The following is a 119,171-nucleotide window of genomic DNA, read 5'->3' on the forward strand; positions in this document are numbered from 1 at the left end:
GAGCACGTCAGATGCTGGAAAAACCAAGATATGAATGGACAAGCGAGGACAAGAAGAAAGCCAATCTTGACAACGTTGCAAAGGACATTCTGTACAAGACACTCGACAAAAATACCTCCAGCAAAATCAAGATGTGTCCTACTGCCAAGGAAATCTGGGAAAAATTGATTCAGATCTGTGAAGGAAACAAAGAAACTAAGGAAAACAAACTTTCCGTAGCCATGCAGAAGTTTGAGAATATCAAGATGAAGGCTGGAGAAACAATGAATGAGTTTGATGAACGCTTCAGCACCCTTGTAAATGAACTCTCAGCTCTTGGAAAAGATTTTGGCAACAGGGAAGTTGCATTAAAGGTAATGAGAGCCCTACCCAGAGAATGAGACGTCAAAACGATGGCAATGAGAGCTTCCAAGGATCTAAACAAGTTAGAACTTCATGACTTGTTCTCAGATCTGAAGGCATATGAGTTTGAACTTGAAGTTCGAAGTGGAGAAGAGCCCTTAGCAATTCCACCAACCAAAGCTCTCGCAGCTACTGTTAACTCTACTGCTACAGTTGCCCCAAGTTCATCTTCTGTTACTGCTATAGAGAATACTTCTGAGAGAAGCGCTGAACAGATAAGCAATGATGCAATGTCATTATTTGTTAAGAAGTTTTCCAGATTCATGAGAAAGAATCACAGAACATTTCAAAGTCCCAACCGCAATTTCAAAAAAGAATCACCTTCTGGTGATATGGCATGCTTTAACTGCGGAAAAATTGGACACTTCATTGCTGATTGTCCAAAACCAAAGAAGGATGACCAGAAGAAGAAGGGTGTCAAACGCAATGATAAAAAGACCAGAAGAGACAGAAAGACAATGATTGCAGAAGAAAGTAAGTCCAAATGGGCAGACTCAAGTTCTGAATCTTCTGGTTCTGAAAGCCATTCAAGTGACAGTGATGAAAATGAGATCAAATGTCTGATGGCAAATACGGAATCAACCTCGACATCCGGAGAGGTATTTGACTTTGACTCTGACGAATTTACACGCACTGATTTAGTCAAAGCATTGCACGACATGGTAGAAGAGTATTCGAGACTTTCTCAATCATTCGAGGAAGTTAAGATTGAAAATCAGAACTTAAGAAATCAGAACAATAAGTTAACTTGCTTGCAAGTAGACAGCTGTAATGATTTACAAGTTGAGATGAGTAAATCAAAAACTGAGAATGAAAGAGTAAAAGCAGATTACCAGACGATGCTTTCTGAAAACCAGAAGTTATCGCTACTGGTGAATGCTTGGAATAAATCCTCTATTTCACTCGAAAAGATGCGAGAGTTACAAAAACAATCTGGAGACAGAAGTGGTATCGGATTTTGTAATGATGAAGGCACTTCTGAAACGAATACTAAGTCAAAACTGGATATGTGCAAAGGAAAGTACATTCATTTTGTGAAATCCAGTGTGGTACAGAAACCAGAAGTACCTACTACTTCAATTGAAAGGAATGTAAATCAGATGAGCAGAAGGATGCATTATGGTCTGGGTTTTGTTGAACCTAAGGAAAGAGTTGACCAGAGTTCTGGATCTAGTAGAGGATTCAACTCAGGAAGACAACCTCCTATGAAGGTTAAAAACTACCAGTACTACAATTCTAGACCTGTTCAGAAGAGATACAGGCCAGACAACAGAAACAGAAGGGAAGAACAACATGCTAAGATGCATAATGTTAGAAATACCAGACTCTATGTTGCACACACCTCCATGGATACCCGAAGTACAAAAATTGCACAAATGTGGGTTCCAAAAGGACTAATAAGGCTTGGACCCAAATAGATTGGGTACCAGATACTAAAATTTGTGTTTGTAGGTACAAGTGAAGAAAACCAAGATAGCAGATGCAGACATCTCTCAGCGCTTCTGGGCAGAAGCTATTAATACTGCTTGCTACACACAAAACAGAACAATGATCAACAAGAGGAATAATCAGACTCCTTACGAAATCTGGAAATGGAGTAAACCGAATGTATCTTACTTTCATGTTTTTGGTTGTAGATGCTTTGTGCATAATAATGATAAAAATCACTTAGCTGCATTCGAAAATCTGACGCGGGATTATTTCTTGGATATTCAGCAGTTAGTAAGGCATTTAGAATTTTCAATAATAAAACACTCAATGTTGAAGAATCTATTCATGTTGTGTTTGATGAAGACAGCAGTGCTCCCGAGATTACTAACATATCTAATCTAAGTAACAGGTTAGACAGGGTTCATCTGGAACTAGACAGTGAAGATGATGCAGAAGCAAGTGTCAAGGACATTCAAAATCCAGAACCAGACATTCATATGGCAGAACCAGCAGCTGACATTCCAGAACCAGAAGCTGATATTCCAGAACAATCTACTACTTTACATAAAGATAATCTAAATCCGTTTATTTGGAGAAAATCTCATCCTCCATCTTTGGTGATTGGTAATCCAACAGCTCCGCTAAGGACCAGAAGACAGATGATGAATGAATACATGCATGCTGCTTTTATTTCCCAAGATGAACCAAAGAAGATTGAAGAAGCTCTTCTGGATCCCAACTGGATAGAAGCTATGCAAGAAGAGCTGAACCAATTTGAGAGGAATAAAGTTTGGTTTCTAGTACCTAGACCATCTCACCAAGCTGTCATTAGAACCCGGTGGGTATTTAGAAACAAACTAAATGAAGAAGGAACAGTTGTCAGAAACAAAGCAAGACTTGTTGCACAAGGATTCAGACAAGAAGAAGGAATAGACTATGATGAAACCTTTGCACCAGTAGCTAGGCTCGAAGCTATCAGAATATTTTTAGCCTTTGGTGCTTTTAGAAATTTCAAAGTGTATCAGATGGATGTGAAAAGTGCGTTCATCAATGGTCTACTACAAGAGGAAGTCTATGTTGAACAGCCTCCAGGTTTTTCTGATCATCTATTACCGCATCATGTTTTTAAATTACATAAAGCATTGTATGGTCTGAAACAAGCACCTAGGGCTTGGTATGACACACTTTCACAATTTCTTATTGATCATGATTTCACCGTTGGTACCGTGGATAAGACTTTGTTTACCCTAGTCAAAAACAAGCACATATTATTAGTTCAAATTTATGTTGATGATATTATATTTGGGTCAATTAACCCCAAATTATGTGCAAAGTTTGCCAAGTTAATGCAGGAACAGTTCGATATGAGCATGATGGGAGAATTAACATTTTTCCTAGGACTTCAAATCAAGCAACTTGATACTGGAATCTTCATCAATCAAGCTAAGTATACAAAGGAACTACTGAAAAAGTTTGGGATGGAAGCATGCTCTGCTGCTTCCAATCCTATGAGCTCGTCTACCAAACTTGATAAAGATGAAGGGGGAACTCCAGTAGAGGTAACTCAGTATCGTGGTCTTATTGGCTCATTTTTATATCTTACTGCCAGTAGACCTGATATTATGTTTGCTGTTTGCATATGTGCTAGATTTCAATCAAATCTTAAACAATCACATTTCATTGCTGGTAAAAGAATTTTAAAATATTTGAAGGGTACTCACAATGTAGGCCTCTGGTATCCCAAAGACTCATCGGTTAATCTTATTGGATACTCAGATGCTGATTATGTAGGATGTAAACTGGATAGGAAAAGCACAAGTGGTTTTTGTCAATTTCTTTGTGACAGGTTGATCTCCTGGTTTAGCAAAAAGCAGACTTCTATAGCCACGTCTACTGCAGAAGCAGAGTATCTTGCTGCTGGAAGCTGTTGTTCTCAAATGCTTTGGATACAACAACAACTTAAAGACTATGGAGTTCAAGATTCTGAATCACCCATATTTTGTGACAATACCAGTGCAATTGCTATATCGCATAATCCAGTACTCCATTCCAGAACGAAGCACATTGATATCAGACATCATTTCATTAGAGATCATGTGTAAAAGAAGAATATTCGTCTGGAATACATTCATACTGATCAGCAAGCCGCAGACATTTTTACCAAACCACTTCCTGAGAATAAATTTTCATATTTTCGTAATGTTCTTGGATTAATTGATTTATCATAACTACTGTTTATTATCTTCTGTTTTCACGTGTCTTCTGTTTCTTTATTCTAATACAGTAGAAATATTCAGAAATGAGAACAGCACAAGAGGTATGGAAAAACAAAATCTTTTATTCATATAATCATATGCATTACATTACAGGGGTACAATTGAAGATATCAGCAGAATGATTACACATATTATCCTACTAAGCTTTTCAGTATCATCGATCCACCAGCACTCTCTTATTGCATTAGAATGCTTATGGAAGGAAATTATGCTGCATCCCAATCCTAATAAGAGAAAACAATCTCTTTGATTGTTCACATTACAACTCCAGGAGTTTGATCCAAGGATCATTATATAAAGAACGATATCTTCATACGTCTTCTTAGAAAACGCGGCAAGTTGTCTTCTGAACATTCTTGCTTCGACTTCTGGATCAGATTCTGCTTCTTCATTCATATTAGTTTTGATTTGATCTTATGTACGCTAAACCTTGTTTAACTTGTGCAGGTATTTATAGTGGTATTCAAAGGAGATAAAGATCCTTGCGACTGTTCATTTTCAATGGTTCAGATTGAAAGTTTGCCAAGAGTCGTTTGGTGTTTAATTACTGCATTAACTGAGGGAGAACATTTTTATGGCATTTATATTAGAAACTGATTTGTCTTTTCGATAAAACAGTGTATCTACCAGAAGTTGTCGAAGTGCTACATTTGTTTCAGCACTTTACCTTCTTCAAGTAGATATTATCATAAAACGACAAATCAGCTTCTGATCTTTAAGCAACCGCCTCGGACAGCCCGCCATTTTTTTTAAAATTTTGAAATGAGTAGTGTAACTGACACTCCTGTTTTCTCTCTCTACCATCCATAAACATATCGACACGTGGCAAAAGCCTTGTTGGTCAAGGCTGGAACATTCGACAAACTGACCAAAGAGAAGGTTCAAGTGATGGTGGCCATCACTTCAGAAAAGAAGGTGGATTGGGGTCACTTTCTGTTTCGAATTATGAAAGAAATGGTTGTAAGGAAAGGTACTGGATTTGCTGTGCAAATCAGTAAAATGTTGCAAGATGCTGGTTTTTCCAGTACGACAGACGAGGATGGCTCTTCAGTCACCATGACTGATGCTGATAATGTGCTTGCCTTAAGGCCAAAGCAAACAGTTGGTGAGTTTGTGGCTATAAAGAAGGAGATTGGGGAATCTCAGGCTGAGGAGCAGAAGAAAATCAAAAGAAAAAGAGGTGTAGTTTTGTCTGATTATGACAAAACGGAATCTGAAGAATCAGCAGCACCCACGCAACAAGCTTCACTGCCTCCCACCCCATCTAAGAAGAAGTGTCGCACCACCATCCGCATCAAGAAAACAACAGCTCTTGCTGAATTAGAGGATGTTCCTCTTCGACAGGTTTTTCCACCAGTTGTTCCATTCACCAAAGCTAAAGCCATTGAATCAGCACCTTCATCTGCTCAGTCTTTCAGACCAACTTCTGGAGTGGTCATTAGAGAATCTTCTACTGGTTCTTCTGCTTTTAAACCAGTAGTCCCTGCTACTTCTGAAAAAGGGAAAGAAAAGATTACCGAGTTGTCTCAGTCACCGGTAGCCAAATCAACCATTCAAACAGCAATCGATCTTCATTTGGAAGAAATTGATAATTCAACCAGAGAAGACATGAAATTCTTTGATGATTGGCTCAAGGTAAGAGTCTACCATCCAATCACTTTTTTGAGGACTCCCGGTGCTTTTTCTCAAACTGTGAAAAATGAGAAAAATGTTTTTGCTGCTGCCAAGACACAAAATGTTATAGAAGCCATCAATCGCCGAAACTACATTCTGGATAAATTCAAACAACAGAAGATGGACACTATTCTGAAAACGTTGAAGTCAAATTTTGACTCTACTGGTCCTACTGCTTTTCTTGATCAGAATGTCATTCAAATGTTGTCGGAGCAGCTGACAATTCTGTCTGAGCAAATTGTCACCAAGTAGAAGACTTTTTCTCAGCCTCCAAAATTTTGTGTCAACACTGTCCCCGCCATATTGTAGACGCAGTCAGTTGAGGAACCGGCCAAAGCTTCTTCTGAAGTCAAGGTCTCTAGTACTCCTGCACCCGAAGAAGCTCCTACCCAATCTTCATCACTTATCTCTGTTCATGATCTGGCATCGGTTGATAAAGTGATTGAATCGATTGTGCAAACTCAAGCAGCACATGATGACACACTGCCAGTTATTACTACTGCTGATCCTCCCCCAGTCCAATCCATTCCAGAAGCTACTGCTACTGCCACAGCTATTGCTACTGCTGTTGTTACTGCTTCTTCATCTCTTCCAGAGCTTGAGCATTTCTCATAAGCTCATCAAGCTGAAATGGCAAATCTGTTGCCTATTTCACCTTCTGCTGTTGAGCCGCAAGCTACCACTGAACCTGCTGCTGCTTCGCAACAACCAGAAGCTAGGCCAACAGATCAATCTACTGCTTCAGAAGGTCCTTCTGCTGAACCAGAACCAGCTTTTATCACTCAAGCAGAAGCTGCACCTTCTACTGCTCTTACTATCCCTTCTCAGCTTTCTCCTGAGCGCATCGTAAGAATGAAAGATATTAAACAACGCTTGCTGGCACGAATTGCTTCACCAGTATCGGAACCATTTGATTTAGAATTTCAGATTGATACTCTACAAAAGGAGCTACAGAATCTTTCTGATATAGTCAAGCGGTTATCTCGTGAAAATGCCGCAGAAATCAGTGGTGCTCAGTTCTTCCGAGACCGTATGTCCCAGGAAATACATAAAACGGCGGAATCTATGCATAAAATGTATGCTGAAACCAGTGTTTTTCGACAAGCTATATCCAGAAGTTCCAGTCAGCTCACGATTGCTCAATCTGACATACTTACCCGACTCAACAAGCATGATGGCTTTTTTCGCTCAATCTCCACCACCATGGACTTAATGGATGCCAAGATTGATTCTCAATCTCAATCTCTCACCATTCTTAATGATCGAGTTTCTAATCAGGCTCCATATCTGGAGATGTTGACTAATGGCATCCACAACTTATCTGGGAGAATGGATGACTTAATTGTCAGGGTCATTGCCGATGATGCCAAAAAGAGGGAAGAAGATAGAACTGCTGAAGATAGAACTGGAGCGAGTAGTAGCAGACCTCATTCTTCTAGAAGGGATCAAAATCCAGATGAAACTATTTTTAGAGATATTGGAACAAACTAATTTTATTGTTTTGTCTTGATTTTCTGGATACTAATTGCTTCGTAATCTGTTTTCTCAATTCTACTAACGTTCTAAGAGACATCTAGGTTTTGGCATCACCACAAAGGGAGAAATTGTTAGACTTAATTTTGTTGTGGAGATGCTAGTACAAAACCAGTAGATGTAAATAAGCAGAAAACCAGAAGCACTTGTACCGCGCTAATGACTAGCAGATTGTTGCGTATCTCAAGTCATTAACTATTACCGTTAATCTATTAACGTGATACTAGCATTTATTACTTCATTTAATGCCATTAAATGTTGTACGAGAACATTTAAGATGGCTTACCATTTTTGGTATGAACTGAGACTGATTGCTTTAATGTATTCTGCAGGGTCCATTTTCAGCAATAAAGCTGAATCACTGAAAAGTCAAAAGAGCCGTTCAGATTTTAACGTTGGTTTAAGCCTATATTTGAAGACGGAGCACTTTTCAAGAAACAAGTAATGAACGAATCTCAATCAAAGAATATCATTCGAGCATCGCTAGAACTCTCAGTTATCTCAAAAGCTCAACACTGAAAAAGCAACACACGCTTCATTGCATACACTTGATCATTTGAGATCATTTTGTGCTAGCTATTTTCTTTATCTCTTCTTAAGCTATTCACTTCATTAATAGAAGAATTTGTAACTGGAAAAGAGTTCTTTCCAGAACTTAAGATCTTTCAAGTAGTTGAGTTGTAAAACTAAGAGTTTCAGTAGGCGAAGGGTAAGTTCTGTTGAAGTGGGTGTGTATAATTGTTGTATTGTATTCACCAAAGTCTTTTAGTGATACCTTCTGGAAACAGAAGAAGGGGAGACGTAGAAGATTCATCTTCGAACTTCCAGAAACAAACCTTGTGCCATCTACTGCTTTTCTGTTACATTATTTTTCACCACTAACCAACAGATCGTTTCCGCACATTATCTTGTGATCTGCTGGTCTTTAAACTTGAACAAGAATCTGCTAGTATTTCTAACAGGACTCTAGCACATCATTCTGAAAAATCGATTAAGTATGCCGTTGAGTTTATTCAACGCCCTTCTAAACTCAATCCGATCCTCAACATTTTTTGTTATTTAATTAAGTGTAAGTAACATATTCTCAAATTTGAATTAAAACTTTAATATTATATTTTTTATTTATAAAATGAATTTCAAATTTTGATATTGTTAATGTGGAATTCGTTTACTTTATTTTATCATATGGATGCATTTCACTAATCATAATTTAGTAAAATTAAAGGTCCAAAATATAATTTTTTAATTAGAAAATCATTTGACAGTAGTTTAGAAGAAGAGTAAGTTTCTTGTGAGACGGTCTCACGAATTTTTATCTGTGAGACGGGTCAACCTTACCGATATTCACAATAAAAAGTAATATTCTTAACATAAGAAATAATAATTCTTTTTCATAGATGACCCAAATAAGATATTCGACCCACGAAATTGATCCGTGAGATCGTCTCACAAGAGTTTTTGTGTTAAAAGAATCGGGAATTTGGTCAAATTGTTAGGATTAAAAAGAAAAATTAATGTTTAACATGATGATATTAATTGTGTGATTAATGTCATACTCTATATAAAAAAAACTGTTAATTTTTTAAAAAAAGAAATAAAAAATTCCGTTCAAGTAATTTCACATAAATTTTATTTCTATAATTTTAGGGAAAAAAACTTGATAATTATAATTTAATAATTATTCTTTTACATGATTTATTTTTATTAATGATACATTAGAAATTCCATTTCAATTTTTTTTTACTTGTACATCATAAAGAAAAATAAAAAAATTACTCTTCATAATTTTTTTAATTAGGTTTAGTCTAATATTTTTTTTTTCCCTATAACAAATCTTTACTACTATGATATCATACAGTTCCCCAAAAAAATCCCAATTATGAGAATTACCAGTATATGAAATTATGAATGTTCAATTTTATTTTTTTTTAAAAAAACAATGAAACAAATCACTTATACGATTATGAAAAAAAATTATAAAATGGGAAGGGAAAAAAAGAGGGGGGCAATAGAGGGAATATTTCACCCTACCTCATGGGGCACTGCCCCATGAAGTGATCAAAGGTCCAATTTTAACCACATTTATGCGGAGTCCGCCAATTCATATGCGGAGTCCACCAAATTTTTTAAAATCAACTGCTCAGATCCTGTGGAGCAGTATCGACTCTTCCGCAGTAGAGACTGAAGTTTGAAAACAAGTTGTGATTTGACAAGGAGACAGAGTTGGCGAATGATGAGTCAAAAAGAACCTATGATCGATATGTCTTGTCAATGGCATAATTCCTTGGCCATCTATCCTTTTTGTACTCTCCAATATTACGAATTTTATGTGTTAATAAAAATCGATGATTTCGATTTTACTGAAATATTTAATTCGAATCGAACAGTTCGCATATGATTTTAGTCTAAGTTGGTCATTATTTGATTAGCGTTTTAAAAATATTGAGGTATTCAATTTATATTTTATAAAAGTTTAGTTACATTCAATATACACTTTTGTAGAATTTTAAAAAGACATGTGGTATTCAAGTTTGATTTTTAAAAACTCTACAAAAGCTTATATGTATTCAAAGTGTCAATAGATCCTTTTAATCACTCTGTGAGATTCTATTAAGCACAAGAATTAAAGCATAAGGTACAACAATAAAATGTCAAGAAATATCCTTGATTCAACCTAAAGATTTAGATTTACATTTTATTAGTAAATCTCTCAAATTCACATATTCAATACAAACACTAAAATTTTCATTCTTTTCTCATCTATTTATTTTTTCTTTTATTTGTACTTTTTAAAAAAATATTTTTTTATATTTCTAACAATAATTTAAAATCAAATTTATTATCATCGTTCTTTTTATTTTTGGAGTTCCAGTCGCAAAACTTTATAAAATTTAAAATTATATTTATTAAAATTTTTAAAAAATTAATACACTATATAATAAAAAATTGTAATATTTTATTGACCTATAAATTAAAAATAATAATTATTTTAATAAGCAAAATTTAATTTTTTTATTAATTATTATATAACATTTGATGCATAATTATTTTCTACAATTTTAGTTAATCTATATCTTGATTTTGATTATAACTCAAAATTTTTGCACATTATATTTTTCATTAACTTGAATATATATTTGATAGAATAATTGAATTTAATTGCAATATATTTGATACTGACTTATTTATTATCTTTCGTGAAATCAATATGTAAAATATATTATATTGAGAGAAAGAAATATTTGAAATAAATAAAAAGTTATTCAGTTCAATTATTAATTCAAATAAATTTAAAAAATCATAATAAAAAATTAGAAAATCCATAAGGTTCTATAAAAAAAGTTTACAAATGTAAATAAAAGTCGCAAAATAAATCTACAAGATTCTGTAAAAATCTTTAAAAATATGTGAGATTATACAAAATTAAGTAAAAATCTATCCACTCCACCAAAGTCTGTTATTTTAAAAAAGTCAGCAAATCTCTGTAACGAATACATCCCATTAAGTTAGTCATTATTTGATTAGCGTTTTATCAATTTATCAAAATGTATAGTTGATATTAATGAAGTAACATTAATTTTTTAGACAATAAAACAACTCAAACATCATGTAATTAAAAATAAAAGGTACAAATAAAAGAATGATATATATTTTTTTAATATATTCTGACAGATGAATAATTTCCTTTATGGAAAAAAAATAATACACAATAACATAAAGTATTTTGGAGAAGAATAAGAATAAGAATGGCTTCTTAATCTAACCTATATTATATAAATGAGTAATTTCGTCACGTGATCGATATAAGGTAATTGAGCAAACGATTGGCTTGAAGCCCAACTGAACCACTGATTTTTCACCAACTAAACTGAAAGGTTCGTAACGAAATCAAGATAATCAAAATAATTCAAAATCAATTAACTGAATAATCAAATTTTTTAACTTCAAAAAATAATTTTTTTAAATAGAAATTGAAAGAGTTTTTTACGTCAATTCCCGTTGTTAAATATAAAAAACGTACACTTCTTCATGTGAAAATTAAATATGTAGCTTGGACCATAACTTTTTATAAAAGTTGTATGAACATCTCCTATACACCAGCTGAAAATCTGATCAGTTAAAGTATTTTGATAATATTTCATAAACCACTGATCAAATCGACGAACTAAAAAAACCATTAAAAAAAAACTCGATATATTACAAGTCATATTTCAGACCGACTATATTAGCTCGGACGTTATTTATACTTACTGGACGCTACAAGATCGAGTAAGATCATACTGATAAAACAACCGACATAGTCTGATTAGTATAGATAAAAATTCGAATTAGTCTAGCTAGTCGACAATGTGAATTGTAGCAAAATGATTTTTCTTTATAATTAACTGTATTGTCTGCTTGTCATTTTGATAACTAGTTTATGATATATCATCAAAATACTTTATGTCAACAGATTTTCAACTGTTGAAAGGAGTGTTAATGCAATTTTTATAAAAAAAAATTAAAGTTTAGAATCTATACTATTATATTAAGTGTGAGGACATGATAATAACTACTTAGAGAGGACAACAATTTTTTTTTCCAATTTTACCCTTATATTATATTAATATTACATTTTTGTTTTTTTTTTTTAATTTCAAAACACACTTTTATTTTTATTTCAACAATTCAAATATCAATTTAGTCCCTCCATAATTTGTCAAATTTCACTTTAGTCCATCGATAATAATAAAAAAGATTGTACACACACGTATCGCTTGTGTACAGTAACTAGTATCTATTTAAATTTCAGAGGGGAAAAATAGTACATTTTCGATAATTTTAAGTGGATTTTGCGGAAAAAACTCGAAATTGAAATAAAGATAAAGCCCAATCAATATAAGCCTATTTCTTTGGGCTTCCAGCGAGTCAACTGTACAACATCCGGAAGCCCAGATTGTACCAAAAATGTAATCGGGAAGAAAAACCACGTGGCGAGCAATAACTGGCACAGATTTGGGGGCTCACATTTGCCGCAAAACAGGAAACAACTCCTCTGGTTTTTATGGGCACTAACTAGAACTTTCACTTACTAAATATAAATAAATTTATTTTTGTGTTAGCAGGCGGCTGGATCTACAATCTTCTGCGAGAACGGAGGTGAATCAGCTGTTGATTTCGCACTTTTGCGCGCTTTATTTTTGGTATTCTTTCTGATCGGATTATCTTATTTTTTAGCTGTCGTGCGGAATTTTTTTGGATTAATTCTGTTTAGACTTTGTTTGATGGTTTATAATGATGGATTTGGTTTCATTTTCGAGACCCATTTCTTGGATTTTTCTGCTGTTTCGATTTAGTCTTCCTGGGGTTCGTATGGTTGTGACAGGATTCATATCACTGGTGTGGGGGTTCGAGCTTCTTGTTTTTTAATTTTGGTGTTTGTATTATGCATAAGAAAATGAACTTTTAATTTGTGTGCTTGTGGGGGTGTATCAAGAATGTGTGGTGATTGGCTGTAACCGATATGTATATTTGATGTTGAATTCGGTTGGTGAGTAAGGCAGCCTTTCCAAGTTATTCAGTTGTGTACAAAGTGGGAGATTCATTCAAGCTATTAATGTGGCGAAACGCGAAAGATTGTTTGCGCTTGATCATCAGCGTTTTTTTTATATGGTACTCATCTGAATAATGATTGCATTTAGAATCTCATGTATGCGAATGATTATCATAGTTAATGTGAAATGATGATCGCAAATGGTGGCGAAACTGAGTGTAATGGAATTTGTGATTCTTGAGTTTCATATTTCTAAGGGTCGTTTTAAATGTGAGAAGCATGGAACTTCAGATTCTCTGTTTATTTCTTGATGATCAGAATGGAAGGATTTTGACTTTTAAATCTTGTTTCTAAATCCTCTTTGCTTGGATTATTCATTTGACTTGAATTAATTATGTATTCTGTTGTTAGTACAAGTTGCAGTAGAGAGACTGTAGTTACCCTACAGGTCGGAGATGAGGGTTTTGTGAAGAATTTGACAAACAAATTATTAACTTCTTTTAGATACAAATTATTTAGTGAAGGGTTCTTCTTTTATTGGGATCGCATTTGGTGTTTTTAGTCTGAGAATGGTGCAACATTACTCTATAAGCATATAAATCTAGATGATTTTATGGGTAACTTTTAGGAGTGTCCAATGACCTACTCCCTGGCTGCCATGTTATTGGGTAGAAAAAGTCCTTGAATTTCCTGTATATGAGGTGTAAATTTTTCTTCGCTGAAAGTATTGTATCCAGCATTTGTATTGTTGTAATTGGATCGCCCCAAGTCAAGTATAGTTGTAACCCTCTTTCTCAGTGACTGGGAAACAAAAAAACTGTAGAAATGTAGCTCAGAGGGTGATTTATTGTTTATGGTAACAAAACTTGGCCCATGACAAGCACCCCTTGGAAAGATCTATACTAAGATCAGTGTTTTCTTCACCAAATTAGTATTTTAAGTTGCGTGATAAGGCTAGAGAAGTAACAATGCTCGATGACTTATTATGTCATTTCTATTGACTAGCCACTATTCGTTCTAGGAGCATAAGACGACAGAAACAGGATGGTTAGAGCCTATTCTCAAGAACACACTTACAAGCACCCATGGGAGCGAGTAACTGCTGCATCATGGCGCAAATTTGCAGATCCTGAGAACAAGCATACCCTATCTCACATCCTTGAAGTCGACACATTGAATCACAAGCTTGAACCTAGCACTGGAAAACTTTACACGACTCGAGCTCTCACAATTCATGCTCCGGGACCATGGTTTGTTCGTAAAATAATTGGCCAAGACATCTGCCATTGTGTTGAATCAACCGTAGTTGATGGAAAAGCTCGGTCTATGCAACTTGCCACACGTAACATTAGTCTCCAAAAGTTCGTCGAAGTGGAGGAAAAGATAAGATATGAGCCTCACCCTGAGAATCCAAACGGATGGACGATATGCAGGCAAGAAACTAGCATACGCATAAAACCCTTGTCGGCATTAGCTTCGATGGCAGAGAAAGTAGAGCAAAAATGTGTGGAGAAGTTTCAGCAAAACAGTGCCAAGGGTAGAGAAGTTATGGAAAGGATGTGCATGTATCTTGAAGCTGAATCCAGTGGAATGTCCGTCTGATTTTGGTTTTTTTTTTTTAATTTGGACTCTTCCAATTTTATTGTCAGGTTTGAGTAAGCCAGGATTTTACAAATTTACAGAAGACTGCAAGAGAATGGTTTTTCCCTTTAGACTTGGTCATCTTTTTGTAATAATAGGATTATATGACGCATTGATTAACTTTGCCAATACTTGTGTTTCATGATGGCGTACAAGTAACTGTTAAAATGACGAATAATGGTCGATTCGATGCTAACTCTAAGGTAGTATCTCAGGGGTAACATCGTATGGACGGACGAATAGTTCAAAGTCTATTAAGAGTTTCTTACCTTCTCTTAAAAGTGGAATCAATTTGCAGATTTCGTATCCTGGGATCGTTAGAGGCAATTGTTGTTTTAGTTTTCAGAAAAATTATATTTTTGGTCTTGTAGTTTGCACGTTTTTTCTTTTGGTTTTGTTAAAAATGAATTTATATTTTTAGTTCTGTAACTTGCATGTTTTTTCATTTTTGTCAATGTTAACGGTGTGTTTGTATTTTTAGTCTTATAATTTGTATTTTTTTTTTTTGCATTTTAGATCATGTTAACGATAAATTTGTATTTTTAGTCATTTAACTTACATGTTTGGTTTTTTTTATTTTTTCTTTTATGATTGGAATATGTCATGTTTGTCTAAAAAAATTGTGGAGAATGTGTATGTTAGACATGAATTTTTAGAAGGAAACACGCATATATAAAATGGCTATTTTAGAATATTATTTGAAAGGAAATATGATAGACTGCAATAAAAAACAAAGATCAAAATGAAAAAAAAAAAACTATACTATTAAAAATGCAAATTCATCTTTAATAGGACAAAAAAAATGCACCTCATTGGACCAGAAATACAAATGCACCATTATCGAGATAAAAAATGGAAAAAAAAAAACATTCAATGAGAATAAAAATACAAATTCATTTTTAACTGAATTATTATTAAAAAAATATAAATTACAGACTTTTTATTTTTCCTGTATTTGTAGATATGTTTTATGGGTACCAACCAGGATTACATTTGTTTTACATTTTCAAAATATTTTTATTTTACATGCGATGTGATGTTGGATTTGTGATGCATCACATACGTTACAATATCAAAAACGTTTAGTCGTTTTATAGGTTCTTAGGGTTTTTTTAAAATAATTTAATTTTAAAAAAAAATTTCAAAATAATTTTAAAAAAAAAGATGGCAAAAGTACTCCAATCCGCGCTTGATGGTGCTCATGTTGAGCACCGTCCGCGCTTACCAAGCGCGAACGCTGCTCCAAGTAGGAGCGTCCGCGCTTCGTACGTGGACCGGCATCCGCGCTTACGAAGCGCGGACGCTGGTCCATGTGTACAGAGTCCGTGCTTATATTTTTTTTAAAAAAATTCGATTTTTGTTAGCCGTTCGTTTATTTCGCTTTATTACGTTTCTTGACGAATTCACGTGAAAACTGAACATCTGAAAATTCACGTGATCTGAAAATTCACGTGAAACATGAACTTCAATAATTCAAACAGTATTCACAAATTCTCCTATATAACTGATGAAAAATTGAACGAATGAGTTATCAACTTTCTCATATATTTTCTCTAAATTTTCATTGGCAAAATGTCTAACATCGATGTACTCTTATATTTTGGTGGTCATGTAGTTAGCGATAATGGATCGTTTGAATATAACATTCCATTTGTTAGACCAATACGAGTATTACGATCTATTAATTTGATGGAGTTAGTTGAAGTTGTGCATAAAATGTTAGCAATCGATCCAGCGAATTTTCTCTGAAGATGTCAACAAAGTATTCATTCATGGAGAGAGCATCTTGGCATGAAATTGAAGTCAATCTCGTTGATGACGATGCTTTACAGTTTATAATGCAATATGACAATATGCATATTTTACATATGTACGTGGAAGCAAATTCAATTGAGCATCATGTTGGATTTGATGATCATGAATCCTACGTTCCACATGCATCCGATTCCGGTTTCTATAACCAACCCGGTACGTCTACATATGGTGGTTTGCATGAGCAAGAATCTTATGTTCCACAGGTTACTGAAGGACTCGATAATATGAGTTTCGATGATGTAAGTGGGCATTGAGATCAATATATAAATGTTTCGTCGGAATAAAATAATGCTCCATATTGGCCGAATCATACATTAGATACGAGTGCTCGTTGTCCGGATCAGACCAATAATGATGCTATTTGGAGGACTGATTCTGAACCCGATATGTCATACAACGAGTCTGAAGAAGAAGAAGTGAATGTTGATGATGAAGTGAATATTTTTACAAATCTTGATGAGGCGACATCATCTCGACAACCACCACGCGAAACATTACAGAGGCAGACCGTACTATTTCTTTCAAACACTTCTGAAATGCCATAATTTTTCAATAAATTTTTTGGTGAAGAGCCTCCTGATTCTGTCGATGTTCCTTGTGGAGTGCAATCAAGCTATTACAATCCGGATAGAGGTGAATTATGCGTTAATATGTTATTTAAAAATAAGAATGATCTTATTGCATCTGTGAAGGATTATTTAGTAAGAGTTTTCAGGCGTGAGTACCGTGTCGTGGATAGCACATGCAGTTTGTANTCCACAATAGCAAATGCTAGCGGTAGAATCTGATTGTTCGCATCCAGAGTGACACCGATCAACATTTTGTGCTTGTATTTTGTGTACAAGTGTGTACCATTGACACTTATTATTTTCCGACAATTCCAAAACCCATCAACACACGGCTTGAATGCCCAGAAAACATAGTTCAGTGTCTTACTCATTTCAGTGTTGGCTCTGAGATGCTTCCACTCCACAGCTGTTCCCGGATTATATTTGGACAAAGCACACATATATTTTGGAAGCAATTTAACGGAGCTCTCCCATGTACCATAAGCAATTTCCATAGCACGTTTCAAACTTTGTNTTGATGGGTTTTGGAATTGTCGGAAAATAATAAGTGTCAATGGTACACACTTGTACACAAAATACAAGCACAAAATGTTGATCGGTGTCACTCTGGATGCGAACAATCAGATTCTACCGCTAGCATTTGCTATTGTGGATGAAGAGACAACAGATTCTTGGAAATGATTCTTGGAGAACCTAGGAAGACATGTTGTTCGTGGTGAAAATGGTGTGTCTTATTTCTGATAGGCATAAGGGAATCGTGCGAGCAACTGAAGATCTACCATATTTTCAACCTCCTTACGGTGTGCATCGTTTTTGTTTGAGACATGTGTGTTCAAACTTTAACGCTAAATTCAAAGACGTGCATTTGAAAGATTTATGATGGGCGACAGGCACACAAAATCAAATCTGTAAGTTTGAAGCAATAATGGAGGCAATCAAGCAAAAAAACATTTTGGCGCACCGATATTTGGCTGGAATTGCTAAAGAAAAATGGAGTTTGGCTCATGAAGGTGGTTGGCATCGTGGGATGATGACAACCAATATGTCAGAGTGTTTAAACAGTGTGTTGAAGGTGGCTCGTAGACTTCCTATATCTTCTATAGTACACTTGACACTTCTGAGGTGCGTGCAATATTTCATTGAACGTGTGCAGGTCAACATATGCAGGTCGGCAAGTTATCAACGAGTGATTGTTCACGATGTTTAAACAAGTATTTTTAGCAAAATTTATCTGTGATACTTTGTTGCAAATATTTTGGATGAACAGTTTAGTGTTATCGCAATTTGAAGATTGATTTCTTATTTAAGAAAATTTTTATTTTTCCGCAAATTTCAAAGTCGTTCAAAATATGGTACGTTACATGAATCCTTCCTGAGTAGAAAAAGGGGTGACGTAGAAGTTACTCAAGTCTCCAAATATCCATAAACATTTATTTTCACTTGCTATTTCAGTTGCTATTATTTACGTTTAGTTTGCTAACCTAACTATTAATTCAACCCTACCATTTTGTTGTTCAAATCATTCAGTGAGTTTATTTTTCTGCATTACCTAACTATTGGTTTATTGATACCAAACTGACAAGAATTACAATTCATTGTTACTAACCCAACCGAATTAATTTGTAAATTTGTTGAGATTATTTATTCACCTCCTCTAAATCAATTTTTTGATCCTATCAAATATCGGTTCTTACTATCAATAATTTATTATTGTACAATTGGGATGACAAAATCAATCAAGTATGCCTAATTATAAAAGTATACATTTGTATCGATATTTTTTTATTAGTATATAAAAACTTCTAGTTTGAAATACTAAAAATTTAATTTTATAACATTAGCAAACTTTTGTTTATAATATCATTAAACTTCAAATTTACAATATTATTAAACTTTATTATCAATAAACTTCTGGTTTAGTGTCAAATTTATTTGATTATATTAGCATTGATACAATACTATTTTTTGTGAACATAATTTTTTAACTCTTATGGAGTAATTTATTAGAATATTATATTACATCAAATATTCTTATCTTTTTTTACCGCTAAACAAAATATTATTAGGAATAAATATCCTATCAAACACATTAAATTTTCTTTATTTTTCACCATCAACCAAATTAATAATATGAATCTTTAATACATTCAAGTTTCGATGAAAATATAATCTAAGTAGACATAAATTGCCTTCACAAACTTTATATCCTACTTGATAGAGATTGATAAAATCATTTAACGTACTTCAAGTACTTTATTTTGTGTGATATGAAAAATCAGTATACTTCAGTAAAATAAGAGAAAATATATGAAATTTTGTTTGCGGCATTTGTAATATGTATTTTCATATATTTCGTGTAAATTATATAATTCACATCTCACTTTCTAGAAAGATAACATATTCTTCTTTTTTGAAGAATTAATGTATCATATGGCGCAATGTGTCAACTGTGTTCATTCACTTGTGAGAAAAAATCTCGTATATTAGGCAACTTTCAATATTAATCACTCATTTTTTTGTGTTAAAAGCAACAAAATAATAAATTTATAATATTTAATGATATTTTTGAATATTCGAAATTGGAAAACCTTTATTTCAAATTCTTGCCGATTGAATCAGATCATCTACTTGAGTAATAGTTACCACTCAATTGTTAACTTAATTAAGAATTTGGAGATTCACACATTATTGATATTTGATAATAATCATGAATCATCAACCAAGAGAAGGGAGAGAAACAAGCCAAAGCATTATGTCAAATATAATAATATGATTATGGCAGACAACACAAATTGGCAAAATTTATTCAACATTGAATCATTATCAACTAAATATAGCCTATTATGTTCAGAGAATATATATCACAATTTATAATTACTAAAACATATATATGATTTTATTTGGATCAAATCAATATTTTCGAAAATATTGATTTGATCTTATATATTATAACAATATTTTTCAAAAATATTGATAAATCATATATTTTGATCAATAATCTTCAAGAGATATTGATAGATCTTATAGTAATCAATATTTTTTTTCAGAAATATTGATAGATCTTTGATCAATATTATTCATGAAAACTGATAGATATCATATAAATGATTTTCTGAAATATTGAAAGAACTTATGTGTTAAGATCAATATTCTTCGATTTTATATTGATATTTTTCATGAATATATATAAATTTTAGATCGTGGATCAATTATTCATCAAGAATATTGACATAGTTTAAATCATAAACCATATGTCTAATATTCTTATGAATATAGATAGATCTTTATATCTTAAATCGTATATTTGGCTAGATTATCAAAATGAAATCTGGTTGTGCTACTTTAAGAGCATTAACATAAAATCTTATGCTATTTCAGAAACATCAATATAAAACTAAAATTTTTGTTACTTTGAGAGTATCAATATTAAATATAAATATAGTGCTACTTCAAGAGCATAGATATAAAGAATAAGAATTAAAATTATTATAAATTTATACCTTGAATTCGAAGAGCATTCGTGTTGATAACGTATTATAAATTTAATAGAAAGTTAAATAAAAAAGGAGAAAATAGTGAATAGAAATGAGAGGATTGAACTATATCTTATTTCAAGGAGAAATTGGTTAATTAATGACAGGAACGGTTATAAGGTGAAAGAGTGTTTAGAAGGGGGGTTGAATAAATACTCAACGATTTTCACAGTTTTTTCAAATATTGAGTCAGTTTAGTGATTAACTGATACTCGGGAATCTTGTCAGTCGATCTCAGTCAGTTAACAAGTAATGTGCAGAAATAAACTGACTGAAAGATAGAATATAAACTGAAATAAGAACACGAAGATTTTATGGATGTTCGGAGATTTCAATCACTCCTACGTCACCCTTTCTATCACGAAGATAGGATTTTCACTAAAAGACTTTGATCGATACAAACAATTGCAAAGACCTACTTCAGTCTTGGACTTAACATTATCAAACTGAAACTCTTAGTTTACAAACGAAATTCTTCGTATTCAACTGGACTTGAAAAATATTTAGCACAGCTGATCTCTTTAAGATCAAGTTTTTACAACAGCAAAGGTTTGTGCTAGAAAGCTCGAAGTATAGCCTGAGTGCTATCAGTAAATACGATAAGTATGAGCTTTGAATCTTAGTGTAATTTCAGCAGAGTGATTGCAAGTAAGTCGAATATATTTTGTTGCTTCGTCTCTGTTATTTATAGGCTTCTCTTGCAACGGTAACAATTAATACAATTTGAATCTCTTCTATCCGTTGTTTGCCACGTCAACATTCCTCTGACATTCGTACACTGCAGCTTGTTCTGAAATGCGGCACTCCCACTATTAGTTGCAGTCTGCTTTGTACTGTTGTCGGTTGAACGTCCTTATTCTTGACGTGTTCAGTTGAGATATCAACTGATAAGCAATAGCTGATAAGCTTACAACTATTTATAGCAACTGATCAGTTTCCAACTGATCAGTCAGTTGTCTGCGTAGTTCAGTCCAGCTGGTTCAGTTGCCCTTGATTATCTTCGCATTAATCTTCAATTAAGGCAACTGTCAGTTCGCATATTTTGATCAATTACCGTCAGTCTTCTTGATCAGTTAGTTCTATCTAATAAACGTTCAGTTTGTCAAACCACAGAAATTTAGTTTCCAACAATTTTCCCTTTTTAGGTGTTTGACAAAACTTAGAATAATTGAACTGATCAACTGAATACTTTGTAGATAAAATAATTTCTTTATTGACAACTCTTATAATGTACAGATTCGTACAAAGAATGAAATAATAAATAATCTTGTAACTGATCAAAAAAATTCCAAAAATCTGTCAAGTCTGTTGATCTTTATCTTTCCCTTTTTCCTCCCTTTTTGTCAAACAAATCAACCTTTTCGGATAAGATACGAACATCCGAAGCGACGTCTGACACATCATTTAGAACGATGTCTTGTGACAAATCCATTCTTTTGGAAACAGACTTTTCCAGAAAGTCAAGGCGCCTTCCGAATAAATCTTGGGTCTGAAAGTGAGCTTCAGTCGACACTTTGTCCTTTTTAATTTCCTCCATCTGAAAGAATAGAGATGTCACATCTTTTTGAATTTGTTGTAGTCTCCCTGTTGTAAACTCATTTGAAGAGGTGAACTTCATCTGAAGCGCGAACTAGGTAGACTGAATGTTAGAAATGACAGTCATCATACTGGTAAGGTTGTTCTGAATCAATTGAATTTCTTCAAATAAGGATTCAGGTTCCATTGATCTACCAGGGGACATGGCTCCAGAGGTTTCTGGTTTTTGTTCCCTGTTTCCTTGATCGAAGATAACCAGAGCTCTGTCAGTTGATTCGGTTTCGAGTGTCACCATTTCTGAATCATGTTCTGGTATGGCTTCCTGTTGAAGCTGTAGAGGAGAAGGAAGATTCGGAACAACAGATGTAATAGTTGGTTCTTTAGTTTGTAAGTCTGTTTGTTGAGAAACTGGTTCTTCAGTTGGTTGAACAACTGAACCTTTGACTTGCTCTTCTGCTCGCACTTCTTCAGTTGGTGCCGAGTGCAGCTGAGATTGTTCACGTTATTCAAAAACTTCATGTTCAATCATGTCAGCTGACTGAACTAGTTTTTTAGAAAGAATAGCCTGCTCGGCTAGTTGTTCAGAAACAAAAGTAGCTTTTTCACATGTTTCTTCAGTTCCAAAATTTTCTTCAACTGCTTTAGATGTTTCCAGCTGGATATCAGTGGCAACTGATTTGATGACCTCATCGATATTTGCCAATGACAGCTCAGCATTAAAATAAAGCTTAGTATCTACAGTTGAGGATGGATGAGCAGTAGATGATGGTTGCTCATCCTTTGAAGAAGGATCAGTTGCTTGTTGAGAGGATTCAACAACTGAATCCTTGGATGGCTCTTGCTATTGAACTGGTTGTTCAGCTTGTTCTGCTGATGAATGATCATGAGAACTTGCTGAAATGGTCAGTTCTTGGTCCAGTCACTGTTTAATCGCCATCTGTAGTGTAATGAGATCCGAGTCTAGCTAATCATAAACTGCTTTATCATTAAAGGCAGTTGGACTGGTAGGATCATAGTTTTGCCTTAGCTGAACAATCATCTGACTTAACTTCTTGGCACGGATTTGATCAAAGAAATATTTCTTCCTTTGCAAAGCTTGGCGAATTGTAGCAGCTTTGACCATCCTAAGAACAATAGTTTCCAGATTAACAAATTTCTTCAAAACTGACTTCTTCTCAAGTTGCCTGGCAAAAACCTCTGTTCTGAATCGGACCCATTCATCATAAGCTTTCAGCATATTCTCAGAAAATTCATTGATCTCGGTCCAGATAAGATCAATGTGAGTTTGAATCACGTTTGTGGGTCGGGCCTCTTCTGTCATCTTGCCCTTTCCCTTTTTGTCATTCAGAGCATGAGGGATGTTCATCCCTGAAGAGACTGCATCAATGTTTTCTCTGATCACTACCCCCTTGGGTCTGGCAAAAGGTAGAGAAATTGGGCCAGTGATAGTGATTAGTGGAGTTTGAACTCCAGCAGATTTCTTCTTATCACCAGATTTGATGATAGTCTTTTCTTGTTGAGCAGCTGGAGGAGGTAACTGAACCTCAGTTGAAGTTTTGGTTGCAACTGCCCTCAGCAGTGTAGCCTTGATTGGCTCTTCAGCTGCAGATTGTTTCAGTCTATTAGTTGATATTGTGACCAGTGCAGCTACTGGTTTGGTCTTCAGAGTCCGGGACTTTTTGGATATCTTTGGAGAAGGAATCTTCTCAGATTCAGTCTCACTGACAACCAGTTTTCGCTTGATTGTCTTCCTCTGAGTTGGCTTTTTGGCTTTCTGAACTGATTTAGGAGCTTCCTGCATCCCAATTTCCTTCTTCACCTTCAAAAATTGCTCAGGAGAGATGTCCAGTTTGGGCTTTGGCGGCTGGACATTCTTGGCATTGAAGACTTTAAACTTTGATGATCTCTCAGAATCATCACCCACCAATCCCTTGGTTTTTAGCAGATACCTGAGCTGAACAGCATATCCCTTTGATTGCTTTGACGACTGAAACATGTTTTTCAGGATATTGAAGATGATACTTCTCCAGTTCAGTCTTTTTTCAGCCATTATAGCAGTCATAGCCTGAAATTTTTCCAAAGTGAGAGCAGCAAATGACCCTGCCTTGGCCAATAGTCCTTTGGCCACTATATCAGCCAGCAACTGCACCTCTGGATTCAGTTCCTTCTTTGGATCAGAAACTTTGATTTTCCGTTCGTCTGCAGATAGGAGTGTTTGCATATCCTCAATGTTAGAAGCTCTAACTTCAGAAATATTAGCTGGCACATCAGTAGGCAGTTGAAATAGATTGCTGAAAGATTCTTCATCAATAATCAGCAACTGGTTGTTGACAGTGGAAGTGATATTTCCATCGGCAGAGATAAAACCATTGGCGTATAAGTCTTGAATCTCTTTAGGATAAATCTCTTGGGAAGATAATCCCAAGAATGTCTTGAGTCTAGTAGTGTCTAGTTTGTTGAAGATGTTCTTCACTGCTTCATCAGGAACTGACAAAATTGAGGCAAAATCGATTGCCATTGCGTTCAGGATATGAGCCGGAATTTGGTTTGCCATTTCTGATTAGTTCGATATTCAGCGAAAAAAGAGTTTTGAGTTTGGATTTGCTCTGTAAATCAAAGTAAGCGGAAAGAAAATTGAAATGGAGCAGGGTGTAGTACATATGTGTATGACGGTTCAAATTTTGGACACGTGTCAGTCCATGATAATTTGAATAAAAATGTGTGTAAGTGTGATAAAAACGTGTGTGGAATATAAATGGATTACGTGGGTCCACGTTTCAAAATGTTATTAATTGAATGACAACAATTAAATGCGTACACAATCAATCACATAACTTATTATGGTATATTTAACGATTAATCAGTTAACTTACTGGATAAGATAAGTTGGGTCAGCAACTGAGTGATCAGTTGAAAGTTGATTCAGTTCAGTTGAAGACTAACTGACTATTGTCTTCTCAGTTAACCATTTATATCCAATATTCCTCCTCAATAAATGAATATAAATAAAAGAAAGGGTAGGAAAACTCAGTCTGGATAAGTCAAAAGCTTTCAGTTGACTTGAATGTCTTCGTCTTCTATTTTTCCAATATCAGCCTAACTATAAATAAGAGCAAAGACATTAGATAATAAAAAATAAGCACACATGGCTAGTTCAAGTAGTTCCAACGTCCTTGTTTCTGCATCAACACTCCGTCGTTTAGAGAGTTTGAAGGAAACCATTGAAGAATATGTCTGGTTAAAAGGCATGCCCTCTTGGATCAAGGTGCGAACACTCCAGATCGTTTATCTTAATGGAATGGTTCCCACTGACAGACAGAGGGCTGTTGCAAGAAAGTACATGCGGCGTTTTGAAGTCAGCAATGTTTCAGAGCTTGTCACTGATCAAGTTCTGTTGTATGTAATGTTGAGGAAAGAGTGAAATATGCTCAAGAAGATCTCCTCTTCAGACGCCTTTAGAAGACTGAATTGCCATGAAATGTATAACTGGATATCCCTCTGGCAAGATGCCGTTGAGAGGGAAATGAATCGTGTAACTTGGTTTCAATTTTATTCAAGATAAATTATGTTTATGATTCATTGTTGTCTCTTTTCTTATCTGCAAAACTTTATTGGCATCAGTTAACAAACAATTCACTAACTGAATGGATAATAACTGATAAATGACTAACTGACTTAAAATGAACAGCAACTGACATAACAACAATAAAACTGATATAATTAAGACAAATCAATTAAAACAAGTATATTACGAAAATGAGAAAACTTAGTCTCCGGTAACGGTTTGGTGAAAATGTCAGCAGCTTGTTGTTCAGTTGGTACATATTCCAATCTGACTGCTTTCTTCAGATAATGATCTCTGATGAAATGATGCCTGACATCAATGTGCTAGGTCCTTGAGTGAAGAACTGGATTGTATGTGATCGCAATTGTGCTTGTATTATCACAAAATATGGGAAACTCTTTTGCATCGACTCCATAATCTTTCAGTTGTTGCTGAATCCAGAGAAGTTGGGCACAGCAGCTTCCAGCAGCAAGATATTCTGCTTCAGTTGTGGAAGTAGCTATGGATTTTTGCTTCTTGCTGAACCATGAAATCAGTCTGTCTCTTAAAAACTAAAATGATCCACTGGTTCTTTTACGATCTAGCTTACATCATGCATAATCTGCATCTGAATATCCAACTAAATTGAAAGAAGAGTCATTAGCATACCATAAGCCCACATTTTGTGTGCCTTTAAGATATTTTAAAATGCGTTTGGCAGAAGTAAAATGTGATTGCTTAGGATCTGCCTGAAATCTAGCACACATACAAACAACAAATACTATATCAGGACGACCACCAGTTAGGTACAATAATGAACCTATTAAACCTCTGTAAAGTGTCGTCTCAACTGATATTCTCCCTTGATCATTATATAGTTTGATTGATGAACTCGTAGGAGTGGTTGCAGCTGAACATGTTTCCATGCCAAATTTCCTAAGCAGTTCCTTTGTATATTTGGTCTGACTGATAAAAATATCAGTTTCCAGTTGCTTCACTTGCAGACCGAGGAAAAATGTCAGTTCATCCATCATACTCATCTCAAATTTTTCCTGCATTAACTTAGCAAATTTCTCGCATAATTAGGGGTTAGTTGACCCAAAAATAATATCATCAACATAAATTTGAACAGGTAAAATGTGATCATTCTTTGTAAATTTAACCAAAGTCTTATCAACTGATCCAACAGTAAAATCGTGATCAGTTAGGAATTTTGAAAGCGTTTTATACCAAGCTCTTGGAGTTTGTTTAAGACCATATAAGGCTTTGTTCAAATGATAAACATGATAAGGAAAAGAATGATTGATACAACCTGGTGGTTGTTCAACATAAACTTCTTCCTGCAACTGACCATTCAGAAATGCACACTTCACGTCCATTTGTTAGACTTTAAAATTCTTGAATGATGCATAGGCAAGGAACATTATGATTGCTTCCAGTCTTGAAACTGGTGCATAAGTTTCATCGTAGTCTATTCCTTTTTCTTGCATATATCTTTGTGCTACAAGTCTTGCTTTGTTGCGCACAACTGAACCATCTTCGTTCAGTTTGTTTCTGTATACCCATTTTGTACCTATAATAGTTTTATAAACTGGCCTTGGAACTAAGTTCCATATATTGTTATGGGTAAACTGATTTAGCTCTTCTTGCATTGCATTTATCCAGTTAGGATCAGCAAGAGTTTCATCAGTTTTCTTAGGTTTCAGTCGTGAAACGAAAGCTGAATGAATAAATAAATTAAATTTTTTATTTCGAGTTCTTACTGGATCAGATGGATTACCAATCACCAGTTCTTGAGGATGTGATTTCTTCCATCTGTACTCAGCATTTGTTGCGTTTATTTCATCAACTGCTTCAGTTGGCAACTGAATATTTTCTTCAGTTTCAGTTGGAGCTGTATCAGTTGGCAACTGAATATTTTCATTTTGTTCTACCAACTGATTATCAGTAACGAGTTCCTGTTCAAATGATTGGTCTAGCACTTCTGGTTCTGGTGTTTGAAGGATGTTTCGATTAGTGTGATTCTCTTCTTCATCATCATCCTCCAAACTAATATTTGTAAGGCGATCAGCTAGCTCAACTGAGTCAGTTGGCTTATCAGTTAGCACAGATTCATCAAATACAACGTGAATATATTCTTCTACATTCAAAGTGCATTTGTTAAAAACTCTGTAAGCTTTACCAACTGAAGAATAACCAAGAAATATTCTCTCTGCAGATTTAGCATCAAAAGCTTTTAAATGATTTTTGCCATTATCAAGAATAAAACATCTGCAGCCGAATATTTTGAAATATGAAACCGCACTTTTGCGTCCATGCCAGATCTCATATGGTGTTTTCAAATGATTCTTATTAATCATTGATCTGTTCTGATTGTAACATGCAGTGTTTACTGCTTCTGTCCAAAACCTCTGAGAAATACCAGAATCAGCAAGCATTGTTCTAGCAGCTTCCTTAAGGGTTCGATTACTTCTCTCAGCTACACCATTTTGCTGAGGAGTTCTTGCTGTTGAGAGCCCATGCTTAATCCCAGTATTTTCTAAAAATAATGAAAGATTTTGATTGATGAATTCAATCCCTCGATCAGACATTATTCGATCAATTCCAACTGATTTTTCATTTAAAAGTCTTTTGAAAAGCTTAATCAGTTGTGCAGCAGTTTGATCTTTGGATTTGACAAAAATAACCCAAGTAAATCTTGAATAGTCATTCATGACTACTAAAGTGTATTTCATTCCCCCTAAGCTCATGACTGGTATAGGACCAAAAAGATCCATATGTAACAGTTTTAAGCATCGAGAAGATGATTTACAACCTTTGTTTTTAAAAGAAGATCTTACTTGCTTACCAAACTGACATGCTGAACAAATTTTATCTTTTGAAAAATCTATTTTTGACAAACCAGCTACAAGATCATGGTTACTCAGATAAGAAATAAATTTAAAGTTTAGGTGGTTCAACCTCTTATGCCACAACCAGTAGTTAGAAGATTTGGAAGCTTTAAAACAAACTGGTGCATAAGGTTGCTCAGTCCAACTGACTTTGTATGTGTTTCCACAACGATTGCCAGTTAGTATGACCTCATCAGTTGAGTCTCCAACTGAACAAGTATGTCTGTCGAACTGAACTGAGAATTTATTGTCACATAACTGACTGATGCTAATCGAGTTATACTTCAAATTCTCAACTAGTAAAACATCTTGGATAGTAAAATTATCATAGATAAGCTTACCCTTACCCACAGTTTTTCCTTTGAAGTTGTCTCGAAAACTGATGCTTAGACCAGTGTATTTGATCAGTTGGGATAGCAAATTTGCATTCCCTGTCATATGACGTTGCATCCAATGTCCAAATACCAGATTGATTCTTTGTTTGTACCTGTCACCTGCATTCACATACAATATATAATTTTTGTACACACATCTATTTGGGTCATAAACTGATTAGTCCTTTAGAAACCCAGACTTGGATCAGTCTAAATGACTTTCCAGTTGTTGTGTTCCATATGGTGTTTATCGGCTTGTGTGTTCTTGGTGTGTTGTGTGCAGATGAAGCAATATGAACTTTAGCTTTGTTTAACTGGTTGTTCAGCCGATATATTTTCTGAACTAACTTACAGTTATAGTAATTGGAGTAATCATTAGAATAGTTCAGGTATATATTCCTAAACCTTTTTGGTGACTGACTTTGTGGGTCAGTTGAAATTTTTGGGCTATAACCAATATCATACCTTCTAGCCTTGTTCTGATTTTCAATAGGCTTTACAACTGGTTTACTTAGCTCAGGTTGTTCTTGTACCACAGCTAATTTTACAAAGTGAATATATTTCCCTTTGCTCATGTTCAGCTTTGGCTGATTATCACTAGTGGAAGTTTCATCTTGGTTACCGAACCCTAAACCAGTTTTATCAGTAACTGATTTTTGTTTATTTTGTATTTCAGCTAATGCAACAGATGATTTGTTCCAAGCTTGAATAAACTCAGTTTGCTTTGAATTCTCAAGCATCAACTGCTGGATCATTAAATGATTCTTGCTTCTTTCAGCATTGAGCTTAGCAATCTCCCGTTTAAGACTCAACAAATCAACTGATTCATCAGTTTCAGTTTTATTGTCTTTGAGATCAGTTTGCTTTGCTCTGGCCTTCTCAAAAGATAAGGCAAGCTTGTGATACTCATTAACCATGTCATGAAGTGTAGAAATAAGTTCATCTCGTATGAAGTCAGTTGAGCTAAAGTCGAATACATGTTGACTAGTTGACTCCACTTCTGTGTCATCAGCCATTAAACACTTGACTTCCTCCTCATCATCACTGGAGCAGCTCAAACTCTCAGATTCTAACTCCTCACTGTCAGTTTCTGCCCACTTTGATTTGCTTTCCTCAGCTAGAAACACCTCATGTTTCTTTCTGAATGATTTCTTATCATTCTTGGTTCTTCTTTTGTGCTCATAGGGCTTCTTTTTTTTTCAGTTGAGCCTCTACTGTCTTTCTTTGGCTTAGGACAGTCAGCAATAAAATGACCAGATTTTTCACAGTTGTAACAAGCATTTGGTTCTTCCTTTGAGTTGCTTCTCTGGTATTTTCTTTGAAAGTTTCCTTGGTTTCTTCTCATGAATCTTTCAAACTTTTTGACAAACAATGACATTACGTCATTACTCAGCTGATCAGCAGATTTGTCAACTGAACCAGTTGGTTCCAGTTTGATAGCAGTTAAGGCAGTTGTGGTAGCTGGTGTAGAAGGTTCTTCTTCTCTGGTTTGTAGTTCAAACTCGTAGGCCTTTAGAACAGCAAACAAATTATGAAGTTCGACCTTGTTAAGGTCCTTTGATTCTCTCATTGCCATAGTCTTGACATCCCATTCTTTGGGAAGACCTCCGACCACTTTCAATGCCACCTCTTTGTTTAAATACATCTTTCCAAGTGCATTCAGCTCGTTTACAATACCACTGATCCTTTCATCATATTCATGCATGGATTCACCAACTTTTATCTTGATATTATCGAATTTTTGAACAACAACTGATAGTTTATTCTCCTTGGTTTGCTCATTGCCTTCGCATAACTGGATAAGTTTCTCCCATATCTCTTTAGCGGTTTTGCACATCTTTATCTTGCTGAAAGTGACTTTATCCAACGTTTTGTATAAGATGTCCTTAGCCACATTGTCCAGGTTGGCTTTCCTCTTGTCTTCAGTTGTCCATTCTTCTCTTGGCTTTTCAATACGTTGTAGTGCCCCTTCAGTTAGGGCAACAGCTGTATTAGCTTTATAATTTTCATGGGTCCATCAGTGATAACATACCACATGTCATCGTCATGTGCAGCTAAATGAGCATGCATTCTGATTTTTCAATCATCGAAGTCTTATCTGGAGAACATAGAAATTTTGTTAAATGAAGACATGGTAATCAGTTTAGTGTATAAAAATTTCAAGGACGAGATTCAACTACTCTGATATCACTTGATAGGATCGGTTATGAGGTGAAAGGGTGTTTAGAAGGGGGGTTGAATAAACACTCAACGATTTTCACAGTTTTTTCATATATTGAGTCAGTTTAGTGATAAACTGATACTCGGGAATCTTGTCAGTCGATATCAGTCAGTTAACAAGTAATATGCGGAAATAAACTGACTGAAAGATAGAATATAAACTGAAATAAGAACACAAAGATTTTATGGATGTTCGGAGATTTCAATCACTCCTATGTCACCTTTTCTATCACGAAGATAGGATTTTCACTAAAAGACTTTGATCGATACAAACAATTGCAAAGACCCACTTCAGTCTTGGACTTAACACTGCCAAATTGAAACTCTTAGTTTATAAACGAAATCCTCAGTATTCAACTAGACTTGAAAAAGATTTAGCACAACTGATCTCTTTAAAATCAAGTTTTTACAACAGCAAAAGTTTGTGCTAGAAAGCTCGAAGTATAGCCTGAGTGCTATGAGTAAATACGATTAGTGTGAGCTTTGAATCTTAGTGTAATTTCAGCAGAGTGATTGCAAGTAAGTCGAATATATTTTGTTTCTTCGTCTCTGCTATTTATAGGCTTCTCTTCCAAAGGTAACAATTAATACAATTTGAATCTCTTATATCCGTTGTTTGTCACGTCAACATTCCTCTGACATTCGTACACTGCAGCTTTTTCTGAAATGCGGCACTCCCACTATTAGTTGCAGTCTGCTTTGTACTATTGTCGGTTGAACGTCCTTATTCTTGACGTGTTCAGTTGAGAGATCAACTGATTAGCAATAGCTGATAAGCTTACAACTGTTTGTAGCAACTGATCAGTCAGTTGTCTGTGTAGTTCAGTGCAGCTGGTTCAGCTGCCCTTGATTATTTTCGCATTAGTCTTCAGTTAAGGCAACTGTCAGTCTTCTTGATCGGTTAGTTCTATCTAATAAACGTTCAGTTTGTCAAACCACCGAAATTTAGTTTCCAACAAATAACCTCGGTCAACTCTTTTTTTAAGAAAATGACATCCTCAAGTGTATTTGAAATACACTTGCGGATGTCATTTTATTTCAACTAAACACCTCTATTTATAAGGTAGCTAGATGGATACATTTAAGAAAGATTACAATCATTTCGAATATTATTTCTATATTACGGAAATTATATCGTTAATCACTATAAGGTATATCGTAAAATAAATAATATAAAATAACAAAAAAAAACTCTTAATTTTTATCTTAAAATTTAAGATATTTTGTTTTGTAAAATTTTGATAAAACAAACTTTTTACATCCCCAATATTTTATATGTTTTTGAGAAAGAATACCAATATTTTGTATATACATAATAAAACTTGGGATAAAATATAAAAAAATATTATATTTTAAGATCGAAATATATTTTTTTGGTTAGTTTATATTTTTACATATATGATAAAATATTGTGACCAATTTTTAAATTTAAAATTTATTATTTAAGGAAAGATATTTTGTCAATAATTACTCATTAATTACGTAAAATGGAGTGTTATCAACCTATTTTGGAGTTTTTCTATATTATACTAGAAGCTAAAATAAAGAAACAAGTTTAAATGCAAGAGCTAGATTTCACTATTCAAGTGAAAAGCAATTGAATTGTTAATAGGTTAACAGCGCTGAAGCTTGGAAACATTCATTAAGATAAATAAATATGATTTACAAACTGTCTTCATGGATGTGTTCCTGAGTTTATCTAGGAACAGATACCACTAGGACAAGATCCTCAACAAGCAGGACACATGCAAATCAAACCAACACAACACAAATAAAAGACATGGAACCTGGAGCCAACAAACAAGTTGGACGGATACAGTTGTTCAACCCGCATATTGATTTAACCGACGATGCTTCAAGTAATTTTTCTTGGAAAGAACACGACCACCATAATTCGGCACTCTATATCTTGTCGAGCTTCTCTGCCTTGATGATTGGGTTGGCCTTGGCTATTGCATCTTGAGCTTCAGCCCGGTAATCAAATGGGCACTCGTGTTTATCAGAATAGTGGTGTAATCCACAGAAAACATTACCACAGCGACAATTGAAGCCAGCTAAACCAACCCGCTTCTTGCAAGTGCCACATCTACTAGGGCCCTCCTTTACTGAGTTTGAAGTATTAAAAGAAGGCTCTATGATTGTTTTAACTTCAATCAAATCAGTTTGTGCAACTGCAGATTCGGTAACAGTACTTTCCTTCTCGTTGTCACACGATGATCCAGAAACAATATTCTTGAGCGATGATACAGCAAGTTTAGCTTGTTTTTGTTTCAATATCTGGTCCTTATGGCACTTGGAACACAAGTTCATATTCCCGGCACTTCCAAAGAAACCACAGTTGTTAACACACAAAATAGGACCTTCAAGAGGGGGTTGAAATTTAGTTTCATCATGCTCCATGTGGCAGCTCCTGCTTCACCAAATTTGTTCCAGCGAATGATAAAAATAAAAACAAGCTTTTCATAAAGATTTTTTCAGGAAGGAATCTAAAACTCTCCTCTCAAAAAACCAAAAAAAGCTGGCAATTTCCATCACAGATGCCTTACCAATTAAAAAAACAACCTTGAGAAATCCTCCACAACTTATGGAAAAGAATATTCTAACTGGAACTTTAATCCATTCCAAGTTGTGTTCCTATCTCAAGTTCCTTGTGTCTAGATAAATGAATGCATTTGGTCGTTAAAAACATGTTAATCACCTACACTAGGCAAAAACACATGTTATTCAACTAAATACACAAAATATGACATTAAAACACCAAGCGAAACAGTAGATCTGATGTACTAAAGAAAGCATAAGTAACAAGGTACATAAAACCAATAACTCGAAGAAAACGCCATCACACATATAAGTAAGAAAGATAACCTCAGGGAATGAATACTCAATTTGACAAAGAATACAGAAATTCAACAACAGTTGGAAAATCATATTCTCCTTTAATTTCTCTCCGATTAGAAAGCGATAGTGAAAAATAACAGAGGATCAACAACTCGGGGCAATTTCCATTGCACAGGGAACAACGCATAGTAAGTTTCCATAACACAAACCTTCCAAATTAGAAAAAAAACAAAAGAACTATTAACACATGGAAGAAAACTGTGTCTGACTCAACAATTCAGGATTAAAGTCCAAAATGTATTAAAGCATTCAAGAACATGTTGGGAGCCAATTTTTCCAACCTAGGAGCCGTTTGAAGGTGGTGGTGGTTCGATAACAGTTTTATACATTAGCACACCCCTCGTGGTATCCAACATATGTACACATATTGTCAAGGATTGAGCAACCAAGTTCCAAACATAACAAGGGCTATGAATCGAACTTGTAACCTCCTAACCATGATAAAAATCACAGTTACCAAATGCTCCAACTAAAAAAAGGTTTAATAACAGTTTTGGACATCCATAGAATATCAAAAGCAAGATCGAGTAACGTCCACATAACAATATATTAAAGTCCCGCGAATAGAATATATGCACTCCACGCATTGCCAGACCTGAGATTTTTTAGCCATGAGGTGAGCACAAAAAAATGGTGCCCTTAAAACTTAATATTCATATATTTTTTCATTGACAAATATGATAGTATAAATAACATGAATTCTAGAAATAAAAAATAAACAAAATATATGATCCAAAACAATATGTCATAAGAAAATATTAATAAAGACAAGAAGATCCATAAAAAATATGAAATTCATGTTTCAAACCAATACATAGACACTTGAATATTGCTCGTCTTGCAGTTTTGGAAGTGAAATCAGTTATTATGTTTGCATAATCAATTTCCCCAACCACTTTTTATTGATCGATAACATAACCAAATTATTTAGTTTTTTTTATAACATAGTTGATCGGAGATAAGTTTCGAGCAACTTCAACTAGAAAAAAGTCCTTTCAACAGATGCAACTTTTGATGGATCACAAAAATTATGAAGCCTAGTGTCGGAAAATTGCCTGAAACGGATCGATGAACCGAAAAATCGAGCGATAGCGTGTTTGATCGTTGTAGAAAAGTGGATGATTTGTATTTCGGCGAAAACTCACGAGAGAGGTATTTCGGATTGATTATCGATTCTTGATAAATTTTATGAGTGAGGTTAAAAAAGATAAATACACAGTGAAACTACAAGTTTTCATGAGTCACTGCCATCAATCATTATTTATGAGGTAAGCACATGTAGTAACTGTTGAGAGTTGCACTTAGTTTTTCTAAAAATCGTGTTTTCTAATCTTGTATTCTAGAAGTATAAACAGTGGTTAGTTTAGGAACATAAACATTTTTTTAGATTAACAGATCAGTCTTTAAACAATGGGAGTTAAGCTCTTATATTTTTCCTTCAACTCTTCTCCTTTAACATGGTATCAAAGAGCGATCATCGAGCTCAATCTCTAATTTTTTTCAATTACTCGTCTTGATCGCAATTTCCTCAGTGATCGGTCTTGATTTCATCAAAAAAAAATTCTGAATTGCTACTGGATTTATGGCGGCGAGATTGTGAGTCTGCTCGCAAGTATCTGGAATATGACCAGCAACATAAACTCTTGCAGTTTCTTATGGGGCATAATAAGAGTTATGCTCATGTTCGAAGCCAGATTCTGATCGTGAATCCACTACCTTCGGTCGGTCAAGCTTATTCAATGGTTGCTCAAGAGGAGTCACATCGCTCCTTAAAGCCTCCTCCGTATTTTATTCTAACAGAGGAAAATTACCTGATAAGAAGAGAGACTTGCTTACATGTGAGTATTATTAATGGACTGGTCACGCAAAGGAGAATTGCTTCGAGTTAGTTGGATATCCAGTTGGTCATCATTTGCACAAAGCTGGAAAAAAGGGCCAGTATCAGAAATTTCAGATGGATGGATGTAAAAACAGAAATGCCAATATGTCCAACAATTGTGATACTACTACTACAACAGAGTCTACTGTGAGTTCAGCCCCTGGTGCTTTGTTTACCCCGAAGCAATACGCAGAGATCTTGAAACTCCTCAATAGGGACCGAGTTTTGGACGTTTCTAATCTGCTTGAAGTGAATATGGCAGGTACTCCATCCTTATCACCTTCTTTTTTGAATTCACAATGGATTATTGATAGCGGTGCAAGTGATCATATGGTGGGACGGCATTCTGTATTACTTCCCTCTCGTTCATGTGGTTCTTCTCGTGGTTCAATTAAAACGCCTGATGGTACTACCACAAATATTTCAACCTTAAGAGTTAAGATCCATAGCCATAACTAATTCCGTTACTCTTCATAATGTCCTTCAAGTCCCTGCCTTCAATCACAATTTACCGTCCATCTCTCGCTTTACCAAAAAAATCATTGCTCAGTTGTTTTTTATCCCCGTTTTTGTCTTTCAGGACCTACGATATGGAAGATTCTGGGGATTGGTAAGAACACAATGGATTATTTTTTTTATTCATCCAGCTTTCAATCTGTGCCCATAGCTGCTTGTAATTTCAATTGTAATACTTTCTTTCCTTATAGTACTTTCAATTCTGCTCAACACAGTGTCTGTAAACCTTCTATAGAAACTCTTTGGCACCAAAGACTTGGCCATATTTCCTTAACATGCATGAAGTTACTGTCTTTCATTTCTCGCAATTTAGATTTATTACATTGCAGCATATGTCACAAAGCAAAACAAATCGCCAACCATTCCCCTCTTCTAGTTCCACATCTTATACTGCTCCATTCCAGTGTGGGGACCTTTTCACAATGCTACTTACAATGGTGAACGTTACTTCATCACGATAGTTAATGAGTATACTCGGGTAACTTGGACGTATTTGATGCAATTCAAACTTGATCTCTTTCCGATTATAAAGGGATTTGATGCCCTCATTCATAATCAATTTTCTACCACCATAAAGATTATCTGAACTGATAATGCTCTTGACTTCTTCAAATAAGAATGTACCTCTCATTTTTCCTCCTTGGGGATGGTTCATCAAAGCTCATGTGCTTATACACCACAACAAAATGGGCTTTTTGAGCATAAACACCGCCACATTCTCGAGGTCGCCCATGCTTTAAAATTCCAAGCTTCTCTACCTAATCGTTTTCCGGGAGATTGTGTTCTTATGGCTTGTTACCTAATTAATCGCATTCTCACTCCTTTGTTATCAAATAAAGTCCCATTTGAGATGCTCCATCATAGCAATCCTTCCTATGATCATATCCGAGTGCTTGGTTGTCTCTACTATGCCTCCGTGTTACCTGGTGATAAATTTTATTCTCGAGCTCGTACTTATGTTTTCCTTGGTTATTCCCCTCAACAAAAAGGCTATAAACTGATGATTCTTACCACCAGGAGGTTCTTGATCTCACGTGATGTCCAGTTCTATGAACACGTCTTTCCCTTTGCCATACCTGATATTTCTCCTCCCTTATTTCCTTGTACAACTCCTTCCTTTGAAGATCTTAATGTCCACCCCTTGGCTCCTACCTCTCCTATTCTGCATGCGCCATCCTCTATCCGGCATTCCACGAGAACTATTCAACCCCTTTATTTGTCCAAAGATTTTGTTTGTCCAACCTTACATAACTTTACTCACACTCCTCACCCATATCGCAACTTCTCTCATACTCCAAATTGTACCCCACCAACCAGAGTTTTCTCGCCTCTATTTCAGCCCATAAAGAACACTATGTTTACCATGAGTCTATTACCGATCCACGACGGAGAGCTGCCATGGCCCAAGAGTTGGAAGCTCTACGGGCTAATGGGACTTGGGAAATCTGTCCACTTCCTTCAAGAAAATCGGCTATTGGCAATAAGTGGGTAGTATGGATCGTTTATAATGATGGTAGTATGGATCGTTTCAAGGCTAATGGGACTTGGGAAATCTGTCCCCGTGTAGCAACCTCTTATTATGACGTCTATAATGATGGTAGTATGGATCGTTTCAAGGCTCGACTTGTTTCTAAAGGGTACACCCAACAACCAGGGATCGATTACCACAATACATTTTCCCCTGTCGCTAAAATAGTAACTGTCCATTGCTTGTTAAGTTTGGCAGCTAGAGCGCATTGGCCACTCCATTAAATGGAAGTCACTGACGCTTTCCTCCAAGGTAACTTAGATGAGGAGATTTACAAGCATATTCCATAAGGATTTGGCACTCAAGGGGAGCATAAGGTTGGTAGACTGCTGAAATCCTTGTATGGCTTTAAACAAGCCTCAAGGCAATGGAATATAAGGTTTGCAAACTTAATGAAACATATTGGAACATTCTAAAAATGATCACTCTTTATCTGTAAAGAAGGATGTTAAAGTTGTCACTATTTTGTTGGTATATGTGGGTGAAATAGTGACAACAGGGAATTGTGAAGAATCTATTGCAGCTCTCAATGCTTACCCGCACTTAAAGATCAAAGTAAAAGATTTTGGATCACTCAAATACTTCCTTGGTATTGAAGTGGTCGATCAAAGCAATGGATCTGTCACGGCCCAGCCCACTTGTGAAATTGTCCGCTTTGGCCCAGGGCCTCACGGATTTAAAATGCGTCACAAGTGGTTGCTACATGCTCATTTAAATACTCAACATCTCTCTCGTGGTTTGGTGATGTGGGATTTCGCCTAAAAGCCTTCACCCCTTTTTCGGGACTCAGCGTCCTCGCTGAGATTTGACTCACCATCCCAAACCTACACGGAGTCGCTCTGATACCAACTGTGGGGGCCCGTGCTCCTGATTAACGTTTAATGACCAAACAATCAGGATTCGTTAATGTAAACAGTGAAAACGATTAAAAATTTTCCTTTCTGGGCCAGTATAAATTTCGGCATAACCTCCCCGTAAGTAAGAAATCTCAAAAATTTCCAAACCACAAAAACAACATTTATATACTCGAAATAAAGTCATAACATAAATTCATCAACCTACAGCCGCACTGGCTAGGACTAACACATGCAGAGCCGATAAAGCTCGATCACACAACTATCAATCCAAAACATCGTAAAAATAACAGTACAGCTACATAGGGCATTCCCTGGCAAAAGTATGACTCGATGATATAACACACACACACATGTGTGTGTGTGTCTGGAAACTCTCAATCGACAACCCAACTACTGGGCACCACTACCCGACACTTCACCAGACGTGTCAAATCCTCCTAGATAACCTGCTATGGCATCAAAAACATCCACAGCATAAAAAGAAAAGAGGGTCAGGGCCCAGTACGACGAACCAGTAAAATTATGACAGATATAACTGACATGAAATAAAATCAAGTAAAATACAATGCCATGTGTGTCGGTAACGGATACCAAAACGGAGTCCAAATGAAACGCATCAGCAACAGGAACAGTGGCCACCCGTGCTAGGAATGCATCAACGAAACATCAAGCCGCCGCTCATCCATGCACGTAGCATCGAGGGTCCGGTAGTGACCCAGTCAGTCCTCGTGCAGTCATCCGGAGTGTACTAATACTATCACTCGCTCCATCGATGAGATATCAAGAGTGATCTAATCCTATCACTCGCTCCATAGATGACTCAACAGCTCAACATATCAATAATGATAGCAATCAACGGATTCAAGGCTCAAAATGCTATGCACTAATAATGTCAACTCAAATAAATGCGTGAATGCAATCACGTTATTCACAGAAGCACATAAGACACGCCACAACTCATTACTAAATAATTAACGTCATTCCACATCATTATAGACGTCATAATAAAACAGTTCATACCTCAACTGATATTTAATTTACAACTGAAATATCCTAAGGATTTCTCGAATAATCCGATCATGTGGCAAATAATACATTTCATATCAAATTCCATTTATTTTTCCAATATTTGACAATTTAGCCTAAAATTCCAAAAGTCCATAATTTAGGCTTCAAAATTTCTAAAATTAATATACGACAATTCTATAGCATCTAAACCCCTAATTATTGAACACTAAAATTCGAAAACCCAATAATAAAATTCTGAATTTGAATGTATGTCCAAATAAATTCTGAAATTTTGTTAATACCTCCAATTAGTTCCGATATAGCACCCTACAATCAATAATACAATAGATAATAATTGTTGGAACTCAAATGAATTAGAATACCCAAAATTCGAAACCCTAAAATCTAAATTATACCTCTGAAATTTCGAAAATTGCTCAAAGCTTTTAATTCAAGCTTCAAATAACATAACCCAAGGTTTCTTCCCAATTTTCCAGCGAAAACAGGCGGCGGTCTCCTATCCCATGGGTTCTTCAGGAGTCGCGAGTTTTTTTAGCAAAATGGATATCAATGGATAGCCATCGTCACGGGCTTTCTGAATATGTATTTAATTTAATTTTTTGGCAATCGGAGCGGCAACAATCAACGGATGAAGTTTCGAAATTTGTTGAAAAAGAAAAAATCTTCGGCAGATGCATACGGAGAGAGAGAAAAAAGATTTACGTTTATTCTTCTCTTCTATTATTATTATTATTATTATTATTTAAAACAAAACAATATACATGATTAAATGGGCTGAGCTTGGGGTGTAACTTGGGCTGGACTCTCACATTATTCGCCCACATCGCCAAACCACGGGAGAGATGTTGGACATTTAAATGAGCGTGTAGCAACCCCTTGTGACGCGTTTTAAATACGTGAGGCCCTGGGCCAAAGTGGACAATTTCACAAGTGGGCTGGGCCGTGACATTTGGTATCAGAGCGTAACTGGGATATGCTCGAATTAAAGTCTAGGGCACTTGAGTCTAGACACAAATAAAATGATTGCGTATGTGTTTGATTATTTGCTTTTGTTTGAACCATATACTATGATTTATTTGAATTTGCCTAAGTTAGCACTTCAGTTGATTAGATTTTGAACTTAGTATAATAGCTATCTATTAGACTAAGTTTCAGCTTTTCTTTAGTTATTTCGTGCTTATTAAATTATTTTGCCAGGGTATTAAATCCTTGTGTCTTATAGAATGTCAATTGAAGGAAAAGGCAAAAAAGGGAAAGAAGTTGTACAAAAGTCAGAAGCACAGAATGTCAGAGGACTTGAGGATATTGTCAGAGGTAAACGTGGTCGTCCTAAAGCCCAGGTCGCTAGAAATGTGGAAGAAGAGATAAACCAAGAGGTAGAACAATTGACTCAGAAAGTTGGAGGGATGCAGTTGATAATATCTCAATTCTAAAAACTACGTCATCCCCAATTCTTTAGCAATGAAAGTGACGAAAAAGCAGCGGGATGATTGAAAAGTATAAACCATCTATTCAATTTGCTCGAATACTCCCAAAGTGTCAGACTGAAGCTGGTCATCTATCAGTTAAACCGAGCACAACTCTGGTGGGAAGTTGCAGAGAAAGTACTTAAAGAATCTGGAGAAATCATTACTTGGGAAGTATTTCGTGCTCAGTTTACACAGGAATATACACCACCTTCGTATTATTATGTCAAGGAAAAAGAGTTTGACCAGTTGGTGCAGGCCAATAAAACAGCTGTTGAATATGCTTCTCAGTTTTCTGCTCTTTTGCCATATGTGCCACATGTTGCAAAAAATGATCAGTCCAAACTTTCATGTTTCCTGCATGGACTACAAAGGACTATTCATACTTTGGTGATGGCTGGATCACCTAATACCTATGTTCAAGCAGTAGAGATGGCGAAGAAGATAGAGGCTAGTCTGCTCAGGGGATAATCACAGCCAGTTCCAGTTCCAGTTCCAGCTTCTATTTCTCAGGGATCTGGAAATAATATGCCGATGCCAGCGGGTTTACCTCCTTATCAGCCTTTACAGTCATCCCAGCAACCGAAGCAACAAAGATTTAAGGTAAAAAGCAAACAATTCAAAAAGAAATCTCAATCTAACTCCTCCAGTTCAGGCAGTACTAGAGAGGCGGTACATCTGGGTCATCGAATGTTGTGTACTGTGACCGATGTGGTGAAAGACATTTCAATACACAGTGTATAGGAGTTCAGGGGTATTGTTATATTTGTGGTCAAGTTGGGCATTATGCCAAAGTATGCCCCAATGCACAAAGACAACAATTTCAACCACAACAGTCTGGTCATGTTCCCCGAGGACCAGCTTTTAGACCATACGCTCCTGCACAGTCATTTCAGCAGTCCAGTCATACACCACCTAGAGGTCCTCCTCAGCAACAATTTCCAGTGCCACAGGAGGCTCGAGTTCATGCATTGACTCAGGATCAGGCTCAGGATGCACCAGGAGAAGTGATTGCAGGTATTTGCTATGTTTTTTATTATCCTGCACGTATATTGATAGACACTGGAGCATCTCATTCATTTTTATCTGCTGCATTTGTTGATGAACATGAGATTGCTACTATTCCGTTGTTGGATACTGTTTATGCGGCTGCTCCTGCCTGTATACTTGATGTCTTGTGAGATAGTCCTAAATTGTGTGATTAGATTTGAGGATAATATTATGATAACTAATCTAATCAAATTAGCTATGTCTGATTTCGATTGTATCCTCGGTATGGATATATTAACGAATTATCGAGCTACTGTGGATTGTTTCCATGGAGTTGTCAGATTTAGACCGTATTATGATAGCAAATGGAACTTTTACGGTTATGATTCACAGTCTCACATTCTGTTAGTATCGGCAATGGAAATGTTCAGATTGTTGCCAATAGGTAATGAAAGATTTATGATTTATGCTCTCGACGCGGCACAAGAAGAACGATTGAAAGTTTCCGATATTCCTGTTGTCAAGGATTTTTCTGACGTATTTCCTGATGAGATTTCAGGCTTTCCGCCTCAAAGGGAAATAGATCTTAGCATTGAATTGATGCCATGGACAAATCCTATTTCTAGAGCACCATATCGTTTAGCTCCGACAGAGTTGAAAGAACTCAAAGAACAGCTTCAGGATTTACTGGAAAAAGGCTATATTAGACCCAGTATATCGCCTTGGGGAGCTCCAGTATTGTTTGTAAAGAAGAAAAACGGAACGATGAGAATGTGCGTCAATTATCGGCAGTTGAACCGGGCTACTGTGAAGAATAAGTATCCTCTGCCGCGTATTGATGACTTGTTTGATCAGTTACAGGGTACTTCTGTGTATTCCAAGATCGATCTTCGTTCCGGATACCATCAGCTTAGAGTCCGAGAGGAAGATGTTCCTAAGACAGCATTTCGGACACGTTATGGACACTATGAATTCCTAGTCGTGCCATTTGATTTGACTAATGCTCTAGCGGTTTTTAAGGATTTAATGAATCATATATTCCGGGAATTCATCGGTAAATTCTTTATCGTTTTTATTGATGACATCTTGATTTATTCCAAGTCAAAAAAAAGAGCACGAAGAACATTTGAAATTAGTTCTCCAAACACTCAGAGAAGTGCAATTGTATGCCAAATTTTCTAAGTGTGAGTTCTGGTTGGACAGAGTTTTATTTTTAGGCCATGTTATATCTGCACAAGGAGTATCTGTTGATCCTAGTAAAATTGAAGTTGTTATCAATTGGCCTAAACCAACCAATGTGTCTGAGATTCGAAGCTTTTTGGGATTAGCTGGATATTATAGGCGTTTCATTGAGGGATTTTCTAGAACAGCTAGGCCTATGACCCAATTGACGCAGAAAGATCAACGTTTTGTGTGGACTGCAGAATGTGAGTCTAGTTTCCGGACTTTGAAAGAAAAGTTGACCACAGCTCCAGTGCTAGCTTTGCCTTCAGGCTCAGGTGGATTTGTTGTTTGTACAGATGCTTCTCTAAATGGACTGGATTGTGTTTTGATGCAAAATGGGTGAGTGATTGCGTATGCATCTCGTCAGTTGAAGCCACATAAGACTCGATATCCAGTTCATGATTTGGAGTTAGTTGTCATTGTGTTTGCATTGAAGATATGGTGTCATTATCTGTACGGAGAACAATTTGTGATTTATTCTGATCACAAGAGTCTGAAATATTTTTCACACAATCCGACTTGAATATGAGACAGCGTCGATGGTTGGAATTACTCAATGACTTTGATTGTGAGATTCAATACCAACCAAGGCGAATGAATCAAGTTGCAGATGCTCTGAGCAGAAAGGTTCAGCCTAAAATGTTGGCATCTTTGACTATTTCAAAAGTTCATGAGCATTTAGGAACTTCAGGATGGACTTACCAATCTAGGGATGGTTACTTTATAGTTTCAGCTATACAATTTGAACCACATATTGTTTCTAAAATCAAAGCAGCACAGAGAACTGATCTGCATGTTCATAGATTGAAAGAATTGACTCAGACAGGTTAATCAAACAAGTTCAGTGTTGCTTCAGATGGATGTCTGCGCTATAATGGTAGACTTGTGGTTCCGAATTTGATAGACTTAAAAGAAGCTATGCTTCGGGAAGCTCATTGTAGTCGACACAGTGTTCATCCTGGAATCAGAAAGATGTATCATATCTTGAAATCTCATTACTGGTGGGAAGGTATGAAAAAAGATATTTATGACTTTGTGGCTAGATGTTTGACGTGCCAACAGGTTAAGGCTGAGAGAATGAGACTTGGTGGTATGTTACATAGTCTTGAAGCGCCACAGTGGAATTGGGAGCACATTGCTATGGATTTTGTGACACACCTACATCGTTCTAATCGTGGCTGTGATGCAATTTGGGTGATTGTGGATATATTGTCTAAATCAGCCCATTTTATTCCTTATGATCGTACTTTGTACTTATAAGAAAATGACAAAAATATACATTGATCATGTAGTGAGATTGCATGGTGTGCCTGTAACCATAGTATCAAATCGTGATCTCAGGTTTGCTTCGAAGTTTTGGGGTCGTTTGCAATCAGCATTGGGTTCAAAGTTGGCAATGAGCACTACATATCACCCACAGACAAATGGTCAGTCAGAGAGGACCATTCAGACACTCGAGGATATGCTACGAGCAATCGTGATGGATTTTAGTAGTGGTTGGCAGGAATCATTATCACTTGTTGAATTTTCTTACAATAACAGTTTCCAGGCAACCATCGGGAGGCACCATTTGAAGCTCTATACGGCAGAAAATGTAGATCTCCAATATGCTGGGAAGATGTAGGAGAACGACATATGCCAATGCCAGAATTTATTCAAGAAATGAAATAGAAGGTTAAAATGATCAGGAAAAGAATGAAAGCAGCGCAAGATCGTCAAACCAGCTATGCTAATAAAAGGCGTATGCCTTTAGAATTTCAACAGGTTTTCTTGAAAGTATCACCGTTTCATGGTACTATGAGATTTGGGCGCAACGGGAAGCTAGCACCGCGTTATATTGGTCCATATGCGATTGTTGAGAGGATTGGCACCTTGCCTTATCGTTTGGACTTGCCGCAGAGTTTGTCTGCGATATATGATGTGTTTCATGTATCTATGTTATGAAAATACGAGCCAGATCCTTCTCATGTCTTGACGACTGATGAGGTGGAGTTGGATAGTTTCCTTAGCTATATTGAGTATCCAGTGCAAATTCTTGATCGTAAAGAAAAGCAACTCAGGAATAAGACGATTACACTGGTTATGGTGCAATTGAGTAGACATGGGAGAGAAGAAGCTACATGAGAATTAGAGGCTAAGATGCGTCAGGAATGACCTCATTTGTTTGAAAATGTAATAAATTACTCCATTTATTCTGATTTTCCTATGTACTATCAGTGGTAAATGTTTATAAACGACTTTTGTATAATTGCTGTGTATGCTAGATTTCGAGGACGAAATCTTCTATTAGTAGAAAAGAATGTGAGAGCTCAGCCCAAGTTACACCTCAAGCCCAGCCCATTTAATCATGTATATTGTTTTGTTTTAAATAATAATAATAAAGAAGAAATTTAAATCTTCTTTCTCTCTCCCCGTATGCATCTGCCAAAGCTTCTTTCTTCTTCAACAAATTTCGAAGCTTCATCCTCAGTGAGTGAAAGATTTGTCCCCGGGACTACGTTGAGAGCTTCTATAGCTATAGTAGAACTCATTCGAGAGGGCTTGGGGGTCTTAAAAATGATTTGGGAGGGATTTCCTTTTCTAACGCATATTCAGTCATACAGGTCGATTGTTGCCGCTCTGATTGCCCAAAAATTAAATTAAATACATATTCGGAAAGCCCGTGACGAGGGCTATCCATTGATACCCATTTTGCTAAGAAAACTCGCGACTCCTGAAGAACCCATCGGAGACCGCCATCTGTTTTCGCCGGAAAATTGGGAAGAAACCTTGGGTTATGTTGTTTGAAGCTTGAATTCAAAGCTTTGAGCAATTTTCGAAATTTCAGAGGTATAATTCAGATTTTAGGGTTTCGAATTTTGGGTATTCTAATTCATTTGAGTTCCAACAATTAATATATATTATATTATTGATTGTAGATGCCATATCGGAACTAATTGGAGGTATTAACAAAATTTCAGAATTTATTTGGACAAAAATTCGAAAATTCAGAATTTTATTATTGGGTTTTCGAATTTTAGTTTTCAATAATTAAGGGTTTAGGTGCTATAGAATTGTCGTATATTAATTTTAGAAATTTTAACGCCTAAATTATGGACTTTTGGAATTTTAGGCTAAATTGTCAAATATTGGAAAAATAAATGAAACTTGATATGAAATGCATTATTTGCCACAGGATCGGATTCTTCGAGAAATCCTTAAGATATTTCAGTGGTAAATTAAGTATCAGTTGAGGTACGCATGAACTGTTTTATTATGACGTTTATAATGATGTGGAATGACGTTAAGTATTTTGTAATAAGTTGTGGCGTGCCTTATGTGCTTCTGTGAATAACGTGATTGCATTCACGCATTTATTTGAGTTGATACTATTAGTGCTTAGCATTACGAGCCTTGACTCCGTTGATTGCTATCATTATTGATCTGTTGAGTCATCTATGGAGTGAGTGATATGATTAGATCACTCTTGACATCTCATTGATGGAGCGAATGAAAGGATTAGCACACTCCTGATGACTTCACGAGGACTGACCAGGTCACTACCGGACCCTCAATGCTACGTGCATGGATGAGCGGCGGCTTGATGTTTCGTTGCTGCATTCCTAGCACGGGTGGCCACTGTTCCCGTTGCTGATGCATTCATTTGGACTCCGTTTGGGTATCCGTTATTTCGTTGTTACCTACACGCATTACATTGCATTTCATTGCATTTTACTTGATTTTATTTCATGTCAGTTATATTTGTCATAATTTTACTGGTTCGTCGTACTGAGCCCTGACCCTCTTTCTTTTTATGTTGTGGATGTTTTTGATGCCATAGCAAGTTATCCAAGAGGATTTGACGCGTCTTGACGCGTCTGGTGAAGCGTCAGGTAGCGATGCCCAGTAGTTGGGTTGTCGATTAAGAGTTCCCAGATATATATATACTTATATAGTACATATATGTGTGTATTATATCATCAAGTCATACTTTTGCCAGGGAATGCCCCGTGTAGCCTTACTGTTATTTTTACGATGTTTTAGATTGATGGTTGTGTGATCGAGCGTTATCGGCTTTGCATGTGTTAGTCCTGGCCAGTGCGGCTGTAGGTTGATGAATTTATGTTATGACTTTATTTCGAGTATATAAATGTCGTTTGTGTTGTTTGGAAATTTTTGGAATGTCCTACTTACGGGGAGGTCATGCAAAAATTTCTACCGGCCCAAAAAGGAAAATTTTTAATCGCTTTCGCTGTTCACATTAACAAATCCTGATTCTTTAGTTATTAAACCTTAATCAGGAGCACGGGCCCCCACAGGATCTGCCTGAATCAGAGAAATTACACTCTGAAATTAATTTCGGAAGCATGTTTATCTGGTGGAAGGGTTTGCGAGATGCCCATGGAACAAAACTTAACATTGACATCCACAGAATTTGATATGAGTGACAATCAGAATAAAGTATTGTCTCAAGGTCTTCGACTGAAGTGGAGTATAGAGCAATGGCGAACACAACTTGCGAAATAACATGGATTGTGGGACTGATGAAGGATATGGGAATAGAAATCACACAGCCGACATTGCTACATTGTGATAACATGGCAGCCATACATATAGCAGCAAATCCTATATATCACGAAAGAATGAAGCATATAGAGATTGATTGCCATATCGTGCAAGAGAAGATTCAAGAGCAAAAGATCGCAACAGCTTATAATCCAATCAACCAACAACAAACATACACTTTTATGAAGGCTTTGGGAAGATCGTAACACCATTATTTGTTGTTCAATCTTGGAGTAATAAATCTTTATGAAGCTCGAGGGGGAGTGTTGAGAGTTACACTTAGTTTTTTTAAAAAGCATGTTTTCTAATTTTGTATTCTAGAAGTATAAATTGTGGTTAGTTTAGGAAAATAAACATTTTTTTTTAGATTGACAGATCCATCTTCAAACAATGAGAGTTAAGCTCTTATATTTTTCCTTCAACTCTTCTCTTTTAACATTAACTATATTAATAAACCATACTAGTAATTTTAAAAAAAAAAAGTTGGGGTTCCGAGGTGCTTGCATGAGATTTTATACTACAGGTCTCGGGCTGACTCCATGGTATGTATAACATAAACTTCAACTACTTCCAACTGAAAATAAACGGAAATATGAAAAACAATAATCAATCTCTACTCATTCTGCGGAATATTAAGTTGATAATAAATTAATTTATAAAGTTCAATCCTTACTACAATACCTTCAAAAGACACGATTTTTCTTAATTTTTTCAACAAAAAAGCAGAGCCCAGCTACCAAAATGATTAAATACTTGTACAAAATATAAAAGAAAAATTTTAAAAATCATTAAGCTATGATTTGCATTTTGTTCTTGACTAAAAATACACTACAAATCTCGAAAAAAATTAAGCCCGGATTTAAAAAATACTACAAATGATAGATCCAGCGTCCAAACTGGGAAAGCACAATTAGAATCATACAAAAGTAGAACACAACAGAACAAGAAGAAAAAGAAACTGACCGTCGAAACGAGAGATAGGGGACGACTTCTAACGCTTATTCCGTAAGCTATGATTTGCTTTTTTCGATGAATTAATCTACTATTGATTGATTCTATGAATTTTGTCGAATAATATAAATTTAGCTTTTTGATTAATGGCGTTGCGTTGTTTTCAGCGTCCAATGCCTCCTTTTCTTGAAACTTTTTGCCCACGAGTCACCTTTCCCGATTGTAAAGTCGTGTTTCTTTTCCGTCACGATTTAGATAATTATAATTAGACAATTTAATTTTACCATTAAATCCATGTAAAAATTCACATATGATATAATTTATAATTATAATACGTCGAAATTAAGAAAAGAAAAGGTCAAAAGATTTTACCGAATATGAAAAGTGCGTATTTGAAATTGGAGTTAAATTTTCAAATCAAAATATAATATTACATTTACTCTCTATGTCTTAAAAACTTTGTTTAAATTTTCTAATCATGACAAAAATAACAAAATTATCCTTATATTTATTTATTATTTATAATTGGATCAGAAATTATATCAAAGTCAAGGTAAAAACAACTTTAAACATACAATAATATTATTACTGTGTAATTAAATGTTTGAGGATGAGATTTTTCTCAAAATTATGAATTCGGACATACGTTCGAGATTAAATATTTACATGATTTATTCCAATATTTTGAAATATTTACAAAAAGATCTAACCAATGTTAGACATCATGAGCAAAGAGAAACACATCAGAGTCCTAAGATAAAATTATTATTCAAAATAATAGGTCTCTAGAAATAGTATCGGATTCCTTTAAACTCTCAAGAGATCATAGAGAGATCCAAAAGACAGTACAAAACTATGACAATCAGTTGTACTATGTATAACATAAAATTGAGGAAATCCTTGAAAAACAAGAAGAAATTCTTGAAACATTAAATGATATTCAAACAAAAATCAAAACTCTAGAACAACAGTCAAGTTCTAATAAAAGGACCTTTGGAAAGAAAATTTCCACTATCATTTGGTACGGAACCCTTATTATACCAAAGTGGGAAGGAGCAAAGTAATGACAAAATCTTTAACCGACGAAGAAAAAATGATCAATTTTATTAAAACTGTCTTGGAAAAGAAATTAAACTCATGACAACTATAGAAAGGATTGGTCTAGAAGATCTTCAATACCTCGCAGAATCTTTTATGAATCTCAATGTCGTAGATCTGAAAATGAATACAACATGGGGAAAACCTCCCTCAATAAATTTGTCATATTCCCACGAACTACTTAGAGAAAGTATGTGATCTCACAATACAAATATGAGAGAACCCCCAACAGATTTTCAAGTAGGTGGATAAGCACACCCAGTGAGAACAAGATCAAGAAAAAATCAAATTCTTGTGTTGTTTTGGAACAAATGCATCCTTATAAGAAATAAAAGCATATGATATCATAGATACGACTGATATATCAAATCCAGAAGGTGTCGAAACAGAAAGAGATATAGAAAATGGAGACATGTGCATATGATGTTCAACCAAAAACCTCGACAATATAAAAGTATTCGAGACACCTGTATCAACACGAATATAAGTAGGATAAGAACATAAATAGAACTTACTCGCTATCATCTCCTCTTGTGCCTCCTCTGCCAGCTCTCGTGTCAAAACATACACATGCCTGAGGCGGACAAGCTCTCTGCATATGTGGCTATCCACGAAAATGTCGTGGTGTAAACTGTTGATGTTGTCATCCTCCTCTCTCTGAGGATCTGCCTTTATCACCCCTGCGCTCTCGTTGTCCCTCATGACAAGGAAAATACCTCGTCATATGACCTACACTGCCACACTCATAACATGTTATCTCGTTCTGTGTGCACTGTTTGATCATATGAAGCCTCTCAAAACGAAAACATCTCACTCCGCTCTTTGTCGCTAAACAGACTGAGAACTACCCTCACGACTCTCAACAAGTCATGAATCAAATCAACGCCCAAATGAGGATGAAGAAGAATATGAACCCTTCTGAAATTTAAAGATTTGTCCATGCAGTCGTAATGACTCCTTATTAAACTCTGATAATCAACCCTGAGCCCCATACTTCTACATCACTAGCTCAGCCATCTCAGCCCTCGTCACTGCATCCTTAAATGATACCGGGTTGTTTGATTGTATACGATCAAACAGATCTAACTTCAATCATCTCAAGAAATTTCCCTCTTAGCATGAGCATTCATAACAACATGTGACACATATTTCAAACAATGTAGAATACCGAGACTCATACTCAGAAACAGACATACTACCTATCTCAACTCCTCAAATTCTCTCTCTTTCTTTTTTCTAGCTGCTAGAGAAAAATACTTATCATGAAAACGAGATCGAAACACATCCTAATCTATAGTACGACCATGGGCTCTCTATCCACCCTCAGTTGTCTGCTATCACAGTAGTACATTACTCGAAAGTTGGAATGTAGCCAATCGTAACCAAGCAGACTTAGCACATGGAGCAGTTAGAAATATTTGTTATATCCTCTCAATCCACTCATTTGGTCGCTCTCCAGTCTCAGAGTTATCAAATATCGACGAAAGATAACCACTAAACTGTGTCAAACTCAACTTACCAGGCAATACAAGCTCATCTGCAGGTTCCTGTCCCATAGGAGGAAGTGGCAATGGATTCATCTGCCCAAACCCATTATCAACCTCATCTATTTCCCCGTGCGGATGTACTTGTTCCCTAGCTGTCATAACTGAAAATAAAATTGTTGATCATAATATTTAACAATTACAATTCAATAATCATCATCACAGCTTTCGAATAAAAGCACATGCAGCTAAAGAACGATCGATCATACCAACAAATCATATAAACAAGTCAAATGCACAGACATACAGATAATATCGTCGTCAAACTCCCTCGTCACAAACCCGACTCACAATCATCCCAGACATTTAACATATGCTCTGATATGGTTTGAAATTTGGAGATAACGTAGAAAACACAAAGATATAGAAGTTTCATGATATTAGTTTCGAAAAATTTGATCGTTTGCCTTATCCGGACGAGTATATCGGTGTTGACACGATGTCTTCGATTTGAGATAGAAATTTTATATTTTTGGCGATTTTTGTAATTTGTCAATTTTTTGAATAAATACAATAAATTGTTAAATCATACAAAAATTGAACATTGTTTGATAATGTATGATTTTAATGAAGAATATAAGATTATAGTTGTGTTGTTCATAAATATTTCAAAATTATTATAAAAACAAAATTTTTGCTATATTTGGAAAGTTTTCACCAAAAATAGCTATAAAAAAATATTTATTAATACTAATATATTCACCTATCACATTATATATGTAAAAACAAATATGAAATAAATACGTAATCAAATGTGAAGTCTTTTAAATTTATTTTTTAAAATTCAAATTTGAATTTGATGCTATTTGAAAATATAGACTACATTTAAGTGTTTATATTTGTTATATCATTTCGTGTTGTTATATTATGGAGTTTTGTGTTATTTTTATATGTTTATTTATCATTATTATCTGTCATATTAAATAAAATATAATTTATTTTATATAATATTACATTTTTCAACTTTTTAAAAGAGTGTCGTCGTGAATTTTAGTATTGTTATTCTCATTTAAACATTATCTCAAATTATATAAATATTTTTTAATATATTCTAAAAATTGTTATTCTCCTTTAAACATTAGATAAGGGAAATTTGGGGAAAAGGGAGTGCATTCTGAAGTATTTAAAAAAAGGATCTATGGCTCAATTTACTTAAATGTCCTTGTGTTTTAAGTGTAAATAATCATTAAATTTGATTATATATATACATTTATTTTAAACACGTAATTTATTCTCATCAGGCGACTCAACCTAAATCCTCTCCGTCGACCCCATTTTCATTTCCTTTCCGATTATAATTCTCAACACAAATCGACGTAATGACTAATAATCTGATAATATTAACATTTATTTCGATTTATTGTTTATTTTCGTTGATCGATCGACTGATGGAAAAAGAAAATTTTGACCACGTTTTAGTCGACACAAGCATGAATCGACCAAACTTTTGGTCGACCAATGATCGATCATTGATTTGGTCAAAGACCAACATGTTGGTCTGGTCAAAGACCAAATTGCTTGGTCGCCAAGCAATTTGGTCTTTGACCAAAGCAATGGTCGACCAACAATTGGTCGATCAAAGTTTTGGTCTTTGACCAAGCTTTGGTCGACCATGGTCGACCATTGATTGTTGGGTCTATTCAATATCTCGATTTGTGGAAAAAGACTCGTAAATTTTAATTGAGAGAAGATGTGTGTCGATCGAGAAGAAAAAAAAGGAGAATTAATTAAGTTTAATTGCTGTTAGTATAATAATCAAAAGTCAACTCCTTATTTCTTAAAAAAAAAGTCAGAGTCCTTATTTTTTAAATACTTTCTATCTCACTCCTACTTTTTTAACTTACTCGGGTATAAATAAACGTGTAAAATACTAATAAATAAATAATCGCCAAAACAAATTCTTGAAAAAATGGCGGCCAACGGGTTCTTGGCTTTCCATTAAGGTTACTTTGGGCTCACCCAGAACCAACCAAACAGGCCCTTATTATCTCTCTGTAATCAAAAAATAATAATTAAAAAAAGATAATTTTACATACGAAATCAGAGTTCCTGACAGACCTTTTCAACTCGTCTTCTTCAGCTGCGCTACTGCTCTGTTGGCTTGTGATTTTTTTAAATCAGCTATCAACAGTATTGAAGATCGTGTTTTACATAAACTCTTTTTTATTATTATTTTATTTTATCTTTTTTGTATGCATCTGTGTTGTTTCGTGGACTGTTTTTCTTAGGTTATCGCAGTTTTGTGCTATTTTCCCGACGTTTTGTAGCTTACCAGGTACATGGGTTGTCAAAAAGATTGGATTTTGGCTTTTTGGGTTTCTATTTAGAGTAGTTTAATTTGGTGACCGAATTTTGTTAGAGAGAATTATTATTCAAGAATCCGTATTTACTCTTTATTATTCTTTGTTTACTGCTGCGAGATTCGATGTATGGTTATTTATGAACAAAAATGGATGGAACTTCGAGTGTTTTTATGTCCGGAAAAAAGAGAGCGTCGTTGTTATTTTTGGTATTTGGATACTGATGGACAATGGTGGGTGTTTTCTATATAAACCCGCAGGATTTTTCTCTTTAGACTCAAGGGCATTCATTTTTATAGATATGGTCATTCTCGTGTTAGGTTATGGTTACTTGAACCCTAGAGAAATAGAGCTGATGACAACCTAAAAAAAAGAAATTCCTTGTGGAAATGATGTGGAAAATATAACTGCCATAGCAATTGTATTTATGTGGTATTCGAATTGTGTGGTGGAAGATGAATATTAAGTAGGATTCCAAACTCGTGATGATTGGATCAGTTTACGGTATGTCCAGGATGGGCAGTTCAGCATCACTATTTTCGCATTAAAATTGACCAAATAGGGAAATGATTTTTTCTTGGTTGATTTGATATGATATCGAATGCAGACCGGAATCCCTATCATTGCAAACATAGGGGGTTAAGGAACACAGGTTTATCCCGCCAAATGTTTATCGAGTATTTCCCGCTTTTAAAGAAACATGTAAAATTTCTGTGTTGCGTAAAATATGCATGATTCCCTTTTTCCTTCTTTATCCCGCCAGATGTTTATTGAGTATTTCCCACTTTTGTGAAACATGTAAAATTTCTGTATTACATAAATATGCACGATTCCCTTTTCCTTCTTGCTACTTTTTTGGTTCTATTGTTGAGGACTTGGGGCCGGCTTGGGTAAAAATTTTCATAGTTTCAACTTTTCCATCTTTTGTGATCAAATATTTTTTTTATCAAGACATCTTAACTTAGCTGATTTCAGGCTGTTAAATCTTCAGTAGATGGGAAGTAAGAGTGGTGAGCGCACAGACATATCCCATAATGATGTGGCTGGTTCTGAAACTACCGTTGAAATAAAGATCAAGACGTTGGATTCTCAAACTTTCACACTGCGAGTGGATAAATGTGTAATATATATTTCCCTTTCGCTCGGATCTTTTCAGTCAATTTTGTACGCTTGTGCCTTTGCACCTATGTCCGTTTTTATTTATTCACGCACATGTTTTATATGTGTGCTGCAATGTAAATGATCATAAAGCTGCTTTGAGTTGACCATGGATCAAATTTCTTCTTTTTCTTCTACTGAAATCGCATTTATCATTTGAATAATTATCAACTCATTGATTTCTGATGGCATTATCTTATATTATGCTGATGTGGATAATTTTCTCCTAGAAATTCGATTAAATGATTTAGAGGAATGATTGTGTACTTTGTCTCGTGGGGTGAGCGGCAAGCAATCTGTGAGTTATTGAAATAAAATTTAGAGTTTGTAGTGCATTTTAGGTCTAAGAAAACAGACCGGTAGGTCATGTTTTTTCCGAATTGGAGCGAGTCTTGCAACTTGGGCGGTTAGAACCTGGATGAAAATGGTTTTTACTGTTTCCGTGCAGATAAGGAATCTGTGGTGGGATGGGAAGGCACAAGATATTTCAACTTAATTTGATATCTTTAGCTGTTTGCTGAATATGTTGTTACGAGGCTCATGCATAAATATGCATTAGTAGGGTCAGGGGTGAGCAAACCAAACCAAGTTTATCGGTTATACTAAATAGCAATCCAAACCATTAATAATTATAAACCAAATCTAGTGTTTTGGTTTGGTTCGGTTGAGTTTGGTTTGAATGATCGATTTCAAATTTTGATTCTTTTACTAATGAAATATTTTTAAACATAATTTTAATTTTCTGCATGAGCTATTATAGATAACAAATGTCAATAAGTACATAGATATTAAAGTATTTAACAATATAATACATGCCCGTGACCTTATAAATTTAGCATGAAAAATATAAATCCTCAAAATGAATTACTATAGTTTCAAAAGAAACTCCATAATCGTTCATTATAACCTACGTCCTACATCAACATCTTTCTCTCAAAAAACAGTAAGGAAAAATATTAAATAGATATGAGAAAGAAGTAAAACCAATACGGCAAATTAAATTTCTCTAATCATAAAGGTTATAATAAATTAAGTTTTAAATAAAGTTTACTAAATATTTTCTGTATTTACAAAGTCGGTTTGATTGATTTTAAACCAATCCCAACTGTGATTACTTAAAGACCGATCTAAACTGGTGGTTCGGATTGGTTCAGTTTCAGCTCACCCCTAAGTAGGGTCATCACGGTGATCTCATCATGCATGTTGTCACTGACTAGAAAATGAGAATTTGGTTTTACATAGTGATTTCAAATTATTCTTAGTTTGTTAATTTGTACACTGGTTGCAGGTTCCTGTTCCTGAACTTAAGGAACAGATAGCTTCTTTAACTGGTGTCCTGTCTGAGCAACAACGCCTTATATGCCGTGGAAAAGTTTTGAAGGACGATCAGCTTCTCTCTGCTTACCGTATCCTTTGAAGTTTTGATTTGTGAGTCTTTGCTTTGAGTTTTGGGAAGGGCTCTTATTCTTTTTGACTGTTGATTTTTTTTTCTCTTGTTTGTTTATTTGTCTTTCGATTTATTTGAATGTGGAAGTTTCTTCGAAGTTTTGTTCAATATACCTGGCATAACTGACTTGTATGAACTTTCATTTGCAAGGTTAGCTTAATTCTTGCAATGCTGAATTGCTGTTAATTAAGCAGGCTGTTTTCTGGTGGCTGATAGTGCCATCTTCCTTTAAACAAAATGCTTGATAAGTGAAATTGCACTCCAGTGTATGAGGCAATGAAAAATCTACATGAATTATTCTCAGGTAAAGAAAGATGAGAAAAGTTTTTGGGTTGCTGTTACATTGTGAAATTGCTATGGCTTAGTTGAGTCTTTGACTTTTGTTGTTAGTCTTTGGTTGGATCCATATTAACATATGAGAGAGGCGTGAACATTTGGGTAACAGTCGGGGTACATCATAATGATTCATTTCAAGGGAGTCAATGTGCAAGTCCTTTGAAAGAGTATGGGTTCCTACTCAGGTTTTAAGGAAATAACTTCTGTAAACATCTGTTTTACGGATAGAATGTGAATACTATTAAGCTTAATAATTTACATTCATCTGTGAGTATCTGGTATCAGTGTCACTCTAAAATTGAGTTTTTTTCAATACATGAAATCTAGTTTTAGATAAATGTTTATTTGGGAACATTTGTTGTTTAAGCTGATATATTTCTATTGCATTTTTATTATTATATGTAGAACCACGCGAATCTTGACTGCAAGAGTTAATTTTGATACTTTAGAGAACATTTTATTCCCTTATATCATCATTTTATGGCATAACATATTGATTTAATCCACATAGTACATGCTTGAAAGCAAGACTAAATTGTTTGCATAAAAATACTAGCAATATTAGTTTCTTATATATACTTTTGGCCTAAACTGCCTTGTTATTAAGATTTTATAATAATCTTAGTAATTCGACCTGGAGCAAGGGTCAACCTGGTTTCCAATTCAGGCAAAATTCGGTTCGATCTGTTGGTCCGTGGTCCAATCAGTGGGTTGTAAATACAGATTTCTATTTCAAAACAAATTAGCAGTTTTATTTATCTTTTCATAGTAGTTCAGGAACAATGTTCTTGGTAGGAGGAAAATTGTTAATAAAAAGAATATTTGGCTGTTGGAATGAAGAAATATCTCTACAAGTTTGTAGTACTTGAATTACATATTTTGCATTTTTTCTATTAAGATGTGTTCATCATATTCATTTATACTAAACTATGAGTTCAGAGGTTGACTTAGAATCTTAGAGGGTTTTTTCTTTATCGTTTATCTTTTGCTTGAGTTCCTTAATGCATGAATCTTTAGATGTAGAAGATGGTCACACCCTGCACCTGGTAGTGAGACAACCAATTGCTCCATCTCCGGAGAGCTCATTTGATCATCCAGGTTTGGTAAAAAATGCTTCATGTATTGTGCTTGCATAGAATCCTTGTCCTTCTAGAATTGTGGATTTTACAAGATCAGTTTAGTTAGTGTGAACGCCTAAGTGTGTCTCAGTATCAAGATGAATTTAATGTGCCACATTGATGATCAAATATTTCTTTACTGCTATAGGTCTTCTTACTTCCTTTCCTTACATCCAGTTTTTCATTCTGTGCGCGCTATATCTAAAGGCTATTATCTAGTCACCTAAATATCAAGCCTCTCTCTCTTTTCAGCAACTGATCCAACGATAGGAATCGGGCTTAATCCAGGCAATCAAGCAGGTTCTGGTATGGTTGTTGGAACCTTCAACTTATCAGAGCAGGGAGATGGAGCATTTCCTGATCTCAATCGGGTAAATATATGAATATTCACTAGATTATAAGAACTATAATTCTCTAATAGACATATATGTTTCTGGTGGTCTGCTTTCTAGATCGTTTCAGCTGTTTTGAGTTCATTTGGAATCCCAAGGTCTGGAAATGGTGGCGAAGGAATTGATCTTAATGTAAGTGTGAATGCTTGAATTTTCTCCTATAAGAGAGAGCTATGCTAGTTTTGATTCAACGCCATCTCTAATTGAGTGTTCTTTTGAGATAACACTCGAATTATTTTTTCATGTTTCTCTTGGGCAGTTACTTCCTTCAGAGCGGTTTTCTACTGTGCCCAGTCATGGTGGCATTAGAAATTCTAGCAGAATGCAGTCCGACCAACTAGGTGCTGCATCTGTACCAGTGGAAGCTATGCAGCCACCGGTAGCTCTCGGATTTAATTGTTCTTCTTGTGCACAGTCTAAATATTGATACTTTAGACGAACAAAGAAATATTGGGTTATGTTTTCCATAAATGAATGTGTAATCCCTTCCTGTCACTGTATTAATCTTTGAATAAAATGACAATGTTTCTAGTTCATACTTTAATTGCAGATAATACCAGATTCATTGACTACTTTGTTACAGTACTTAAGTCATTTGCGGCAAGAATTTACTGCCAATGGTCTGGAACTATCCTTGATTAAAACTTGTATTTCTTCCATTTTGTTCCATCAACTTTTCTCGTCCTTGAGTGTTTTGAGTTTTTGACTTTCCAGCTGGTGGAAATACTGGTTTTTCTGAGTCTGATGAACAGGAATTAGATACTACTCTACATTCTAACGAGGCCAGAGGCCTCCTTACACCAGAATCCTTGGCAGAGGTGATGACATCTACCAGACAACTGCTTGTTGGCCAAGCCACCGAATGTTTATCGGTATGTCAAACCTGGTAACTGTGAATTGATAGATATAAATCAAAGAAGGGTTGTTTCTCTGTCTCCAGTGATCGTCAAATATGACAAACATAATACTTGTCTCGTGGTTAGAGATTTGTGCTTCTATAACTCTGTCTTCAACCACAGCAACTTGCTGGACAACTGCAGTGTCAAGCAGTTGTTACCGATTCATTGGAGCGGTCAAGAATTCAATCTAATGCTATAAGATCGGGAGCTCTTTTCCAAAATTTAGGGTCGTTATTGCTTGAGCTTGGCAGGGCCATAATGACTCTGAGGATGGGTCAAACACCGGTATGTTGATCTACTACCTGGTTTGATTGAACGTTTACGTTTTGTAGTAAGTGCCTATCCAGTTTGGTAGCTTCATGAAAAGTTATTAATTTAAGCATTGCCCTCCACTAACGATGATTATTCATCCCATCCTCAGGCTGATGCAATGGTGAATTCTGGGCCCTCTGTTTTTGTATCCTCAACTGGGCCCAATCCTATCATGGTTCAGGTGGTACTTGTTTGAATAAGTGTTCCTCCGATTCTTGTGTTATAAGATTTGCTCACCCTATACTTTATTTACCTACTACAGCCGCTGCCCTTCCAACCAGGAGTAAGTTTTGGTTCAATTCCGGTTGGTGCTGCTCAACAGGGCTCTGGATTAGCTGCAAGCTCTGGTGGTTCTGGATTTCTGCCTAGAAATATTGACATCAGAATACGAACAGGTGCTGTAGAAAACCCAGTCCAACGGAGTTTTTCTTGACAACCTCTGGAAATGCTTACTTTCAATCACGGCACATATTTATATTTTTACATAAATTTTTTAAATCAGGTTCAGTATTTCCTCGAAGAGACACAACTGGGTCGCAGCCTCATGGGCAAGGTGCTCCAGTGTCTTCTAATAGCGTAAATTCTGGTCCACAAGAGCCTGCAGGATTTGATTCAAATTCAAGTAGCAGGGAGCCCCAAGTGCGGGCAATTCCTGTTAGAACTGTAGTGGCTGCAGTTCCTGCTGCTGTTGGGGGTGGTTCTGATTCATCTCGTGGTTCAATAGGAATACTGTATCCAGTGTTGGCAAGAGTGCAGCAAGTAACTGCAGGAAATCAAAATGGTGAAATAGTTTCCCAAGCATTGGATCAACATCATGGTCCTGTTGGCAACACCCAACAACCTATATCTGTTTCTTCTCCACAACAGCGAAACGATGGAGTGACTGGGGGTAATGGTAAGCTTGCAATTATTTTTATTTCACTGGTTATTGCTGTGAGGTGGTCTATTTATGGATTTTGTTAAATTATGTCAGTAGATCATTATAAACAGACTATGATTCTTTGATAGGTACTTTTACCTGTGAATTAAATGATTTTTATATTGTTAGGTTATTTACTTTAGCACAACTTTTCAGGCATTAGTAATTCAGCTGCAGAAGTGATTACTGGTCAAGAATTCTCTGCTCAGATCCAGGGTGGACTTGAGCATCTGCTGAGGACCATGTTTCCCGGGGAGAATGTCAATCCCCTGAGTTCAGGTTTGATTCCAAGTCCTAGTGAACTAAGGCAGGACGTTGCACCAGCGCCAGCACCAGCACCAGCACCAGCGCCAGCGCCAGCCGTGAGCGAAGAAGGGATACGTTTATCAAATATACTTCATCAGTTAATGCCCATGATTACCGAGAACGTTGGAACTTCTTCGGTTCAAACACAGGTGACAGACATATCTACTCCAAGGGAATTGAATTTGAGATTCTTCTAGAGCCTAGACTCGAAAAGATTCTCCATGCTTTTCGTTTTCTTAACGAGATTGTGGTTTTACTTTATATGGCACTTGCAGGCTGATGCAAGCCTGGATGAGCAGGCCTCTTCCAGCCATGAACGCGCATTCCCCCCCGAATCACCGCAAAGATCTAAACGACAAAAGGTTTGATTGACTCACACTGAGGCACTTGTTTTCTAACACTTGTACCTCGTATGATGAATGTTCTCTAATGATATGATACAGAGGGAGTGACAACATAACTCGTTCGATCGAGTCCAAATCCGGCCAGTGGGTGCTTTGATTAAGAAAGATGATGGATGTTGTATGACTAGTTTTAGATATGCAGGTAACCATTTGGCAGTTGGCTTATAGCCATTACTTGTTTATTATTCACATGGAAATATGGCGATGAATTTTCTTCTGTATTATTTTTTGTCCTTGGATTCCTTGTTTCTCGACCTGGTATTTTTATATAACTGGGAAAGTGTATGTGCGAAGCACGTGGAGAAAAGATAATATTTAAAGACATTTGAATAATATAATAATATTTAGGAATATTTATCATTCTAAATCAAATAACAAGAGAAAACCATCATGATCATTGTCAGATATGTTTATTTATTTGTATGACATTTTCAATTTGTGTTTTTGCATGTTTTTGATAACATGACAACTTTATNTTTTTACTTTTTCACAACACGTTATCAGCACGAAGCTCTAAAAGTCCTCCATATTTTTCCAAGCTCCAAAACAGAAGAAAAAGGTAACAAAAGTAATAATATTTATTTTATTGTTTATTTATTTATTGTTTATATATTTACTATATAATATAATGTTATTATAAATAATAAAAATAAATTTTTCAAAAAACTTGTTATAAATCCTGGGAGGATGTTAAGACGACATCCCACACTCCCGGTAAGGGATACGACAAGTATAAAAGTCTATAAGGTTTTTAAACAAAATATCTTATGACACCTCATTATAATATTGTGATATGATATACATAATTATTTAAAACATTACTAATATTATATACACCATATTATTACCATAAAATTATACAAATACATACATTTATTTTCTTGTACACCAACGGTCATAAACGGTAACAAAACGGCTTGTTTTTGCCATATAAATATGATCTCACAAACACATTCAATCACTCCAACTTTCTCTTCTTCTCTAAAATTATTCTTCATCAAATTTTTGAAGAAAAAAGAAGATGGCTTTCACAAAGTTATTTTTAATTATTTTGGTTATAATACTCACGAATCTTGTACTTATCGGAGAATATCCTCCTCATGTGTTTTCTTTATTTTTACGAATGCTTGTATTTGTTGTTTATCCATTACTTTGTATTGCAATATTCATTAACTAATAAAATGCATCATAATTTTTTTTAGTACCACCATGTCAAACTTGACAAAGCTCGAATTTGTTGCACTCGACATTACGGGGAAAAATTATATGCCATGGACTCTCGATGTAGAAATGCATCTTGAGTCATTGGGTCTAAGCGAGATCATTAAAGAAAATTGTATATCTTCATCACAAGAAAAAGCAAAAGCTATAATATTTTTGCGTCGACATCTCGATGAAGGTTTGAAATGTGAATATCTCATCGAAAAAGATCCCATGGCTCTGTGGAAAAGATTGAAAGAAAGATTTGAACATATAAGGGAAGTTATACTTCCGACCGCCCGTGATGAATGGAATATGTTAAGATTCCAAGATTTTAAGAAAGTCGGTGATTACAATTCAGCGATGTATCGAATAATCTCGCAGCTAAAATTTTGTGGACATGAGGTCACAGAATCGGAAATGCTTGAAAAAACATTTTCCACGTTTAACGCATCAAATATAACTTTACAGCAACAATATATAATGTTTGGATTTGCGAGATATTCTGAGCTCATCGCCTGTCTTCTTGTGGCCGAAAAAAACAACGAGCTACTAATGAGAAATCATCAGTCCCGACCCACTGGATCATCAGCATTTTCAGAAGTAAATGCTGTAAGTAAAAATGAATTTAAACCTGGAAACCAAAATCAAATTCAAAGACAAGGTTTTGGTCGAGGTCGAGTTCGAGGTCATGGTCGTGGACGTGGACGTGGAATTGGTCGTGGTCGTTGTCGAGGCCGTTGTTTTGAAAACTATAGAGATAGTTATTTTTATAACTCATCTCAAAAGGGCGTCACGAACCACCCACAGAAAAGGAATCATGAAAACATGAGTGTTAATGAAAATCCCTCGAAAAGATTTGAAAGTTCTTGTTTCAGATGTGGTACTCCAGGACATTGGTCCCGTATTTGTCGAGCCCCTGAGCACCTTTGCAAGCTCTATAAAGAATCGATAAAGGGGAAAGAAACAGAGACCAACTTCACTGAGCGAAGTGTCCGTTTTAGTGATTCAACTCATTTTGATGCTGCTGATTTTATGAATGATTTCTCTGGAAATGATCAATATGTTGGTGGGATAGAAATGAACAATATTGATGCTACAGATTTTCTCAATGATTTCTCATAAAATGAACAATATAGTGGTAGAATATAAATGTACAATAATTTATTTTTCATGTATTTATATGATAATATTTTATTGTACAATTATGATATGTGTTATATTTACATATGTATTGTCATTAATTTTTTTTTCATTGTATATTTTTTGAAGTTCAAATATGGAAAATGTTATGAGCAAAGCTGAAGTTTGCATACCCGATAGTGGTACAACGCACACTATCCTCCGAGATAAAAGATATTTCTTGGAACTAAAACCAACAAAAACAACGGTGAATACAATATCAGGTCCTGTAGACTTGATTAAAGGATGTGGTAAAGCACAATTTTTGTTACCTAATGGTACAAAATTTTTGATCAATGATGCTTTGTATTCACCACAATCGAAAAGAAATTTGTTGAGTTTTAATGATATATATTCCCATGGGTATGATACTCAAACAATGAATGAAGGGAATGAGAAATATGTGTCTTACAACATATAAATCAGGAAAGAAATTTTTGATTGAAAAACTACCAATGCTCCCTACTGGATTGCATTATACACATATAAGTCACATTGAATCAAACATGGTAGTTGATAATTCTTCAATATTAACCAATTGACATGATCGATTAGGACATCCTGGTTCAACAATGATGCGAAGAATTATAGAAAATACACATTGTCATCCGTTGAAAGACCAGAAGATCTTTCAGAAGAATAAGTTTCAATGTAAAGCATGTTCTCTTGGAAAACTTATTATAAGACCATCACAAGCCAAAATCCAAACTGAATCACCAATGTCTCTTGAACGTATTCAGGGTGATATTTGTGGACCAATTCATCCATCATGTGGACCATTCAGATACTTTATGGTATTGATTGATGCCTCCAGCAGATGGTCACATGTATGTTTATTGTCAACTCGAAATGTTGCATTTGCAAGATTACTTGCTCAAATAATAAAATTGAGGAATCAATTTCTCGATTATACAATCAAGAAAATTAGACTTGATAATGATGGTGAATTTACTTCCCAGACTTTCAATGATTATTGTATGTCTATGGGAATCATTGTTGAGCATCCTGTTGCTCACGTACATACACAGAATGGATTGGTTGAATCATTGATTAAACGTCTGCAAATGATTGCTAGAGCAATGATTATGAAAACAAAGCTCCCTATTTCTATATGGGGACATGCAATTTTACATGCCGCTGCATTAATTCGCATCAGACCAAGTGCATATCATAAATACTCTCCATTGCAGCTTGCATTTGGTAAAGAACCAGACATTTCTCATCTGAGAATTTTTGGATGTATGGTGTATGTGCCTATTGCACCACCTCAACGAAAGAAAATGAGACCTCAAAGAAAGATTGGTATTTATATTGGTTATGATAGTCCATCAATCATTCGATATCTTGAACCTCAGACAGGCGATGTGTTCACAACACGTTTTGCTGATTGTCATTTTAATGAGGAAATCTTCCCAATGTTAGGGGGTGACAAGAAAAATACTGAAAAAGAAATTACATGGTATGTATCATCATTGTTACATCTGGATCCAAGAACACAACAATGTGAAAAAGATGTACAACAAATTGTGCACTTGCAAAGAATAGGAAATCAAATACCAGATGCATTTACAGATACAAAAGGGGTAACTAAATCATATATACATGCTATAGATGCTCCTGCTCGAATTGAAATTCCAAAGAAACAAATTGAACAAAGTCATGATGTCGTAAAACGCCTGAGGCGTGGAAGGCCAGTCGGTTCCAAGGATAAAAATCCTCGAAAAAGAAAATTCATAGAGAAACACAATGATCACAAAATAGAGAATGATGTTCCTGAAGAAACACAAGATGATGAAAATGTTCTGTCAGAACCATAAACTGACGAGAATCATGAAATCTCTATTAATTATATTAATACTGGAAAAATATGGAGCCGAAAAGATATAGAAGAAATTGATGATATATTTTCTTATAATGTGGCAATCGACATCATAAATGATAATGAAGATCATGAACCAAAATCTTTTGTTGAATGAAAAAATCGGCAGGATTGGATAAAATGGAAAGAAGCCATCTAGGTTGAATTGGATTCGCTAAATAAACGTAATGTTTTTGGACCTATAGTCCTTACACCTGAAGGTGTAAAAGCTGTTGGATACAAATGATTTTTTATTCGAAAGCGAAATGAGAAAAATGAAATAGTAAGATATAAAGCTCGACTTGTTGCACAAGGTTTTTCTCAAAGGCCTGGAATTGATTATGAAGAAACGTATTCTCCCGTGATGGTTGCAATTACGTTTCGGTATTTGATTAGCTTGGCGGTATCTGAAAATTTAGAAATGCGTCTTATGGATGTTGTTATAGCTTATTTATATGGATCACTTGATAGTAATATATATATGAAAATCCCTGAAGGATTTAAGATACCTGAAGCACAAAGTTCAAAACCCAGAGAATGTTATTCTGTGAAGTTACAAAGATCATTATATGAGTTAAAGCAATCTGGCCGAATGTGGTATAATCGGCTAAGTGATCGTTTGATGAAAAAGAGATATGTAAATAATTCAATATGCCCTTGTGTTTTCATTAAGAAAACAACATCCGGATGCGTAATTATTGCTGTATATGTTGATGATTTAAACATCATTGGAACGAATAATGAAATTCATGAAGTTGTGTCATACTTGAAGGAAGAATTTGACATGAAGGATCTTGGAAAAACCAAGTATTGTCTGGGTTTACAAATTGAACAAAAAGAATGTGGAATATTTGTTCACCAGAAAAATTATACAGAAAAGATCCTTAAACGTTTTAATATGGATAAATCAAATCCTTTAAGTACTCCAATGGTTGTTAGATCATAAAACATAGAAAAAGATCCATTTCGTCCATGTGAAGATGATGAAGATATTCTTGGTACAGAAGTACCATATTTAAGTGCTATAGGTGCCCTTATGTATCTTACAAATTGTACAAGGCCTGATATATCTTTTGCCGTAAATTTATTGGCAAGATTTAGCACATATACAACAAAGAGACACTGGAACGGAATTAAACATATATTCCGTTATCTACGAGGAACGACAGACTTGGGACTTTTTTATTCAAAAGATGCTAATCCAAGTATAATTGGTTATGTCGATGCTGGATACTTATCTGATCCACACAAGGCACGTTCCCAAACTGGATATTTATTTACTCGTGGAGGCACTGCAATTTCTTGGCGTTCACAGAAACAAACGCTCGTAACAACTTCATCAAATCATGCCGAGATTATTGCACTACATGAAGCAAGCCGTGAATGTGTGTGGTTAAAATCAATGACCCAACATATCCAAATCTCATGCGGATTATCATTCGACGAGAAGTATGTGATACTATATGAAGATAATGCTGCATGTGTTGCTCAAATGAAAGAAGGATACATAAAAAGCGACAGAACTAAACATATTCCTCCTAAGTTCTTCGCATTCATTAAAGAGCTTGAGAAGAATAAATGTATTGATGTTCGTCACATTCAATCAATTGAAAACTCATCAGATCTCTTCACAAAGGCACTTCCTACGACAATATTCAGAAAGCACATATATAATATTGGGATGCGCAATCTACGAAATTTGTGAAGAATTGTTCATGTCAACATGAGGGAGAGTTTACGTGACTGCACTCTTTTTCCCTTACTATGGTTTTTATCCCAATGGGTTTTTCCTAGTAAGGTTTTTAACGAGGCAGTATAAATACACGTAATGAAGACAATCATTATGATCATCATCACAAGGGGGAGCGTTGAAAAATAATATTTAAAATGTGTGTATTGAATATTTGAATGTTGAACATTAGGTAAAATTAGGTGTTGAATATTGAAATTTGTGTGTGATGATGAAGGTAATGATGTAATTTATTTTTGGATTATTTGTAAAAATTTTCTATAAATAGATATCTCATTTGTGAAGAAAATCACAATTGAGTTGAGAGAAAAATATTATAAAGTGTGTAGTGTTATAATTTTGAGAGTTTGAGATTTTTACTTTTTACCGTAAATTTTTACTTTTTCACAACAATCAAATCAGTTTTTGTATGTTTTTGATAGCATGACAACTTTATCAAACCAGAAAAAATATTTTTTCATTCAAATACCAATCACAAGAAAAACAATAAAAAGAAATTAACATATGATGATGAACATTTTTTTTAAAAAATTATCATACTAATGAAATAAGACAGCTAAATTTTTTTATTAAACTTAATATTTATTGATAATTTTGTTAAATTTTTAACATTATATATATATAGGCGTAATTTGTATTTTCCTGTTTGTTTTTTAGATTTATACATTATGGATAATCATATTTTTACGAAAATAGATCTTTTGTAAATTAATATAGATAACTATTAATTTCATGTGACTGAAATTTTAAAAAAATTATAATTCAAATAAATGTGTAATAAAATATATAAAAATATCATATGTTAAATTTTTAATCTGTAATAAATTCTAATAAATGATCATTATAATTCATATTTATTTTGAAGGATGATCTCATACATTGAATTAAAAATTATAAATTAGTTACTAATTTTTAAATTTTCTCTTTGGTTTATCTTTCTATAGATGCAATTGAAAATAAATCGAATTAATCAAATTATACCGCAAATAAACATTAGGAAGATTTACATAAGTTCACTTAGAATCTACATTCTCTCAACGTCAGATTTCATTTAAAAGGTTACTATTTTTTTTTAAAAAAATAATTTAAAAGAAGTGCTATCATTAGGAGTAAATTTAGTAATTTGTAATGATTTGATCAAATATTATACTCACTTCCACCTCTCAAGTATTTTTAAAATTAAATATGAATTTATATTGATTTGTTTAACTAATTTAAAGGTTCTCAAAATCTGCATCTTAAATCTTAGTTATTATTTTTATTGTTCATTTGTTTGTGTATGTATATACAAAAACCCTTGGAACATAATTAGACACATGAACTAATTGTTAATAAAATGTATCATGCGTTTGAATTTTGTCGTATAAATGAATTGAAAAATTGGGGCGAGTAAATAGATGTAACGACCTAGATTCGACGACTGTCCTCACTGTATCAAGACGAGTCTTTCCAGCATGCTTATGTCCTCACTCACACGCACCCTGGGAAACTTCCCAGGAGGTCACCCATCCCAGAATTGCCCCAAGTCAAGCACGCTTAACTTTAGAGTTCTGATGTGATGAGCTACCGAAAAGAAGATGCACCTTCGTGATATGAGTAGTACAAATCAAATATTTTAAGCCATCTTCAACTGTACAGTCCATTACATTGAACAGTCTCGGAATCCCTCTTATTCCCCTGTGGGATCGGTTCATTCATGTTCCCTCCACCTAGAAGCCTGCCAGGAGCCGCTCATTGTCCGTGCAACTGATGGCACCGGCGATCACCCCCCGTCCTCTTCGGCCCCGGGCCTCACATGCCCACCAGCTTCCGCTTGGTTCGTCCCCGAACCACACCGTACTAAGAGAGGTCGGCTCTGATACCACTTGTAGAGGTCTCTAAATTCGTGCTTGAAAATTTGCGAAAAAATTTAAAAATTTTCTCTTTAATTAAATAAAATGCCTCATTCATAAATAAACTGATAAATAAAGTTTAATGTTCAAAAATAGCAGCGGAAGTAAATAATGTTTCAAAACGACAGATTGAAATAATTCATTGTAATAAAATGAGTTTTCGCAAAAATAATAAATAAACTGATAAATGAGGTCCTCGGGTCCCACTACTGCCGACTCGAGCTGGCTCACTAGTCCCCGCCCTCGATCCCGACCTCATCTGTACCTACAACAATCAAGTCTAGTGAATCTAAAGACTCAGCATGCATATATCGTAAATAACAAGTGAATAGATAACAATAAAAATGCATGCGAAGTGAAAATATCATGTCATGAGGAATTATAGTACTTGAATAACTGGACTGTAAATATCTTATCATGGATAATTATAAATACGCGCATAACTGAACTGAAAATCATAAGGGAACTGTTTGCTCAATAGAGCTCTGTAATAAAATAGCCTGTCATAATTTTGTTGAGATTATGTTCTACGCAAGTGGCCCCATGAACTGCACTGAACTGAACTGAACTGACCGGTAACTGACGACCGGGACCGGTAACTGACGACCGGGTGAAATACTAATCGTCTGATCAGACTAATGCCACAGTATACTGAGTGGTACACAACTGAACTGACCGGTAACTGGCGACCGGGGGAAGTAATAATCCCATGATAGTACAATGGCCACAAGCAATATCACATAACTCTCAAAAATGAATATTTTACATTTTTGCACGTAATATAATTAAATACAAAAATTAAATATCCTGTATAAATTTTACCATAAGGGTTGGACCGTTCCCAGGCTCGCTGCGACCTAATTATGTCATGAAAAATATGCAAATGATTTACTTGACCAAACTTTGTAATTGAATCCAAAAACGAGATAATTACGCCCACTGACTTAGTATTTAATCATGACTCCGAGCCAACCCGAACAAACACCGAACCATCATTTAGTCATGATTAAAATACACTTAAAATGACGAAATAATGCTCCTAAAATGGTAAGAGCCGAAATTTTTGGGAATGGAGGCCAAAACATGAAACGCTCTTTCGAGAGTCAATTTGGCACATCGCACCGTAAATTCTCGTACGACCTCTAAAATGATCTGAATCACGAACGGCCAAAAACATGACCTTCCCAACTTGATGAGGCACTGTTCAGTCCAAGGCCATAGGCTAAAAGCCAACCAAGAACTCGAACGAGCCAATGAATCGCCGCAGCAAGTTGCTGTCACAAAAATACAGCAGCTGTGCTTTGGTTTCCTTGCGTAGTTTGCGAGGCTAATGGCCATTGGGGCTTGAACCACCGACCAGAACCTCTTACCAACATCCTATGGAATGATTTGAACCATGGCTAAGGGCCCTAGGCCAGCCACAATTCGCATCACACCAGAAACAAATCATGCGTCCCAACCGAGCACTAATTCTGCGCGTGGGTTGTTGCTGTGGTTCTTGCTGTCATGGACCATTCCAGCGGCCATTTGGTTGGCCGTGGCATGATCTAAACATCCAGAGGTAGGGTGTGAACCGTGGCTAAGGGCCATAGGCCAACCAAGATCCACACCATTCCACAATACCCGAAACACAATTGCTGTAAAAATGAGAAGGGCCGAAAGGGGAAGGGGCTGTTCTTGTGTTTTGATTTAAAAACCGATGCAACCATGGACCAAGCCTCAAAAGGGCAACTTGATCACGCCTTAGACATGCTAGGGAGGTGTTCTAACCATGGCTATAGGCCCTTAGGGCAGCCAAGATCAGACACTTCTCCTTGACAGCAACATGACAGAAAATCGAACACAATATGACACTCATGGGGAAGTTGCTGTCATTTCTGGATTCCAGTGGGTATGAGGCTAGAACCAATGGAAAAATGTGTTCCTAACATGTTCTAGTACATGCCTAGGAGCATCAGTAGCCCTGAACTTTGCTACACTGAGTTGGGCGCGTTTCACGGAAGTATTCTACTCCAAGTATTTTACTGAGGAAGTGCGCACCAGGTTGACCACGGAATTCATGAGCCTGAGACAGGGAGATTTGACTGTTACGGAGTTCATCCGTAAATTTGAGAGGGGTTGTCATTTTGTACCCCTGATCGCGAATGATGCCAAGGCCAAGTTAATGCATTTCTTAGTAGGTTTACGGCCGATCTTGCGCCGTGATGTTATGGTATCTGACCCTACTACTTATGAGGTCACTGTCTCCAGAGCTCTAGCCGCAGAGCAAGATCAGCGGGATATCGAGAGAGACCGCCAGGGCAATCGACCAGTCCAGGTACCGCACCGCCCTCCTCCTCAGCCGCATCAGCAGTACTCTAGCAGGCCTTTCCACGGCCCACCCAGGAACAGGGGCCAGCAGCAGCAGCAGCAGCGGGGACGCGCAGTCCCTAAGCCTATTGAGCATCCGATCTGTCCTAAATGCTCACGACGCCATCCTGGAGTATGTATGTATGGCTCTGGGAAGTGTTACAAGTGCGGTAGCCCAGACCACGTGCTACCGCAGTGCCCTCAGAGGAACCTGCCTACCCAAGGCAGGGTATTTGCTCTCCGTGCAGCGGAGACGAACCCCGATACCATGCTTATGACAGGTACCTTTAAGCTTTAAATTTATATTTGGGATTTAATGTTTTGGTTCGAGATTTTGAACCTAGAATTGCGATAGGGTTGCATGCTCTACTCAGTATTATTTTTGGAAAATTAAGTTAGAAGAACTTTGGCCTATGCATGTCTATAAGTTAGTTTTGTGATTATTGGGTTCAACCTAGTGTTCTAACCTTTCAGGGTGAATTTTCATAGCTGGCTCAGCTACAAAAGCCCTGATAGATTCATGGGCTACTCACTCATTTATTTATGAGGTCTTTGTGAATTTTCTCAAAGTTAAGACCGTTGGGCTAGATGTAGCCTACTCAGTGGTACTGCCTTCGGGAGAGGAGATGGCAGCCACCAATGTGATCCGAAACATAGATCTGGAGCTTCATGGCAACCTTGTTTATGCGGATCTGATCGTATTGCCGATGCCAGAGTTTGACATCATATTAGGCATGGATTGGCTATTGCGGAACAGAGTATTGATAGAATTCCAGCGGAGATCTGTTCTAGTCCGACCGTCTGGGATGACACAGTTCTTATTTGAGCCGGACAGGTACTTTCCCTTACCGAGCATTATTCCTTATGTCCAGGCTAGGAAGCTCATGCATAGAGGGTGTCGAGCGTTTTTAGCAACTTTTATATCTGTCCTAGAGGCACTCAGTCAGTCAGCCGCAGATGTCCCAGTTGTCAGAGATTTTCTAGACGTTTTTCCGAAAAACGTCTCGGGTATGCCACTTGAGCGAGAGGTGGAGTTTTCCATTGAGCTTATTCCAGGTACGGTTCTGATCTCAAAAGCACCGTACCGACTAGCACCGACAGAGATGGCAGAGCTTAAGAAGCAGATTCAGGAACTTCTTGACAAGGAGTATATTCGCCCAAGCTTTTCACCAGGGGGCGCGCCAGTCTTGTTTGTGAAGAAGAAGGATGGATCCATGAGACTATGTATTGACTACCGGGAGTTGAACAGGGTGACAGTGAAGAACAAGTACCCACTGCCGCGGATTGAGGATCTATTTGATCAATTGCAGGGAGCTTCGGTATTCTCCAAGATTGATCTGCGGTCCGGTTATCATCAGTTGAGGGTGAAAGACGCTGATGTTTCCAAGACTGCTTTCAGGACTCGTTATGGCCACTACGAGTTCCTTGTGATGCCGTTCGGTGTGACGAATGCGCCAGCGATCTTCATGGATCTCATGAATCGCGTATTTCAGCCGTATCTTGATCAGTTTGTGATAGTGTTCATAGACGACATTCTCGTCTACTCGAAGAATCAAGAGGATCACAGCAGACATCTGACCATAGTGTTGCAGACCTTACAGAAGCATAAATTATTCGCAAAGTTCAGTAAATGCGAATTCTGGTTAGAGAAGATGGCGTTCTTAGACCACATTGTTTCTAGCAGTGGTATTGAGGTAGACCCAGCGAAAGTTGCAGCAGTCAGAGACTGGGTTGTGCCGCAGAATGCATCTGAGATCCGCAATTTTCTGGGCTTAGCAGGATATTACCGAAAGTTCATTCAGGGATTTTCTTCCATCGCAGTTCCACTCACATCATTGACAAAGAAGAATGTGAAATTTGAGTGGAGCGACGAGTGTCAGAAGAGCTTTGATACTTTGAAGCAAGCTCTCATTTCAGCACCAGTTTTGGCCATGCCGTCAGAGCCCGGTGAGTTTGTCTTGTATACCGATGCTTCGAAGCTCGGTCTCGGCGCAGTATTGATGCAGCATGGGAAGGTGATAGCGTATGCTTGTCGACAGTTGAAAACTCATGAGAAGAACTACCCTACCCATGATCTAGAGTTGGCAGCCGTAGTATTTACCTTGAAGATTTGGAGGCATTATTTGTACGGGGAGAAGTGCCAGATCTTTACCGACCATAAGAGCCTCAAGTATTTCTTTAAGCAAAAAGAGCTGAATATGCGTCAGAGGCGATGGTTGGATCTTGTGAAAGACTATGATTGTGACATTAGCTACCACCCGGGTAAAGCTAATGTAGTTGCGTATGCACTGAGCAGAAAAGTCGCAGTGATGGCTCATCTGACGGTTCAGAGACCTCTTCAGTCTGGGATGCAGAGGTTTGATCTAGAGGCATATCCTCAAGGTAGAGTTCCCCGTCTATCCACCTTGACGATCCAGTCTTCTCTCATTGACCGTATTCGCAGTGGTCAGCCAGCAGATGAGCAGTTGGCAAAGTGGAAGTAGAGAGATGAGGCCAAGGGCAATGGCTTGTATTCAGTTAGTGACGGTATTGTGAGATACCGAGACAGGATATGGGTTCCTAACAGTGATTCCATTCAAGCTGATATTCTATCAGAGGCCCATATGTCACCGTACTCTATTCACCCTGGGAGTACGAAGATGTACAAAGATCTGCAGTTATTATATTGGTGGCCAGGAATGAAGAAGGACATTAGAAGTTTTGTATCCGAGTGTCTGACTTGTCAGTTAGTAAAGGCAGAGCATCAGAGACCAGCAGGGTTGCTCAAGCCTCTTCCTATTCCCGAGTGGAAGTGGGAGAATATTACCATGGACTTCGTAACCGGTTTACCGAAGTCAGTCAGAGGATCAAATGCTATCTGGGTGATTGTTGATCGTCTTACCAAATCAGCGCACTTTTTGCCTATTAAGACGACTTTCACCATGGTTCAGTATGCAGATTTGTATATCCGGGAGATAGTCCGACTTCATGGTATTCCAGTTTTTATCGTATCTGACAGAGACCCCAGATTTACTTCCTCATTTTGGAAGAGTTTGCATTCGACGATGAGTACGAAGTTGTTGTTTAGCACAGCTTTCCACCCTCAGACAGACGGGCAATCAGAGCGAGTTATTCAGATTTTGGAGGATCTTCTCCGTGCTTGTGTTATCGATTTCTCCGGGAGTTGGGAGTCGAACTTGCCATTAGTGGAGTTCACCTATAACAACAGCTTTCAGTCGTCTATAGGAATGGCTCCGTTTGAAGCATTGTATGGTCGCAAGTGTAGATCTTCTGTTCATTGGGATGAGGTAGGAGAGAGAGCAGAGTTGGGTCCAGAGATTATTCAGCAGACTGTCAATGTAATAGCCCAGATCCGTAACAGGATGAGGACTGCTCAGAGTCGACAAAAGAGTTATGCGGACCAGCGGATGAGAGATTTAGTAGAGCTGGCAAAAAACCCGAAATTCCCGACCCTACCCGATTCCCATCCCATTCCCTTCCCGCAAAATTCCCGACCCGCTTATTTCCCGACCCGCAAGTTCGGGATTTTTCCCGTCCCGATTTATTTCGGGAGAAGGGTAGAGTATATAATTTCCTCCCGACGGGATTCCCGTCCCGACCCGAAAAAATATTATTAAATTTTATATTATTTTTAATTATTACCTATCCATTATTCCATATTACACAATTAACAATACATACATATGAGAGAGGGAGAGTGAAACCCCAAATCCCCAATCTCGTAATCCTTCCCCTAATCCCGTCAGTTTTCTGCGTCTCGACTCCAACCACCATTGCGTGCTGTCCGGCCACCGGAGATCTGAGCGCAGTAGCCAACAACCTTGTTCCCCTAAACTTGCGCCTCCTTCCCTGCCTCAGATTGGAAGAACTAGCGCGAGTGAGAACCTGTTTCAGTCTTTTTTCGTGCGCGAGTTTTTCCTCCGTTTTCGGTGAGTGTGTCTCTCGATTTCTTTGTTATTTAGTGGTTTGTTGTTGAGAAGTCGAAGCCCTAATGTTTTCCCTGTTATCCTTGCGATTTCCAGCCATTGTTTAAAAATTTTTTACTGTGGTGTTTTTAATTTGCTGATTAATATCCATACTTTTAATTATTTTTTGTTAAATGCGTAGAAGTGAGGAGTAGATAGAACTTGTTCATGGGTTGGAAATACACTTCATATGGCTGCAGTTTTATTGATATTGTTGCTGTTATATTAACTGGTTAAGCTAAATCAAGAAATTGAAGTTGTGATAGTGAGAGGTCCAAGAATGGAAAGCAAAGATTGTTGCTGTTATATTAACTGGTTACTGCATTTTCCATTGAAAAGTAATTGTATACATAAGGAGAATATCCATGCCCCATAGCATATTACATACGTACAAGGTTTTCTAAGGTTTTTTGTTCTTATATAATATGCCTACATTCAGGTAACCAGAAATCACCAATATTTTTTGGAAAAGTTTTGGGTGAATTGAATTTTATTTATTCACATTTATGTTATTAGGCAGAGGATGTATGACACAGAAGCTTCTCCATTGTTTTTATTTTGAAAAAATAACTGAACTAAATCGAATTAAATTGGTAAGTTTATCTTTATTTGTGTTGTGACAATTTACTATACATAAACTAAGGAGTTTGGAGACCACTTTATTTTTTGTTTATAGTTAGTTTGTAAATTTCTTATAACAAAACATGTATAATAGTTGAACATAAAAAATGAAGCTGGTCACATACACATAATTGAGTAGGAGGCCGAGAGTAAAGGTCCTTTTCTTGTAATATTAATTAATTTTTCAGCAACTAAGTGAGGATGAAGAGAGTCCATATGGTTTAAATGTTACTTTTTTTCCAAAAAGCACGGTCCCATATATCATATATACATGGATATTTTTGAAGTTTGTGTTCATTGGATAGATGCAAGGAATTCCCAGCAAATCTAAGTGACACCATAATTGTTCATTGAGATTACTATTATTTGGTAATTATATTTCTTATTATTAGAATATAATGTACTGTGATTACTAATATTTGTCATTTGTTATTAATTAGGTGCACATGGATGAATCAAGTGGAAGTGGCAGTGTTCCTTCCACCACTCAACCTCAAAAACTATCTCCATCCAAAACACCAATCATTCATGAGGAAGTAGTAGATATTGGAGCCAAAAGAAAAAAAGTAGCGAATGTGTGGTCACACGCCAAGAAAATTATAAGGAGAAATGACAAAAATGAGGTCATTGCTGTTGTTGCCATTTGTAATTATTGCCAAACTGAAGTTCCTGCCCATAGCAGAACACATGGGAATAATGGCATTGATGGGCATGTGAAGAAATGCAATAAGATTCCTCATAACGCGGTGAAGTCAGGTTCTTCTCAACTGATCTTAACACAGTCGTTCATGAATAATGTTTTGACACATCACATCTTTAGCCAAAAAAAACTTGAAGATAAGGTTGTCACATTTGTTGTTAAAGATGAAATGCCGTTTAGGGTTGTGGAAGGGGCGGGGTTTGTAGAGATGATGAAGGAAGCTCAACCTCGATTCAAGATTCCCAACCGAAAGAAAATTGCAGCTCTTGTATGGGATTTATATTCAGCGGAGATGGCTAAGATAAAGAGTGTAATTGGTGATCAAAGGGTAAGTATAACTACTGATACTTGGACCTCGGTTCAGAATATCAACTATATGGTAATTACTGCTCATTTCTTGGACAATGATTGGAAGTTGCACAAGCGAATAATAAATTTTACCAAGATCACCTCTCACAAAGGAGATGACATTGGCAAAGTTTTAGAAACATGTTTAAGAGTCTGGGAGATAGATAAAGTTTTCACTATAACGGTTGATAATGCTGGCACGAACGATAAAGCGGTAGAGTACATGAGAAAGAGGCTAAAGGAAATGGGCACTCTATTATTTGATGGTAAGTACTTGCATTTGAGATGTTGTTGTCATATTATAAATTTGATTGTCAAGAGTGGGTTGAAGTTTCTTAATGAGTCACTTGAGTCCATTAGAAACTGTGTGAAGTATATTCACTCTTCCGGGGCACGGTTGGACCAATTTAGGGAGTGTGCTATCCTATTGAAGATGGATAAAATGTCGACTGTTCCAATGGATGTGCCTACTAGGTGGAATTCCACCTATACAATGCTTTCTGTTGCATACAAATTTAAGAAAGTTTTTGATAGGATGACAGAGAATGCACAATTTGTTGAATACTTTGAAGAGGTGGAAGGTTCAGAGAAAAAAAAAAGAGTGGGACCTCCTACGAAAAAAGATTGGGAGAAGGTACAAGTCTTTGTGAATTTTCTCAAGAGGTTTCATGATACCACATTGCAACTTAGTGCTACCAAGAAAACTACATCACCCTTGATTTGGGAGGAAATAGTGGCAATGAGGACAATCATTGATGAGACAATACTCGACACTACAGATCCTTCATTGCAAGAAGTTGCTAAGAGAATGGAGAGTAAGTTCAAGAAGTATAGGGGTGATCTTGAGAAGGTGAACAAGCTTGTTTTCCTAGGTCACATTCTAGATCCTCGTTATAAACTTCAAATGATTGGGATCCATTTGGGAGATATGAAATTGGAAGCTACCAAAACACAATCCTTTGTCGATGGTTTAAAGAATTGTCTAATGGAGTTGTATGATGTATACAAAGGTAATTCTCCTTTAGATCATATTAACGGGATTGATGATGGTGATGTAGACAACGATTTGATGGAAATGTATAAGAATGATCCTGTTAAATTGAACTATCATCTGAAAATGGCTTAAGTAAGAAAAACTCAAATGCAAACAGAAATAAGCAACGAAGTGGACAAGTACTTATCGGATCCTTTTGTGAAATAGAGCTCAAGCTTCGATATTTTGGAGTGGTGGAAAGGGAATACAACAGCGTTTCCAATCTTTTCTAAGATTGCCAAGGATATTTTTTCAATCCCTTCATCTACTGTTGCTAGCGAGAATGCTTTTAGCCTTGGGAGGAGGGTTGTGGATCCATTTAGAGCATCGTTGCATCCCAAAATGGTGGAGGCACTAGTGTGTACTAGTGATTGGCTTAGAGGTGAAGAAATTAATTTATACAAGGAGCCAACAGAAGATGAATTCAACTTTTATAAGGATTGTGAAGAGGTTGTCACAAGTAAGTCAATATTTAACTTGTTTAGTAATTTTATGAGTACTTTGATTCTTTGTCTATCATTATTTTCTACATCAAAAGATAAATTGACTTTTACAAAATAAGTTATTTTTAACATAAGTGCATCTATTTATTTTAGTCATTGACATTCATGGAGAGGAATGTGGCTCAGTAAGTTGGAGTTGGGTAAGTTGGTGCTTGGTATCTATTTATAGTTTTATGTAATTGTTGTATTTCTAGCTATCCCTTAGTTGGTTCATCTTACTTTAGTTTTTTAATTGTAAATTTTAATCTTGTTATATATTGTGATTATAGTATATTTGTTGTTTTTGTAGGCACGCTCATGCCCACAGCAAAGTAATGCATCTTCTTCAAGTGTAAACTCCAAAGACCCCATGGTAGAAAAATAAATGGTTGACGTGGTGATTTAATGTGACATTGGCTTGATATGTGAACTTTTTATTTTGGATTTGTTTTGATTAACCAAGAATTTATTTAAGCTCCTATGTGAATGTCAGCTTCTTTGTCACTTTGTTTCAATTTAATATCTAATGTCTATTCTGAAATTTCAATTTCAGTGTCATTTTCTCCATTTAAACCGATTTTTCCACCGATGACTATGAAACAAACTTTCTTTCTTTTTATTTGATTCATTTTGGTTTGATTAGATACATGTGCAGTAATTGCGAAATTCTGTTGAATATATTATTGTTCACAATATAATTGTACTCAAGGTTCCCACTAGCAACTATTTGTTAATTGCTAGTACGTACGAGGGAACATGACGGGGCAACCATTCATGAAGCTATGGAGCAACAAACAATAAGTGTAGCCAAGGTAATTTTTTAAGCAACCATTCAGTAATGACTTTGAAGTCATTATCTCTTAGCTATTCATTCCAGCTCTTGATTGATGAAATAAATATGTTGCCTTGATCAACACAAGTGTACTTGCTTGCAGCATTGATTTTTCTATATTTGAGTATTTGACAACTGAATTATATGTCTCGAGAGATTTCAAAAAAAAAATATTCGGGATATCACATCCCTACCCGACGGGATCACGAATGTTCGGGATCTCGAACATTCGGGTCCTTACACTTGTCGGGTACGGGATCGGGGAAAAAAAAGATTCCCAATTTTTATCGGGACGGGGATTGGGTAGGATAGTTACGGGACGGGTCCCTACCCGATCCCATCCCTAAGATTTAGAGTTCGCCGTGGGCGACCATGTCTTTGTGAAAGTAGCACCTATGAAGGGTGTCATGCGATTTGGGAAGAAAGGGAAGTTCCGTCCGAGATTCATTGGACCATTTGAGATCCTCGACAGGGTTGGGACGCTAGCTTATCGTGTTGCTCTTCCGCCGAATCTGGCCGGAGTACACAATGTGTTACACGTCTCCATGCTGAGGAAGTATATGGCCAATCCTTCGCATGTCCTGAACTTTGAGCCGTTACAGCTTACTCCGAACCTGTCTTATGAGGAGAGACCAGTGCAGATCCTAGACAGACAGGAGAAGAAGCTTCGGAACAAGCTGGTTAAGAGAGTTAAAGTCAAGTGGCTTAACCATTCAGAGGAGGAGGCTACGTGAGAGTCTGAGCCAGAGATGAGAGTCGTTATCTCGAGTTATTCGGTAAGTTTTAATTTCGAGGACGAAATTTCTTTTAAGGGGAGAAGGATTGTAGAACCCGTAAATTAGACTACGTATAAGTCATGCATAATTCCTAGTACTTAAATTAAAATGATTTTATTGCATGAGTATTTAAATTTTTTTCTTTAAATTTATCTATTTAGTTCATGCAGTAGTTTAATTATTAGCTTTTCAATTAATTAAGTGAGGCCGGACTGGAGTTGGAGTAAAGAGATAAATTTTAATATTTAGAAAATATTCCTAGAATTTATTTAAGTTAAATAATAAGTAATTTAATGAAAAAGAAGGTTTAAGGAATTATCTAAATAAGTTGAGATAAGTAGTAAATAAAGTTCAATAATTAATTCTTTAATTATCTTCCTTTAAATTTTTTTAGATAGATATCTTCCCCAACTTTTAAATCACCAACAATATTTAATTAAACCATTTTTCCCTTTGCACCTAACCTTAAAATCGACCAAATGCACCCCAATATCCCCTCAAAATCTTTGATATCATTCTTGTTTCCTATCTAGCAAATAAACTAGGATAGAAAGAATATTTCCCCTTCCATTTATCTTGTACCTTCCCTATTCTCCCTAACCATTCTCTCCCCCTCCTAGTCTTGAAATTTAGAGTAATTCCAGAGCATTATTCAGTGCAAAACCGTACGAGAGAAATCGAGTAGCAAGCAAGGTAGAAAAGCGCTCCGTCTCTTCCGCGCCGCGTCGTCGTTTCGTTTGTTTTTCGTTCAAAACAAACCAAGGCATGTTTATATTTTTCCTTGCTCTTCAATCAAGTCATATTAACATTTTTAAACATTATATGATCATCATTTCCATGGCATAACCGAAATATATCAAGAACTTTGAAAATAAAAGATGCAGATTTTTGACCTTCCTTGTGCTCCTCACGGTTCACTTGTTTTTGGTGTTTCAGGTGGCTGGCTCGATCCTAGGCTCCCAAGGCTGCTCCTAGGAATGTACTAGGACATGTTAGGAACACATTTGTCCATTGATTCTAGCCCCATACCCACTGGAATCCAGAAATGACAGCAACTTCCCCATGAGTGTCATATTGTGTTCGATTTTCTGTCATGTTATTGTCAAGGGGAAGTGTCTGATCTTGGCTGCCCTAGGGGCCTATAGCCATGGTTAGAACACCTCCCTAGCATGTTTAAGGCGTGACCAAGTCGCCGTTTTGAGGCTTGGTCCATGGTTGCATCGGTTTTTAAATCAAAACACAAGAACAGCCCCTTCCCCTTTCGGCCCTTCTCATTTTTACAGCAAGTGTGTTTCGGGTATTGTGGAATGGTGTGGATCTTGGTTGGCCTATGGCCCTTAGCCACGGTTCACACCCTACCTATGGATGTCTAGATCATGCGACGGCCAACCAAATGGCCACTGGAATGGTCCATGACAGCAAGAACCACAGCAACATCCCACGCGCAGAATTAGTGCTCGGTTGGGACGCATGATTTGTTTCTGGTGTGATGCGAATTGTGGCTGGCATAGGGCCCTTAGCCATGGTTCAAATCATTCCATAGGATGTTAGTAAGAGGTTCTGGTCGGTGGTTCAAGCCCCAATGGCCATTAGCCTCGCAAACTACGCAAGGAAACCAAAGCACAGCTGCTGTATTTTTGTGACAGCAACTTGCTGCGGCGGTTCAGTGGCTCGTTCGAGTTCTTGGTTGGCTTTTAGCCTATGGCCTTGGAGTGAACAGTGCCTCATCAAGTTGGGAAGGTCATATTTTTGGCCGTTCGTGATTCGGATCATTTTAGAGGTCGTACGAGAATTTACGGTGCGATGTGCCAAATTGACTCTCGAAAGAGCGTTTCATGTTTTGGCCTCCATTCCCCAAAATTTCGGCTCTTACCATTTTAGGAGCATTATTTCATCATTTTAAGTGTATTTTAATCATGACTAAATGATGGTTCGGTGTTTGTTCGGGTTGGCTCGGAGTCATGATTAAATACTAAGTCAGTGGGCGTAATTGTCTCGTTTTTGGATTCAATTACAAAGTTTGGTCAAGTAAATCATTTGCATATTTTTCATGACATAATTAGGTCGCAGCGAGCCTGGAAACGGTCCAACCCTTATGGTAAAATTTATACAGGATATTTAATTTTTTTATTTAATTATATTACGTGCAAAAATGTAAAATATTCATTTTTGAGAGTTATGTGATATTGCTTGTGGCCATTGTACTATCATGGGATTATTACTTCACCCGGTCGCCAGTTACCGGTCAGTTCTGTTGTGTACCACGCAGTATACTGTGGCATTAGTCTGATCAGAAGATTAGTATTTCACCCGGTCGTCAGTTACCGGTCAGTTCAGTTCAGTTCAGTGCAGTTCATGGGGCCACTTGCGTAGAACATAATCTCAACAAAATTATGACAGGCTATTTTATTACAGAGCTCTATTGAGCAAACAGTTCCCTTATGATTTCTAGTTCAGTTATGCGCGTATTTATAATTATCCATGATAAGATATTTACAGTTCAGTTATGCAAGTACTATAATTCCTCATGACATGATATTTTCACTTCGCATGCAATTTTATTGTTATCTCACTACAACAAAAATGGCATTTCGCAGCGCGCAAATTCGTTTTCCGCAGCGCACATTGCACGCTGCAAAGTTCAAAGCTGTTGAAAGTTTAAGATTATCCGCGGCGTACATGTGCGCGCTGTTAATCTTATTATCCGCGGCGTACATGCTGAGTCTTTAGACTCACTAGACTTGATTGTTGTAGGTACTGATGATGTCGGGATCGAGGGCGGGGACCAGTGAGCCAGCTCGAGTCGTCAGTAGTGGGACCTGAGGACCTCATTTATCAGTTTATTTATTATTTTTGCGAAAACTAATTTTATTACAATGAATTATTTTAAGCTGTCGTTTTGAAACATTATTTACTTCCGCTGCTATTTTTGAACATTAAACTTTATTTATCAGTTTCTTTATGAATGAGGCATTTTAATTAATTAAAGAGAAATTTTTTAAATTTTTCCGCAAATTTTCAAGCACGAATTTAGAGGCCTCTACAGGAGAAGATAATTAAAGAATTAATTATTGAACTTTATTTACTACTTATCTCAACTTATTTAGATAATTCCTTAAACCTTCTTTTTCATTAAATTACTTATTATTTAACTTAAATAAATTCTAATAATATTTTCTAAATATTAAAATTTATCTATTTACTCCAACTCCAATCCGGCCTCACTTAATTAATTGAAAAGCTAATAATTAAACTACTGCATGAACTAAATAAATAAATTTAAAGAAAATAATTTAAATACTCATGCAATAAAATCATTTTAATTTAAGTACTAGGAATTATGCATGACTTATACGTAGTCTAATTTACGGGTTCTACAATAAATGTACATAATAATTTCAAAATTATTGATATAAGTAGAGCAGTCAAACAAGTCAACTCATGGCAGGACCGCCCGCAAAAACCCATCATATGGTGGAATTTAGACGGTCTGAAAAAAAACCCAACTCAAGGTGGACTCAAGTTACACAAAAATTTAAAAAAAAATAAAAAATCATTATAATTAATTAAAAATTTAATTTCATAAATAAATATTTATAACAAAATATTTATAAAATTTCTAATTATTGATTTCATACGTCTATATTTTATACAAAAGAATTAATAAAAAATTTTTTCACAACTTTCATTAAAAATTACATATATCACCATAAATCCGTAATCTAATTTTTATTTATTTTCTTTCCAGGCTCTCGGACCAACCCTGATCCGCCTAGACCCGCGACTACTTGGCCCATCTTTAAATGGGTTGAAAAATTTCAACACAACCTACTTGAATTGTGTGGCGGGAGCGGTCGATCCGACGAGCTCAACCCAAATCGAAGGCTCTAGATATAACTACTTTATAAAAAAATTGAGCCGAAGTCACATTGACATTAAGCTAATGTCATTATATTTAATTTAAAATTAATGTTGCTGCATTTAAAAAGACCTTAAAATAATTTTAAACATACTCCAAAAAGAAAAGGAAATACTTAGTAAATATCACTCTAAGAATTGATAAAAACAATTGATGAGAGTTTTCAATTCTAATTTAAAATTTACGATTTAGGTTTTGAAAAGAATAAAAAAAATTAAATAATTTATTTTATTTTTACAAAAATATTATTTTTAATGAAAATTTTCAAAAAAAAGAAAGTTTTCTCGAATAATTTGCAACAACATTTGAAATTTTCCATATGTTGTTTGACTTAATTTATTTAAGGTAAATTTCAAATTGAAACTTCATTAATTTAGTTAAATTAGCATAATACTAATTGACTCATATTCGAAATAAATTCAATATGAATGTTATTTCAAATCCATTCTTGAATCATATGTCCAAATTAAAATTTTCTTCCTACAAATCAAATAATTTCCTTGAACAATGTTAGATTGAAAATTCTTAATTTTTGATGATAATAAACAACATCGAGCTGTTTCAGGATTTAGATGTCATTTTAATATATTTACAGGTTTTGAGCTAGATATATTGAACTCAAGATGGTTCGCTAAAAGTCTCTAGTTGATCTGGAAATTCTTCTAGATAGGCACCTACAGTCTGGCTACTTATCTTTGTAAGAGCAAGCGGCATCAAGACTCAAGCTAAATTGTCTTATAAAGATCAAGCTGCATGTTGGCCTCTATCTGGTATATTTGTGCTTCAAGTCATTCCATATTCATACCATCTAGACTTCTCAGAATATCAGTTAACCATAATGATTCACATTATCCGACATTTCCAATTGTCCAAGAATATCTCCTAATAAGACAACTATGAGCAAAAGTCGAGCTTCGAACCGAGCTTTCATTATCGAGCCATAAAATCCAACTATGGCTTACAAAAGTTCGAACTAGAGCATGAAAATTTTGAATAGGACTCGAACTCGAGTTTTTTTCGGAACCAAAGACAAGCCCAAAATAATAAAATTTCGAGCTTTGAACACACACACACACACACACACACACACACACACACATATATATATATATATATATATATAAAAGAAGGAACTCAAAATAGTCTCTCTAAAATTCAATTAAATATTTTGTAAAACATTTAAAATGTATGAAAGTTGAATGTGTAAAAATGATTTGATTGAAGCATTTTATCAAATACTTTGTATGCAATATTTGGTATTTGAAAGACACATAAAATGCTTCAACTATGTCTACCAAAAAGTAGTAGCAAAAATAAATAAATATTCACAATTTTTTTTTATAGATGTTCATATATTAACAAGTCCGACATCACTCATTCTTCCCTTGAAAGGGTTCACTAGAATACTTTGATTTATAAAATTATTTGTACAAACTCATTTCGACTTAGGATTTTGTTGGAATATTTCATGTTCGCAATCTTGATTTTGATGTTAACAAAACTTGTTTTTTTGTTTATCAACCTAAGTGTGCAGAAGCTGAAACTGATCAAGATTCGAACTGATCAGTTATCGAGCCAAAACTGAATTTATCGAGACGCAAACTGAAAGCGCCAACTGATTGCCCAAACTGAATCAGTCCAACTGATATATCAATACCAGTTCAACTGATTGACCAGTTGATAGGCAGTTCAGCAGAAGACCTTCAAAAGTCCGACCAGCTGATGAAGAGCTCAACTGATGAAGAGTTCAGCTGACCAGTTCAACTGAAGCGGCGAAATCAGTTTAGCTGAGGAGCCAAATGTTTTCACCGAACCAGTTCAAGATCAGTTCAACTGACCAGTTCAGAACATCAGTTAGGAATCAATCAGTTTGCAGAACACGACAACCTTATTCAATGGAATCCAGCTGTGCGCATCAAAGAAAAGCTTTTGTCCAGTCAAAGGACAATAATGGACGTTGCAGCAGTACTTAAAGCCAAAACGTTCCTGAATGGCTGTCGGAAAGTATAGACACATTTCGAGGAAGGAATTCAAATTGCAACGAACATATTTGAGGAGTTTTGATGTACGATCGCATTGCCTCTATAAATACCAGACCAAGATCATCAATATACAAGCGTGGAAAAACAAAGCAAGTGTGGAAACACACAAGTGTATGGAAAAAAAGAGAGAAGAAGAAGAGCACGCTCAACTCATATCTGCTTACAGAAGCAATCAACCCAGATTTTATGGAACACTTCAAAATGTTATCAGCTCAGTTTAGGAGAATTTTTCTCTCAGTGTGTGAGAACAATTTCGTGTTGTATTCATGTATCAGTTCTCACACACACGAACACACACAATCATTCACATACATACAGAAAATAAAGCGTACTGATAAGCTGAGTGAGTCTTGCACAAAGACATTAAACTTGTGTATGTAGTCTTTAACACATATACGTTAAACAAGTGTTGGCTGGAAGGTGTTGCCTTCAGTCTAGGCTAGGAGTTCATTTATGCAGTAGAATAAGTCCTAAGCTGAGTGAGTTTGTACAAAGCATTGTATAAATCAAAGTCTTCTAGTGAAACCTACCCGAGGTGGTAGAAGGGGTGACGTATGAACAGTTGAAGTCTCCGAATATCCATAAACATATCTTGTGTTTCTAACTGTTTAACTATTGTTTTAAAACTGATTTGATTAGTTCAGCTGATATCAGTTCAGTTCTTTTCATAACTTAACTGATACAAGCTCGAACTGATCCCCATTATTTCAGTTATTCAGTTTACACAAGTTAAAAGGCTTTCAAATCAGTCATCTTTCTTAATGAAGGATTATTTAAAGTATTTTCCGTTTGGTTTAAAACAAAAATTCGATTTAATTAATCGGTGTTTACATTCTTAGAACACGAGCTATTGAAGTCCATACAGAATATTGTGTTTGAAGCACCTTCGCAGGTGCCCGAACCGATCTTTCAGATTTATCATTTGCCTAATCGAAACTCCTGGCACACTTGAAATGAATCTGACCAGGCGTTACGAGCTAATTATTGGAAAGAAGTTCAAAGAAGCTCCTCGAGGACTCATGGCATGTAGAGCCCAAAATCAGTAACACGTAAACTCATACATTTATTAAATTGTTACATTATTTATTAAATTTTAAAATGATTTTAATGATGCATGATTTATGATTTGCATTATTTTAAATTATTACATGTTTATTTGATGCATGTTAAAACATTTTCTTGAGTTTTATGTTTCGGAAGAATATTCGATGTGTGATCGGGAAAGGAGATCGGTGACGATTTAGGCGATTTATGAATAATGTGGTATTTTATTTCAAGTCAACAAAATTGATATTTTAAATGATTTATGAAATTTTAAACGTTTTAGAGCCTAATTTAATTTATTAGGTGATTTTAAGATTTTAAATATTTCAAAAATACTAATTTGAATTTGAGGATTTTAATCTTGAAAATTTGGTTCTTAATTATTTTATTAAATCTTTGAGTATGATTAAATAATTAGATTAGTATTATTTTATCACTAATTATTTAACTAAGAATTTTTTTGCCCCTAATTAACCCCCTAATCAGCACGCGCACACACACACACCCATCGGCGCACACACACACACAAAAAACGTGTAAAAGCTAGGGTTCTTGAGCCTTGTTTCAGCAGCCACCATTCCTTGCACATTTTTGAAGATTCACGTTCATTTTTCTAGCAAGAAAACGTGCAGTAAGCGCATCCCGGTCATCCTCCGTAATCCACCGCGTCGATATTCGTTATCTTCGTGCATTTTAAACCAAAGACATGTATATTCTTTCATTTTTCTGCATCGATCTTGTCATAATAAATATTTTGATGTTTATTGTGTGTAAAAATCCATCTATGTTATGCAAAGTTTGAGCGATGATGTTTGTAACGATTTTGGAACAACTTTTAGATCTAAAAAACCGAATCTGCTGTCATTTCAAATCCTGAGAATTTTTGATCGGTTTTATGGAAAAATTTTAAACATAAAAAACATAGTACTTTTTGATATCTTCGATTTGTTAGCAAATTCGTAATTTTCTGATAAGAAACGAGGGAGATATGATTTTTGTCGTAAAATCACTCAAGCTGTGAAATTTATGTGTCACAAAACCCATCATCCTCTGTCATTTCGAATCCTGTGAATTTTCAATTGGTTTTCTGGAAAACCTTTCAACATAAAAAACATAATACTTTTTGATATCTTTTATTTGACAGTAAATTCGTAATTTTCGAACGAGAGACGAGTGATTTATGATTATTCTCGTGTGACTGCTCAAACTATGTCAAAATGCATTCTACTTGTGTTCTTGAGGATTTTTAGTTGCAGGCTTCATTGGGAACAGTTTAGCTGGGCGCGCTCGACCGGTAAGATGTTACCGCCCAAGCGCCAGGCCTTCTGGACGGGTGCACTCGAGCGGTAAGATGTTACCGCCCGAGCACCAGGTTTTCTGGAATAATGTGTTATTATGTGCAGCAGTCGCCCAAGCGAGATCCAACGAAGCCCTCAACGCTATATAAGTATATTCGACGTGAAAAAAAAAAAATAAAAGAGAAATTTTTTTTAATGTGTTTGAGGTATGAGAATTGTCTTGTGATCAATTATGTTACGGGTTTGGAAGCGGAGAATGTGTCCGGGGACCTCTCCACTCCGGTAAAGCTTGACCGAGTTTTGATCAGGATTGGGAAGCGGTAAAGCATGACCAGTGACCAATCCACCCGGTAAAGCATGACAGGAGATCTTATGTATGTGGGAGTAGACGTTCGGCCGAAAGGCTGTGATGATCCTTGGCAGCCTAATACTTTGGTTTAGTCTGATCATGAGCATTATGTTATGGGCCACTTGCTTTGAAACACTTCTCTACACAAAATGATGATGTTTATGCATGTTTAAGTATGGATGATGCATCAAGTTTATGAAAATGTTTACGAAATGATGGCACGTCTATGTTTATGTAAGTATGTTCAGAGTTTAAGTATGTATGTGCTACTTTAAAATGCATATGGGTTTATTATGTATTACTTGCTATTCTCAGTTTATACATGTTGATTCTTTAGACTTACTAGAATTGATCGATACAAGTGAAGACGAGTTCGATGAGACGAGAGGTGGGGACCAGTGAGTTGGATCGGATTGTGCGAAGGCCTAACCCGAGGACCGCTTAAGTTTTCAAGAATTTTATGCATGTTAAATTCATTTAACCTGATTTTGATGAAATTACTTCATGTCGTTTAAACAAGTACTTTTCACAAGCTCGTTTTGATTGCGACATCGATGACACAGGAATAGTTTGTACTCGTTTACATTTCAAATATTTATTCATGTATTTTATTTATATTGCATTTTGAAAGATTTTTACTTATGTAAGAAAATTTTTTATTTTTCGCAAATTTTTAAGTAGTTTTAAAGTACGGTACGTCATAGTTGGTATCAGAGCGGTGTTCTTGTAAAGGGTTATGACTACTGCCGGTTGCGAGAAGCTCACGAATTCACGCCTCAAATATGTAAGTTTTAAAGTTTTAAAATCCTTTCGTGTAGTAAGCATCAAGTTCATGATTTCAACATGTACATGTTTAAGTTCGATTTACGTTCCTCTTATGATATGGATATTATGTTCTTGCACGTTGGTTTACCTGTCGGGTAAATTTTGGAACGGTATGCCTCCTAGACGTATGATCGCACATGGAGCAAGTGAAGAGGATATAGAGGCTCGGGATGGGGAGAGAGCCACTCCTCCTCGTTCACCGCCAGATATGCAGGCACATATGCTTGCAGGGATGACACATTTCTTCGCACAGTTTGCGTGGAAAAATGCTGGAGTAGATACGGGAACGAGGCCCATGCCAGAGGCGGTGTATGAGAGATTTAGAATGATGAATCCAAAGGAGTTCTCGGGGACTACTAACCCGATGATAGCTGAGAGATGTATTAAGTCCATCGAGGTGATATTCACTGATGGATCGTGTGCTCGGCATCTTAGGGGTGCTTTAAACACAATAAATCAATGGGCTGCAATAGCTCGTGTTCTAAGAATGTAATCAATGATGAATTAGATCGAATTTGGTATAAAACCAAGCGGAAAACACTTGAAATAATCATTCGTTAAGAAAAACTGATATGTTTTATATCTTGTGCAACTGAATAACTAAAATACAGGAAAATAAGTTAGAGCTTATATCAGTTCAGTTTATTGACATAACTGAACTGATATCAGCTGAACTGATCAAATCAGTTAAGAACAAAACAAGCAGTTAAACAGTTAAAAAAAACACAGGATATGTTTATGGATGTTTGGAGACTTCAACTGCTTCTACGTCACCCCTTCTACCTCCACGGGTAGGATACACTAGAAGACTTAGATTTATATAACACCTTGTACAAATCCTACACAGCTTAGGACTTACCCACTGCCTAACTGAACTCCTGGTCTAGACTGAAGGCAGCACCTTCCAGCCAACATTTGTTTAATGTCTGTATGTCAAAGACTACATACACAAGTTTATTGTCTTTGTGCAAGACTGTATTTGAGTGGTGATGTGAGACCCCGAACATAAAATAGTATTGATGGCAAATTAGTAAATAAGTTGAAAAATATTCAATTTATTTTGATGGCATTTTCATAAATAAGTTGAAAAATAATGAAATAATTTTAAGGACAAAATGGTAATTATGTTATGGTTTTTAACATAATTGTCTGAGTATTAATCCAAATGATTTGAGATTTGGATATAACGTAGAAAACTCAAAGATATAGAAGTTTCATTTTTTGAGTTTTGAAAATTTTGATCGTTTGACTGATCCGAAGGAATATACCGACGTTAAAATATTAAATAGTATATATTATATTATTTTATTAATATAATATAATATAATATTAAAAAAAATTAAAAAAAAAGAAAATTAAAAAATGAGGCGGTGGAGTGAAATGAGAATTCATTTCCACGAACAGAGATCAACAGTTGCGTGAGAGAGGAAAGGAAAATACATCATTTTATTTTCTTTTCGATCGTGCGACTTATCGGTTTATCCAATCGACGAACCGACTTCAGTTCTGGGATCGTTAACACGAGGTCTTCGATTTGAGGTATAAATTTCATATTTTTGATGATGTTTGAAATTCGTTGATTTTTGGAATAAATCCGATAAATTGTTAAATCATACAGAAATTGAAAATTGTTGAATAATGTATGATTTTAACGAAGTAGAGAAGATTATAGTGATGTTATTTTGAATTATTCCTAATTTATTATAATTAGGAAATTTTAATCGTTAAATTGAGATTAAAGAATTATTTGTCATTTATTATTAATTCTGATAAATATATGCGGTAGAATAACCGACAAGAAACTAAGTTTTGAAGTCAGAATTGAATTATGCTATAATTTGAATTTGATATGAATTTTAAAGTTTCAACAGATATTTGAAACTTCTATTGTTGATATTGAATGAAATTATTGATTGAAAAGAATGTGTTATTGATGTAGATAGAGTTTCTATACTGAAATCTTAAAGGTACATCGACTGGAACGAAAAATTGAGGTATGTTGCGACCAGGTAACATACGACATGTATCTGTATCATATGATATATGTTTGATTTATTTGATTGATTTGACTGAGTTGATTGAAAATATATGTCTATATGCCTTATTTGTTGAGTTGATGTGGCATACATGACATGCACGTTGAGCTATGATCCTTGGATACCCTGATATGATTTGATTTGATTCTGGGGTTTGTGAAAACAATGCTATGTTTGGTATTACATGACCCTTAAAGCATAGTCATTTGTGGCCTCGATGATTGATTGAGATTTGGGATTTGATGGCGCTTTGTCGACGCTATCATACTAGTATCCCTGATCGAGGCCGGTGTGCCAGCTCGAGCATTGATTTGATAGCGATTCGATTGATTCTGACATGTGCTCAGTGGATGGGCATTTGACCTGATACCTCCACGACATACATGCATTGCATATCATATATCATTGTTTAGATATATGTGGTATATATTGTGGTTGCTTCAGACTGAGCTTTGCTCACCCCAGATGGGGCTGTTGTTGTCTTTGTATGTGGACAATGACAGGTACTCCAGGATATCAGGAGACCGGAGATGGTACTTCTGGAGGGAGTCACAGTTTGAGTTGAGGTTTCGTGGTCTTTCCCAGTATATATGTTATGTATCTATATATACCGGGGTATGTCCCGAGGATATGATTTGTTGTTGTATGAGTTGTTTTGATTATGTGTGGGCATGTTTTATGATGTGAGATGAAATACTATTTTTAGTATTCAAATAGCATATTTTGGGCTCATTGTAAAGAAATTTTAAACTCGTTTTCCGCTGTAATTAATTAACCCTAATCAAATTGCATTGTAATAACGATTAGGAGCTAAGGGCCCCACACGGAGTGGTATCAGAGCATAGCTGGGAATGCTCGATTGAGTCTTGTGTACACTTGAATAGGCACAAATGAATTGTGCGTTTGTGTTTGAATTATTTGTATTACTTGTTCTTACTTGATTTGATTTGAGTAAGTATCTGATGAGATTGATGATATGAGATGGTGATGATGTGAAATTGATATGAAATGTGATATTCATTTGATTTGTAGATGGATCCCACAAACGAAACTGCGAGTAGCAGTACTGAGAGAATAGTTGGACAATTTGAAGGGTTGTCCATGGATGTGGTAATGGCTCGATTCCAGGATTTAAAACCACCGAGGTTCTTTGGCACTGAGAGTGCAGAAAGAGCAGAGGCCTGGTTGAAAGATATCGAGCACTTGTTTAATATTGTTGAATACTCTAAGGCTCGGCGAATGAAGCTTGCTTTATATCAATTGAAAGACTGAGCAAAATCTTGGTGGGAAGCCGCTGAGATTGGATTGAAAGAGGCCGGGATAGAAGTCACATGGGATGTCTTAAAGGCCCAGTTTTTGGAGCAGTATTCCCCTCCTTCTTATTATACTGCCCAAGAGAATGAATTTAATAGTATGCAGCAGGGAACGATGACTGTTGCGGAATATGCTTCGAAGTTTTCTACTCTGTTGAAGTATGCACCTCACGTAGCTGGGAATGCGAAGGCAAAATATAACAGGTTTGTGAATGGATTGCATCCTGCTATATATACTTATGTTGTTTCTGGATTGCCTACCAGCTACGCAGAGGCAGTTGAACGAGCCAAGGCAGCTGAGGCTGGACTCAGGCGAGGAGGTCCACAGTATACTCCTCCACCACCAGTGTCAGCTCAGTAGCCTGCATTGCGTCCAAGAAGTAAGAAGTTCAAGAAGACTGGTTCAGTTTCTTCGTCTTCTTCGAGTTCGAGTGGATCCCAGAGAGGGAGTTCTGTGATTGCTCCTTACTGTAGTCATTGTGGGGGTAAACATACTATCGAGCAGTGTCGAGGTATGTTTGGTACTTGTTATCATTGTGGACAGGAAGGCCATTTTTTTCGTGTATGTCCGAACAGGAGTACGACTTCTTCTCAACCCCAACCAGGATTTAGAGGTGGCCCTAGCATGACAAGACCTGTTGTTCCTGTTCCCTCTTTTCAGCACTCGAGTGTCCCACGATACCGAGGACCTGGTGGTCAGACTATCCAAGGCCCACCTCAAGTGAAAGTGTAAGCCATGACCGAGGATCAGGCTAAAGAAGCACCTGGTGGTGTGATTGCAGGTATTTGCACGCTTTGCGATTATCCTGCACGTGTTTTATTTGATACAGGAGCATCTCACTCATGCATATCTCATTCATATCTCATGCATTTGTTGCATCACATGATATTATGTGTACTCCGTTGTATGTTACATTGTCGATAGCCACGCCAGCAGGAAAGATTATTTTGTTTGAGCAAGTTGTGCATACCTGTGTATTGATATACGCGGACAATATGCTATTTCTGAATTTGATTGTCCTCCCAATGCAAGACTTTGATTGTATTGTTTGCATGGATATCTTGACGACAAATCGAGCTACTGTCAATTGTTTTCATGGAGTGGTTCGCTTTCGACCTGTTGATGGACCCAAATGGAATTTTTATGGCAAGGGTTCTCAAGCCAAAATTCCTTCGGTATCCTTTCTGGAAATGTCTCGATTTTTGTTTAGCGGGGATGAGGGTTATCTTATCTACGCTATTGATGTCTCTAAGAAGGGTCTTGTTTATCTGATATTCCTGTTGCGAAAGAATTCCCGGATGTATTTCCCGATGAGATTCCTGGTTTTGTTGCCTCATCGAGAAGTTGAGTTTAGTATTGATCTTGTGCAGGAAACTGCGCCTATATCGAAAGCTCCTTATCGCATGGCACCTCTTGAATTGAAAGAATTTAAAGAACAATTACATGATCTTCTCGACAAGAGATATATTCGACCGAGTGTATCACCTTGGGGAGCTCCAGTCTTATTTGTTCGAAAGAAAGATGGTAGTATGCGAATGTGTATCGATTATAGGCAATTGAATCGGGCTACTGTGAAAAACAAGTACCCACTTCCTCGTATTGATGATCTCTTTGATCATCTTCAGGGTACTTCTGTCTACTCGAAGATTGATCTTCGTTCTGGGTATCATCAAGTACGTGTTCGAGAAAAAGATGTGCCTAAAACTGCTTTCCGTACGAGGTATGGCCACTATGAATTCTTGGTTATGCCTTTCGGTCTCACGAATGCTCCTGCTGTCTTAATGGATTTAATGAATCGTGTCTTTCGTGATTATCTTGACCGATTCGTTATTGTATTTATCGATGATATTCTTGTCTATTCGAAATCGAAAAAGGAGCATGCTGAACATCTGAGACTGGTACTTCAAACTATTCGCAATGGCCATTTATATGCTAAATTATCCAAATGCGAATTCTGGATGGATAGAGTAGTATTTTTAGGTCACGTCATTTCGAGACATGGAATATCTGTTGATCTTGCTAAGGTTGAAGCTGTACTGAATTGGCCGAGACCTACGAATGTTCCTGAGATACGTAGCTTCATGGGTTTAGCTGGTTATTATCGTCGTTTTATTGAAGGATTTTAAAAAATAGCTAAACCTATTACTCAACTGACACAGAAGAATCAGCGATTCATTTGGTCAAATGAATGTGAAGCTAGTTTTCTAGAATTGAAGACGAGATTGACCACAGCACCTGTACTTACTATTCCTTCAGGTACCGGAGGATTTGTGGTGTGTCCAGATGCATCTGGTAAAGGTTTGGGCTGTGTTCTGATGCAACATGACAAAGTAGTTGCTTATGCGTCTCGTCAATTGAAATCTCATGAAACACGTTATCCTGTTCATGATCTTGAATTGGCCGCCATTGTGTTTGCTCTGAAGATTTGGCGCCATTACTTGTATGGAGAAAAGTTTGTTATTTATTCAGATCACAAGAGTCTGACATATCTCTTTTCTCAATCGGATTTGAACATGAGGCAACGCATGTGGATGGATGTCCTGAAAGATTTTGATTGTGAGATTCAATATCACCCTGGATCGGTGAATGTTACTGCGGATGCCCTTAGTCGTAAGGTGCATGATTCTGTGTTAGCATCTGTTTGTGTCGCCAAAGTACACGAGGATATATGTACTTCTGGTTGGACTTTTCACTCGAATTGGAATTCTGTCACTGTCTCAGCATTGCAAATTGAGCAGAACTTGATATCTAAAATACGAAAGGCCCAACGAAGCGATGCTCAGATCCAAAAGTTGAAAGAACTTGTAGCTGCAGGACATCAGTCTGGATTTCAGATTTCTTCTGATGGTTCTTTACGACTTAATGGTCGGCTGGTAGTTCCTAATGATTCTGATTTGAAATCTGCCCTTCTTCGTGAAGCACATTGTAGTCAATACAGTATTCACCCTGGAGGTCGAAAGATGTATTTGACATTGAGACCCCAATTTTGGTGGAGACGTATGAAGAAGGACATTGCTGAGATTATTTCGAAATGTCTTGTCTGCCAGCAAGTGAAAGCCGAGAGAATGAAACCTGGAGGATTACTCCATAGTCTTGAATTCCCAAAGTGGAATTGGGAACATATTGCTATGGACTTTGTGACTCATTTACCTCGTTCGCCCAAGGGCTGTGATGCTATTTGGGTCATTATTGATCGGCTTTCGAAATCTGCACAATTTATTCCGTATGAACGGACTTATCCTTATAAGAGAGTGACCCGTTTATACATGGAGAATGTTGTGAGACTGCACGGTGTGCCAGTCTCAATTGTATCTGATCGTGATCCCAGGTTTGCTTCTAAATTGTGGGATAGTTTTCAGGAAGCGATGGGTACGCGTTGGGCTATGAGTACTGCTTATCATCCTCAAATTGATGGCCAAACTGAGCGTACGATTCAGACGTTAGAGGATATGTTGCGTGCGATTGTGATGGATTTCAGAATGGGATGACAAGATGCTTTACCATTGGTGGAATTTTCTTTTAATAATAGCTTTCAAACGAGTATTGGTATGGCACCGTTTGAAGCCTTATGCGGGAGACGATGTAGTCACCGTTATTCTGGGATGAAATTGGTGAAAGACAATTGACTGGACCTGAAATGATACAGGAAATGAATGATAAGGTTCAGTTGATGTAGTCACCGTTATGTTGGTCCATACGAGATCCTTGATCGAGTTGGAGATCTTGCTTATCGACTGGCATTGCCACCAGCATTATCTATCATTCACGATGTATTTCATGTTTCTATGTTGAGAAAGTATGAACCAGATCCCTCACATGTACTTGCACCGGATGAGGTTGAACTTGATCCTTCTCTTTCCTATGTTGAATAACCTGTTTTCATTATGGATCGGAAGGAGAAAGTATTGCGAAATAAATCGATCCCCTTAGTTCGAGTACAATGGACACGGCATGGTGTGGAAGAGTCGACATGGGAGTTGGAGAGCAAAATGCGAGATTCATATCCGCATTTATTTGATTCTATGTCATCTGTTCCATTGTATTCGATGTATAGTGATCCATTTATTGATTTTAGTTTTGATATGTACTATAACTGGTGACATATTATATGTTTGCCAATGTTATGTATATAGAGATGTTTGAGATTTCGAAGACGAAATCTTTTAAGTTGGGGAGAAATGTGAGACCCCGAAAATAAAATAATATTGATGGTATTTTGGTAAATAAGTTGAAAAATATTCAATTTATTTTGATGTCATTTTCGTAAATAAGTTGAAAAATAATGAATTAATTTTAAGAGCAAAATGGTAATTATATTATGGTTTTTAACATAATTGTCTGAGTATTAACCCAAATGATTTGAGATTTGGATATAACGTAGAAAACTCAAAGATATAGAAGTTTCATGTTTTGAGTTTTGAAAATTTTGATCGTTTGACTGATCCGAAGGAATATACCGACGTTAAAATATTAAATAGTATATATTATATTATTTTATTAATATAATATAATATAATATTAAAAAAAATTAAATAAAAAAGAAAATTAAAAAATGAGGCGGTGGAGTGAAATGAGAATTCATTTCCACGAACAGAGATCAACAGTTGCGTGAGAGAGGAAAGGAAAATACATCATTTTATTTTCTTTTCGATCGTGCGACTTATCGGTTTATCCAATCGACGAACCGACTTCAGTTCTGGGATCGTTAACACGAGATCTTCGATTTGAGGTATAAATTTCATATTTTTGATGATGTTTGAAATTCGTTGATTTTTGGAATAAATCCGATAAATTGTTAAATCATACAGAAATTGAAAATTGTTGAATAATGTATGATTTTAACGAAGTAGAGAAGATTATAGTGATGTTATTTCGAATTATTCCTAATTTATTATAATTAGGAAATTTTAATCGTTAAATTGAGATTAAAGAATTATTTGTCAGTTATTATTAATTCTGATAAATATATGCGGTAGAATAACCGACAAGAAACTAAGTTTTGAAGTCAGAATTGAATTATGCTATAATTTGAATTTGATATGAATTTTAAAGTTTCAAAAGATATTTGAAACTTCTATTGTTGATATTGAATGAAATTATTGATTGAAAAGAATGTGTTATTGATGTAGATAGAGTTTCTATACTGAAATCTTAAAGCTACATCGACTGGAATGAAGAATTGAGGTATATTGCGACCGGGTAACATACGACAGGTATCTGTATCATATGATATATGTTTGATTTATTTGATTGATTTGACTGAGTTGATTGAAAATATATGTCTATATGCCTTATTTGTTGAGTTGATGTGGCATACATGACATGCACGTTGAGCTATGATCCTTGGATACCCTGATATGATTTGATTTGATTCTGGGGTTTGTGAAAACAATGCTATGTTTGGTATTACATGACCCTTAAAGCATAGTCATTTGTGGCCTCGATGATTGATTGAGATTTGGGATTTGATGGCGCTTTGTCGACGCTATCATACTAGTATCCCTGATCGAGGCCGGTGTGCCAGCTCGAGCATTGATTTGATAGCGATTCGATTGATTCTGACATGTGCTCAGTGGATGGGCATTTGACCTGATACCTCCACGACATACATGCATTGCATATCATATATCATTGTTTAGATATATGTGGTATATATTGTGGTTGCTTCAGACTGAGCTTTGCTCACCCCAGATGGGGCTGTTGTTGTCTTTGTATGTGGACAATGACAGGCACTCCAGGATATCAGGAGACCGGAGATGGTACTTCTGGAGGAAATCACAGTTTGAGTTGAGGTTTCGTGGTCTTTCCCAGTATATATGTTATGTATCTATATACCGGGGTATGTCCCGAGGATATGATTTGTTGTTGTATGAGTTGTTTTGATTATATGTGGGCATGTTTTATGTTGTGAGATGAAATACTATTTTTAGTATTCAAATAACATATTTTGGGCTCTTTGTAAAGAAATTTTAAACTCGTTTTCCGCTGTAATTAATTAACCCTAATCAAATACATTGTAATAACGATTAGGAGCTAAGGGCCCCACAGGTGATGTGTGTGCGTGTGTGTGAGAAGTGAGCAATGATAACAACCCGAAGGTGTTCTCACACATTGAGGGAAAATAAGTTTCTAATCTAAGCTGATATAACTTGAAGTGTTCCCTCTGAGCAAATTGCTTCTAGTAAGCAGATATACAATATGCGTGCCCTTCTTCTTCTTGTATTATCTCTTTCAGCCACACTATATTGTGTATCGTTTTTTACTGAGTCTTCACTGATCTTCTATTTATAGGCTCGAAGCTTGATCGTACTGTGAAACTCAATTATTGTATCCGTTGCATTTTGAATTTGTTCCTTGGAATCCATTCCGGAACTTTTGGCTTTAAGCTTCTGATGCAATGTTCATGATTGTACTATGATAGTACAATTGCTTTTGTACCTTTGCACACAGCTGTAATCCATTAAGTAAGCTTGTCGAGATCTGCAACTGATTGCTCCTAACTGATGTTATGAACTGATAAGTTGATCTGGTCTTGTTCTGGTGTTCTGAACTGGTTCTGTTCGTTCGATCAGTTGGTTTTTTCAGTTAGCATCTTTAATAGTTTCAGTTTTGGCTCGTAAACTGATCATTTCAGTTTCAGCTATCTGCGCACTAAGGTAGGTCATTAGAAACAAAATAACAAGTTTTGTTAACATCAAAATTAAGCAAAGATTGTGAACTTGAAACGTTCCAACAATATCCCCTTTTTTGATGTTCACAATACTTGAACAATTGAAGCAATTTAAAAAAACTTAAAACAGATAAAAGAAATTTCAGTTTGAGGGATAATATATTTAAAATCAGTTTTAAAAAGAAAAGCTCCCCCTCAAAACTGAATTTAAAAACGAGTTAAAAACAAGTTTAAAATAATTTTTAAAAACATTTTTCAGTTCGAGGGAAAAGAAAATTCCCCCTCAAGAACTGAATTAAAAACTCCCCTTTAAAAATATAATCAGTCACGCGATTTTAAAAATATTTTCAGCAGCAATTATCATTCAAGCCGTTAAGGTTACACAAAAACTGGAAATATCAATTCAGTTATATTTAAACTAACTGGATAACACGATGTTTATTTAATCAAATAAACTTCCTTTGTATTATAATTAAGCACATCATTATGTAAGGGAAAAATGCTCTTACACTTAGCTGAATTTTAAACAACATCAGTTATCAATCAGTTTACATATAGTAGAACTAAATGTACCAACTACTGGTCGCCTTGAATGCTTGTCATACTGCATAGTCTCGAATTTCTTTGCCAGATGAACAACTAGTTGCTTTGAACTTGACTTCTGTGTTGGCTAACTGGTCTAACGGATGCAAACTGGACTCAACTGATTGCTGAACCGCATTGATCATCTCTTCTGATCTTATATGACAGTTAAGCGGTGGCATACTACTTATGATTAAGCTCCTAATCATCCAACATTTCAATTGTCAGTTGGGCTTCGTCTGCTGATCAGTTCAACTGGTAGGTTGGCAACTGAAGTCTTGTCCACATATCAGTTTTGCTGTTCTACAGTCAGTTGAACTCAAAACCCTGCAAGCTGCTCAAACAACAAAATTACTGAGTCGAGTGAAGTGGCTACGATGTTACTTGCAGAGCCAATCCACTCTTCTCCAATAAACGCATGATATATAAAATTTTTAAAAGGGTTTTGAAAACCATTTTAAATACCATGTTAAAATACATTTTAAGATATCAATTTTCAAATGTCCTTCTTAGAACAAATAGCTCTGATACCAATTGATGGGATCGGTTAAAGGATAAGGAGTGATTTTTAGAAGGGGAGGTTGAATAAACACTCACGGTTTTTAACTTTTTCTCGAAGGCTAATAATTAAATTAGGCTTTAAAATACTTAAAACCTCATAAATCGTCGCCAGTCTCTTTTCCTGATCTCGTATCGAATATTCGCCTGAAACATGAAACTCAAGAAAACATTTTAACGTGCATCAATAAACATAAATAATTTAAAATAATGTAAATCGTAAGTCATGCACCGTTAAAAATCATTTTAAACTTAAATAAATAGTTTAACAATTTAAATAATTACATGGGTTTTACGTGTACTGATTTTGGGCTCTACAATTCCTCCCTCACTTAAATAAATTTCGTCCTCGAAATTAAATCTTACCAAAAAACTCCGGGAGCGGCTTCTCATGTCTGCTTCGGCCTCCCAAATGGCCTCCACCACTGATTGATTCAGCCACGGGACTTTGACCAACTTGGTCACCTTGTTCCGAAACCTCCACTCTTGTCTGTCTAGAATTTGGACAGGTCTTTCCTCATACGACAGATCTGGAGCCAACTGCAAAGGCTCAAAAATCAAGACATGCAAAGGATTTGCTAAATACTTCCTCAGCATCGAGACGTGGAATACGTTGTGTACTCCAGCCAAATTCAGAGGTAGGGCTACACAATAAGCAAGTGTCCCAACTCTGTCAAGAATTTCAAATGGTCCAATAAATTTCGAACTCAACTTGCCTCTCTTTCCAAACCTCATAACACCCTTCATAGGCGCTATTCTCACGAATACGTGATCTCCTACGGAAAAATTAAGATCCATTCTTCTCTTGTCAGCATAACTCTTTTGGCGACTCTGGGTGGTTTTCATCCTGTCTCGGATCTTGACCACCACGTCTGCGGTCTGCTGAACAATCTCTGGGCCAAGTTCTGATCTCTCACCGACTTCATCTTAATGAATCAGTGATCTGCACTTCCTTCCATACAATGCTTCGTAGGGAGCCATACCTATCGATGATTGGAAAATGTTTTTGTAGGTAAATTCCACTAGAAGTAGCTTCAATTCCCAATTCCCATGGAAATCAATCACACAGGCTCGCAACAAATCTTCCAATATCTGAACCACTCGCTCAGGCTGGCCATCTTTCTCCGGGTGGAATGCAGTACTGAATAGCAACTTCGTCCCCATGGCTGCATGTAAACTCTTCCAGAAGGATGATGTGAATATCGGGTCCCTGTGGAAAACGATAGAAACTGAGATCCCGTGCAATCGAACTATCTCCCTGATGTAGAGCTCTGCATACTGAGTCATGGACAAAGTCTTCTTTACTGGCAGGAAGTGTGCTGACTTAGTAAGTCGATCAACTATAACTCAAATGGCATTGGATCCTCTGACTGACCTCGACAAACCAACCACGAAATCCATGGTGATTTTCTGCCATTTTCAGTCGGGAATAGGGACTGGCTTAAGCATACATGCTGGTCTCTGATGCTCTGCTTTCACTTGCTGACAAGTGAGACATTCAGATAAAAATCGACGGATGTCTCGCTTCATACCTGGCCACCAATACAGCATCTGCAAATCCTTATACATCTTGGTACCCCCTAGATGAACAGAATACATAGATGCATGTGCTTCAGTCAAAATATCCTCTCTGATCGAATCAACATTGGGCACCCACATCCTTTCTCTGTACTTCACAATACCATCGGACACTGTGTAGAGTACATTGCCCTTGGCTTCATCCTTCAGTTTCCATTTCTGTAACTGCTCACCGAAGGCTGACCTCTACGGATTCGGTCTAAAAAAGAAGGCTGGACTGTCAGATTAGACAGCTTAGAAGCTCTGCTCTTAGGATAAACTTCTGGTCCAAACTTCTGAATCTCTGACTGAAGAGATATCTGCACTGACAGCTGTGATATGACTGCAACTTTCCTGTCAAGGCATCTGCCACAACATTAGCTTTCCCGGGTGGCAGCTGATTTCGCAATCGTAGTCTTTCACTAATTCCAACCACCGTCTTTGTCTCATATTTAGTTCTTTCTGCGTGAAGAGATACTTGAGACTCTTGTGATCAGTGAATATTTGGCATTTCTCGCCGTACAAATAATGTCTTCAAATTTTCAACGAAAAGACAACGGCAGCTAACTCAAGATCATGAGTCGAGTAGTTCTTCTCATGCACTTTCAACTGTCTCGAAGCATAAGCTATAACCCGACCGTGCTGCATCAATACTGCGCCTAGACAGAGCTAAGAAGCATCGGTGTATAGCACAAAATTGCCTTGTCCTGCTTGCATGGCTAACACTGGCGCTGTGATAAGAGCTTGCTTCAAAGTATCAAAGCTCTTCTGACACTCTCCACTCCATACGAATTTAGTATTCTTCTTAGTCAATGAAGTGAGTGGCAATGCAATCGAGGAAAACCCCTGAATAAATTTCCTTTAATAGCCTGCCAAGCCTAGGAAATTGCGAATCTCTGACGCATTCTTTGGCTTAATCCACTCTTTAACTGCTGTCACCTTGGCTGGATCCACCTCAATACCGCTACTAAAAATTATATGACCCAAAAACGCTACCTTCTATAACCAGAATTCACACTTACTAAATTTTGCCAACAACTTGCGACTCTGCAAGACCTGCAAAATGTACCCAAATTTTGACTATGCTCCTCCTGACTCTTCGAGTAGATAAGAATGTCGTCAATGAACACGATGACGAACTGATCTAGGTAGGGCTGAAATACTAGATTCATGAGGTCCATAAAAATTGCTGGAGCATTCGTCAGTCCAAACGGCATAACTAAGAATTCGTAAGGCCCATATCTGGTTCTGAAGGCTGTCTTTTGAACATCTGCATCATTTACCTTCAGTTGATGATACTCAGATGATAGATCTATTTTAGAGAACACTGTAGCTCCCTGCAACTGATCGAATAGGTCCTCGATCCTTGGTAATGGGCATTTGTTCTTGATCGTTGCCTTGTTCAGTTCTCGGTAATCGATACACAACCTCATTCTCTCATCCTTCTTCTTTACAAAGAGCACTGGTGCGCCCCATGGTGAGAAATTAGGGCGGATGAATTCTTTGTCTAAGAGCTCCTGAATTTGCTGCTTGAGCTCTAACATCTCAGCTGGAGCTAAACGGTACGGTGCCTTAGAGATTGGCACAGTGCCTGGCACAAGGTCAATGACAAACTCCACCTCTCTCTCTTTGGTGGAAGATCTGTGACGTCATCAGGAAAAACGTCAGGAAAATATCTGACTACCGGTATATCGGATATTGATGGAGTGGGTGCGCCAGGTGCGGAAATAATACTGGCCAAGAAAGCCTGACATCCCTTGTGAATAAGTCTCCGTGCCTGCATGCAAGAGATCATGCGAGGAAAACTTCTCCATCTGTTCGGCTCAAAGAGAAATTGCTCCCTGCCCAATGGTCTTACCAACGCTGATCTTTTCTGAAAGTCAATAAGAACTCTGTTCTTCGTTAGTCAATCTATTCCCAAGATAATGTCAAACTCTGGCACCGGCAACACAATCAGATCGGCATACACTAGGTGACCTTGCAGTTCGAGATCGATGTCTCTGACCACGCTAGTAGCTGATAACTCTTCCCCTGATAGGACTGTCACAGAATAGTTCACGTTGAGTCCAATAGACTTGACGTCCAAATGATTAGCAAACGTGTGAGGTCCTTAACTCCTAATCGTTATTACAATGCAATTTGATTAGGGTTAATTAATTACAACGGAAAACGAGTTTAAATTTTCTTTACAATGAGCCCAAAACATGTCAAGTGTAATTATAATACTAAAAATAGTATATAATATAGTCTCGTCTCAACATGTCACAATATAAAACAAGCCCACACGTAATCCAGATCAAATACATACAAACAAACTCATATCCTCGGGACATACCCCGGTATATAGATATATATATATATATACTGGGATAAACAACTAAACCTCAACTCAAACTGTGACTCCCTCCAGAAGCACCTTCTCCGGTCTCCTGATATCCTGGAGTACCTGTCATTGTCCACATACAAAGACAACAACAGCCCCATCTGGGGTGAGCAAAGCTCAGTCTGAAGCAATCACAATATATACCACATATATCTAAACGATGATATATGATATGCAATGCATGTATGTCGTGGAAGTATCAGGTCAAATGCCCATCCACTGAGCACATGTCAGAATCAATCGAATCGCTATCAAATCAATGCTCGAGCTGGCACACAGGCCTCAATCAGGGATACTCATATGATAACGTCGACAAAGCGTCATCAAATCCCAATCTCAATCAATCATCGGGGCCACGAATGACTATACTTTAAGGGTCATGTAATACCAAACATAGCATCGTGTTCACAAACCCCAGAATCAAATCCAATCATATCAGGGTATCCAAGGATCATAGCTCAACGTGCATGTCATGTATGACACATCAACTCAACAAATAAGGCATATAGACATGTAATTTCAATCCAATCAATCAAACATATATCATATAATACAGATACCTGTCGTATGTTACCCGGTCGCAACATACCTCAATTCTTCGTTCCAGTCGATGTAGCTTGAAGATATCAGTATAATGATCTATCGACATCGATAACACATTTATTTCCATCAATAACATCATTCAAAATCACAAATATCTTTTGAAACTTCGAAAATTCATATTAAATCAAAATCATAACATAATTCAATTCCGACTTCAAAACTTAGTTTCTTGTCGGTTATTCTACCTCATATATAATCAGAATTAATAACATCTGACACATAATTCTTCAATCTCAATCCAACGATTAAAATTCCCTAATTATCATCAATTGAGAATAATTCAAAATAACATCACTATAATAATCTTTTCTTCGTTAAAATCATACACTATTCAACAATCTTCAATTTCTGTATGATTTAACAATTTATCGGATTTATTCTAGAAATCGCCGAATTTCAAACATCACCAAAAATATAAAATTTATACCTCAAATCGAAGACCTCGTGTCAACGATCCCAGAACTGAAGTCGGTTCGTCGATTGGATAACCCGATAAATCGCACGATCGAAAAGAAAAATCAATAACCCTATTATCTCACCTCTCACTTTTTTTCTTCTTTTTGAAGAAGGTAAGTTTCATATATATCAAATTTTTTTTTTATTTTTTTTAATATTATATTATTATATTATAATAATAATATAATATAATATATACTATTTAACATTTTAACGTCGGTATATCTCTTTGGACCAGTCAAACGATCAAATTTTCCAAAACTCAGAACATGAACTTCTATATCTTTGAGTTTTCTATGTTATATCCAAATCTCAAATCATTTGGACTTCATATGACCAAGATATGTCATATTTTATTCTTTAAAATCAATTCATTGTTTTTCAACTTATTTACGAAAATACCATCGAAATAAATTGAATATTTTTCAACTTATTTACCAAAATGCCATCAAAACTATTTTATTTTCGGGGTCTCACATTTCTCCCCAACTTAAAAGATTTCGTCCTCGAAATCTCAAACATCTCTATATACATAACATTGTCAAACATATAATATTTCACCAGTTACAGTACATATCAAAACTAAAATCAGTAATTGGATCACTATATATCGAATACAATGGAACAGGTGGAATAGAATCAAACAAGTGCGGATATGATTCTCGCATCTTGCTTTCCAATTCCCACGTTGACTTCTCCACGCCATGTCGTGTCCATTGTACTCGAACTAGCGGAATCGATTTATTACGCAATACTTTTTCCTTCCGATCCATAATGCAAACAGGTTGTTCAACATAGGAAAATGAAGGATCAAGTTCAACCTCATCAGGTGCAAGTACATGTGATGGATCTGGTTCATACTTTCTCAACATAGAAACATGAAATATATCATGAATGACAGATAAAGCTGGTGGCAATGCCAACCGATAAGCAAGATCTCCAACTTGATCAAGGATCTCGTATGGACCAACATATCGAGTAGATAACTTCCCTCGCATGCCAAATCGAACGGTGCCTTGGAAGGGAGATATTTTCAAAAATACTTTATCACCTTTCTGGAATTTTAAGGGTCGTCTTTGTTTATTCGCATAACTCGTTTGTCGATTCTGAGAAGCTTTCATCCGCTGTCGAATCAACTGAATCTTATCATTCATTTCCTGTATCATTTTAGGCCCAGTCAATTGTCTTTCACCAATTTCATCCCAGAATAACGGTGACCTACATCGTCTCCCGTATAAGGCTTCAAAAGGTGTCATACCAATGCTCGTTTGAAAACTATTATTATAAGAGAATTCAACCAATGGTAAGGCATCTTGCCATCCAATTCTGAAATCCATCACAATCGCACGTAACATATCTTCTAACGTTTGAATTGTACGCTCAATTTGACCATCAGTTTGAGGATGATAAGCAGTACTCATAGCCAAACGCGTACCAATCGCTTCTTGGAAACTACCCCAGAATTTAGAAGCAAACCTGGGATCACGATCTGATACAATTGAGACTGGCACACCGTGCAGTCTCACAATATTCTCGATGTATAAACGGGCCATTTTTTTATAAGGATAAGTCCGCTCATACGGAATGAAATGTGCAGATTTCAAAAGCCGATTAATAAGAAACCATAGCATCACAGCCCTTGGGTGAACGAGGTAAATGAGTCACAAAATCCACAGCAATATGTTCCCAATTCTATTTTGGGATTTCGAGACTATGGAGTAATCCTCCCGGTTTCATTCTCTCGGCTTTTACTTGCTGGCATATAAGACATTTCGAAATAAATTCAGCGATGTCCTTCTTCATACGTCTCCACCAGAATTGAGGTCTCAATGTCAAATACATCTTTCGACCTCCAGGGTGAATATTGTATTTGCTACAATGTGCTTCTCGAAGAAAGGCAGATTTTAAATCAGCATTATCAGGAACTACCAGCCGACCATTAAGTCGTAAAGAACCATCAGAAGCAATCTGAAATCCAGACTGATGTCCTGCAGATACAAGTTCTTTCGACTTTTGGATCTGAGCATCGCTTCGATGGGCCTTTCTTATTTTCGATATCAAGTTCGGCTCAATTTGCAATGCTGAGACAGTGACAAAATTCCAATTCGAGTGAAAAGTCCAGCCAGAAGTACATATATCTTCATGTACCTTGGCGACACTGACAGAAGCTAAAACAGAATCATGAACTTTCCGGCTAAGGGCATGCGTAGTAACATTCACCGATCCAGGGTGATACTGAATCTCACAGTCAAAATCTTTCAGGAGATCCATCCACCTGCGTTGCCTCATATTCAAATCAGATTGAGAAAATAGATACTTCAGACTCTTATGATCTAAATAGATAACAAATATTTCTCCATACAAGTAATGACGTCAAATCTTCAAAGCAAACACAACGGTGGCCAATTCAAGATCATGAACAGGATAACGAGTTTCATGATATTTCAATTGACGAGACGTATAAGCAATCACTTTGCCATGTTGCATCAGAACACAGCCCAAACCTTTACTAGACGCATCTGTACACACTATACAAGTATAAATCCTCCAGTACCTGAGGGAATAGTAAGCACAGGTGCTGTGGTCAGTCTCGTCTTCAATTCAAGAAAACTAGCTTCACATTCATATGACCAAATGAATCTCTGATTCTTCTGTGTCAGTTGAGTAATAGGTTTAGCTATTTTCGAAAACCCTTCAATAAAACGACGATAATAACCAGCTAAACCCATGAAGCTACGGCTCTCAGGAACATTCGTAGGTCTCGGCCAATTCAGTACAGCTTTAACCTTCGCAGGATCAACAGATATTCCATGTTTCGAAATAACATGTCCCAAAAATACTACTCTATCCATCCAGAATTCACATTTGGACAATTTTGCTTATAAATGGCCATTACGAAGAGTTTGAAGTACCAGTCTCAAATGTTCAGCATGCTCCTTTTTCGATTTCGAATACACAAGAATATCATCGATAAATACAATAACGAATCGGTCAAGATAATCTCGAAAGACATAATTCATTAAATCCATAAAGACAGCTGGAGCATTCGTGGGACCGAAAGGCATAATCAAGAACTCATAGTGGCCATACCTGGTACGAAAAGCAGTTTTAGGCACATCTTCTTCTCGAACTCGTACTTGATGATATCCAGAACGAAGATCAATCTTAGAGTAAACAGAAGTACCCTGAAGCTAATCAAATAAATCATCAATACGGGGAAGTGGATACTTGTTTTTCACAGTAGCCCGATTCAATTGCCTATAATCGATACACATTCGCATAGTACCATATTTCTTCCGACCAAATAAAATTGGAGCTCCCCAAGGTGATACACTCGGTCGAATATATCCCTTATCGAGAAGATCCTGTAATTGTTCTTTCAATTCCAGAGGTGCCATGCGATAAAGAGCTTTAGATATAGGCGCAGTTCCCGGTACAAGATCAATACTAAACTCAACTTCTCGATGAGGCGAAAAATCAGGAATCTCATCGGAAAATACATTCGAGAATTCTTTCGCAACAGGAATATCAGATAAAGAAGGCTCCTTCTTCAAGACATCAACAGCGTAGATAAGATAATCCTCATCCCCTCTAATCAAAAGTCGAGACATTTCCAACGAGGATACCAAAGGAATTTTGGCTTGGGAACCCTTGCCATAAAAATTCCACTTGGGTCCATCAATAGGTCGAAAGCGAAGCACTCCATGAAAACAATCGACAGTAGCTCGAGTTGTTGTCAAAATATCCATGCCAACAATACAATCAAAGTCGTGTATTGGGAAGACAATCAAATTCAGAAATAACACATTGTCCTCGTATATCAATACACAGTTATGCACAACTTGCTCAGACAGAATAATCTTTCCTGCTGGCGTGGCTATCTACAATGTATCATACAACGGAGTACACATAATATCATGCGATGCAACAAATGCATGAGATATGAATGAATGGGATGCTCCTGTATCAAATAAAACACGTGCAGGATAATCACAAAGCATGCAAATACCTGCAATCACATCACCAGGAGCTTCTTTCGCCTGATCCTCGGTCATAGCATACACTCGAACTTGAGGAGGGACTTGGGCACTCTGACCACCCGGTCCTTGATATCGTGGAACATTCGACTGCTGAAAAGAGGGAACAGGAACAATAGGTCTCATCATACTAGGGCCACCTCTAAATCCTGGCTGGGTTTGAGACGAAGTCGTACCCCTGTTCGGACATACTCGAGAGAAATGACCTTCCTGTCCACAATGATAACAAGAACCAAACATACCTCGACACTGCTCGATAGTATGTTTGCCTCCTCAATGGCTACAATAAGGAGCAATCACTGGACTTTCTCTCTGGGATTCACTGGAACTCGAAGAAGATGAGGAAACAGTGGAACCAGTCTTCTTAAACTTCCTACCTCTCGGACGCAAGCTAGGCTGCTGAGCTGTCACTGGAGGTGGAGGAGTATACTGTGGACCTCCTCGCTTTAATCCAGCTTCGGCTGCCTTTGCTCGTTCAACTGCCTCTACGTAGCTCGTAGGCAAACCAGAAATGACAAAAATATACATAGCAGGATGCAATCCATTCACAAACCTGTTATATTTTGCTTTTGCATTCGCAGCTACGTGAGGTGCATACTTCAACAAAGTAGAAAACTTCGAAGCATATTCCGCAACAGTCATCGTTCCCTGTTGCAGACTATTAAATTCATTCTCTTGGGTAGTATAATAAGAAGGAGGAGAATATTGCTCCAAAAACTGGGCCTTGAAGACATCCCAAGTGACTTCAATCCCTGCCTCTTTCAGTCCAATCTCAGCGGCTTCCCACCAAGATTTTGCTCGGTCTTTCAACTGATAAATGCCAAGTTTCATTCGCAGAACCTTAGAATATTCAACAATATTAAACAAGTGCTCGATATCTTTTAATCAGGCTCCAGCTCTTTCTGCACTCTCGGTGCCAAAGAACCTCGCTGGTTTCAAATCCTTGAATCGAGCCATCACCAGATCCATGGACAATCTTTCAAATTGTCCAACCATCCTCTCAGTACTACTACCCACAGTTTCATTTGTAGAATCCATGTCCAAATTCGAGAATGAATATCACAAATAAATATTAATTACACATCATCATCATTTCATATAAACAATCTTATCAACAACTTACTCAAACTAAGTCAAGTAGGAGCAAGTAATACAAATAAATCAAACACAAGCGCACAATTCAGCGCACAATTCATTTGTGCCTATTACGTGTACACAAAACTCAAGCTAGCATTCCCAGCTATGCTATGATACCACTCCGTGTGGGGTCCTTAACTCCTAATCGTTATTAAAATACAATTTGATTATGGTTAATTAATTACAGCGGAAAACGAGTTTAAATTTTCTTTACAATGAGCCCAAAACATGTCAACTGTAATTATAATACTAAAAATAGTATATAATATAGTCTCGTCTCAACATGTCACAATATAAAACAAGCCCACACGTAATCCAGATCAAATACATACAAACAAACTCATATCCTCGGGACATACCCCGGTATATAGATACATATATATATACTGGGATAAACAACTAAACCTCAACTCAAACTGTGACTCCCTCCAGAAGCACCCTCTCCGATCTCCTGATATCCTGGAGTACCTGTCATTGTCCACATACAAAAACAACAACATCCCCATCTGGGGTGAGCAAAGCTCAGTCTGAAGCAATCACAATATATACCACATATATCTAAACGATGATATATGATATGCAATGCATGTATGTCGTGGAAGTATCAGGTCAAATGCCCATCCACTGAGCACATGTCAGAATCAATCGAATCGCTATCAAATCAATGCTCGAGCTGGCACACAGGCCTCAATCAGGGATACTCATATGATAACGTCGACAAAGCGTCATCAAATCCCAATCTCAATCAATCATCGGGGCCACGAATGACTATACTTTAAGGGTCATGTAATACCAAACATAGCATCGTGTTCACAAACCCCAGAATCAAATCCAATCATATCAGGGTATCCAAGGATCATAGCTCAACGTGCATGTCATGTATGACACATCAACTCAACAAATAAGGCATATAGACATGTAATTTCAATCCAATCAATCAAACATATATCATATAATACAGATACCTGTCGTATGTTACCCGGTCGCAACATACCTCAATTCTTCGTTCCAGTCGATGTAGCTTGAAGATATCAGTATAATGATCTATCGACATCGATAACACATTTATTTCCATCAATAACATCATTCAAAATCACAAATATCTTTTGAAACTTCGAAAATTCATATTAAATCAAAATCATAACATAATTCAATTCCGACTTCAAAACTTAGTTTCTTGTCGGTTATTCTACCTCATATATAATCAGAATTAATAACATCTGACACATAATTCTTCAATCTCAATCAAACGATTAAAATTCCCTAATTATCATCAATTGAGAATAATTCAAAATAACATCACTATAATAATCTTTTCTTCGTTAAAATCATNAATAATATAATATAATATATACTATTTAACATTTTAACGTCGGTATATCTCTTTGGACCAGTCAAACGATCAAATTTTCCAAAACTCAGAACATGAACTTCTATATCTTTGAGTTTTCTACGTTATATCCAAATCTCAAATCATTTGGACTTCATATGACCAAGATATGTCATATTTTATTCTTTAAAATCAATTCATTATTTTTCAACTTATTTACGAAAATGTCATCAAAATAAATTGAATATTTTTCAACTTATTTAACAAAATGCCATCAAAACTATTTTATTTTCGGGGTCTCACAAAACGTCTCCGAGATAAAAGAGTGAGTGGTCCCGGAATCTATCAAGGCCTTCGTGGCTACTCTCTTTATGAAAATATTTCTTGAGAGACGTTAGCACAACACACCAAACTTAGATCCCAAAATACTAATCTTACTCTCAAGCATAATAGAAAATCTCTACACAAGTCACCAAAAATACTAACTAGCACACTAATAATCCCAACTCAAATTCGAAACATGTATAGTAAAAATAATACGGTGCTGAACTATATAGGTTACCCGTCAGAAGATTCGTATCTGGGTTCGCCTCCTCAGCCTGCATGGCGAACACTCTCCCCTGGGTAGGCTGCCTCCACTGTGGTCAATCCTTCAGCATATGATCACTGGCTCCGTACTTGAAGCATTTGTCAGAACCCCACAAACACTGGCCCATGTGTTGACGGTTGCACTTCGGACACACTGGGTACTCCGGCCTCTGAGGAGCCTTCTGTTGTGGAATAGGACCCTTACCTCTAGGGGGTCCCTGAAACGGCCTCTTCCCTTGCTGTCCCTGGAAAAGCCTCTTAAAATTAGGTTGCTGCTGGTGCTGCAGAGGTGCTTGATAGGGCCTTTTGCCCTGCTTGTCGTTCTCAATGTCCCTCTGGTCCTGCTCCGCCGCCAGGGCTCTCGACACGGCAATGGCATAGGTGGTAGGAACAGCAACTCTCACATCACGGCGCAAGATCGGTCATAATCCATCAATGAAGTATCTCAGCTTCTCCCGGGCATCATTAGCAATTAGGGACACAAAGTGACACCTCCTCTCAAACTTCCTGAAAAACTCTGCGACGCTGCTGTCTCCCTGTCGCAAAGTCATAAACTCCTTAGTCAGGCGGGAGCGTACTTTTTTAGTGAAATACTTGGAGTAGAAGACCTCCTTGAAACCATCTGAAGTCAGTGTTTGCAAATTCACCGACACAGATGCGCTCTCCCACCACAGTCTGGTGTCTCTTGTCCGACAGGAAAGTGGCACATATAACTTTGTCTGCATCCTGCAGCTCCATGAAAGCGAAAATCACCTTGATTGACTTAATCCATCCCTCAGCTACCATTGGGTCAGTAGTCCCCGAGAACTCTTTTGGGTCCATCCTCCTTAACCGCTCATAAACAGCCTCTGGTCTGGGCCTCGCACCTGTATCTACGGCAGCGTTATTTCCCGCAAACTGTGCGAAGAATTGAGTCATCCCTACAACCATCTGAGCTTGCATATCTGGCGCTGAACGAGGAGGAGTGGCCCTCTCCTCATCCCGAGCCTCTCTGTTCTCTTCACCTACTCCACGTGCAATCATACGTCTAGGAGGCATACTGTCCCAAAATTTACCCTACACGTAAACCAACATGCATGAACATAATATCTATATTATAAGATGCACACAATTTGAACTTAAACATGCACATGCTGAAATCATGACTTGATGCTTACTACCAGAAAGAATTTCAAACTTTAAAACTTACAGACTTGAGGTGTGACTTCGTGAGCTTCTCGCAACTGGCAGTAGGCATAACCTTTTACAAGAACACCGCGCTGATACCAACTGTAACATATCGTATTTTTTAAATAATTGAAAATTTGCAAAATAAAAATTTTCTTAAATAAATAATAAACTTTCAAATTGCGATAAAATAATCTGCTCGTTTAAAATATTTGAATTAAAACAACTTCAATCAAATTTTGCAAAACCACTTGTTTAAACATCGTAAAATAATCCAGTGAAAATCAGAGTATTTGATACGTGCATAAAAATTTCTTAAAACGTAAGCAGTCCTCGGGTTTAGCCTCCGCGCAGTCCGAGCCAACTCACCGATCCTCACCTATCGTCTCCTCGTACTCGTCCTCACCTGCATCGATCAAGTCTAGTGAATCTAAAGACTCAACATGTATAAACTTAGAATAACTAGTAATACATAATAAAACCACATGCATTTTAAAGTAGGACATACATACATGAACATGAACGTACTTACATAAAAATAGACGTACCATCATATCGTAAAACTTTACATAAACATACTTGCATCGTACATAATTGGACATACATAAACATAATCATTTTGCGTAGACATATGTTTCAAAGCAAGTGACCCATATATAAATGCGTCTGATCAGACTAAACCATAGTACTGGGCTGGCAGGGATGTCCACTACCACATACATAAGATCACCGGTCATACTTTACCGGATGGATTGGTCCTTGGTCATACTTTACCGTTTTCAAATCTTAACCAAACCCGGTCATACTTTACCGGGGTGGAGAGGTCCTCGGCCACGTTCACCGACTTCCAAATCCGTTCATATTTGGTCACAAGACATTTCGCATAACTCAAAAACATAAAATATTTTCTTTGCACGTTATACATACTTAAAACGTCGAGGGCTTCGTTGGAATGCTCTGGACATGCTGCCCTAAACAAATCATCAAAGATTCAGGAGATCCCAACGAAGCCTGCAACCAAAACCTGAGAAAACGTGAAGAACACAAACAAATTTTTACAGATTGAGCAGGTTTACTATAAAAATCATATCTCTATCATTTCTTATCATACAATTACGAATTTACTGTCAAATCGAATATAACATAGAGTAATGCAAATCATATGTCGAAAACATTTCCAGACAACCAACCTATAAGTCGCAAAATTTAAAATAACAGAAGGTGACTGATTTTGTGACACAGAAATTTCACAGCTTGAGCAGTCCCACAAAAATGATCATAACTCACTCGCAGCTTGTTCACAAATTACGAATTTACTGTCAAATCAAAGATATTAAAACGTCCTACATTTTATACGTTGAAAGTTTTTCCAGAAAATCGACCGAAAATTCTCAGTATTCGAAAAGACATCAGACTCAGTTTTTGAGATCCAAAATTTTGATCCAAAATAGTTTCAAACATTTTTGCTCAAACTTTTGCATAACATACACATGTTTTTCATACAAAATGCATCAAAATAATTACTATGACAAGATCGATGCAAAAATGAAAGAATATACATGCCTTTGATCTTTAAAACTTATGATACGGCGAATAACGAAGCGACGCGGTGCGGGAAGCGATTCGGGCAACTTGAGGCACGATTTTTTTACTAAAATCAATGTGTGGTTACTGAAATTTTGAAGGAGTAAGGTGGAGATGGGGCTGCTGAAGAAAGAGCCTAAGAACCCTCCAAATTGTCTCTAAAAAAATAAAAAGGTGCAAGAGATGTGTGTGTATATATGTGCATGTGTGTGTGAGTGTAACGTGTGTGTGTTAATGGGGTGATGGGTTAGTAGGGTATTAAGGGTTTAATTGATAATTAACTTGCTAATTAAGAATACTAATCCACTATTAACTTTACTAAAAATATCATAATTTAGAATAAAATACTCAAGTGATAACTTTAAAACTTAAAAATCTTAAAAATCACATAATAATTAAATTAGGCTTTAAAATACTTAAAACTTCATAAATCATTTAAAATACTAATTTTATTGACTTGAAATAAAATACCACATTTTTTGTAAATTGTCTAAATCATCCCCAGTCTCTTTTCCCGATCTCGTATCGAATATTCGCCTAAAACATGAAACTCAAGAAAATATTTTAACGTACATCAATAAACATAAATAATTTAAAATAATGCAATAGTAAGTCATGCACCGTTAAAAATCATTTTAAACTTAAATAAATAAGTTAACAATTTAAATAATTGCATGAGTTTTACGTGTACTGATTTTGGGCTCTACAATTTGGGTCCAAGCCTTATAAGTCCTTTAGGAACCCACATTTGTACAATTTTAGGTGATCTTGTACTTCGGGTATCTTCAGAGATGCGTGCAACAGAAGGTCTATTAATGTTATTTCTAACAAAATGCATTTTAGGATGTTGTTCTTCCTTTCTGTTTTTATCGTCTGGTCTCTTCTGAACTGGTCTACAATTATAGTACTGCTAGTTTCTAACCTTCACAGAAGGTTGTCCTCCTGAGTTGAATCCTCTACTGGATCCAGCACTCTGATGGACTCTACTCTTAGGTTCAACGTAACCCAGACCATAATGTTTACTTCTGTTCGTCTGGTCTACAAACCTTTCAATTTGAATAGTTGGTACTTCTGATTTATGTACCATACTGGATTTAACAAAGTGAATGTATTTTCCTTTGCACATATCCAGTTTTGGCTTTGTACTTGTTTCAGAAGTGCTTTCATCATTACTGAATCCGAGACCACTCATGTCTCCAGATTGCTTCTGTAATTCTTGAATATTTTCTAATGAAACAGAAGACTTATTCCAATCATTCACCAGTACCGATAGCTTCTGATTTTCAGACATCATCGTCTGGTAATCTGCATTTACTCTGTCATTCTCAGTTCTCAATTTACTTATCTCAATTTCTAGATCACTGCCGCTGTTTTCTTGCAAGCAAGTGAACTTACTGATTTGATCTTTCAAGTTTTGATTTTCAATTTTAACTTCCTCGATTGGCTGAAAAGTCTTGAGTACTCTTCTACCATATCATGTAATGCTTTAACTAAATCATTTCGTGTAAATTCATCAAAATCAAAATCAAATACCTCTCCAGATGTCGAGGCTGATTCAGTTTTCGCCATGAGACACTTGATTTCTTCTTCATCACTATCGCTGGAATGGCCATCTAAGTCAAAAGACTCAGAGCTAGAATCTGTCCATTTGGATTCACTTTCTTCAGCAATAATTGATTTGCGGTCTCTTCTAGATTTCTTATCATTTCGCTTATACCCCTTCTTCTTTTGGTCATCCTTCTTAGGTTTCGGGCAGTCAGCAATAAAATGTCCAATTTTTCCACAGTTGAAGCATGCCATATCACCACGTGGTGATTCTTTTTTGAAGTTTCGGTTTGGACTTTGTATGCTCGGTGATTCTTCTTCATGAATCTTGAAAATTTCTTCACGAATAGGGACATTGCATCATCGCTGATTTGTTCAGCAGTCTTGTCAGATGTACTTTCAATAGCAGCAGCAAGTGATACATTTGAAACAACTGCAGCAGTAGCAGTAGCTGCAAGAGCCTTGGTAGGTGGATTCGACAAGGGCTCTTCTCCACTTTTTACTTCCAATTCAAACTCATAAGCTTTCAAATCAGCAAACAAGTCATGTAGCTCCAACTTGTTCATATCTTTTGAGACTCTCATAGCCATTGTCTTAACATCTCATTCTCTAAGTAAAGCTCGCATCACTTTGAGTGCCACTTCTCTATTGCCAAGTTCCTTTCCCAAAGCTGCTAGTTCATTTACTAAGCTGCTGAATCGCTCATCAAATTCGCTTAGTTTCTCCAACTTTCATCTTAAGATTTTCTAACTTTTGCATTGCCACAGACAGCTTGTTTTCCTTAGTCTGTTCATTTTCTTCACAAATTTGGATGAGTTTCTCCCAGATCTCTTTTGCTGTAGGACACATTTTGATTTTGCTGAAGGTATTCTTGTCAATTTTTTTGTTAAGAATATCCTTAGCAACATTGTCTAGATTTGCTTTCTTCTTGTCCTCGCTTGTTCATTCACTTCTTTGTTTTTCAACCATTTGTGGTGCACCTTCAGTAACATCAATAGTTGTATTAGGCTTTAGAATTTTCAAGGGACCATTTGTGATGACAAACCACATATCATCGTTTTCGACTGCAAGATGGGTTTGCATCCTAATCTTCCAATCATCGAAATTTTCCTTTGAGAACATAGGGACTTTGCTGAAATGTGCCATTTCTGTTGTAGATTTTCAGAACAAGAATAACCAGCTCTGATACCACTTGTTGGGGATCGATTTAGAGTTTAGAAAAGGGGTGAATAAACTCGTTCCTTTTTTCGACGTTTTTGCAAAAGTCCTAGAATCCTGTTAGAGATTATAACTTATCTTGCTCGAATATATTTCCAGCAGATCACAATAACTTGTGCGGAAACGATCTGATGGTTTGAGGTGAAAACAATAAAACAGTAGGCAGTAGACAGTAGTTGTTTCTGGAAGTTAGAAGATGAAATCTTCTACATCTCCCCTTCTTCTGTTTCCAGAAGGTATCACTAAAATACTTTGGTTTTTATATTACAACTCTTGTACACACCCACTTCAGTAGGACTTACCCTTCGCCTACTGAAACTCTTAGTTTCACAACACAATATAATGAATACAACAAGGTTCTAGAAAAGACTATTTTCCATATTACAAACTCTTCTCAATAAAATGTAATAAGGTGAATAGCTTGTGAAGAGATAAATAAACATCAGCACAAGACAATCTCAGAAGATCAGATATCTGCTATAAAGAGTGTGCTGCTTTTCTGTATATTGAGCTTGAAGATAAAGAGTAGTTCTTGATTGCTCAAAACAACATTGAAATGATAGACAGAGAATGTGTTCCTTGTTAATAAATAATCGTCCTTTTCTATATTAGATTGATCTTTTAATATATAGAAATCTTGAATCCAACGTCTATAAACAAAACGGCTTCTTTGACTCTGAATGAATCAGCTTTATCACCGAAAAAGGGTCCTGCAAAAAGCTTAAGAATAATAAGTCTTTGTTTTATACCAAAACTAGTAAGGCGTGTTAAATGTCTTCGTACAACATTAAATAGTGCAATTAATACTAGTATTATGTAAGGTAACGGTAACATTAAGACTTGTAATGATCAA

At 36.4% G+C, this 119,171-nt stretch overlaps 5 protein-coding genes and 1 long non-coding RNA gene across 9 annotated transcripts; 3 read left to right on the forward strand and 3 right to left on the reverse strand.

Annotated features, from left to right (window-relative positions):
- Positions 1–12,293: 12,293 nt before the first annotated feature.
- LOC140981847 (uncharacterized) lies at positions 12,294–14,632 on the forward strand. 3 transcript variants are annotated; one of them, XM_073448337.1, is made up of 2 exons: positions 12,294–12,499; positions 13,855–14,632. In XM_073448337.1, the coding sequence occupies exon 2, from the start codon at positions 13,894–13,896 to the stop codon at positions 14,449–14,451; it is 558 nt and encodes a 185-aa protein (XP_073304438.1). In that variant the 5' UTR covers positions 12,294–12,499; positions 13,855–13,893; the 3' UTR covers positions 14,452–14,632. The 3 variants fall into 3 exon arrangements, with proteins under 3 accessions (XP_073304438.1, XP_073304437.1, XP_073304439.1); XM_073448336.1 differs by having other exon boundaries at positions 12,295–12,499; positions 13,871–14,632; XM_073448338.1 differs by having other exon boundaries at positions 12,300–12,455; positions 13,871–14,632.
- Positions 12,490–13,847, reverse strand: LOC140981848 (uncharacterized). Its single transcript, XR_012176143.1, has 2 exons — positions 13,734–13,847; positions 12,490–13,562 (listed from the first exon to the last, which is right to left on the reverse strand). It is a non-coding gene; the product is annotated as an uncharacterized lncRNA (long non-coding RNA).
- Positions 14,633–16,999: 2,367 nt separating the features above from the next.
- Positions 17,000–17,368, reverse strand: LOC140981556 (uncharacterized). The gene has a single exon (XM_073447989.1). The coding sequence runs from the start codon at positions 17,366–17,368 to the stop codon at positions 17,000–17,002; it is 369 nt and encodes a 122-aa protein (XP_073304090.1).
- Positions 17,369–32,595: 15,227 nt separating this feature from the next.
- LOC140981864 (zinc finger A20 and AN1 domain-containing stress-associated protein 4-like) lies at positions 32,596–49,042 on the reverse strand. 2 transcript variants are annotated; one of them, XM_073448357.1, is made up of 3 exons: positions 48,868–49,042; positions 33,519–33,619; positions 32,596–33,382 (listed from the first exon to the last, which is right to left on the reverse strand). In XM_073448357.1, the coding sequence occupies exon 3, from the start codon at positions 33,370–33,372 to the stop codon at positions 32,875–32,877; it is 498 nt and encodes a 165-aa protein (XP_073304458.1). In that variant the 5' UTR covers positions 33,373–33,382; positions 33,519–33,619; positions 48,868–49,042; the 3' UTR covers positions 32,596–32,874. The 2 variants fall into 2 exon arrangements, with proteins under 2 accessions (XP_073304458.1, XP_073304457.1); XM_073448356.1 differs by lacking the exon at positions 33,519–33,619 and having other exon boundaries at positions 48,868–49,041.
- On the forward strand, positions 45,040–45,483 carry LOC140981557 (uncharacterized). The gene is made up of 2 exons (XM_073447991.1): positions 45,040–45,259; positions 45,317–45,483. Exons 1-2 carry the CDS (start codon positions 45,040–45,042, stop codon positions 45,481–45,483), a joined length of 387 nt encoding a protein of 128 aa, XP_073304092.1.
- Positions 49,043–53,647: 4,605 nt separating the features above from the next.
- On the forward strand, positions 53,648–61,360 carry LOC140980543 (ubiquitin-like domain-containing protein CIP73). The gene is made up of 15 exons (XM_073446424.1): positions 53,648–54,917; positions 56,244–56,361; positions 57,756–57,836; positions 58,109–58,227; positions 58,309–58,380; positions 58,508–58,627; positions 58,799–58,868; positions 58,963–59,120; positions 59,268–59,432; positions 59,569–59,640; positions 59,722–59,854; positions 59,962–60,354; positions 60,535–60,833; positions 60,960–61,046; positions 61,128–61,360. The coding sequence occupies exons 1-15, from the start codon at positions 54,792–54,794 to the stop codon at positions 61,134–61,136; spliced, it is 2,022 nt and encodes a 673-aa protein (XP_073302525.1). The 5' UTR covers positions 53,648–54,791; the 3' UTR covers positions 61,137–61,360.
- Positions 61,361–119,171: the final 57,811 nt, after the last annotated feature.

Source organism: Primulina huaijiensis, chromosome 7, assembly GCF_012295235.1.
Source record: "Primulina huaijiensis isolate GDHJ02 chromosome 7, ASM1229523v2, whole genome shotgun sequence".
NCBI classification, from domain to species: Eukaryota; Viridiplantae; Streptophyta; class Magnoliopsida; order Lamiales; family Gesneriaceae; genus Primulina; species Primulina huaijiensis.

What these genes read in the sequence shown, in the direction of transcription:
- LOC140981557 (XM_073447991.1), top strand. Translation starts at nt 45,040, where the DNA reads ATGATCAGGAAAAGAATGAAAGCAGCGCAAGATCGTCAAACCAGCTAT. An exon ending in TCGTTTGGACTTGCCGCAGA is followed by an intron (nt 45,260 to 45,316) that starts GTTTGTCTGCGA and finishes AATACGAGCCAG; the next exon opens with ATCCTTCTCATGTCTTGACG.
- LOC140981864 (XM_073448357.1), bottom strand. Translation starts at nt 33,372, where the DNA reads ATGGAGCATGATGAAACTAAATTTCAACCCCCTCTTGAAGGTCCTATT.
- LOC140980543 (XM_073446424.1), top strand. Translation starts at nt 54,792, where the DNA reads ATGGGAAGTAAGAGTGGTGAGCGCACAGACATATCCCATAATGATGTG. An exon ending in TGAGGATGGGTCAAACACCG is followed by an intron (nt 59,433 to 59,568) that starts GTATGTTGATCT and finishes TCCCATCCTCAG; the next exon opens with GCTGATGCAATGGTGAATTC. An exon ending in CCAATCCTATCATGGTTCAG is followed by an intron (nt 59,641 to 59,721) that starts GTGGTACTTGTT and finishes TACCTACTACAG; the next exon opens with CCGCTGCCCTTCCAACCAGG.
- LOC140981847 (XM_073448337.1), top strand. Translation starts at nt 13,894, where the DNA reads ATGGTTAGAGCCTATTCTCAAGAACACACTTACAAGCACCCATGGGAG.